Source organism: Zootoca vivipara, unplaced genomic scaffold, assembly GCF_965207765.1.
Source record: "Zootoca vivipara unplaced genomic scaffold, rZooViv2.hap1.1 HAP1_SCAFFOLD_36, whole genome shotgun sequence".
Lineage (NCBI taxonomy): Eukaryota > Metazoa > Chordata > Lepidosauria > Squamata > Lacertidae > Zootoca > Zootoca vivipara.
Window position 1 is genome coordinate 1 of NW_028291082.1, and position 119,017 is coordinate 119,017.

Here is a 119,017-nt window from a genome sequence, read left to right on the forward strand (position 1 = left end):
ACACCCCCGGTGGTCAGTGCTTGCACCCTGGGCGGTGTGCAGTCGCACAGGCGGCGGGCACTCCCATAGAATCATAGAGTTGGAAGAGACCACAAGGGCCATCCAGTCCAACCCCCTGCCAAGCAGGAAACACCATCAAAGCATTCTTGACATATGCCTGTCAAGCCTCTGCTTAAATACCTCCAAAGAAGGAGACTCCACCACACTCCTTGGTAGCAAATTCCACTGCCGAACAGCTCTTACTGTCAGGAAGTTCTTGCTAATGTTTAGGTGGAATCTTCTTTCTTGTAGTTTGAATCCATTGCTCCGTGTCCGCTTCTCTAGAGCAGCAGAAAACAACCTTTCACCCTCCTCTGGCGCTGTGCGAGGATTGCTGTGGTGGCAGCCCTGTGGGTGGGTCACTCCGTCCCCGCCGCACCGGGTACTGGGGGAGCTAGCTACGCCCCTGCCTCCCGCCCCTTATAACACTAGATTCAAGAAAGATAGAAGATAGTACTTTTTCCATGGAGCACATAGTTAAACTATGGAACTTGTTCCCAAAACTTGGATGGCTTTAAAAGAGCATTAGACACATCCTTGGAGGAGAGGGCTACAGTATTAGCACTGATGGCCAGGGCCGGCTCTAAGGCAAGGCTGGGGTGGCGCAATGCGCCAGGGCACCGGGCCGCCAGGGGGGACGCTGTGCTGCTGCGCCCATGGCAGCCGCACTGCGTGCTGCGCCCGCCAGACAGCCGTGCTGCGAAACGGGGTGGGGGTGGGCGCCGGAGGGATCTTCGCACCACGGCGCCAGGGCGCCAGATACGCTTAAGAAGGCCCTGTTGATGGCTATGCTCTGCCTCCACAGCTGGAGGCCAAAATGCTTCTGAAGAATACCAGTTTCTGGGAAGCACAGGAGAGGAAAGGAAATGAGCAATGGGGACACCTTCTGGATCTGCGCTTCCCCACACAGGGAACTTTGACACACTCCAGCGCTGGTTTGCTAAAACATGTTATGGTTTCCCCTTTGTTTTGACTTCATGGATGCTCTTCCTGCTATTCTTATCCTAACGCCAAGGTCTCCAAGCAAGCGTTTGATAAACCCAGATCAAGCCATACCCCTCCACTTGGGCATTTCATTCCTGGCTTGAAGCACTTAGCTGTTCATCCAAGGAGCACCTCGAGAGAAATAGTCTCTACGGCAGCAGAACTTTTTCTCCAAAGCAGGAAAAAAGTAATCTCCTGGACGTCTCCGCTGAGCATCTGCGCCCCCCCCCCCAAGGTAACCAAAGCATCTTAATTTGCTTGCATTTCTTAGAAAGAGGGTTGAAACAACCGACTGGGTATAGGAACTTGTCTAATTAGTAACTGGTTAAGTTTTGCAGGCTGGAATTCTAGGAGAGTTTTCAGGCAAGATCTCATTCCATGAACTTTGCAGGTCAGAGGAACAATTTAGCACACCCCTCCGTTTCATGAGGTCAGTGTGAGCAAGTGTAAATGTTGTGGGCTAGTAACTTGCGGGCTCATTTGATAAGTTACAGTAGGCACCAGGCAGTGGCTTTAAACACAATATGCAAGAATTCTCCCGGTTGCGCAACTGAGCTGCGAGGTCCTTTTGTATTCCAAAAGAAAAGATGTGTGTGATTGCATTGCTCTTTTATAAGAAAAAGAAACAAAATTATTATTATTCTTTAAGAAAAGAAACAATCTTTTGTTGATTATTGTCCCAAGTATGATGTGGGAATTTTGCTCTGGGGGTCTCCTTGTGGTCTCCTTGCTCCTTGCACTGGCCAAGCACAAAGGAGCTTTTCCATTACTGTATGTCCATTTTGGACTTCCCAAGGATTGAAAAACCTGGTATTTAAAAGGGGGGGGGCGCCCAGGACAACACTGGAATAGGGAGGATCTTGTGTGGATGCCACTTTAGGCTGCAATCAGGGAAAGCAGATAAAGCTACTTTAGGCTGCAAGACTAACCCCACTTGCCTGGGAGCAAGCCAAACCGAATTCAATGGGACTTATTTCTAAATAAAATAAAAAAATTCCTTCAGTAGCACCTTAAAGACCAACTAAGTTTTTATTTTGGTATGAGCTTTCATGTGCATGCACACTTCTTCAGATATTTCTAAATAGACATGGTTAGGATTGCATCTTTAGAAGGCAGTCTCAACCTACATAGGGGGTACTGGTCTCCATAGTAAAACTGTTGGGATTCCATCCAGCGGAGTCGGATTTAGGGTGGTGCAAGTTAGTTCCCCTTCATATATATATATTATGCTGATGCTGATGTGTTCAAAAGGAAACACTTAGTAATTCTTTGAAGGCGGCAAGATGCCAAACTACAATTCCCACAATGCATTAAGAAAGGATGGGGAGCCTGAGGCCCTCCAGGAGTTGCTAGCCTGCATCTCCCATCATCCGCCACCTTTGGTTGAATGGCGGTGGGGAATCCAGCAGCCTCTGAGAAGCCACAGGTTCTGTTGTTGCATTAAGGGCAGTTATGAAAGTCAGACTGGCATAAGGGCAACAGATTGGGGATGGGTTATCTGGGGCTGTGCAGAGCTGCTTCCCACCAGTCCCAGCCAGCATGGCCGATGATCAGGGACGATGGGAGTTGCAATATATGAAGAAGAGTTTGAAGAGAAGAGTTTGGATTTGATATCCCGCTTTATCACTACCCTAAGGAGTCTCAAAGCGGCTCACAATCTCCTTTCCCTTCCTCCCCAACAACAAACACTCTGTGAGGTGAGTGAGGCTGAGAGACTTCAGAGAAGTGTGACTAGCCCAAGGCCACCCAGCAGCTGCATGTGGAGGAGTGGAGGCGCGAACCCGGTTCCCCAGATTACGAGTCCACTGCTCTTAATCACCACACCACACTGGCTCTCAATATGCTTTAATGCACATCTCGTCTCATCCTAACACAAACATTTTGTAGGCTTTCAAGATGGGAGGAGTACAAGCATCTATGCTGCCTCAGGAAGAAGATCTGTATGGTAAATAGAAGTCCTTTCTTATGCTTATATATGGCTATTGATCTGGACCCTCATCTATATCAGCTGCCGGCAACCTTTGGCCCTCCAGATGTTGTTGGATGACAACACCTGTTAGTCCCAGCAAGCATGGCCAGGGATGATGGGAGTTGTCATTCCCCAGCATCTGGAGGGCCAAAGATCCCCTGCTGTATTACAGTATATTAATAGTACTTCACTTAGTAGTGTTGCGTATCTTAGGAAATCATTTTATGAGCCCGTCACTCAACCACCCAGTGGCGTAGCTAGCCATTCGGGGGCCCAAGCCACCACATCACTCCCAGGAGAGATGTGTGGCTTGGGCACGCTGCAGGCCCCGCGGGGAGTGTCGCCCCCTGCGGTGTGGTGCCCATTGCCCCCTCCCCCCTAGCTACACCTCTGCACCCACCTCTTGAGATACCCTGGGAACAGGGCTTGAATGGTAAAAATTAACTGCACTCAGTGTTTTTTCCCCTAGAAAAAGGGGTTCCAGAACTCACCCCGAACGCTTCCCTTGTTCTTGAATCATTGCTTCAACACTGGTGATCTTTGCTTCTTCCAGTACACTGATATTAGTTCGCCTGTCTTAATCTAAGGAGGTACCAGCTGTTCCAATGGGAAGTGCAAACCATGCCATATACCAGGCATCCCCAAACTTCGGCCCTCCAGATGTTTTGGACTACAACACCCATCATCCCTGACCACTGATCCTGTTAGCTAGGGATCATGGGAGTTGTAGGCCAAAACATCTGGAGGGCCGCAGTTTGGGGATGCCTGCCATATACCTTGTGTACTGTACTCAAAAACAGTCTTGCAAGATCAGATCAAAACCCTGCCTGGTTCAGCATTCTCCCTCTCCTTCCTTCTCTCTGCGTCCTTTTAAGCAGAGCAATGTTGGTCACAGCTGAAGCGCCTCTACTCCCTGCTGCTGTATTTCACTTGGGGAGAAGCAGAAAAGACTCCCTATCTCTATTCCCTATTAGTTCCCTGTATTCCCACCCTTTAAATCACATTATAGGTCATCCTTTCCTCCCCCTGCCTTTCCCCACTGTTTCTAGAATGACTTTTCCATGTTTGTTCCTAGATTATCCATGGGATAAATCCAATAAGAAATCAATACAAATAGACTTGGCAAAGTTTAAGGAATTGGATGCCTATGCACAGAAGGTATGCTGTCTCTTATTGCAATATATTCAGCAAAGAATTTGCTAGGATGCTGAAGTTTTTATGTGCATTTGGAATTTGAGAGTACTTTCTTTCTTTCTTTCTTTCTTTCTTTCTTTCTTTCTTTCTTTCTTTCTTTCTTTCTTTCTTTCTAATTTTTTAATCAATTTTAACAGAAAATCCTCGGTGCCCTTGCCAAACCACAACTCCCAGGAATTTCTGGGGGGCCTCGCAACAATTAAACTTGCATAAAATTAATATACTGGTGCAGTAATCAGCCCTGGATCCCCCCCCTCCCAGTGCTATCAAGGGACAACAGTAGGGCTGGCTCAGGATCCAGGGTTGCCTTAGTCCAGGCATCCCCAAAGTGCGGCCCTCCAGATGTTTTGGCCTACAACTCCCATGATCCCTAGCTAACAGGACCAGTGGTCAGGGATGATGGGAATTGTAGTCCAAAACATCTGGAGGGCTGAGGTTTGGGGATGCCTGCCTTAGTCCCTCCCTGCCCCCAGAATGGCCCTCCAGCTGTACTTCCACCCATCCAAAGGAGCAATGGGGGAGCTCTGCACTTGTGGGGGGTACAGTGGCAAAGAGGATTTGGGTTTCAGCGGAAGATTGTGGAAATAACCTACCTGTGAACCCTGGAAAAAGGAACGGTTAATCATGCTTCTCCCTTCAGAACAACTGCCCCCCCCTCCAGGGTACATTTTTGGCAAGTATAATAAATTGATCGATCAATCAATCAATCAAGTAAAACTCATACACTTAATTGACTAACTGTGCAACCCTGAGTGGTTTTACAAAGCCCCAGTGAATTCAGCAAGAGACATGTAGGATTGCACCCTAAAATTTCTTTAAACAAGTAGACTTAGGTAGAAGAAAGGAGCTGGTGCCCCCCCTCCTCCATATTAACTGCTTCCAAATCTATTTACCTTCTGTGAAACAGGTGGATATCAGGAATAGCGTGAAAAACCTGGTGAGTGTCTTGCTCAAAAAAGCACACGGGGACCTGGAGAAGGTCCGAGCCATTTGGATGTGGATTTGCCATCATATAGGTAGGTCGGGGTGCCACCTTTTTGCATACTTGAGTTCCCTTTGCCTCTGACAACTTCCGGTATTAAAAGATCAGCCTTTGTCACTGCCCTGCACCCATGAATCCAGCCCCGTAGCAGAGTTCTTTAGCAGACATCCAGTCCAGTGATTGCCAGCCGAGGAAGATGGATACCTAAGGTCCTATCAAACTAATTCAGATTAGACCGGCTGAAATCAATGGATACAAGTAACGAATGGCCCTTAAATTCAGTGGGCCTACTCTGAGCACGGCATACTTGCAGCTGACTTGGACATTTTCACCATTTCATAGCCGGTCATGTCAGTTCCATTTGCACAAAGGATTCTGGATTGTAACCCGTGTCGATCAGTGATTTGGTGTTTGGCTCTCACAGAGATTGATTGGGTTCTCTGTTCAGCCATGAAACTCAGAAGGGATCAGGAGGTGCTAATTGGTAACAGAAATCACTGGGTTAAAGTCCAGAGGTGTAGCATTATTACCAATTTACGATGGGGTGGAAGGTTCGCAGGCTATGAAGGACTCGCTCACAAATTTACTGACAGCTGCACGAATTATTACAGCTAGGAAGTGGAAGGGGCAAGCAGAATATAAAATGGAAGAATGGTATGAAGAGGTGTGGGGGTATAGCTATTAATGATAAATTAACACGTGCCATTAAGGTAAGATGGGGAATATGCAGGAGAAATTATTTTGAGGAGATATGGAAGCTGTTTGTAGAATTTGTACTGTTAAAACGGAAAGGGGTCAAACCATTGCTAGAAGTGTTGAAATTTTGGTCTTGGTGGTGGGGTGGACATTTTTATTCTCATTTATTTATTCTTATTAGTTTGTCAAAATAAAATAAAGGTCACAGCACGGGGGGTGGGGGAGGAGGTGCTCATTCAGGCCCCTGCCTCCAGACTCCTAACCCTTGCACCAGTGTGTATTTTTATTTTGCAACAAGACCCTGGATATACACAAAGCACCTCTCTGGCAGATTTACGAGTGCTTCTAGACTTTCTCTTTTGAGGTGGGATTGAATCACATACGGGCAAGTTCATGTTGTACAATTAAAAGTTCATTTGGAGCTCTTGCAAGACAAGCCACCCCACCCCCAATCAGATTTTTGCAACAAGGAAAGAAATTGAGAAACACGCTGGAAAGTGTGGGAAAGTGTTGCCACTCCACAAGCAAATCAGAATGGGTGCTCATTGTCTTTATTTCTACAGAATATGATGTGGAAGGCTGCTATAACCTGGACAAGGTATCTTTTAAGCCAGCTGATATCCTTCAGTCAGGAAAGGCTATTTGTGGTGGATATGCTCGACTCTTTCAAGAAATGTGCAGGTAACTTCTGTTGGCTCCAGCCATCATGGCAAGTGGTTGTTACTTGGCAGTAGCGATAGGAGATCTGCAGAGCCACAGGTTCCCCACCCCTTGCCCTAGGCAGCTATCTCCACACATAGGTGTGATCAACTCGCACATGACGGTGCTCGGAAATCACGAAATCAATAGATTCTAAGCAGGAAATGGCGGGAGAGAGCTGGAGAGTCCTCATGGCTCACGAGGAGTCCCTCCCCAGAACCCAAAGAGGACTTTAGTGGGGGCGGAGGAAGCCCCAAAGAGAACGGAAGCACAATAGGGCTTTGTTTAGGCTGCTCAGCCTCCCCACCTAGCAGCTGACGCATGTCACAGCGTGGCAGCAGCTGCTGCTGCTGCTGCTCCACAGGTCCTCCAGCCAACTCCAGGGCTTCAACTCTAGTTGAAAAGAGAGTTGTGTGGAGAGAGAGAAGGAGAGAGAGCTGGAGAGCAGGAAAAAAAACAGCGTTTTTTTATTGTGTGCTCCCTACTTACACAGGGATGCGGGTGGCGCTGTGGTCAAAACCACTGAGCCTCTTGGGCTTGCCAATCAGAAGGTCGGCAGTTTGAATCCTCGCGACCGGGTGAGCACCCGTTGCTTGGTCCCTGCTCCTGCCAACCAAGCAGTTAGAAAGCACGCCAAAAAGTGCAAGTAGACAAATAGGTACCGCTCTGGCGGGAAGGTAAACGGCGTTTCCGTGCGCTGCTCTGGTGTCGGTGTTCCATTGTGCCAGAAGCGGATTAGTCATGCTGGCCACATGACCCGGAAAAACTGTCTGCGGACAAACGCCGGCTCCCTCGGCCTATAAAGCAAGATGAGCGCCATAGCTGCCAAGTACCCCGTTTTCTCCGGGAAAACACCGATTTTACTTACCTTTTCCCGGTGGTCCCCCGTATCACTTCGTCTCCCGTTTTTCTCCGTTATTTTCTCCTGCCGGCGGCCATTTTTTTCTTTACGATTTGTCCTTCTATGGGCACCAAAATGGCTGCCGCCGGCTTCAAAATTTGCATCTACGCATGTCCGGAAGTGCATAGACTCGACTTCCGGTGTCGGCGGTGGCCATTTTGGGTGCCCATAGATGGGCGGAGCGACACCGGAAGTTGCGTCGATGCACTTCCTGACATGCGTACAAGCGACTTTCGAAGCCGCCGGCGGCCATTTTTGGTGCCCATAGAAGGGCAAAGCGACACCGGAAGTTATGTCGATGCAACTTCCGGTGTCACACGGCTGCCGGTCCCGGATTCTGCAGTCCAGGACTTGGAAGGTAAGATGAGCGCTGCAACCCCAGAGTCGTCTGCGACTGGACTTAACTGTCAGGGGTCCTTTACCTTTACCTTTACCCTACTTACACGATTTTTGCTTATGCGCATGAGGTTCTGGAATGTAAACCACCACATAAGTGGGGGAATGCTCACACTGTGAATGCTCCTGAAGCAAACTTGCATATATAGGGTTGCAATGAATCGAGTAGATCCATTGGAATCAATTGACTTAAAAATTATTTGAATTTAATGGGTCTCTTCCCTGATGTGACTTAGTTCCTCATCCACACTTACCTTTGCTCTGTGCTTTATAGGCACAGGTCCTGGCTTTCCAGGTCTGTGTCCAAACGTCGTTGTTGTTTCATCCCTGGAAAACTTGTGTTTTCCTGCCAAATTGGAGCAAATGACAATCTGTGGAGAACCTGATTGCCATTTTCTCTGACCCAGCAAAATGAAGGACGGCCACTCCAGCCTATCAAAGCAGTGAAAGCAACCACTTGTGCTCTTGGTAGCAACGGTGTTCCTGAATACCTTCCTTCCCCTCTCAGTATTGCAGGGATACAGTGCGAGTATTTGAGAGGCAGCTCCAACGTAAAGGGGAAGAGCAACCATGCCTGGAATGCTGTTCGCGTTGATGGAAGGTGGCACCTCTTAGACTGCACCTGGGGAAGTGGCACTGTGGATACTGCTTTTAGCAAGTTCACTTTCAGGTACGTTGTTAGGCAGTAGAAAGACCAGGCAGAGCGTGGTACACACTGAGGGTATAGTAGAAGAAGAGTTTGGATTTGCTATCCCGCTTTATCACTACCCTAAGGAGTCTCAAAGTGGCTAACATTCTCCTTTCCTGTCCTCCCCCACAACAAACACTCTGTGAGGTGAGTGGGGCTGAGAGACTTCAGGGAAGTGTGACTAGCCCAAGGTCACCCAGCAGCTGCAGGTGGAGGAGCGGGGAAGCGAACCCGGTTCACCAGAATACGAGTCTACCACTCTTAACCACTACACCACATTGGCTCTCACAGTTTTCTTTTGCTTGGACCACTTGTCAGAGTTTGCGATTTGATGGCCGCGGGGCTGATTAATGTAAGCAAGTGCAATAAGAATGTGGCCGCTAGACAGGTGAAAGGGAGCGGCTGCCAAGGCCATATAACACCGGTCCTGAAAGACCTATATGGGCCCCAGTACATTTCCAAACACAATTCAAAGTGTTGGTGCTGACCTCTAAAGCCCTAAACAGCCTCAGCCCAGTATACCTGAAGGAGCATCTCCACAACCACCCTTCAGCCTGGACACTGAGGTCCAGCTCTGAGGGCCTTCTGGCGGTTCCCTCACTGCGAGAAGTGAGGTTACAGGGAACCAGGCAGAGGGCCTTCTCGGTAGTGGCGCCTGCCCTGTGGAACACACTCCCATCAGATGGCAAAGAAATACAATAACTATCTGACTTTTAGAAGACATCTGAAGGCAGCCCTGTTTAGGGAAGCTTTTAATCTTTAAGAAATTAGTGTATTTTAATATTTCTGTTGGAAGCCGCCCAGAGTGGCCGGGGAGGCCTGGTCAATTTATAAGTAATAAATTGTTGTTGTTGTTGTTGTTAAGCCATGGGCATGGAATGTCGTGATGGCAGGAAAATTAAGTAATGTCCGTGAAATATACTCGGAGTCGAGAGTGAATTTCATGCTCTTTATTCAGCTCATATTCATCAAGGAGAAGAAGAGAAGACGAATGGCTCTTTTCCCAAAACCATCTGCTTATATACATTATTTACACAATGGGCCTTGCGTGATTGGCTACTTCAGGGCTACACCTGTGGGCCAATTATATTGTGGATTGACTTCTGCCTGCAGCCTGATTGGCTGCTCCTACAGGCCAATCAGGTAGCAGATTCACTTCTGCCAGCCGCCTGATTGGCTGCTCCAGCAGGCCAATCAGGTTGCGGATTCACTTCCACCTGGAGTTGGATTGGGTAGCTCCCGCTGATTCTGAATCCTATTGTTCTAGGATTCAGCTCAGTACATAACACCCCTCCCCTCTAAGTTCCAGTCCTGCCCGGGAAGTTGCATTCGTAGTCCCCAAGGTCTGCTGGCCGCCTCCGTGTGCGTTGTGGCCTGGGGTGTTCCTTGGTCAGGGGTTCTGGTTCTGGCTCGTGTTCCGAGGCTGCTGGCTGTGCCGGGGCTGTCTGGTCTGGCGCCACTGAACCACTAGGTTGTGACTCTGGTTCCGGTGTCCTTCCAGCCTCGGGGCGCCCCTCTGTGCCTACTGCTTCTGCTTCCCCTGCCCACCCCTCTCGCTCTACAGGCCTCACTGCCCTGCTGTCCCCTTGGGACCCCTCTGTCCCGCTCTCCTCCCGGGTTCCTCCTGGGAATCGTCGCCGTAGCTGGTCGCAGTGGCGGCGCCAACATTGCCCCCCTTCCGTTAGTACCTCGTACGACACGGGACCGGTCACCTTGGTGACTGTGGCGGGTACCCATGCTGGGCCTGCCCCAAAATTCTTTGCATACACTGGGTCCTGGGCCACAAATGTCCGGGGGTTCCTGCCTTTCCCCACCACTACCTCATCCTGAGCTCTGTCGGGGTGAAGTCGGTCCAGTCTAGTTGCAAGGCGCCGGCCCATGAGTAGTTCAGCTGGGCTCCGGCCCGTCGTTGTGCTTGGGGTGCTGTGCTGTGCTAGAAGAAATGCGGCAAGGCGGTATTCCCAGTCCCCTTGTGTTATGCGGCGGAGGCTGTCCTTGGTGGTCCGCACCATGCGCTCCGCTTGGCCATTGGTGGCAGGGTGGAATGGTGCTGAGCGGATGTGGCGGATGGCGTTCTGCGCTGTGAAGGTCTGGAACTCCTCTGACGTGAATGCGGTTCCATTGTCCGAGACGAGGGTGTCAGGGAGCCCGTGGGTTGCAAACAGCTTACGTAGTACCCGGATGGCTGCCGCCGTAGAAGTGGACGGTACCAGTGCGACCTCCAGCCATTTGGTGTAGGAATCCACCACTATGAAGAATGTTTTTCCCTGGAAGGGGCCAGCGAAGTCCACGTGCAAGCGTGACCATGGATGTCGGGCGGACTCCCAGGGCTGGACTGGGGCCCTTGGGGGGTCCGGGCGGGATTCTTGGCAGGTCTGGCAGTGTTGAACCCAGGCCTCTATCTCTCTGTCAATCCCCGGCCACCACACATAACTCCTGGCAAGGGCCTTCATCCTCACTACCCCTGGGTGTGTCTCGTGTAGGGCTGTGAGGACCCTTTTGCGGAGGGGCTGGGGAACAACGACCCTGCTTCCCCATAACAGGCACCCCTTGTGGGCCGACAGTTCATGTTTGCGGTTTGTGTAGCCAGCGAATTCTGGCCCGGGGCTGCTGCTGGGCCATCCTCGCCACACCCAGTCCAGGACCCGGGAGATGACCCTATCTTTTGTGGAATGGTGCGCAACTTCTTGTGCCTGAATGGGTCGGTCGGGAAGCAGCTCCAGGGTCATAACCTCTTGCGCAGGCGCTGGGTCGGGGCCTGTTTCTGGTAGTGGTAGCCTGCTGAGTGCGTCTGCGTGGCCCATCGCCTTCCCAGGGCGGTGGATTAGTGCATACTGGTAGCCGGCAAGGAAAATTGACCACCTGAGGACACGTGGAGACAACACTTGGGGGGTCTGCTTCTCGGGGGCAAACAGGCCAAGCAACGGCTTGTGGTCAGTCACTATGGTAAAGGGCCGCCCGTACAAGAAATCATGGAATTTTTTTACGCCCTTCACGATTGCCAGACCCTCCTTGTCAATCTGTGAGTAGTTTCGTTCGGCTGCAGCAAGCGTCTGGGAGAAGTATGCCACCGGCACCTCTCTTCCATCCGGGAGTTGGTGTCCCAGGACAGCGCCGATGCCATAGGGAGAGGCGTCGCATGCCAGCACCACTGGCAGCCTCTCGTCGAAGTGTGCCAAGACCGAGTTCGAGACGAGCAAGTCCTTGACTGCCTGGAATGCGGCCCTTTGTCGCTGGCCCCACACCCAAGGGGCCCTTTTATCTAGGAGTCTGTGTAGGGGCTCCGCTACCGCTGCCTTATGGGGAAGGAAGGCATGGTAAAAGTTCAATAGTCCCAAGAATGACTGAAGTTCGGGCTTGCTCTTGGGCGCTGGGGCCTCACAAATGGCCCGTACCTTGTCACCGGTTGGATGGACCCCTTCTGCGTCCACCTTAAATCCCAGAAAGTCCACCTGCGGCACTCCCAGTAAACACTTTTCCCGCTTCACCTTGAGGCCCGCCGTCTGGAAACGGTGCAGGACGGAGCGGAGGCGGTCCTCAAATTCCTCTGGTGTGGGCCCAGCGATCAGTACATCATCGAAGAAGGGGGTGACGCCAGGAATCCCTTTAAGGAGAGAGTCCATTAGATTCTGGAATATGCCTGGTGCCACGCTAACGCCAAATTGCAGCCGCTTTACTCTGAATGCCCCTCTGTGCGTCACAATCGTCTGAGCCTCTGCTGTGGCTTCGTCCACAGGCAACTGTTGATACGCTTGGGCCAAGTCCAGTTTGCCAAAGATTTTTTGACCCAGCCAGGGTGGCGAGGACATGGCTGACCACTGGCACTGGGTATGCATGGGCCGTGAGAGCCTTGTTTATGGTGCATTTGTAGTCTGCACAGATACGGACCGAACCGTTAGGCTTGACGGGTGTGACAATTGGAGTTTCCCAGGGGGCGTTGGGCACCGGCTCCAGCACTCCTTGCTCCACGAGCCGGTCCAATTCCTCGTCTATGCGGGGTTTCAGGGCGAACGGGACCCGGCGGGCCTTGTGCCTGATGGGTCGTACAGCGGGGTCTAGCTGTAGGGCAATGGGGGGTCCTGTATATCGTCCCAATGCCCCATCGAAAACCCCTGGAAACTCTTTGCATATGGCGTCCACGTCCACTTGTAAGCTAGTGCGGTTCACCCCGGTAACGGCTAGCCCCAGAGGTCCAAACCATGCCAGTCCCAGTAAGCTAACGTAGGGGCCCTTAACTACCAGCAAGTCCAATTGTTGCTTTCGCCCTCGATATTGCACCCTGAAGGTCCCCACCCCCATTGTAGGGACCTTACGTTTCTGGAAGTCCCGGAGGGTGAATGGGGCCGGCCTTAGTTTGGGACCCCCATTAGGGCACAGTTCCCTTAATGTTCGGGCCGAGATTATGGATAGAGTTGAACCCGTGTCCAGCTCCATGCGGCATGGGGCTCCCTCTATCTGTACCTCTATATAAATTTTCTCTGTGCTGGGATGGGGCAACTGGAATACCTGGTAGTCCGTGATCTCCGTCGAGTTGCCTTGGTGCATGGTGCCGTGTGACCTGGGGCTCCTGGGTCGGTCATCTGATGCTTGTTGACGGGTGAGTCGAGCCCGACACACCCGGGCGATGTGTCCCAATTTTCTGCACTGCCTGCACTCTGCGTTGCGGAAACGACAGGTCCTCCTCTCGTGGTTCTCCCCGCAGCTTGCACAGTTCCCTCCTTCTCGTCGAGGCTGCTGTGGTGTGTGTGCTGCTTGAGTGCGCCGCTGTACTCGGTGTACTTCCTCCCTGTCAGATTCGGATTCGTCGGTGAGGTCTTCGTGGTAGACCCTCGGTTGGGATGGCGGGGCCGGTCGTGCCTCTTGCGTTGACCTCTCGGCGGCTTCGGTTGCCAGGGCTTCCTCCAGAGCAATCTGGAACGTGAGGTCTTTTTTGGCGTAGAGGCGTCGTTGCAACATCTCGTCCCTCAGGCCACCGACGAGGCGGTCACGAAGCATGTTCTCCAACTCTGAGAAGTTGCATAACCGGGCGGCTTGGCGGAGGGAGGTCACAAACCCAGTTATGGTTTCCCCTGGGGCTTGCCGCTTTGCGTAGAAGGCATTTCGGCAAGCTACCACCGAGGGCTGTGGTGAAAAGTGCTCCTTCAGCCGTTCCATTATTGTTTTGTAAGAGACGGTAGCGACATCTCTAGGTGCAAGGAGAGCCCGGGCGATTTCAAACGTCTCCTCTCCACAGACGCTGAAGAATGTCGCCCTCTTCATGGCATCGTTGGTGACTTCTTTCGCTTGCAGGAGGAAGTTGAAACGGGCGGCGTACCCTTCCCAGTCTCCTGACGCTGGTTTGAATGGCAAGAAGCTGCTGTCGGTTGCCATTCTGGGTTCCTTGGGTCCTGGAGCTGAAGCCTGGATGCACGGTGCGATGCAGCGGTGCAGCAGGTGGCGGTGCTGCGGTGCAGTGCGTGGTGGCGGTCAGCTCAGCAGGATCCCACCTTCGTCGCCAGTGAAATATACTCGGAGTCGAGAGTGAATTTCATGCTCTTTATTCAGCTCATATTCATCAAGGAGAAGAAGAGAAGACGAATGGCTCTTTTCCCAAAACCATCTGCTTATATACATTATTTACACAATGGGCCTTGCGTGATTGGCTACTTCAGGGCTACACCTGTGGGCCAATTATATTGTGGATTGACTTCTGCCTGCAGCCTGATTGGCTGCTCCTACAGGCCAATCAGGTAGCAGATTCACTTCTGCCAGCCGCCTGATTGGCTGCTCCAGCAGGCCAATCAGGTTGCGGATTCACTTCCACCTGGAGTTGGATTGGGTAGCTCCCGCTGATTCTGAATCCTATTGTTCTAGGATTCAGCTCAGTACATAACAGTCCGCCTACCATCTATTTATCCTCTTTGAACAGTTCTGGAGTGCTATGCTTATTCTGGGCTACATGTGTAAAACCTGGGGATTCTGGAGGCTGGATTTTTGCAACACAGCAGCTTCCTCAACCATGTGCCCTCCAGCCCTGGATCACCACTCTGCTTGCCTGTCTGGCCCTGGTGCTGATTTAGGCATTATTATGAAATACTGCACTCTTGCACCTTCTCCTTTTACAGGTACGATGAGTTTTACTTCCTTACCCACCCTGCTCTGTTTATTAAGAAGCACTTCCCTGAGGACCCCAAGTGGCAGCTTCTGAAACAGATGGTGACACTGGAGGAGTTTGAGCATCAGTACGATCCTGACTTACATACAGCAGGACTGACCGGCGCAGTCATAAGAATATCAACCACTGAAAATGGGTAAAGTCAGTTAGAAGCATCTGTCTTGTTCCCTGTCACAGTTACATGCACAATCACCCTCATGTATTTCAAAGGGGAAATGCTGCCTAGCACACGCTGTTACTGCAGTGTATATAAGAGGGGTGGAGAACTGGAGGCCCTTTCAGAGGTCCTGGACTACAACTTATCCAGAATGCGGCAGCTAGACTGGTGACTGGGAGCCGCCGCCGAGACCACATAACACCGGTCTTAAAAGACCTACATTGGCTCCCAGTACGTTTCCGAGCACAATTCAAAGTGCTGGTGCTGACCTTTAAAGTACTAAACAGCCTCGGTCCAGTATACCTGAAGGAGCGTCTCCACCCCCATTCTTCAGCCCGGATACTGAGTTCCAGCTCCAGGGCCTTCTGGTAGTTCCCTCACTGCGAGAAGTGAGTTTACAGGGCCTTCTCGGTAGTGGCACCCACCCTGTGGAACGCCCTCCCATCAGATGTCAAGGAAATAAACAACTATCTGATGTTTGGAAGACATCTGAAGGCAGCCCTGTTTAGGGAAGTTTTTTAATGACTGATGTTTTAATGTATTTTTAATCTCCTGTTGGAAGCACCCAGAGTGGCTGGGGAGACCTGGCTGGATGGGCAGGGTATAAGTAAGAAATCATCATCATCATCATCATCATCTCCCATTATCCCTGACTATCATGTGGTTGATGGGACATAAGAATTCAGCAACATCTGGAGCAAATCAGATTGGCAAAGGCTGGTTTAGCACACCACCCCAGACTCTCAACCGTGGTTAATGTTATAAAGTTATAGAGTTCTTCTAGAGTTGGAAGGGACTGCAAGTGTCATTTATCCTAACCCAGGATTATTATTTTTTGCCCCGTGTGAGGCTCAAACCCACGACCCTGAGATTAAGAGTTTGAACAAGCTAGCTGGGTAAGCTATGGTTTAAAGATGGCTTATCAAGCCAATTAACCATGGTTAGCAGTAAGCACAGTTCATCAGATTTGGGTGAGGCAACAAGCTGTGGTTAAGCCTAACTAGGATGTAGTTTCCAAATTCTTCACCGCTTAAGTAGAAACCATGGTTTCACTTGACCTCTGAACTGGGTCTGTAAGTATGCCATGCTCAACCTCAGATACCTTTGTTTGTTTGCCCCTATTGCTTTTGTAGGGATGCAGGTAGCACTGTGGTCTAAAACACGGAGCCTCTTGGGCTTGCCGATCAGAAGGTCGGCGGTTCGAATCCCCGTGACGGGGTGAGCTCCCATTGCTCTGTCCCAGCTTCTGCCAACCTAGCAGTTCAAATGCACACCAGTGCAAGTAGATAAATAGGTACCACTGTAGCGGGAAGGTAAACGACATTTATGTGCGCTCTGGTTTCCGTCACGGTGTTCCGTTGCACCAGATGCGGTTCAGTAATGCTGAACACATGACCCAGAAAGCTGTCTGCAAACAAACGCCAGCTCCCTCGGCCTGAAAGCGAGATGAGCTCCACAACTCCATAGTCGCCTTTGACTGGACTTAACCATCCCGGGGTCCTTTAGGTAAAGGGTAAAGGGATCCCTGACCATTAGGTCCGGTCGTGATCGACTCTGGGGTTGTGGTGCTCATCTCGCGTTATTGGCTGAGGGAGCTGGCGTACAGCTTCCAGGTCATGACAAAGCCGCTTCTGGCAAACCAGAGCAGCACACGGAAACACCGTTTACCTTCCCGCTGTAGCGGTACCTATTTATCTACTTGCACTTTGAGGTGCTTTCGAACTGCTAGGTTGGCAGGAGCAGGGACCAAACAATGGGAGCTCACCCCATCGCGGGGATTCGAACCGCTGACCTTCTGATCGGCAAGCCCTAGGCTCTGTGGTTTAACCCACAGCGCCACCCACATCACCTTTACCTTTATTGCTGATTTAGAAAGTGTTGCTAAATACTGCACTGTTGACCTTTCTTTTTCAGGTACCTTGTGGTTTACTTCCTTACCCATCCTGTTCTGATTATTAGCACTTCCCAGATGATCCCAAACGGCAGCTTCTGAAGCAGACATCTGCACCTGCAGCAGCTTGAATGTAATCCGCCTACCGTGTATTTTGATATCCTTCAAGGACAGTCACTTGTCTCTGGCATCACTGCTAAACTGACCATGGTTTTGATGCATTGATTCATATACACAAACAAAAGTTTTTTTAAAAAATGGAAAAATATATGTAACATGATACTTGTTTCAATGACCTCTGAAGTATATGCTAAAAATCGATTGCAGTAGCTATTTACAAATTTACAGTATAACAAAGAAATCGTGGAGATGTTCCAGGATTTCTTTTTAAAGGCCATATAAAAAAATGAGTAAAGTGAGAAACCCTAGATTGATTTTGAAAAGCAGATAATGAAAGGGTCCAATTAATGTTTAGGCATAAACTTGTGTTGAACCCCCCCCCCCAAAAAAAACCTCATTCAGTTTTCAGACTTTCAGAACTTTTATCCTTCACAGTACAGCAACACAAATCATTAGGATTTTATCCACCATATTCTTGAGGCACTCTAATGTGGTCTTATCCATTCACTTAAAGTAGTAGGAGATTTTTTTATATAGCAAACAGTAAATAAAAAGAGTAAAATCCATAAATTGGTGCAAACATTTGGGGCTAGCCTTTGATTTCCCAGTGTGTTTGTAAATGCAATAAAGTTTCACTGTTCTCCGGCAAATGTGTCCTTGTGTTTTGTTCCTCTTGCTTGATTCAGTTGTTTAATATGTGGCAATCTAACAAAATTACAGTCATGCCTTGGATCCCGAACGCCTTGCAAGTTGAACGTTTTTGCTCCCAAATGCCGCAAACCCGGAAGTGAGTGTTCTGGTTTGCCGCCGCTTGCGAACATTCTTTGGAACCCGAACGTCCAACATGGATTCCGATTGGCTGCAGGAGCTTCCTACAGCCAATCGGAAGCTGTGCCTTGGTTTTTGAATGTTTTGGAATAATAATAATAATAATTTATTATTTATACCCTACCCATCCGGCTGGGTTTCCCCAGCCACTCTGGGCGGCTTCCAACAGAAGTATTAAAATACAATAATTTATTAAACATTAAAAGCTTCCCTAAACAGGGCTGCCTTCAGATGTCCTCTGACATCTGGTGGGAAGGTGTTCCACAGGGCTGGTGCCACTACCGAGAAGGCCCTCTGCCTGGTTCCCTGTAACTTGGCTCCTCGGATCACATCTTACGCGCAGAGGCATATCTAGGGGTTATCTATGTAGAGGTGAAGGGAGTAGATCAAGGGAAGTAAGAGTACTACTGTATTCTGCTCTGGTCAGACCTCACCTGGAATACTGTGTCCAGTTCTGGGCACCTCAGTTCAAGAAGGATACTGACAAGCTGGAACGTGTCCAGAAGAGGGCAACCAAAATGGTCAAAGGCGTGGAAACGATGCCTTATGAGGAACGGCTTAGGGAGCTGGGTATGTTTAGCCTGGAGAAGAGAAGGTTAAGGGGTGATATGATAGCCATGTTCAAATATATTAAAGGATGCCATATAGAGGAGGGTGAAAGGTTGTTTTCTGCTGCTCCAGAGAAGCGGACACGGAGCAATGGATTCAAACTACAAGAAAGAAGATTCCACCTAAACATTAGGAAGAACTTCCTGACAGTAAGAGCTGTTCGAAAGTGGAATTTGCTGCCAAGAAGTGTGGTGGAGTCTCCTTTGGAGGTCTTTAAGCAGAGGATTGACAGGCATATGTCAAGAATGCTTTGATGGTGTTTCCTGCTTGGCAGGGGGTTGGACTGGATGGCCCTTGTGGTCTCTTCCAACTCTACGATTCTATGATTCTATGAGTACAGTACTGTAACGTCCTGGAAACTGCTGCTACTTAGGGGTCTAAAACCGATACATACATTTTTACTTAGCTTTAACACATTGTTACAACTGTTATTTTATAGTGCAGAGCACGGTTTTTTACACAGCACCCGCATACATTGTGATGTATCGCCATGAATAATATTTTGAAACTGTTACCACAATGTGGACTTCAAACTGATCCCCCCCCACATTGCCCAGCCTTAAAGTATGTGTGTGTGCTCTATGCAAAAATCACCATGTGGGAAACACCACGAAGCCAGCTAGTGCCTCTACATTGCTCCATCCTGATTTCGGACGTCATGATATATTGATACTTTGCAAAATTTAGCTGGTAAAGGTAAAGGTAAAGGGACCCCTGACCATTAGGTCCAGTCGTGACCGACTCTGGGGTTGCGCGCTCATCTTGCATTATTGGCCAAGGGAGCCGGCGTATAGCTTCCAGGTCATGTGGCCAGCATGACAAAACCATTTCTGGCAAACCAGAGCAGCACATGGAAACGTCGTTTACCTTCCCGCTATAGCGGTTCCTATTTATCTACTCGCATTTGGATGTGCTTTCAAACTGCTAGGTTGGCAGGAGCTGGGACCAAGCAACGGGAGCTCACCCCGTCACAGGGATTCGAACCGCCAACCTTCTGATCAGCAAGCCCTAGGCTCAGTGGTTTAGCCCACAGCGCCACCTGGGTCCCTTAATTTACCTGGTGATCAATCACTATTTTGAATACCAGTAACACCCAGCCCTCCTCTCAACCCTTGTTATTCTTCGAAAAGAATTTAAGTTTTCTTAAGTCAGTGGCTTAAAAGTGTGAGTGTGGATGAAGAAAAGAGGAGGAATGTTTCCCTACACCAGGTAACTTATCAGTTTTGGTGAAAGGTGTCAACTTTGAGAGAAAGCAGTATTATTTGTGATGGTTAAGAAATGTTTTAATCCAATCCGATTAATTTTCATAAGCGCATTTCAGAAGTATTGTGGGCTGTTACCTTCAGTAAGGCAAAATACCCATGTCATGATAGCGGAGTCCCCAGGTCCCATATTCCATTGAAATGTAGACTGCTATCACCTGCTGATTTATGGAACAACAGGAATGTAGCTTCCAGGGTCTCTCCGTAATCAAGACATATCTCAGCACTCTGTTTCCCACCCCGAACATTCCCCACCTCGGTATAAAAGGGAGGGGGAGAACTATCTGGTAACCGCAGTAGCCCAAGTAGTTTATACGGTAGCACTGGATTTAGAATAAGAATCATACAACTCTCTCTCTCTCTCTATTTTTTAAATTGAATTTTCTGTTTTACAATTTGGAATGTTCATTTAAACAACCTTAAAATATCAAAAACTTCCCTTCTTCTCTTTCCATGGTTCATTTTGCATAACATAAATCCCTGCATATTTTATATAAACCAAACCCAGGGCCGGCTCTAAGGCTAGGCTGGGTGGCGCAGGGGCGCCAGGGGGGCGCTGCGTGCGGTGCCCGCCTGCCCGCCGCGCCAGGAAACAGGGTGGGTGGGTGTGTGCCAGAGGGATCTTTGAACCATGGCACCAGGGCACCAGGTACGCTTAAGATGGCCCTGACCAAACCATTCAGTATTCCATTATTACATCCATCAAAACTACAGAATTTATCCCAATGTTTTCAAATGTATGCAATCCCCCCCATATATTCCATAAACATTTTCCAATCTTCTTTAAACATATGTTCTTCTTGTTCTCTTATTTTCTGTGTTAGGTCCTCAAGCTGTGCATTTTCCATCAGTTTAAGTTGCCATTCTTCTTTAGTTGGGACCTTGCTCGTTTTCCATTTTGGGGCTAACAAAACACGGGCCACAGTACTGGCATACATAAAGAACCTTTTTTGACACCTGGGAATTTCCATCTGAATTACCCCCAACAAAAAGGACTCTGGTTTTTGTTTTTTTTGAAAAGTACTTTTAAACATTTTTTTTCAATTCATTATAAAGCATCTCCCAATACTCTTTTACCCTTTTACAGGTCCACCACATATGAAAAAAAGGTTTTTTCCAAGAATAATACAACTCTAGAGTTGGAAGGGACCACAAGGATAATTTAGTCCAACCCCCCTGCAATGCAGGAATCTTTTGCCCAACGTGGGGCTCGAACCCGCAACCCTCATGTTAAGAGTCTCATGCTCTACTGACTGAACTATCATACCATTGTTTATGGTAGCACATTTTGTTTAAGATGGTTAAAGTGCAGCACTAAAGCTCCTGGAACTCCAATGCAAAGGTGTATTTTTAAAAGATAAGTCAAATCAGTATTTCAGGAACGTTTGACTCACAGCACAAATACACACAGAAAATAATAAAGTTTCAAAAACTAGCTGAGGTCAGTACACTATTTCTCGCAAGCCCCAAGTGTTTGGTTTAACAATTCAGTTCTGAAAAGCAGGAAACTCCAGAAGCAGGAGAGAAGGGGGTAAAACAATCTATACTAGATAAAACTTGTGATATACACCCTTCGGCACAAGGATAGCCCAAGTCCATTCTCTCACCATTTTGAAGGCAAGAAAACTGAGATCTTCCAAAATTAATCAGCAGACAGGAAACCATGACAGGCCCAGCTGCAAGATGTTCCTAGTTCACAACGGGCAGGTGTCCTTGAGTCTCTGGTACCAGCCTCAAGATAAGGAGCTGTAAATCCCCAGACAGCTGGCAGTTAATATATGAGACACTAGATTCCCAGAAGCTCTGATGCATCCCAAAAGCCTCATCTGCCTACGAACCTAAGTTGGACTCCACCCCCCACCCCACCACCAAAGAGCCCACAAGGAAACGGTCCAAATGCAAACAGAACTATTCAAATGGATAAGTAACATATCACAGGATTTTACAAAAATCCTGGCAACCTTGGTATCTCTAGAATCTAGATCAAGGACCCACCAGTGTTTCCCATTCAGCCTATGAGGCTGTTTTGGACAAGCCATAGTCATCCACCCTACATTTGGGTGTAGGTAAGGGTGGGGCTGGGACGCGGATGGTGCTGTGGTCTAAACCACAGAGCCTAGGGCTTGCTGTTCAGAAGGTCGGCGGTTCGAATCCCCGCGACGGGGTGAGCTCCAGTTGCTCGGTCCCTGCTCCTGCCAACCTAACAGTTCGGAAGCATGTCAAAGTGCAGGTAGATAAATAGGTACTGCTCCAAGCGGGGAGGTAAACAACATTTCCATGTGCTGCTCTGGTTTGCCAGCAGCAGCTTAGTCATGCTGGCCACATGACCTGGAAACTGTCTGCGGACAAACGCCAGCTCCCTCAGCCAGTAAAGCGAGATGAGCACCGCAATCCCATAGTCATCCGCAACTGGACTTAACGGTCAGGGGTCCCTTTACCTTTAGCTAAGGGTAGGGCTTGACTGAGGTCTCACCCAGCCTTCTTTTATCCCACCACTTTCCTGCGGGGAAACCCGATCTCGACCACTGAATCAGAGCAAACGTCAATCAGTTTTTCTGTGGACTGACATTTGCTCCAGTTCAGTGCTAAAGAGCGGGTTTTCTCAGGAAAGTGAATTTTGCATCCCGCATCAGGAGAGGGGGTGATTTTCCTAGCACTGGGCTCCAGGAGAGCGATTGGGAATGCCAACAGGCTCCCTGCAGAGAACTCGCAGGCACACCTGAGCTGAGAACTGAAAAAGAAGGAGGGAGACTTCCATTGCCTTTGAAGACCTATGTTTCCTGTGATCTTAAATAGGAGGGGGAGACTGTCACAAGCTTCTCCCCATCCTTGTATGGTTTAATCCTGCTGCGATCCTAAAGCATGTGGGTGGGGAGAGAGATTATCGAATGCCTTGTCAGTAGTGGCGCCCAGTGTGTGGAATGCCCTCCCATCAGATGTCAAGGAAATAAACAACTACAGTATCTGACTTTTCAGAAGACATCTGAAGGCAGCCATGTTTAGGGAAGCTTTTAATGTTGGATGTTTTATTGTGGTTTTATAATTTGCTGGAAGCTGCCAAGAGTGGCTGGGGCAACCCAGACAGATGGGCGGCATATAAGAAATAATTAAATTATGATGATGATGATGATGATGATGATGATGATGATGATTGTTCTTATTATTATTAGTAGTAGTTGTCTCCCCCACCCTCTTAAGGACTGCAGTGAGATCAGGCATAAAAGGTATTGGGGGGGAGGTTTCTCCTCCGCAGTCCCTTTTAAGCCCAATCTCTCTCTGATGGGAGCGGATGGGATTTTGACAGGTGAACAGCTCTGCCCACCTGTCAAATTTGGCCCGCCAGTCTGATAGTGATAAAAGGTTCCCCGTGCCTGCCCTGCAAAAATCCACCTGTTTCAGCCTAGATCGGAAGTCAGCAAACTTTTTCAGCCATGGGCCCACTGTCCCTCAGACCATGTGGTGGGCCGGACTTTTTTTTGGGGGGGGAATGAACGAATTCCTATGCCCCACAAATAACCCAGAGGTGCATTTTAAATAAAAGGACACATTCTACTCATGTAAAAACACCAGGCAGGCCCCACAAATAACCCAGAGATGCATTTTAAATAAAAGCACACATTCTGCTCATGTAAAAAAACTCTGATTCCCGGACCGTCTGCGGGCCGGATTAAGAAGGTGATTGGGCCCCCAGCCTTAGGTTGCCTACCCTGGCCTAGATCGAGAGAACCCATCTGAGGAAGCTGGTGGAAGCTTCTATAATTTACATGCTTCAAGAAAGACGGTGGAGGCCCAGTAGAGAAATATAAATTCTGCATACCAAGGATGAGTAATCTAAAAAAAAGTATAAAAATTCCTTCCTGTAGCACCTCAGAGACCAACTAAGTTTGTCATTGGTATGAGCTTTCGTGTGTATGCACACTTCTTCTGTTTCAGTGTAGCTGAAGAAGTGTGCATGCACACGAAAGCTCATACCAATGACACACTTAGTTGGTCTCTAAGGTGCTACTGGAAGGAATTTTTTTATTTTGTTTCGACGACAGCAGACCAACATGGATACCTACCTGTAACTAAAAAAAGTACTGTATATTCCCGCATATGACTACTTCTTAACCCAGGAAAATGTTCTCAAAAGTTGGGGGTCATCTTATTAATAAGGCGAGTATATCCCAAACTCTATATTTTAACTGGAAAAGTTGGGGGTCGTCTTATACGCCCAGTCATCTTATACGCCTGAATATACGGTATGTAACTACTAATAAATTACACATAGTTAACATAAGTTTTATTCTTCTAAGCTCATCTGATTTTGCTCCCAACAGAATATTTCATTTGCCAGCTCACCAAATGAGAAAGCTGAACTATGAATACAGTTAAAGGTCATTAAACTATTCTCTGTTTGCTTGGGGGGGGGGCTTTAGCTGAATTTTAGGGGGTGGGCTGGGGAAGGATAGAGCTATTCCAAGTCATTTCACACATCACAGTTCTGATTGTTTTACTCGATTTGTAAAATGCCATTTTGGAAAAACTGCAGCCAGATAATGAAACTTGGGGATATTAGATTTAAAAAATATATAGAACATGTTAACTATGTATGGAAAATGAGTCTGTCGGTTGACTTTTTCATGCAATTGCCCTAAAATCTATCTGGGAAAGGGGGGGGGGGAGAAGGAGAACAACTGGGACATATGCCGTGACTGTGGTTCCCCGAGAACTTCTGCACATTCCGGCGCTGTTTTGCCAAAACATGTTATGCTTTCATTTTTCTTTTGGCCTCCTGGGTGCTTTTCCCATCACTCTTATCATAATGCCAAAGTCTCCCTTATCTAAATCTGTACACGAAGGGCAAAGCAGCTTCTGCGAAAGAAGTGCAGATGTCGCTTTGCGTCATCTGTCTGGATCCATCAAGGCTGTTCTACTGTGATTATGATACATACTGTGTCTGCTTGGACAGGATAGCTATGTGGACCTCGCAGGGCCCAGATTAAAGGTTTTATATATATTTCACTGCTGAGGGAGGGTGGTACTCTGCACATGCTCAGGCACTCGCCTGTTTACTATGAATCAAGGCCGGCCCTAAGGCAAGGCTGGGTGGCGCAATGCACCAGGGCGCCGTCAGGGGGCACCACGCTGCGCCCGCGGCAGCCGCACTGTGCCTGCCAGACAGCCCGGCCACCTTCCCGCTCGCCCTCCTCCTTGCCTCCCTCCCTCCCTCCCGCCGCGGGTTCGAGTCCCGGCCTCAGTCTGGCGGGTCAGGTCAGGGGCATGAGGAAGACAAGAGGCCTCCGCGCAGGGGGAGGCAGCGGCGGCACCCCAGAGGACAACAAGGCAGCCCGGCCCACCCGCTGCGGCGCCCCTGAGCCCGGCCCACCCTCAGCGGCCAGCCCGCCCATGCCATGTCCCTCCTCTGCGTCCGCGGTGAGTTGGGGGGCGGCGGCAGAGGGACCTTTGCGCCACGGCGCTCGATGTGGTTAAGACGGGCCTGCTATGAATTGAGCATGAGAGCTAAGTGGAAGCTCCATGCATGGTACCTCTAAACACCAGGCACAAAAGGCAAAGTGTGGGATAGATGCCAGACCTCTGAGCCCTCGCTCACAAAAGCTGAGAGGCAGACCACTAGGGACCGTTGGATAGAAAATGCTGAGCTAGTCTGACGCAGCAAGGCAGTTCCTATGCTTACACATTCCAGGGCTGAAGCTTGCAGTCAAAACAGTTTGGAAATAAACCCCAAGGAGGACGATGTATGCAAACCCGCCATTTTTGGTGCACATAACGAAAAGTGTAAGGGAGACGTGTTCACCAATTACAGTTACAATTTTCTCCTTTCCGGTCTTCCATTGCCCCACATCTGTCTCTTCGCCTCCATCCAGAATCGGACTGGATCAGAGAGCAAAAAGCTATCATTGTGTTTTCTGTGGTGGCCCAAACAGATGCCTCTGGGAAATCAAAAAGCACAGACATGAAGGCACTATTCTCTCTGTCCTTGTAACTCAGGGCAGTCCTAGCTTGTGTACAGGGCTGGATTTAGCTTTGATGAGGCCCTAAGCTATTGAAGGTAATGGGGCCCTTTATATGTCCAGCTGTCCTTTGTCAACAACAAATTGTCGCTTTTTTGTGTTGAATATATGCTTGCTATATGGTAATTTATGGACCTAATAGGTCCATACACAACACAAAACACTGTCACTGTATGTAGGTTTTATTTTGTTTGTTTTTTATCTTATATTTTGGAAATGTACATCCAGTTCCCCCCCTTTAAATTTTGTTGGGGCCCCCAAGAGAGTGGGCCCCTAAGCTACAGCTTGTTTAGCTTATATGTAAATATGGCACTGCTTGTATACTAGGGGTTGCCTGCCCTGCTCACTCTGCTAAGCCTAGACTAGCTGATCCAATAGCAATCCAACCCCTCCGCCAATCCAATATTGTGTCCTATATTTCTAAGCAGTGAAAAATTCTGGAGCACCAATACAGGGAGAAAGGGCACCAGGGGTAGGGGGGGCTTGTAAACTGGCCACATATGGTTGATCTGTCTGGACTGAGATCAAGTCATATTCAACTCAACCCGCATACCTCTGTTTTGACGCTTAGTTCTTGGCTTGAATTCCCAGAAACCTGGAATTCCCCCTCACTCTCTAAACTGAAAGTACAAGCGTTTCCTCCACCCCCTAGAAATAATGTACCATAATAACTGTTATGTTGTGGGTAAGCATAGCAGACGACACAGCAATCTCTCCAAAGCAGCTCTTTATTTGGAAGCTGGAACAGAACTGAACTGCATTGCCGAGCTGGCCTGCTTTTATAGAGGCTGGCTCAAACAATGTATCAAACACAATTCAAAGTTCCCTCCTAAAGTTCCCTCCTAAAACAACTGTTAAGGACCTGAGGGAAAACTATATACTGTACACTAATACATAACACCCCTCCCCATCGAGAAAAGGCATTAGTTACATTCGTAATGGTTTCAATTAGGTACAAGAGCATAACAGTTTCAAGGTACATAGCTTCTATTTACAATGCAACGTTTCAAATGCAGCTACTGACATAGTCCCATAAGTAGGATGGCCGCTTGGTGACCCTGGTGGAACACCGAGGGCCAGTACCAGTGTCCAGGGGGTTGGCCAATTCCTGCTGAGACTGTGGCACCACCGATGTTGGTGGTGAGTCCAAGTTTCCTGTCTACGTGACTCCCGAAGGAACCGCCATATGCGGACTCGGCGGATGGTCAGGCACAGCAGTAGCTCTAGACTCTGGGGGGGGGGCTGCTGAACCTCTGACGTGGCTTGGTTAGGATCCACGTCCGCCGCTTGTGAGGGAGGTGTAGATTGAGCCTCGCCTTCTGTTAGAGCTGGCTTCTTAGTGGAGTGTGGGCTGCTGGGCTTGCGGATCTCCTGGGTGGAAAGTTCAGCAGCTTCTGCGGCTGCGGCCTCCTCCATGGTCTTCTGTAGCGTGAGGTCTGGCTTGGCGAGGAGGCGCTGCTGCAGACGGATGTTCCGGATTCCGCAGACAACTCGATCCATCAGGGCGTCGTCAAGGTCCCGGAACGCACAATGTAGGGCGGCCTTCCTGAGAGCAGCGATGTACTTGCTGATGGACTCCCTCTCAGCCTGGTTCCTGTGGTAGAAGGTGTGGCGGGCAGCAATTTTAGACGGCTTGGGTGCGTAGTGGGTACGGAGCTTCTCTTGGAGCGTGTCCCATGATTCAGAGGCTGGTGCGAACGGCGGTAGAGGCACGAATGAAGCCATGATTCTGATGCCGACGTGGAGGGCGATGGATGGAACACAGTGCTCTAGCCGGAACGGTCAGCTCTGAATTGGTTCTGCTCAGTGATCAGCTCATTGCATATCCGATTCTGGCTGTGCTCTGCTGTCCTTCAATCCCACCTTCGTCGCCAGAAATGTACATCCAGTTTTTTCCCCTTTAAATTTTGTTGGGGCCCCCAAGAGAGTGGGCCCCTAAGCTACAGCTTGTTTAGCTTATATGTAAATACGGCACTGCTTGTATACTAGGGGTTGCCTGCCCTGCTCGCTCTGCTACGCCTAGACTAGCCGATCCAATAGCAATCCAACCCCTCCGCCAATCCAATATTGTGTCCTATATTTCTAAGCAGTGAAAAATTCTGGAGCACCAATACAGGGAGAAAGGGCACCAGGGGTAGGGGGGCTTGTAAACTGGCCACATATGGTTGATCTGTCTGGACTGAGATCAAGTCATATTCAACTCAACCCGCATACCTCTGTTTTGACGCTTAGTTCTTGGCGTGAATTCCCAGAAACCTGGAATTCCCCCTCACTCTCTAAACTGAAAGTGCAAGCGTTTCCTGCACCCTCTAGAAATAATGTAATAACTTAAAAAATCATTTACTTCGAGAGAGACAGAGACTCCTGCAACAATACCCAATCTTCAAAGTTGAACTATCATCACCTAGACATCCTCACTGAGCATCTACGCCAAAAGGTAAGCAGAGCAGCATCCTGATTTGTTTGGGTCTCTTACAAAAAACAGCATTTGTGAGATGAAACAACGGACTTTGCGAATGAGACACCTACTTAATGGTACCTGGAAAATTTTGCAGACTGGCATTCTAGGACAGTTCCCTTGGAGGAAGCTTCTCAGTGTACTTCTCTACTTGATGAGGTCAAGGCGAACAAGTGAAATGTTGAGGGCTAGCAACCTGAGGGCTTATTTGCAAAGCTACAGTATTTTCAGGATGGTGGCTACATTTCAATTTGTAGCCAGAAATTCCTAGAGGTCTTTCCTAAAGCAAAGACACATAGAATTGTGCTGTCCCTTTGCAAGAAAAATAAAAAAAAATTTTTTTGTTATGGTTTTGTCTGTCTCCCAAATAGGATGGGGGGGATTTATTCTGGGGCTCAGCCCTAATACATATTTCTTGTACTATGTGCAAAGGGGTTTCTCGATCATGCCCATTTAGGACTTTTTGAGGACTGAAAAACCCTGAATTTAAAGGGCAAAAGGTCAAGGAGAACAGTGGGGTGGGAAGTATCTCATGTGAAGGCCCATATTTTCATGGGGAGGCAGGGTGATGCAAATCTACTATAGACTGCAAATTCTGCTCTGGAGTAGGGAAGTCCTGAGTTCATAGCGTGGACACATCCTGCCTCCAAAGCTACTTTAGGCTGCAATTCTAAACCCACTTTCCTGAGCCCCACCAAATTCAATCAGACTTACAGTGGTACCTTGGTAGTCAAACGGCTTGGCTCCTGAACACCGCAAGCCCGGAAGTGAGTGTTCCAGTTTGCGAACGTTTTTTGGGAGGCGAACGTCTGACACAGCTTCCACTTGAGTGCAGTAAGCTCCTGCAGCCAATCGGAAGCCACGCCTTGGTTTTAGAACAGTTTTGTGAGTCGAAAGGACTCCCAGAACGGATTAACTTCAAGAACCAAGGTACCACTGTATTGAAAACATAATAGGACTATTAAATTACTGTATATGAAAATGATATGAAGTGGAATTATGAATGATCTATAACTTATACTTTTAGAAGACATCTGAAGGCAGCCCTCTTTAGGGAAGTTTTTAATGTTTGGTGTTTTATTGTATTTTTAATATTTTGTTGGAAGCCTCCCAGAGTGGCTGGGGAAACCCAGCCAGATGGGTGGGGTATAAATAAATACCAGTAAATAAAAATAATTATTATTATTAAGAAGCTATATAGAAAATAGTATAGGAATTAATACCAAAAAAATACAACACCCATTCCCTGCAAAAAGAAGCATTCCCTAAAAAACACCTGAGTACACCTCTTATATCAATAGGCAATGGGAACAGGAGATGGACCTTTTCATTAATTATACTGTTCATGTGGGCAGATCCACATAAAACATAGACCATGAATTGCCGAAATCTACCTGGCAAGGGAGAAAACGTGCAAGTGGGACACCAGGGAACTTTGACACACTGCCGTTGTTATATAGCGAGTCCAGCCAGTGGTAGTATAGTAACATCTTTATTCATGGCGGCAAGCAAGTAAAAAGGCACACAAAACCCCCAGCCCTGCTGCTATATATAGGCACTTGGGCTAGCCTACCCAACCCAGGTGAAGCAGTCACTATCTGCTTTAACTGGGACGCTGGTAGCACTGTGGGTTAAACCACAGAGCCTAGGGCTTGCCGATCAGAAGGTCGGCGGTTCGAATCCCCGCGATGGGGTGAGCTCCCGTTGCTCAGTCCCTGCTCCTGCCAACCTAGGAGTTCAAAAGCACGTCAAAGTGCAAGTAGTAGATAAATAGGTACCACTACAGCGGGAAGGTAAACGGCGTTTCCGTGTGCTGCTCTGGTTCGCCAGAAAGCAGCTTAGTCATGCTGGCCACATGACCTGGAAGCTGTACACCGGCTCCCTCGGCCAATAACGCGAGATGAATGCCGTAACTCCAGAGTCGGTCAAGACTGGACCTAATGGTCAGGGGTCCCTTTACCTTTACCTCCCATAACTAGTTCCTGGCTGCTCTGCTACGGTGCTGTGCCTGCAAATTCAATACACAACAGCCGTGCTGTTTTGCCCAAACTTGTTCTGCTTTCACTTTTGTTTTGGCGCTGTAAGTGCTGTTCCTGTTACTCTTATCATAATGCCAAGGTCTCCATCAAAAGCAGGAAATGCATGTACGAAAATGTTCTACAGAAGAGAAACACGACGTGGCAGTGCGTCATCTGTCTTGATCCATCAAGGGTGCTCTATTGTGTGGAGGAAACACACCAGAACTGCTGGGTGCAATGGCTATCAGGGCTCCAAGTAAAAGTAGTGATTATTTATTTCACCACTGAGGGAGGTTGGCACTCTGCACATGCTCAGGCACCCACTCGTTTATTATGGCTTGAACATGAGAGCTAAGTGGAACAGCCATGCACAAAGGCAGCATACCTCTAACAGAAGATCATAAGAAGAGCCGGCTGGATCAGGCCAATGGCCCATCTATTCAAGCGTCCTGTTCTCACAGTAGCTGAGCGGAAAACCAGTAAGCAGGATCTGAGCCCAAGGGCCCAACCAGGAACCAAATGCAAAAGGTTGGATAGATGTCAGTATAGAACTGGATATGAACTGGATATGAACTGGATATGAACAGTTAGAACTGGATATGGAACAACTGAGTGGTTCAAAATTGGGAAAGGAGTACGACAAGGTTGTATATTGTCTCCCTGCTTATTTAACTTATATGCAGAATTCATCATGCGAAAGGCTGGACTAGATGAATCCCAAGCCGGAATTAAGATTGCTGGAAGAAATATCAACAACCTCAGATATGCAGATGACACAACCTTGATGGCAGAAAGCGAGGAGGAATTAAAGAACCTTTTAATGAGGGTGAAAGAGGAGAGTGCAAAATATGGTCTGAAGCTCAACATCAAAAAAACCAAGATCATGGCCACTGGTCCCATCACCTCCTGGCAAATAGAAGGGGAAGAAATGGAGGCAGTGAGAGATTTCACCTTCTTGGGCTCCTTGATCACTGTAGATGGTGACAGCAGTCACGAAATTAAAAGACACCTGCTTCTTGGGAGAAAAGCAATGACAAACCTAGACAGCATCTTAAAAAGCAGAGACATCACCTTGCCGACAAAGGTCCGTATAGTTAAAGCTATGGTTTTCCCAGTAGTGATGTATGGAAGTGAGAGCTGGACCATAAAGAAGGCTGATCGCCGAAGAATTGATGCTTTTGAATTGTGGTGCTGGAGGAGACTCTTGAGAGTCCCATGGACTGCAAGAAGATCAAACCTTTCCATTCTTAAGGAAATCAGCCCTGAGTGCTCCCTGGAAGGACAGATCGTGAAGCTGAGGCTCCAATACTTTGGCCACCTCATGAGAAGAGAAGAATCCTTGGAAAAGACCCTGATGTTGGGAAAGATTGAGGGCACTAGGAGAAGGGGACGTCAGAGGACAAGATGGTTGGACAGTGTTCTCGAAGCTACGAACATGAGTTTGACCAAACTGCGGGAGGCAGTGCAAGACAGGAGTGCCTGGCGTGCTCTGGTCCATGGGGTCACGAAGAGTCGGACACGACTAAACGACTAAACAACAACAAAGATGTCAGTATCTACGTCCAACTCTCTCACCACTCCGATCATGTGAAACTCCTCCTTAAATCCCTACCATTGGAAAGAAATCCCCAAGGGGGTGGGGAAGCTCTAACATTTGCTGATAGCTTTAAAATCAAAGCCAGAGTTGGCATCCGATTGATGCATGTTAAGATCACTCTTTTAAAACAGAAAATAAGTGCTAAATCGGGTTCTCTATTCATTGAGAGCACGTGTTGCGGAAGGGTTAACAGGACATCCCCTGGGGTTTCTGGGCAGATTAGTCTAAATGGCCACCGGGCGATTGGACAGTTTGTTGCTGGGGGAAAAGTCATGTTGTAAGTTATAATGATTGATAGTGATAGTGGGTATAAATTCCTTGTGGGCAGATTTTTGTTTTCACTTTTGCCAGTGCAACGGATCTCCCGCCTGCCCACCCTCTTTAAGGGCCTTTTGCTTTGACATTGCTATGCCTGTCATGGCGTCGCCTGCTTTGGAAACACTTAGTAATTTTTTGACGGAGGCAAGATGCCAAACTACAATTCCCACAATGCACTAAGAAAGGATGGGGAAACTGAGGCCCTCCAGGAGTTGCTAGCCTGCATCTCCCATCATCCAACACCATTGGCTGAATGGCGGTGGGGAATCCAGCAGCCTCTGCGAAGCCACAGGTTCTGTTGTTGCATTAAGGGCAGTTATGAAAGTCAGACTGGCATAAGGGCAACAGATTGGGGATGGGTTATCTGGGGCTGTGCAGAGCTGTTTCCCACCAGTCCCAGCCAGCATGGCCGATGACCAGGGACGGTGGGAGTTGCAATGTATGCTTTAATGCACATCTCGTCTCATCCCAACACAAACATTTTGTAGGCTTTCAAGATGGGAGGAGTACAAGCATCTATGCCGCCTCCGGAAGAAGATCTGTATGGTAAATAGAAGTTCTTTCTTATGCTTATATATGGCTATTGATCTGGATCCTCTATATCAGCTGTTGGGAATCTTTGGCCCTCCAGATGTTGTTGGATGACAACACCTGTTAGTCCCAGCAAGCATGGCCAGGGATGATGGGAGTTGTCCTTCCCCAGCATCTGGACGGCCAAAGATCTCCTACACCTGCTGTATACAGTATATTAATAGTACTTCACTTAGTAGTGCTGCGTATCTTAGGAAATCATTTTATGAGCCCGTCACTCAACCACCCAGTGGCGTAGCTAGCCGTTCGGGGGCCCAAGCCACCACACCACTCCCAGGAGAGATGCATGGCTCGGGTGCGCTGCAGGCCCCATGGGAAGTGCCACCCCCTGCTGTGTGGTGCCCAGTGGCCCGCCTCCCCCCTCCCAGCTACACCTCTCCACCCACCTCTTGAGATATCCTGGGAACAAGGCTTGAATGGTAAAAAATTAACTGCGCTCAGTGTTATTTTTCTAGAAAAAGGGGTGCCAGAACTCACGCCGAACGCTTCCCTTGTTCTTTTACAATGGCAATGGCACCTACCTGAGAGGTGGCAGAACTCAGTTCCAGTGAGTTCTGGCTGGAAAAATAAAAGCCCAGGCTGCACTATATTTTTTTCCTCCAATGCTGGAGCTAGTGTTAGGCCAAGTGAGGTGGCTCAGATGCTCCAGGGGGGCAGGGAGCAGGGAGGTGTCAGAGAACAGGTCGCTGCATGCTACGCAGTCTGCCCTTCACCCTCAAAGTAAGCCTGTTCTACTCAGATGTGCTGGAGAAATCTGTCCCATCACCTGTGTTTAGTGGAACGGGGCTGTAAGTGGAACGGGGCTTCAATATGTGGCATGTGGGTGGGAGGGTACATTTTCTCCCTCACCTCAAGCAGCCTTGTTTGTGTTGCAAACTCTAATTGTTATGCTACCATTATAGTTCCTGAAATGAGCTTGCAGTTGACGTTCTGTTGAATGCATATTGCAGATGCATGTAGGGAAATTTGCAGCTGGGGTAAGGGATGCCAGGCATTCCTATCAAAGCCAGATGTTGGGTGCGAAGAGGTCTTCTCTAAGAAGGTCTTCTTCTTCTTCTTCTTCTTCTTCTTCTTCGATCATTCGTATCCGAGTAAGATTGTCGTCCATAAACACAGTTTTAACAATGGGTCCGTAAGTGACTGTGGAGGCCAATTCTGGATCCACACATCCTTCCACAGTGGGGACATTGGTTTCCAGGCAGGAGTTGATCACGGATTTGCCAAGCTCACCTTCCTCTTAGCACGTTTCTCCCTTGCGTCCTGAGATTGAGTTTCTTCAAAGCCCATGACACCTTTGGTAAAGGCTGTTCTCCACTTGAAGCGCTCGCAGGCCAGTGTTTCCCAGTTGTCAGTGTTTATATTACATTTTTTAAGATTTGCCTTGAGACAGTCTTTAAACCTCTTTTCTTGACCACCAGCATTACACTTTCCATTTTTAAGTAGGGAATAGAGTAGTTGCTTTGGAAGACGATCATCAGGCATCCGCACAACATGACCAGTCCAACAAAGTTGATGTTGAAGAATCATTGCTTCAACACTGGTGATCTTTATTCTTCCAGTACACTGGTATTAGTTCGCCTGTCTTAATCTAAGGAGGTACCAGCTGTTCCACTGGGAAGTGCAAACCATGCCATATACCTTGTTTACTGTACTCAAAAACGGTCTTGCAAGATCAGATCAAAACCCTACCTGGTTCAGCATTCTCCCTCTCCTTCCTTCCTTCTCTCTGTGTCCTTTTAAGCAGAGCAATTGTTACAGCTGAAGCGCCTGCACCTCTCCTGCCTGATGCTACAAATAGAGTTGGCAAAATTGAAATTGGATGCCTATGAACAGAAGGTATGCTGTCTCTTATTGCAATATATTCAGCAAAGAATTTGCTAGGATGCTGAAGTTTTTATGTGTATTTGGAATTTGAGAGTACTTTCTTTTAATTTATTTAATCAATTTTTCGATACAAACATCAAGCACAAAAGACACATGCAACGAAAACCATAATGACAGTAATAACACAGAATTTGGAAGGCAGCTATGCTAACCACTATACCACCAACGCAATAACACAGAATTTGAGAGTACTTTCAAGTGTCCTCTCCTGATAGGAGGCAATGACTTCTGTTCAGATGGGAGGTCCATACTGGGAACATAATGAGTCAGAAGATCCTGCTCCTGTTTTTCAGAAAACTAACATAGTAGAGCACTTATTCACATAGGCTGCACACACCATGCATTTAAAGAACACCAACTCCTCAAAAGAACTATGGGAGCTGTAGCTTTCCCCTCACAGAGCTACAAATCGGGTTCTCTATTCATTGAGAACGCGGTAGGGTTAACAGGACATCCCCTGGGGTTGCTGGGCAGATTAGTCTAAATGGCCACAGGGCGATTGGACAGTTTGTTGCTGGGGAAAATGTCATGTTGCAGGTTAATGATTGATAGCGATAGCGGGTATAAATTCCTCATGCACAGCTTTTGGTTTCACTTTTGCCAGTGCAATGGCTCTTCCACCCACCCGCCCTCTTTAAGGGCCTTTTGCTTTGACATTCCTATGCCTGTCATGGGGTCGCCTGCTTTGGGGCAGGGGCCCGATAGGAATTTTGTCCATTTGGCTGATTGGCTGTTGCCATTTGGTTTTTGCCTACTGCGTAGCAAATCGTCACAACTTGTAAGGTTGGCGGTTAGGCATTGGTTAAAAAATTGGTTGGTGGAGGGGTATGAAAAGGCTGGGCCTACCCCTCAAAATTGCTGCTGCTTATAGGAGTATTCCGTTAAAGGAATCCTGGGGCTCAACGGGCTCTCGTCTGTACCCCCGCAAGGGCTAGGGCCATGCAAGTGTAAGAGCCTCGGGGAACATTCGGGGAGAGGGGAAGGGCCTGACACACAGCTCCATCCTCTCTCAGGGGGTGTTTACCTACTGACTTCCCTAGATGGCTAGGGGTGTCAGATCTGTCCCAGGGCGGGGGACAGATGGATGAACCAATGCCTAAGCAACCACTCACATTTGGTTGGATTTTAAATAAAGTTGTGGCCAAAATAATGCCAAAAACCTTAAACTTAAATTGCTGTGTGATGTGTGAATTATTGGGGGGATGTCCTGTGACCTCGACACGCAACTAGGAGGACAATCTCTTAGCCCCCTGCTTGAATATTCCAACCTGGCAGTCCTTCTCTCCTGCCTCGTTTACATACTCAAGTGGTTAGTCATTTGTGTCAGAAAGGAATTGCTTAGTACAGTCGTACCTTGGAATCCATTCCATAAGTCCGTTCGACTTCCAAAATGCTCGGAAACCAAGGTGTGGCTTCCGATTGGCTGCAGGAAGCTCCGGCAGCCAATAGGAAGCTGAGCCGGATGTTCGGCTTCTGAACAATGTTCGCAAGCCGGAACACTCACTTCTACGTTTGCGGCATTCGGAACCGAAATGTACGAGTGCCAAGGCGTTCGGCTTCCAAGGTACGACTGTAGGCTAGTTCTTTGAAGGTGGCGCGGAATCTCCAACAGAGGCATCTGAGCACCCCTGACAAATTACAATTCCCACCATCCACTAAGATGAGGATGGGGAACCTGTCACCCTCCAGAGGTTATTGGACTGCATCCCTGACCATTGCCTTTGCCACGTTTTCTGGGTCTAGCAACCTCTGGAGGGCCACAGGTTTAAGGGCACCCATGGCAGTAAAACCGGCATAAAAATAAAATATCAGGGACGGGCAATCTGTGGCCATACAGATGGTGTTGTCCTCCCATCAGTCTCAGCCAGCATGACTAATGGTCAGGGATGGTGGGCGTTGGAATACAGTATATGTTTCAATGTAAGTATTGTCTCATCCCCACAACAACACTTTTGTAGGATTTCAAGATGAAAGAGGAACAAGGATCAACGCTGTCCCAGAAACAATCTGATGGGAAATCGGTACTGATGGACTTGATGCAGTTTAAGGAACTGGATGCCCATGCATTGAAGGTATGCTGTCTCTTATTGTGATATATACAGTGTGGAGTTATAGTCGCTGTGGGTTAAACCACAGAGCCTAAGGCTTGCCGAGCAGAAGGTCGGCGGTTCGAATCCCCGCGATGGGGCGAGCTCCCGTTGCTCGGTCCCAGCTCCTGCCAACCTAGCAGTTCGAAAGCACGAAGTGCAAGTAGATAAATAGGTACCGCTCCGGCACGAAGGTAAACGCCGTTCCGTGCACTGGCACATGACTTGGAAGCTATACGCCGGCTCCCTCGGCCAGTAAAGCGAGATGAACGTTGCTACCCCAGAGTCATCCGCGACGTCTGGACCTAATGGTCAGGGCTCCCTTTACCTTTAAGGAATCTGCTATAATGCTGAGGGTTTTTTTCCATGTGGATTTGGAATTTGATAGTACAGTGGTACGTTGGCTCTGGAACATAATCCATTCCGGAAGTCCATTTGACTTCCGAAACGTTCGAAAACCAAGGCGCAGCTTCCAATCAGTGCAGGTGCCCCGGAAACAATAGCTGACAGCCGCATTGGACATTTGGCTTCTGGAAAAAGTTTGCAAACCAAAGCATTTACTTCTGGGTTTCTGGCGTTCGGGTTCCAATTTGTTCGTCAACTAAGCCATTCGAGAACCAAGGTTCCATGGTACCTTCAAGTGTCCTCTCCTGATAGGTGGCAACTTCTCCTGTACAATGTGAACAGGAGGTTCACACTGTTCGCAGTGGGGAACATTGTGAGTCACACAAGGCCATGCTCCTGTTTAACACAATAGGGCGCCTGTTTACCCAAGAAAAAGGAAAACTTAAGCATCTTTCAGAATACTTTTTACCCAGGGGCAACTTTTTGTCCAATTTACGAAATTAATTGATCAATCGGCTAAAACACATACATTTATTTGGACCAACATTGTGCAACCTTGAGCAGTTTTACTGAGAAGCCCCACTGAGTTCAGCAATTGCTTGTAAGTGCCTGTAAAAATGCACCCCACATTTTCTTTAAACAAGTGTCAGGCTTAGATAGAAAAAAAGGAACTCAATACTCCTTATTCATGTTAACTGTTCCTGAATCTATTTCCCTTTTGTGAAACAGGTGAATGTCAAGGATAGCGTGGAAAACCTCGTGAGTGCCTTGCTTCAAAAAGCCCACAGTGACCTGGAGAAAGTGCGAGCCATTTGGATGTGGATTTGCCACCATATTGGTAGGTGGGGGTGCCTTGTATCTAAACAGCTCCCAGAATTTAAAGATCAGCCTGTATCACAGTCAGGGCCGGATTTAGGTTTGATGAGGCCCTAAGCTACTGAAGGTAATGGGGCCCTTTATATGCCCTGCCATCCTTTGTCAACAATAACTTGTCGCTGTTTTTTTGTGTTGAATATATGCTATATGGTAATTTATGGACCTACTACCGGTAGGTATCTAAAGCCAATTGCACATATGTATTTTATCAAAGCAATTGTTGAACTGAAATACAATTAAGAAGAAGTATATTAATAGTGAAATACAATTAAGAAGTATATTAAGAGTGAAATAATTATTCAGCTCTAACTTAAAATGATTTTTATTCTTAACAAACTTAATAATACAAACACATTGGTATTTGGCAATTACAAAGGTTCATGTAGGAACACAATTTACAAAGACTCATAATCTAGTCTCTAGAAACTTGCTATATAACAGGAAATAATAATAGGTGTGAATATATGATGCCAAGTACTAATAATTATAAATAGCAGAATGTAGGCATCCTATATATAGAAATGAACAAACCGGTGATATTTTAGGGAGCAGGCTAGCAGGCAGGGCCCATTATTTACTTCATAGAAGCCTCCGCAACACAAAACACTGTGGCTGTATGTAGGTTTTATTTGTATGTAGGTTTTATTTTATTTGTTTTTTACCTTATATTTTGGAAATATACATCCAATTGTGTTTTTCCTTTATTTCCCCCCACCCCCAAGAGAGTGGAGTGCTAAGCTATATAGTGGTACCCCGGGTTACAGACGCTTCAGGTTACAGATTCCGCTATCCCAGAAATAGTACCTCGGGTTAAGAACTTTGCTTCAGGATGAGAACAGAAATCGTGCGGCGGCAGCGGGAGGCCCCATTAGCTAAAATGGTACCTCAGGTTAAGAACAGACCTCCAGAAGGAATTAAGTTCTTATCCTGAGGTACCACTGTAGCTTGTTTAGCTTATACGTAAATCCGGCACTGATCACAGTCCTGCCCCCATGAATCCAGAACTCTAACAGAGTTCTCTAGCAGATACCCAGTAGCACATTGGGCTTTGATGGAAGACCAAGGAAGATGCATCCAGACTTTCACTTGTCCTGCCGCTTTCCCCCAGGAAAACCCAATTTTTACTGCTGAGCCAGAGCAAACGCCCACCAGGTTTTCTGCAGGTTGATGTTTGCTCTGGTTCAGTGTTAAAGAGTGGGCTTTCCCAGGGAAAGTGGCGGGGGAAACAGAAAACCATTCGGATTCATGCTTCCTAGGTATGGGATAGGACAAGCAGAAGTGTGGAATGGAATAGGCTTTTGTGTGAGGCTGTTGCAGCCTCTCATTCACTGTGCATTGCAGACTTGGGGGCAACATTTCACAAGTATCTTTCATTTCACAAGTGTCTTTATTTCTCCAGAATATGATGTGGAAGGCTACCGAAACAGAGATAAGGCATTTTATAAGCCAGCCGATGTCCTTCGGTCAGGAAAGGCTATTTGTAGTGGATATGCTCGACTCTTTGAAGAAATGTGCAGGTAAATCCTATTGCCCCCAGCCATATATGGGAAGCAGTTGTCACTTGGCAGGGATGATGGGAGATCTAGAGCAGGCTTCCTCAAACCCGGCCCTCCAGATGTTCTGGGACTACAATTCCCATCATCCCTGGCCACTGGTCCTGCTAGCTAAGGATCATGGGAGTTGTAGGCCAAAAACATCTGGAGGGTTGAGATTGAGGAAGCCTGATCTAGAGAACCACAGGTCCCCACCCCTGCTATTTTATACTGTGAATGCTGTTGAAGTAAAAATGCATATGTACAGTTGTATTAAGTTGGAGTAGATTCATTGAATTCAATGGAGAATGACAAACTTGATTATAATGGGTCTCTTCCATACATGACTTAGTGGGATAATAATACTAATACTAGTTATACTAATGATACTAATAAATACTAATACTAATAATCCCAGTCAAAAAAGGAAGTGAAAGCAACCACAATCCCTTGACAACTTCTTCTGTGATCACTCGTAGCCAAGTATGATTGTCTTCCATAAACATAGTTTTAACAATGAGTCCATAATTCTAGTTACAGGTAGGTAGCCGTGTTGGTCTGAGTCGAAGCAAAATAAAAAAATTCCTTCAGTAGCACCTTAAAGACCAACTAAGTTTTTATTTTGGTATGAGCTTTCGTGTGCATGCATGCACACGAAAGCTCATACCAAAATAAAAACTTAGTTGGTCTTTAAGGTGCTACTGAAGGAATTTTTTTAATGAGTCCATAAGTGACTGTAGAGGCCAATTCTGGATCTACACATCCTTCCACAGTGGGGACATTGGTTTCCAGGTGGGAGTTGATCACAGTGTGGATTTGCCAAGCATGCCTTCCTCCTAGCACGTTTCTCCAACTGGAAAGGCTTTTTTCCAACTGGAGCGCTCGCAGGCCAATGTTTCCCAGTTGCTGGTGTTTATACTACATTTTTAAAGATTTGCCTTGAGACAGTCTTTAAACCTCTTTTGTTGACCACCAGCATTACGCTTTCAAACTATGACAATTGTGGGGTTCCTGAATGTGTTTCTTTATCCCTCAGAGTTGCAGGGATACAATGCAAATATTTGGCAGGAGGCTGCAAAAGTGACGACTTTAAAGGGAAGAGCCGCCATGCCTGGAATGCTGTTTATCTTGATGGAAAGTGGCATCTTTTGGACTGCACATGGGCAAGCGGCTATGTGGATGACTCTTGTAGCAAGTTCACTTTCAGGTATGTTATTAGACAACAGAAGGCCCAGTTACAAGTGGGACACAAGTTTAGAATCATAGAATCATAGAGTTGGATGAGACCACAAGGGCCATCCAGTCCAACCCCCTGCCAAGCAGGAAACACCATCAAAGCATTCTTGACAGATGGCTGTCAAGCCTCTGCTTAAAGAACTCCAAAGAAGGAGACTCCACCACACCCCTTGGCAGCAAATTCCACTGCTGAACAGCTCTTACTGTCAGGAAGTTCTTCCTAATGTTGAGGTGGAATCTTCTTTCTTGTAGTTTGAATCCATTGCTCCGTGTCCGCTTCTCTGGAGCAGCAGAAAACAACCTTTCACCCTCCTCTATATGACATCCTTTTATATATTTGAACATGGCTATCATATCACCCCTTAACCTTCTCTTCTCCAGGCTAAACATACCCAGCTTCCTAAGTTTCCAAGCCTTTGACCATTTTGGTTGCCCTCTTCTGGACACGTTTAGTTTAGTTTGCTTCCTTTGCTTTCAGAGGTTGGTTTTTTCATCAATCATGTTTTAGAATGTTTTATTCGATGGCCAGGGGGCTGATGATAATAAGAATTAAGCCATTGGCATTGGAGTGTCTTGGGGGCAGCAAAATTATGTAAACACCAATAATCTATTTATCTTTTTGAATGGTTCTGGAGTGTAATGCTTATCCTGAGCTACATATGTGTAAAAAAAAAGAAAAAAGAAGGTAAAGGACCCTTGGACGGTTAAGTCCAGTCAAAGGCGACTATGGGGTTGCGGGGCTCATCTCGCTTTCAGGCCGAGGGAGCTGGCGTTTGTCCACAGACAGCTTTCCAGGTCATGTGGCCAGCAGGACTAAACCACTTCTGGCACAACAGGACACCGTGATGGAAACCAGAGCGCATGGAAACACCGTTTACCTTCCCACCACAGCAGTTCCTATTTATCTACTTGCACTGGTGTGCTTTTTGAACTGCTAGGTTGGCAGGAGCTGGGACAGAGCAACGGGAGCTCACCCCGTCGCAGGGATTCGAACTGCCGACCTTCTGATCGGCAAGCCCAAGAGGCTCAGTGGTTTAGACCACAGTGCCACGCGTGTAGGACTAGGAAATCCTGTAGGCTGGGTCACTGCAACGCAGCAGCCCTCCTTAACCCAGTGCCCTCCAGCTCTTTTGGACTACGTGCTAGATGGGATTTTCCCCACATGGATTTGGAATTGGTGGAATGGGTGGGGAATTGATAAGCCATGGTTTGAAGATGGCTTGTCAAACAAACCATAGTTAACATTAAAACACCGTTTGTCAGATTTAGATGAGACAAGAAGCTGTGGTTAGAATCTAGCTTCCAAGTTTTTACAGCTCTTGGTGGGGGGTTATAAATACATTATTCTTATTCTTATTCTTATAAACACAATAAATGATTGATTGATGAACAAGGGTAAGGCGTGTGTGAAGCTCATGCTCAACAAGCTAAACTATGATTTCGCTTGACTTCTGAACTGGCCCTAGAATTATTCCACCTTCATCCTTAGATAGCTTTGCCTTTTTGACCCTGATGCTGATTTAGGAAATGTTTTGAAATACGGCACTATTCCACCTTCTCCTTTTGCAGATATAACGAGTTTTACTTCCTCACCAGTCCTGCTCTGTTTGGGAAGAATCACGTCCCTGATGAGGATGAGTGGCAGCTGTTGAAGCAGAAATTGACACCTGAAGCAGCTTAAATATAATATACAGTGGTACCTTGCCTTACGAAGGACTCGACAACTGAATTTTTCGACTTACGAATGGGGCAAATGGCCACACGCTTACGAATGTCTCGACATCTGGAAAAAACCCACGGCGGTTTTAGATAGGGATTTTTCGACTTGCAAATTTTTCCGTTTTCAATGCATTCCTATGGGAAATCGCGTTTCCAATGGCGTTTTTCGACTTATGAATTTTTCGACCTACGAAGGTGCCTTCGGAATGGATTAAATTCGTAAGTTGAGGCACCACTGTATAGTAATTTTTTTACTCCCATGACGCCTTGGGGTGCGTGGTGTTGTCCTTCCAGCGTGAGCGCGCAAAGGGTACTGGGAGCGGGTGGCCAGCAGGTCCTTCTGGGAGACTGTGGTCTGGATCCTGTCCCTTCGCCGCCGACACCTCACCTCCCCCCCCCGCCCTTGGCATGTCCGCCTTCAATAAGGAACTGCAGGTGGGCCACCTGCCCCCTCGCCCGCTGGGATCTGCCGGGGGAAGCGGCCAGACCCTCCCCAAAATGTACATATGGTATGCGAGGGGGAGAGAGAGAGGGGTCGGCGTGGAGGGTGATGTCACGTGGGGGGGAATATGACATCACGCGCCTGGGGCAACAGAGAGAGGGGTGTTGTTATGTCATGCGCCTGTCCTGGGAAACGGGGACCCTGACTGAGCCATAGCAATGCGTGGCCGGGTACAACTAGTAGTATATATACATGCAGAATACAATCAACAATGTAACAAATCAGAAGGGAAAGATGAGGGAAGTCCGGGGGGGGGGGGGATTGTAAATGTAATGGTAAGGTAGGATTGGATAATGGTATATGATATTTGATATTTGCAATTACAAAATCTCAATAAAAATATTATTAAAATAATAATAATAATAATAATTGTAATCGTGAGTGATGGCCTTTCAAATAAAGTTTCTCAAGCCAAAAGTGAAAATGTCACATTTAAATGTATATTGTATTTTTAAACATAGTTTTAGTAAGTTGGCAACCCTAATAAAGCAGAAGCAAAGCTTGTGTTTTTGGCAATCTAGTAAGGTAAAGTCAGGGAAGTAATTATGGCAGTCCTAAAAATAGGTATAAATGACACACACGACAACACATTTATGCTAGGTAAGTTGCACATTGCAGTGTTACATTGATCAAAAGAAATACTGCATACAAAACACATTTCAAGTAGCATCTCATCACATTTCTTAACGCTAAGAACCTCAAAGAAAGGAATAAAGTTAAAACATATAGCTTTTTCTTTTCATTTTGTGTGTGTGTGTGTGTGTGTTTGTGACAAGCATAATATGCTAAACTCTCATAAGTTTTATTGTCGTAAGCTCATCTGATTTTGTTCCTCACATTACTCACATGCAGGGCATCAAACCCAGAAAATAACCCTAAATCGTCATTAAAAACGTCACAAAAAGGAGTGAAAAAGGCTTACATGTGGTCCGCCGACCTGCACAGAGGTCCGGAACTAAACCCTTACGCCAAACGAGGATTGCCTGTACCATACTCTGGACTTCGAAGGCAGTGGTTCCCAAACTTCCTGGTGCTGCTGCCCGCTTGGTTCCATAGACTTACCCCCAGGGCCTCCTATAGTCCTGCTCTATAAAAAGCATTACAGAGGAACCTCGGTTGTTAAATACTTTGGAAGCCGAACACTTCAGAACCCAAACACCGACAACCTGGAAGAGAATGCTTCTGTTTTTGAACGCGCCTCAGAAGTCAAACGGAGGTCCATTTTTAAAAAAGAATTTGCCAACCAGCAATTGATCCCTGGTTATCAAACGTTTTGGAAGTCGAACGGTCTTCCAGAACAGATTCTGTTCGAGAACCGAGGTTCCACTGTACAGTCGTACAGTCGTACAGCCGAATAGAATCTGTTGTGGGAGTCCATTCTACTTCCAAAACGTTTGGAAACCAAGGCGCGGCTTCCGATTGGCCTCAGGAAGCTCCTGCAGCCAATCGGAAGCCGTGGAAGCACCGCTGGACGTTCGGCTTCCAAAAGAATGTTCGACTCCCCAGGCGTTTGGGAACCGAGGTATGACGGTATTCAGAATAGTGGTTTGCACAACTGACTAAGAAAGATAATGACACAATAAAATTTAAAACAGCAACAATCAATTGGACATTTATTCCAAATCCAGTTAAAACTATTTAGTTCAATTAATTCAGTAAAATCGATGAGCTTGATCGAGTGATACCAGTTTTTCAAATTCTGATAGGTATGCCCCCCAGTGCCCCCTGCTGTTCTCTTGCCTCATAGCACCCTCTGGTTAATCCCACAGCCTGTGCTCACTCTGGGAACCACTGTTCTAAGCCAGGGGTGGGCAACCTAAGGCCTGGGGGCTGGATGCGGCCTAATCACCTTCTCAATCTGGTCCGCGGACGGTCCAGGAATCAGCATGTTTTTACATGAGTAGAATATGTCCTTTTATTTAAAATGCATCTCTGGGTTATTTGTGGGGCCTGCCTGGTGTTTTTACATGAGTAGAATGTGTGCTTTTATTTAAAATGTTGTTGTTGTTTAGTCGTTTAGTCGTGTCCAACTCTTCGTGACCCCATGGACCATAGCACGCCAGGCACTCCTGTCTTCCACTGCCTCCCGCAGTTTGGTCAAACTCATGTTCGTAGCTTCGAGAACACTGTCCAACCATCTCGTCCTCTGTTCTCCCCTTCTCCTAGTGCCCTCAATCTTTCCCAACATCAGGGTCTTTTCCAAGGATTCTTCTCTTCTCATGAGGTGGCCAAAGTATTGGAGCCTCAGCTTCACGACCTGTCCTTCCAGTAAGCACTCAGGGCTGATTTCCTTAAGAATGGGTAGTGTGAGGGACAGGGGATATCGCGAAGTCCCTCCCCTCCTGAGTTCAAGCCCATCCCCGAGCACAGGGGAAAGCAGAGAGAGTTCCGATTCCAGTGGGGGAAGCAGGAAGTCGTGTCCGAGGCTCAGGCAAGGTAGAGGAGCCAGGGTACCAGGTGGGACAGGAAGGGGCAAATAAGGGGGGGAGACCCATCCCCCCAACTCCGGAATTACGCAGAAAGAGGAGGGGAAAGAGGATGGGTCTGCCAAAGCTTTTGTGTTGGAGAAAGACACGCCAAAAGCCATTCGGAGGTTCTGAACCCGACTGAACACCTAGCTCCGTGTATATAGCAATGACTTCAGCGCTGTAAATACGCAGCACCAATAAAAGAATAAAATGCAGAGCTGTGTAGAGTCGTTACTCTGAAGTAGCCCGCTCCGGCCACTGTGACAGCAACCTCCGAATCTTTTTTTGGGCTACTTTGGAGTTGCCGGGATGAGTGCGTCAGAGGCGGAGAAATGGCGGCAGATCGCGGAGAAAGCCCAACAGGACCTGCAGCAACTGGCGCTGCAGGCACAGGGGGAATTAAAGGCAGCTAAAGAAGAAACCAAGAAGGTCCAGGAGGACCGGCTACAACTTGCGGAACAGGTGAGAGCGCTTCAGGAGAAAGAGCAGCAATTAAGGGCGGTGGCGGTAGAGCTCCAAAACAAGCTGGATGCCGAGAAAAACAAGGCGGGAGGGCCCCCCCAACTCCAAGTGCTGCCAGGAAGGAGAGCGGGGACCCTAGTAAGCAAGTTCAATGGAGACCCGAGGGAATATCATGGCTTTGAGACTGAGATCGTGTATGCTCTTGAGCTGCACCATGATGAGTTCCCTGATGATGAGCACAGGGTAGCGTTTATTGTGGAACACCTTACAGGGGCAGCCAGGGAGTGGCTAAGACCGTTAATAGCGACAAAAAATCCTTGCATGAAGAATGTCAAACTATTTCTAGAGGCTTTAAAAACTATGTATGCGTCCGATAGCCATATGGACCAGACCAAGGAGGAACGGCATAATTTAAGGCAAAGAACAATGACAGTTCGCGAATATTGGGCGAGATTCACCATGCTAGTGCACAGACTGGGGTGGGAACTGCACTCGCCTCCGATGGAAGCGGCGTTCTACCTGGGATTGAATGAGGATGTGAAAGATGAGCTCTCGAGAGGTCCAAAGCCCAGTAATATGGATCAGCTGAGCAAAGCGGCTCTGGCGGTGGGGGTGAGACAGGAATCCCGGTGGAACGACAAGCAAGCAACGCGCGCAAAGCGGGCTTGGTTCCCACGGTCGCAGGAGAAGCCACTCCCCCAACAACCCTTCCAAGCCACGCCTGGGACCAGCCAGGACCAGGAACCCATGCAAATTGATAGCGCGCGCGCGCGCGGGCTTTTCAAACCCCAGCGGCGACAAGACGCAAGGAGGGAAGGGGCGGGAATTGCTTTCTCTGCAACTCCCCCCAGCATCTCATCAGAGACTGCCCTCATCGCAGAGAGTGGCAAGGAAAGGCGGGAACGGCTGTGCCCTCCCCCACTGACGCAGCACCACAGCAGGGAAACGGGAAAGCCTGGTTGCAGGAGACAAGGGGCAGCAGCCAGGCGCAGTCAGCAGACAACAGCCCCAGCCCGCCCACCCGCACAGCACGGAGCAGAGCCAGCCCACCCCTCCCAGAGCAGGAGTGGTTCTAGAAGTGACGTTAACGCTCCCAAATGGCTATCCCCTGACAGTCCTCGCCTTAATTGACAGTGGTGCATCTGCCAACTTCTTCTCGAGAAACTTTGCAGAAGAGCACCAAATACAGCTTCTGCAGCTGGACTTTCCCTTGCACGTAGCCACCATTGACGGCAGGGAGCTGCTGGGAGGGGCCATCACTCATCAAACCCCCCCCCCATGAGAATGACGGTGGGAAGGCACTCTGAGACACTGGCATTCAACGTCACCACCATCTCAGACCCCCCCATCGTCTTGGGGATGAGCTGGCTGGCGCGCCACGACCCCTCCATCAGTTGGCACCAGAGATGCATCACGTTTGGGTCGGACTTTTGTCTGGAACATTGCATGCAGCACCAACCAGGGGAGGGGCCTCCAATAGCCACGGTGGCCACCATGCACGTCAAAGGGGGTGAGGCGATACCCAAACCATACTGGGACCTGCAGGAGGTCTTCAGCGAAGCGGAGTCCGACCACCTGCCCCCACACAGGTCTTTTGACTGCCAGATCAACCTGGTGCCAGGGGCAACGATACCCCCAGCCAAGCTGTACGCCATGTCAGATCAGGAGCTGGAGGATCTGCGTGCGTTTATAGACAAGAACCTCAAACGGGGGTTCATCAGAGAAAGCAAGGCAGCAGGGGGCAGCCCGGTCTTCTGGGTGGACAAGAAAGACACGCAACAGCGCCGTCTTGTGGTGGATTTTAGACGACTGAATTCAGTGACAGAGCCAGTGGCTTTCCCCATGCCCAGAGTGGACGATCTCCTGACAGCGGCACGCAGGGGCAAGATTTTCACCAAGCTAGACCTAAGGGGGGCGTACAACTTGATCAGGATCCGGGAAGGCGATGAATGGAAAACCACGATGTTCACGCCTCTGGGCTCTTTTGAATATCTGGTGATGCCCTTCGGGCTGCAAGGGGGCTCAGCATGCTTCCAGGCCTTCATGCACCACGTCCTGGGGTCCCTCCTCTTCAAGAACTGCTTGGTCTTCCTAGATGACATCCTTATCTATTCCATTGACCCAGTGCAGCATGTGAAGGATGTCAGGGAGGTGTTGCAGCGCCTGAAGGAGAACGACCTGTATGTGAAGCTGGAGAAGTGCAAGTTTCACACCAAAGAGGTGGACTTCCTAGGCTACAGGCTGTCAGACAAGGGGCTGGCGATGGACAAGGACAAGGTGCAGGCCATCCTGGACTGGCACAGCCCCAGGACGCGCAAAGATGCCCAACGCCTACTAGGCTTCGCTAACTTCTACAGGAAGTTCATCAAGAACTTCTCTCGTGTCACGGCTCCCATCACCGACTGCCTGAGAGGCAAGCAGAAGTTCCGGTGGACACCGGAGGCGCAAGCAGCGTTCGAAAGCCTCAAAAGGGTGTTCGCTTCAGACCAGCACCTGTTCCACGTGGTGCAGGATGCGCCCCTACGCCTGGAGACAGATGCTTCAGACAAGGCTTTGGGAGCGATTCTGTTGCAACTGGACGCCAACAGAGAGTGGAGACCCTGTGCCTTCTTCTCCAGGAAGCTGACCCAGCCAGAACGCAACTACACAGTTTTTGATAGGGAACTTCTCGCGATCCACGCTGCGTTCCAGCACTGGCGACACTTCCTGGTGGGCGCCAAGCACCCCATCCAGGTGTGCACAGACCACAAGAACCTGGAGTTCTGGAGAACTGCCAGGGTGCTCAACCAGCGGCAGATACGGTGGGCAGAGTTCTTCTCGAACTTCAACTTCTCCATCCACTACATCCCGGGGGAGCAGAATGTCAGGGCGGATGCCCTATCCCGCAAGCCAGAGTACATGGAGGAGGAGTTGCCACCAGCACCCAGGCACATTTTCCCCCCATCAGCATGGTCCTGCGGAGCAGCAGTGGTGAGCGAGGCAGAACTCACAGCACTGACAGCAGCTGATGAATTTGCCACCCGCATCTTCAGAGAACTGAGAGGGGGGAGGGAGCAGGCAAAAGACTTCACAGACCGCAGGGGGCTGCTTTTCTACAAGGGGGCACTGTACCTGCCCACCACCCAGCTTAGACGTAAGGTCCTCAAGCAGATGCACGACAACCCAACGGCGGGTCATTTTGGAAGGGACAAAACCGCTCACCTAGTCATGAGACACTTCTGGTGGCCAGGGGTGCGGGAAGATGTCAGAGACTATGTACGGGGCTGTGACACCTGCCAACGAGCAAAGGTGGTCAGAGCAGCACCAGCAGGGTTGCTGGAGCCATTAGCCACCCCGCACAGGCCGTGGGAAGTAGTGTCAATGGACTTCATCACAGACCTGCCGTCGTCCAGGGGCAAGACCGCAGTGTTGGTGGTGGTGGACCTTATGTCCAAAATGTGCCATTTTATACCGTGTGCCAGGGCGGTCTCTGCAGAAGAGACAGCCAAACTGTTTGTTGACCACGTCTTCAGATTGCATGGATTACCTTTAAGGGTTATTTCGGATAGAGGCCGCCAATTTGTTTCCAGGTTCTGGAGGCGGCTCATGAACCTCCTGCAGGTGGAGGTCAGCTTGTCGACGGCTCGGCACCCGCAGACCAATGGACAGGCAGAGAGGGTCAACGCCATTCTGCAGCAGTACCTGAGATGCTACGTCAGCCAGAGGCAAACGGACTGGGTGGATCGCCTGCCACTGGCAGAATTTGCCTACAACAATGCGGTGCACGTCTCCACAGGGGTGTCGCCCTTTAAGGCCAACTACGGGCGCGACCTCAGATCTTTCCCGGAGAGGGAGGGGGAGGAGGAGGAGGAGGGCCCGCAGGCAGAGGATTGGGCAGAAGAGCTGGAGACGGTGCACCAGCAGCTCAGAGAACACTTGGAGAGGGCCAAGGAAGCGTACAAAAAGGGGGCAGATCGCCACAGGCGACCGGGGGAGGTCATCAGGGTGGGGGACAAGGTTTGGTTGTCCTCGGAGGGCCTTCCCACCAGAGGGCGGTGCAAGAAGCTGGCACCCAGAAGGTTGGGCCCTTTCACGGTCACGCAGCAGGTAAACCCGGTGGCATACAGGCTGGCACTGCCAGAGGACATGAGGGTGCATCCAGTGTTTCATAGATCGCTGCTGTCACCGTACTGGGAAAGCAGCAGGCTCCGAGGCAGCGAACAAACCCCCGAGGGAGGAGGGGAGAGGGAAGGCAGGGAGCAACTCAATGAGGCCACGGCCATCCTTGATTCACGGAGAGGGGTGGGGGGCCTGGAGTACCTCATGGCATGGGAGGATGCTCCACCGTCACAGAATGAATGGGTCCCAGCCACTCAGATACAGGAGGAATTCCTGGTAGAAGAATTTCACGCCCTCTTTCCCCACAGACCGAAGCCCTGGCACATGGAAAGGGAGGGGGAGGGGGAGGAAGCACGGGAGAGCAGTTCACCATGGCGCTGGGAAGCGGAGTTTGAGGAACCAGAGGACGAGGTATGGGCGTCACCGAGATCCACCCAGTCAGAGGAAGAAGCAGATTGGCAGAACATTTTTACCCCCACCAGCTCTGACGCCACGGACTTTTTAGGATTCCCGTCCTCCCAGGCGGAAGGGGGGGGCTCGCAGGACTGGGGGGAGGTGTTCACACCAACGGGCTCGGAAAGTACTGAGTTCTTAGGCTTCCAGTCGTCACCGACACCTGGGGGGAACCTGGGGAGGGGAGAAGGAGAGCTTGGGAGGGGGGTGGATGTGAGGGACAGGGGATATCGCGAAGTCCCTCCCCTCCTGAGTTCAAGCCCATCCCCGAGCACAGGGGAAAGCAGAGAGAGTTCCGATTCCAGTGGGGAAGCAGGAAGTCGTGTCCGAGGCTCAGGCAAGGTAGAGGAGCCAGGGTACCAGGTGGGACAGGAAGGGGCAAATAAGGGGGGGAGACCCATCCCCCCAACTCCGGAATTACGCAGAAAGAGGAGGGGAAAGAGGATGGGTCTGCCAAAGCTTTTGTGTTGGAGAAAGACGCGCCAAAAGCCATTCGGAGGTTCTGAACCCGACTGAACACCTAGCTCCGTGTATATAGCAATGACTTCAGCACTGTAAATACGCAGCACCAATAAAAGAATAAAATGCAGAGCTGTGTAGAGTCGTTACTCTGAAGTAGCCCGCTCCGGCCACTGTGACAGGTAGGTTTGATCTTCTTGCAGTCCATGGGACTCTCAAGAGTCTCCTCCAGCACCATAATTCAAAAGCATCAATTCTTCGGCGATCAGCCTTCTTTATGGTCCAGCTCTCACTTCCATACATCACTACTGGGAAAACCATAGCTTTAACTATACAGACCTTTGTCGGCAAGGTGATGTCTCTGCTTTTTAAGATGTTGTCTAGGTTTGTCATCGCTTTTCTCCCAAGAAGCAGGCGTCTTTTAATTTCGTGACTGCTGTCACCATCTGCAGTGATCAAGGAGCCCAAGAAAGTAAAATCTCTCACTGCCTCCATTTCTTCCCCTTCTATTTGCCAGGAGGTGATGGGACCAGTGGCCATGATCTTAGTTTTTTTTGATGTTGAGCTTCAGACCATATTTTGTGCTCTCCTCTTTCACCCTCATTAAAAGGTTCTTTAATTCCTCCTCACTTTCTGCCATCAAGGTTGTGTCATCTGCATATCTGAGGTTGCTGATATTTCTTAATTTCTTCCGGCAATCTTAATTTAAAATGTATCTCTGGGTTATTTGTGGGGCCTAGGAATTCGTTCATTTCCCCCCCCAAAGTCCGGCCCCCCACATGCTCTGAGGGACGGAGGAAAGGCCCACGGCTGAAAAAAGGTTGCTGACCCCTGTTCTAAGCCGTGAAAAATTATGGGGCGACAATACAGAAAGAAAGCTCATGGGTAGAGCCAGTGCTTTTTTCCCCTAAAAAATGTTTAGGAGTAATCTCATTTTCCTACTCATATTGAAGTACTGCCCCTCAATGAGGCCAAACTTAGTTTCACAAAATGTTTAGGGCATAGCTGCCAAGTTCTCCCTTTTTTAAAGGGAAATTCCCTTATGCTGAATAGGCTTCCTCGTGAGAAAAGAGAAAACTTGACAGCTATGGTTTAGCGGTATGCATACCCCTGCATCCCCCCAGAAAAAAATGCGCTGGGTAGGGCAATACAACGGCTACATCTGAGTGATCTGTCCTCCTGACTGAGTTCAAGCCATGTTCCTCCCTCGCTCCTCCCCTTTGGGACTTTATTACACAAATACAGAGTTTCCCGTTACTCTCCAAATTCACACTACTATGCCATCGTGATGGTGACACACCTTGGCTGTATAAATATCTTTTCCCTAAGCAACCTCTATAAATAATATGATTGCTTGCATTTGCGTTGTTAGAGAGAGAGACAAAGTTCAGCCTTTCTCCAACAAGGAAATGAAACAACTTAACCTGTTTCTCCAAGGTGCACCGAGAAACAAACAGTCTTTCCTGCATGAATACTTCTTCTCCAAGGGAAAAGAATCATTCTCTGGACGTCCCTGCTGAGCATCTATGCCGAAAAGGTAACCAAGAGCATCTTGAATTGTTTGGGCCTCTTACAAAAGCAGGGTTTGTGAAATGAAGCAACTGACTGGTCCATGGAGTCTCTATTTACCAGGAACTGGTAAGCTTGGCAGACCGGAATCCTAGGAGAGTTAGCAAGCAGAAGCTCATTCCAGGCACAGCCCCTGGAGGGAACTTTTCAGGTCACAGAATAACAGTTCAGTGAATTCTCCAGAGTGGTTCTCTCCAGTTTTATACAAATGAACGGTGAGGGATGGATGGGAATGGCAAGAAAAGCAGGTAAGGTAAGAGTTTATGCTCTCGGGCCCTTTTGGCAGGCCCTATTCATTCACCTTAATAAACCTGACTATGTCTGAAAAATACAAAGGATTTAAAAGCTGAATATATCACATAGGTTATCTTTTATCCTATTACAGTACTTTCTGCTTCTACTGAAAGAAATACAGATGATAGATAGATAGATATAGATAGATAGATAGATATAGATTGATTAGATAGATAGATAGATAGATAGATAGATATAGATGATAGATAGATATAAATAGATAGATAAGAGAGAGAGAGAGAGCACACGCTTTTTTTCTGGGGGGATGCGAGGGGATGCATACCCCTAAACATTTTGTGAATCTAAGTTTGGCCTCTTTGTGGGGCAAAAAAAAGAGCACTGAATAGATAGATAGATGGATAGATAGATGGATGGATGATCTAAAACAAGGATGGATGATCTAAAACAAGGATGGATGATATAAAACAAGGACATGGGTCAGTGTGAACAAGTGAAATGTTGAGGACTACTAACTTGTGGCAGAGGCAGATTTAGGGCAGCACAGCCAGTTCTGCCGCACAGGGCATCAAGCCAAGGGGGGGGGCACTGCAGGGTGTTGCAACTATGATGTAGTGAATTGAGCAGAGCAGAAGGTGAGGCAGGGAGCTGCTGGATTTTGACCTTGCACAGAGCGCCACTGAAATTCAAAAGATCAAAGTTCCCCCCACCTCACTTGTGGGCCGACAAAAGGCCCCACTGGATTTTCAGGACAGTGGCTAATTCTTTTTTTACCTATAACCACAATGCTCAAGTATTATTGTTCCAGTTGCTAGAAGTGAGCTGAGGGGGTCTCCTTATACCGGTACCTCTTTCCTACAGCAGAGACGTGAAGGATCTCTCTCCATATGGACCTACCCAGACCCTGAAATAAACATTGGAGGCCCTTCTTTGTGTGCCTCCCCCACGAGAGGGCCAAAAGGTGGCAACACGAGAACAGGCCTTTTCTGCAGTGGCTCCCTGTTTGTGGAATGCTTGGCTGGCACCTTCATCATGCACTTTTAGGCACCAGGCAAAAACATTCCTCTTCTACCAGGCCTTTGGCTGATCTGTGGGTTAAACCACAGAGCCTAGGGCTTGCCGATCAGAAGGTCGGCGGTTCGAATCCCGCGACGGCGTGAGCTCCCGTTGCTCGGTCCCAGCTCCTGTCAACGTAGCAGTTCGAAAGCACGTCAAAGTGCAAGTAGATAAATAGGTACCGCTCCGGCGGGAAGGTAAACGGCGTTTCAGTGCGCTGCTCTGGTTCGCCAAAAGCGGCTTAGTCATGCTGGCCATATGACCTGGAAGTTGTACGCCGGCTCCCTCGGCCAATAATGCGAGATGAGCGCTGCAACCCCAGAGTCGGTCATGACTGGACCTAATGCTCAGGGGTCCCTTTACCTTTACCCTTTACCCCTTTTAAATGTGTTTGTGCGAGGGAGTGGGGGTGTTATTGGTTTGTGTGGTTTTTTGTTCCTGTTTTTATCGTGTATTTTGTGTTTCTTTGTACTGTATTTTTATATTGTGTACTGCCCTGAGATCTATGGATGAAGGGCAGTACACAAATTTAATCATAATCATAATCATGCAGTACCTTTATAAGAAAAAGAAACAATAAGTTTTGGTTCTGGTTCTGTGTGTCTCCTGATATGATGGGGAAACTCTGTTATCAGGCTCATCCCCCCATGTTCTGGGTGCCAATCTTGCTGCCTGACAGGGCTCACTCAGTGCAGTCCTATAGCTGCCCAGATCTGCCTTTCCTAGGAAGCGCAGCAGAATCAGGGGAGTGAGAGCCAGTGTGGTGTAGTGGTTAAGAGCGGTAGCCTCGTATTCAGGTGAACTGGGTTCGCGTCCCCGCTCCTCCACATGCAGCTGCTAGTCACACTTCTCTGAAGTCTCTCAGCCTCACTTACCGCACAGAGTGTTTGTTGTGGGGGAGGAAGGAAAAGGAGAATGTTAGCCGCTTTGACACTCCTTAGGGTAGTCCTTTGGACAGTGTCCTCGAAGCCACCAACATGAGTCTGACCAAACTGCGGGAGGCAGTGGAAGACAGGAGTGCCTGGCGTGCTCTGGTCCATGGGGTCATGAAGAGTCAGTCGGACACGACTAAACGACTAAACAACAACAACAAGGGTAGTGATAAAGCGGGATATCAAATCCAAACTCTTCTTCTTCTTCTTCTTTCTGGCTTGAGGCTGGCCAGCTGCAGACCAGACAGGGTGGGAATTGCAAGTCATATCTGCTTTGCATAGGGAGGTGATTACCAAAGTGACCCAGTCTCCCTGCAGGAAGACAACTTGCACGCACTAGGAAAAAGGTTTTATGCTATCTGTTGTGGTAATGATCAGCCTGCAGGGCATTGTGTTTGCATGTGAGCCCTGGCTCATAGCTGCCAAGTTGCGAGGAAGCCTATTCAGCATAAGGGAAAATCCCTTTAAAAAAGGGATAACTTGGCAGCTATGCCCTGGCTAGCAGTGAAGTGTAGGTGGGTTCCCACGAGGCAAGACACAGTGATAACAGCAAGAACGTTTCTTGAACTACATAACTGGGAAACAGAGGCAAAGCAACTACTTATATACATTTCTGAAGGCTTGTGCCATGTCCCATTCCCAACGTGATTGGTTGTCTACATTTCCAAACTGCGAATCATGACTCTAGAGCAGGCATCCCCAAACTGCGGCCCTCCAGATGTTTTGGCCTACAACTCCCATGATCCCTAGCTAATAGGACCAGTGGTTGGTGAAGATGGGAAATGTAGTCCAAAACATCTGGAGGGTCGAAGTTTGGGGATGCCTGCTCCATACCTGCCAAGTTGCTGTCAGAGAAATAAGGGACCGGGCCGGAAATAGCAGACCGGAAGTAGTGCTGCCGCCATTTTGGAACTGGGCAGAGCATGCTCAGAAGTGACTTTTGATTCTGCTTTGCCCAGTTCCAAAATGGCCGCCACGCCAGAAGTCGCACTGCAGCCATTTTGGAACTGGGCAGAGCAGCATCAAAAGTCGCTTCTGAGCATGCTCCGCCCAGTTCCAAAATGGCCACCGGGCCAGAATAAACCAGGGGGAAACAAAAAAATCTGTTTTTTCAGCTAGGAACAGCTGGAAAAATAGGGATTTCCCAAGAAAAACGGGAGACTTGGCAGCTATGGCCTGCTCTAGAGTTCAAGGGCCAATGGCAGAGGCCCAAATCCTGAAATGTTCTGTGATTGGACAACATGTATTGAATCAGAACACAGGAGCTCAGAATCCTTAGTCCAGACTCAAGCTCAGGCAAGCACATGATACTGAATACATCACAAGCAGGCTGAAACGAAATGGGGGAAACCAGGCATAGGGCCCCCTAAGCTGCATGGGGCAAGACCTCTGTGAGTACCAGGCATACCTACCTATAAACCAGCTCAATGCAAGATCTGGAAGGCAAGATGCAACTACAGCATCCCTGGCAAATTGTGGTCCAGTTTCTGCTTAGATGCCTCCAGCGAAGGAGGGCTCGGCGCTTCCCAAGTCCATCTGTTCCACTATAAAACAGCTGTTACCATTAGGACTCTTCTCCTGATGCTTAGCCGAAATCTGTTTCCCGGCCATTTCCACTCATTACATAATTTGGGCATGAAATCTGCATGGCAGCCCTTCAGATGTCATTCGAAGAGAACAACCATGTTTATCTTACCTGTCTAATATCTGTATTCCGCCAGTCTAATATGAGGTATGCAGTGCCAGGGTGTCAAACTGTCAACTTGTAAATATTTTGATAAAGAAATAGATTTCACTGCTGTTTCTTTCAGCTGAACATCCAAGGAAAGGATGGCCTTTCATGATGGTTTATCTCACACTCAGCAGATACTCCTGGCAATCTTCTGCTTCCCACTGCTGCCCTTCTATCTCTGCTACTTGTGTAAGTAGGAAGTGTAACTTGAACGTTAATAGCCCGCATACATGGGAGTAAGTCTTACACATCTTATTCCATACCCCAGTGAACTCAGCGAGAATTGCTTCTGAACGTGTAGAGTTGCACAACAAAACAGGTCTGAGGAAGTTGCCGTCTAAAGGGCAGCCTTTAGATGAAGGAGATTTAATTCAAGAATTCCGCCTTTAGTTCTATGAGCCCACTCACCTGTGAGTAAAATGCAAAATAGCTGGCGACTGGTTTTAACATTTCATACACTTTGTTGTATGGTTTTATGTGTAACTGTTGTAAACCACTCTGATAATTTTTATGAATAGTGTGGTGTGTGTGGTGTGGTGTGTGTGTGTGTGGTGTGTGTGTGTATTCTATAAATAAAATTCCCTCCAAATGCCCCCTTTATTCCCAGCCTGCTCCACCTGCCTTTCCCCAATTCCTTTTCCTTCCCTTCTGCCCATCAGCAGAGAACTAAAATTCCCACATTGTTTTCTCAGAGCAACCTCACCCTGTCTCTGCCTTGGAAAACAGCCAATGAAAACAGAGTGATGATGTTCTTACAACCTTATCATTTAGCAAGATAATATATATTCATTATAGGTTTTAATGTCTATCTGTATCTATCTATCTATCTATCTATCTATCTATCCATCCAGGGCCGTCTTAAGTATATTTGGCGTCCTGGCACGATGGATCCTCCGGCGCCCCCACCCCGCCCCCGTTTCCCAGGCGGAGCTGCGAGGGGGTGCCGCTCTGCGGCGGGTTGGCGGGCGCCGCTCCACAGCGGGTGGGTGGGCGCAGCTGTGCAGCACCCCCCTGGCGGGCAGGCGCCCTGGCGCCCTGCGCCACCCAGCCTGGCCGTAGGGCCGGCCCTCTATCTATCTATCTATCTATCTATCTATCTATCTATCTATCTATCTAATCTACAGTGGTGCCTTGCAAGCCGAATTTAATTCGTTCCACGAGTCAATTCGTTTTGTGAAAAATTCGTCTTGCGAATCGCGGTTTCTCATAGGAATGCATTGAAATTTCTTTTTCTTTGCCCATAGGAACGCATTAATTAAATTTCAATGCATCCCTATGGGAAACCGCGATTCGCAAGACGAATTTTTCGCAAAATGAATTCGTCTCGCGAGTCACCATCAGATCACCATCAGATCGCAAAAAGCATTTGTCTTGCGAAAAATTCGTCTTGCAGGGCATTTGTATCTCTAATTTGTGCTTAGGTTGTGTGCTGGTTTCCAGACTTGTCACACACCTTTTGCATCAGAATCACTCCTGTGAGGGACAGGGAATATCGCGAAGTCCCTCCCCTCCTGAGCTCCAGCCCATCCCCGAGAGCAGGGGAAAGCAGGGAGAGTTCCGTCTCAAGTGGGGAAGCAGGAAGTGGGGTCCGAGGCTCAGACAGGGTAGCGGAGCCAGCGCCCCAGGTGAGACAGGAAGGGGGAAGCAAGGGGGGCAGACCTGTCCCCCCAACTCCGGAATTGCGCAGAAAACATAGGGGGAAGAGGATGGGTCTCCCCAAGTTGTTATGTTGGAGGAAAACGCGCCAAGCGCCATTCGGAAGTTCTGATTCAAGCGGATAAGATGTGTCTCTGTAAATAGCACTGCCTTCGGCACTGTAAATACGCAGCACCAATAAAAAGATAAAATGCAGAGCTGTGTAGAGTCGTTACTCTGAAGTAGCCCACTCTGGCCACTGTGACAACTCCTCATAAAACTGCTGCTAAATTATGCACGAATACCCAAGATCCAAAGCAAGGGACTTGTGCTGCTTCTGTGCCAGTCCTTTGTTCTGGAATTGCTGCCCTTCTTTCACTCCATCATTGCCAACCCTCGGCTGGGAAGAAATTAGGACAGAAGGAGAAGGTAGACCTGAAGAAGAGAGCTATTGACCATCAGGCATGTTCCCTATGTTTCGTTTTGTAATAATGATGTCTCTGTAGGCTTTGCAACGAGTGAAGAGGATAAAGGGCAGCCTGGCTCCCTTGGTGAGTGGATATCCAAATCCTATTCCATTTATTTCTTTTTATACTTTGGATTGCATCCTTAGGCCTTCATTTCTCTTCACTGATTTTTAACCAGATTGGATGTAAGATGTTCGTAGACTCTAGGAGTTAACATTTTAATGTATTTTTGTAGGAGGGGACCCAGGTGGCGCTGTGGTTAAACCACTGAGCCTAGGGCTTGCTGACCAGAAGGTTGGCGGTTCGAATCCCTGTGACGGGGTGAGCTCCTGTTGCTCGGTCCCAGCTCCTGCCAACCTAGCAGTTCGAAAACACGTCAAAATGCAAGTAGATAAATAGGAACCGCTACAGCGGGAAGGTAAACGGCGTTTCCAAGTGCTGCTCTGGTTCGCCAGAAGCTGCTTTGTCATGCTGGCCACATGACCTGGAAGCTATACGCCGGCTCCCTCGGCCAATAATGCGAGATGAGCGCGCAACCCCAGAGTCGGTCACGACTGGGCCTAATGGTCAGGGGTCCCTTTACCTTTACCTAATTTTTGTAGGAAGCCGCCCAGAGTGGCTGAGGAAACCCAGCCAAATGGGCGGGGTACAAATAATAAATTATTATTATTATTATTATTATTATTATTATTATTATTATTATTTAGGAGTTAACACTTGGCGTAACAGCCTGCAGTCTAACTTGTACAGTGGTACCTTGGTTTTCGAACGTAATCCGTTCCGGAAGACCGTTTGAGTTCTGAAACGTTCGAAAACTGAAAACTCAGCAGTCGACAGCTAGACCTCAGGATCTTGCACCCAGCATCTTCGACTTCCGAGGCATGTTTGAAAACTGAAGCATTTACCTCTGGGTTTACGGCATTTGTAAACCGAAATGTTTGTCAACGGAGACGTTCGGAAACTGAGGTACCACTGTACAATCCAACATACCTGCCAATTTCCTCTCTGAAAAATAAGGGACCGGACCGAAAGTAGCATACCGGAAGTAGTGCGGCGGCCATTTTGGAACTGGGCGGAGCATGCTCAGAAGTGACTTTTGATGCTGCTGTGCCCAGTTCCAAAATGGCTGCCACACCAGAAGTCGCGCTGCAGCCATTTTGGAACTGGGCAGAGCAGCATCAAAAGTCGCTTCTGAGCATGCTCCGCCCAGTTCCAAAATGGCCGCCGCGCCAGAATAAACCAGGGAAAAACAAAAAAATCCATTTTTCCGGCTGGGAACAGCTGGAAAAACAGGGGTTTCCCGGGGAAAACGGGAGACTTGGCAGCTATGCAATCCAATGGTTGGAGCTGAGAGGGTGGAATATTGTAGCTGGAGGTAAAAGTTGAACAAACACCTCTGAGGTCTCAGACTCTGTGTGAGCCAGTTTTCACTCAATTATCTCTGAAGAGTGAGGGAGTGATCTCAGCCTATCTGGTCGCAGCTGAAGATCCCCACCCAAACCTCCCTTATGTGGGTTGTATGGCAGCAGCTGCAAAGCACCAGCAGGTTCCAGCGAGATCTCACTAGATCTCGCCGGAAGCTGCTGCCGCTGCAGCTTCTCCACCAATGGTGGAGGTGGCAGGGAGGGTGGGCCCCTAGGGGCATGCCACCTTTTGCGGTTCAGCCCTGAGTTATTCCCAAATTCAGGTGTCATTTCCCCAATCAAAGCTTCCCTTTTCCCAAAGCCCCCCCCCCCGCCCCCCCTGCACACATGTGAGAAAGACCGGCACAATACAAGCCAGAGCAGTGATGGTGAATTGTATTTTTCCAACAGATCAAGTAGAAGAAGGGACGGTGCAGCAATCAAATAGACAGCGCAGATTAGCCGGTGAGAGAAATGTGTTCTCAGGATGGTAAAGCTTTCCACAGGGGCACTGCTGTCAATTTATTTGGCCAGTTTTGCTCCGTGGTGCCACAGTTAGTTCCTTGTTATGTCTGTGCATGTCTAATGGCCTGGATCTTGTTGGAGAGTTTTCCTCCTCGTGCTCTGCGTCAGGAAGATTTTGGGCATCACATGGCAGGACAGAGTCTCCAAGAAAGATGTGCTCTCCCAAACCCACATTCCCAGCATGCTCGCACTCCTGTCTCAGCAACGTCTACACTGCCTTGGTCATGTCCACAACCAGGGACGTGGGTGGCGCTGTGGTCTAAACCACCGAGCCTCTTGGGCTTGCCAATTGGAAGGTCGGCAGTTCGAATCCCCGTGGCGGGGTGAGCTCCTGTTGCTCTGTCCCAGCTCCTGCCAACCTAGCAGTTTGAAAGCATGCCAGTGCAAGTAGATAAATAGGTACCATTGCAGCGGGAAGGTAAACGGCATTTCCATGCGCTCTGGTTTCCGTCACAGTGTTCCGTTGCGCCAGAAGCTGTTTAGTCATGCTGGCCACATGACCCGGAAAACTGTCTGCGGGCAAACGCTGGCTTCCTTGGTCTGAAAGCCAGATGAGCACCACAACCCCATAGGTGCCTTTGACTGGACTTAACTGTCCAGGGGTCCTTTACCATGTCCACACAATGGAAGATGGCAGGATCCCCAGGAATATACTGTATGGGAAGCTGGTTTAAGGCTCCAGGCAGACCATCTATGCCTTACAAAGATGTCTGCAAACCTGACATAAAGGCTGGCAACATCAACCCTGCTATGTGGGAAGACCTTGCATGCAAACACATGCAAACACGGTAGTTTAATTAACCAACTAAACTATAAGAAGAAGAAGAGTTTGGAGTTGATATCCCGCTTCATCACTACCCTAAGGAATCTCAAAGCGGCTAACATTCTCCTTTCCCGTCCTCCCCCGTCCTCCCCCACAAACACTCTATGAGGTGAGTGAGGCTGAGAGACTTCAGAGAAGTGTGACTAGCCCAAGGTCACCCAGCAGCTGCATGTGGAGGAACGGAGACGCGAACCCGGTTCCCGCTTTATCACTACCCTAAGAAATCTCAAAGCGGCTAACATTCTCCTTTCCCGTCCTCCTCCACAACAAACACTCTATGAGGTGAGTGAGGCTGAGAGACTTCAGAGAAGTGTGACTAGCCCAAGGTCACCCAGCAGCTGCATGTGGAGGAGCGGAGACGCGAACCCGGTTCCCGCTTTATCACTACCCTAAGGAATCTCAAAGCGGCTAACATTCTCCTTTCCCGTCCTCCTCCACAACAAACACTCTATGAGGTGAGTGAGGCTGAAAGATTTCAGAGAAGTGTGACTAGCCCAAGGTCACCCAGCAGCTGCAGGTGGAGGAGCGGAGACGAGAACCCGGTTCCCCAGATTACGAGTCTACTGCTCTTAACCACTACACCACACTGGCTCTGTGAGCCAGTGAGCAGTGAGCAGGCTGACTTGCATGTTGTTTTCTCAGTTTCCCTCGGAGGAAATGGGAAGTGGTGAAAGAAGTATATGGACTATGATTGGGCTCGCACCCTTATCAGGAAGGGTCCAGTATGCACTGTTGGGAGTTAAGGATAATAGAAGGTCGTGCAGCCTCCCTATGCCACTCCCAGAGCCAGTGTGGTGTAGTGTAAGAGCGGTAGACTGGTGAACTGGGTTCACGTCTCCGCTCCTCCACATGCAGCTGCTGAGTGACCTAGGGCTAGTCACACTTCTCTGAAGTCTCTCAGCCTCACTCACCTCATAGAGGGTTTGTTGTGGGGGAGGAAGGGAAAGGAGAAAACAACATGCAAGTCAGCCTGCTTACTGCTCACTGGCTCACAGAGTCTCTCAGCCTCACTCACCTCACAGAGTGTTTGTTGTGGGGGAGGAAGGGAAAGGAGAATGTTAGCCGCTTTGAGACTCCTTAGGGTAGTGATAAAGCGGGATATCAAATCCAAACTCTTCTTCCTCTTCTTCTCCTTCCATGTCCAGTGGGAGTGTTTGCAGACAATTTTCGGTAAGCAAAGAGCAGGGGTGGAGAACCTGTGACCCTCCAGGTGTTGTTGGGTGTCCAATACTCATCAGTTCTGGCTAGCATGGCCAATGGTCAGAGATTATGGGAGTTGCAGTAAAACATCCGGAGGGCTGCAAGTTCCCCGTCCTGGACTTAGTGGGACAAACATATGAAATAATCTCCCCCCAAAATAACCTCTGTAGACTTTAGTGCTGCGGCTTGTGAGGTACTCTCAGCTAACATGGACATGGGCTTAGTTGCATGCTTCAGGTATGGTATTGTTGATCATGGCGGATCATATTTCCAACAGCTCGAGCCGAAGAAGGAACATGTCAAGAAATAAACGAGAATCCCAGAATCACAGGTGAGAGTGGTTTTCTGTTTAACAATCAACTGTAAGGCCTTCTTTTTGGGGCAAGTTGTCTAGTGTGCCTCCATGTTGTAGCTGTGCATGTCTGTCTGATGATCTGGGTGTCTCTACAGAGAACCTTTCCCTCAGATGCCAGGGCAGGGTGGGAGGACCAATGATGCAGCCACCATTGCTGAAGCCAAGGAAGTTTGGGTACAGTCGGGCCTGGACGGGAGGCTTCCTGGGAACATAGCTGCCAAGTTATCCCCTTTTTTAAGGGATTTTCCATTATGCTGAATAGGCTTCCTCGCGAGAAAAGGGAAAACTTGGCAGCTATGCCTGGGAATTCCCTATGTACACTGCCTCGGGTTCCGGGAGGAATGAAAGATGTACATTTGGCACATGCATGGACTAAATAAATAAATAACAGGCCCCCTCTCGCTTGTTGAGATCTTATCGGGAGGCCTCGCTTGGAGCACCTTTAAGGATTCAAGTAGAAGCAACTCTGCGTGTGTTCAGTAAACCTGAAGGAGCATCTCCACTCCCATCGTTCTGCCCGGACACTGAGGTCCAGCTCTAAGGGCCTTCTGCCGGTTCCCTCCCTGAGAGAAGTGAGGTTACAGGGAACCAGGCAGAGGGCCTTCTCAGTAGTGGCGCCCGCCCTGTGGAATGCCCTCCCATCAGATGTCAAGGAAATAAACAACTGTCTGGCTTTTAGAAGACATCTAAAGGCAGCCCTGTTTAGGGAACTTTTTAATCTTTGATGTTTTGTCGTGTTTTTAATATTCTGTTGGGAACCACCCAGAGTGGCTGGGGAAACCGAGCCAGATGGGCGGGGTATAAATAATAAATTATTATTATTATTATTATTACAGTGGTACCTCGGTTTATGAACACAATTGGTTCCGGAAGTCTGTTCATAAACTGAAGCGTTCATAAACTGAAGCGAACTTTCCCATTGAAAGTAATAGAAAGTGGATTAATCTGTTCCAGACGGTCCGTGGAGTACTTAAACTGAAGCGTTCATAAACTGAAGTGAACTTTCCCATTGAAAGTAATGGAAAGTGGATTAATCCGTTCCAGACGGGTCCGCGGAGTACTCAACCTGAAGTGTACTTAACCCGAAGCATGGGTGTAATTGGTTCCGGAAGTCTGTTCATAAACTGAAGCGTTCATAAACTGAAGCGAACTTTCCCATTGAAAGTAATGGAAAGTGAATTAATCCGTTCCATAAAGGTTTGTGGCGTTCATAAACTGAAAATTCATAAACCGAGGTGTTCATAAACCGAGGTTCCACTGTATTATTATTATTATTATTATTATTATTATTATTATTATTATTATTATTAAAATATAGTCGGAGTCGAGAGTGAATTTCATGCTCTTTATTCAGCTTGTAGTAGCAAAGGAGAAGAGAAGAAGGATGGCTCTTTCCCCAAAACGTCTGCTTATATACAGTGGTATCTCTACTTACGAATTTAATGCGTGCCGAACGCACATTCGTAAATCGAAAAAAATTGTAAGTCAAATCCCATAGGAATGCATTGGGAGAAAAAATTCGTAAGTTGAAGCAACCCTATCTAAAAATTCGTAAGTAGAAAAAATCCTATCTAAACAGCATCCAAGATGGCGGACGGAGCTCCGTTCGTAAGTAGAAACATTCGTAAGTAGAGTTATTCGTAAGTCGAGGTACCACTGTACATTATTTACACAATGGGCCTTGCGTGATTGGCTACTTCAGGGCTGCACCTGTGGGCCAATCAGGTTGCGGATTGACTTCTGTCAGCAGCCTGATTGGCTGCTCCTGCAGGCCAATCAGGTTGCGGATTGACTTCTGCCAGCAGCCTGATTGGCTGCTCCTGCAGGCCAATAAAGTTGCTGATTCACTTCCACCTGGAGCTCGATTGGGTGGCTTCTGCGGACCAATCAGCAGTACATAACAATTATTATTATTACTTGCCCTGAGTGGAGACCTTCAGAGAACAACACAAAACTTAATGTTCTTTGCTTGCCACCATCGAAGTACTCCTCTCACTGTGTCCCTCTCACAACAGCCCTGTGAAGTAGGTTCCTATGGTTCTCATTGTACAAAAGGGGTTGGAAGGCCACCAGCATTCACCCAGCCAGGCCAGTCATAAGGGCCTTGGTGGAGGTAAGATTTCAGTCTGCAAATCCAGCCCTATTAACCCCCGGGGCTGCACTTAACATTCAGATTTCCTGGATATTTGGATCTGCTTTAGGCTCAGAACAGGGACACAGGTGGTGCTGTGGTCTAAACCACAGAGCCTAGGGCTTGCTGATCAGAAGGTCGGTGGTTTGAATCCCCACAACGGGTGAGCTCCCGTTGCTCGGTCCCAGATCCTGCCAACCTAGGAGTTTGAAAGCACGTCAAAGTGCAAGTAGATAAATAGATACCGCTCCGTCGGGAAGGTAAACGGCGTTTCCGTGTGCTGCTCTGGTTCGCCAGAAGCGGCTTAGTCGTGCTGGCCACATGACTCGGAAACTGTACGCCGGCTCCCTTGGCCAACAAAGTGAGATGAGCGCTGCAACCCCAGAGTCGTCCACGATTGGACCTAACGGTCAGGGGTCCCTTTACTTTTACCTTTACCGTAGGCTCAGAACATTTGATGAGATCCCTTGTGGGTTCCTTTTCAGGTATACGACACTTTGAATGGTTTTGTTTGTTTATTTATACTGTATTTACTTGAATGTAATGCGCACCTTTTTTTGGCCAAACTACGTTGCAAAAAATTAGGGTGCCCATTAGATTTGATGGTGCATTTACATGTGCCAGCAAATTCTTTTTTTTTGGTTTCAAGGTTTTGAAAACTGAGGTGCGCATTAGATTCGACGGCTCATTAGATTCGTGTAAATGCGGCAGTGAAGCAGTGTGTAAAGTTTACGAAATAAGTTATGCAACAACATATGCTTTTTAAAAAATCACTTTTTTCGGTCTCTGAAATGCTCTCTGTTCTTTAAACAGAGGCAGCTGAAACGCACAATGAGGATCGTCTGCCGGTGCTTACCTATGAGCCTAAAGAAAGTATGTGAGCCGATGAATGTTGATAACATTAACTACAATTGCTGTAAGAATGATCTTGCTAAGGAAATCTCGATAAGGAGCTTGGTTTGAAAGAAAAGCCCATTTGTAGTAACAACAGCAACAAAACTTTTTTAAAGGGTGTGCATTGAATATTTTCAGCTTCTGGTTTTTCAGTATTCTCTGGCACCGTCATTTCCTGATACAGTAGTTGCTTCTTCAGGGCTACTTTTCTGCAATCTGGATTTATTTTGCTTATGTTACCTTTTATATGTGATATGGAGCCTGCGCAAGGGCTTAGAATCATAGAATCATAGAGTTGGAAGAGACCACAAGGGCCATCCAGCCCAACCCCCTGCCAAGCAGGAAACACCATCAAAGCATTTCTGACAGATGGCTGTCAAGCCTCCGCTGAAAGACCTCCAAAGAAGGAGAATCCACCACACTCCTTGGCAGCAAATTCCACTGTCGAACAGCTCTTACTGTCAGGAAGTTCTTCCTAATGTTTAGGTGGAATCTTCTTTCTTGTAGCTTGAATCCATTGCTCCGTGTCCACTCCTCTGGAGTAGCAGAAATCAATCTTTCTCCCTCCTCTATATGACATCCTTTGATATATTTGAACATGGCTATCATATCACCCCTTAACCTTCTCTTCTCCAGGCTAAACATACCCAGCTCCCTAAGCCGTTCCTCATAAGGCATCATTTCCAGGCCTTTGACCATTTTGGTTGCCCTCCTCTGGACACGTTCCAGCTTGTCAGTATCCTTCTTGAACTGAGGTGCCCAGAACTGGACACAATATTCCAGGTGAGGTCTGACAAGAGCGGAATACAGTGGTACTATTACTTCCACTACTGTATATTCCTCATTCCAAACCCAGAGGGTTAACATGCTACCTCTTAAAAATGAATATTCGATTATTTCAAAACCCATAAGAAAGAGCAAGCCATTTCATCCCGTACAAAGCAGGTTTCCCACCCACCTGCCTTAAAATAATAAAATAATAAAATAAAATAATAAAAATAATAAAAATAAAAATAAAAAGATAATAAAAAACAAAAAAATAAAAAACAATAAATTACTATTACTATTATTATTATTAAAAGCAGCAAGAGGGACATTTCATTTTTCCTGCCACTTTTGTATTCATTTATTTTTACTGTGTGGTCGACTTGATATCTCTGTTTGCAAGTTCTCGTTGTTTGGTTTTTCGCCAGATCAAATCACTGTAGAAATACACCCTAGACACAGCACATCGCGGAGCAAAAAGAAGTTCCCCTTCAGAAAAGGTAGGTCCGTTTCTATGTTACAATGATGCATAAGAAAACAGAATATTATTTTTTTTATGGGAAATATTTTAGCTTCCTCCTGCCTGCGCTGCTTTAATGTGAATTAAAGGATGCTGTAGTGAATGTGGCAGATGGATGACATATTCGTAAGTTACAGGTAGGTAGGCGTGTTGGTCTGGCGTAGTCGAAACAAAATTTTTAAAAATTCCTTCCACTAGCACCTTAGAGACCAACTAAGTTTGTCATTGGTATGAGCTTTCGTGTGCATGCACGAAATCTGAAGAAGAAGGTATCTGAAGAAGTGTGCATGCATACGAAAGCTCATACCAATGACAAACTTAGTTGATCTCTAAGGTACTACTGGAAGGAATTTTTAAAATTTTGTTTCGATATTCGTAAGTGTTGCATATTCTGTAACCTTCTGGAAGCAAGAAGTGACCTGTACTTTTTAGTCATGCAGAGGAATGCTAAACAGTTTTGGCTAGAGTTATGAGCTTAACTTGTTCGCAGCCTCCCTGCCCTTAGAAACTCATTTTAAAGATATAAAACCACAGGCAGGCAGAGGACCCAAAGATGGACATCCAAAATAAACCACCCCCCCCATATTCTGAAAGAGCTGAGAAACGTATTCATGTATGCAACCGTCACCGCAAGAATCTTAATACCCTGTTTCTCATATTTTAAGACATACCCATAAAATAAGCCATAGCAGGATTTTTAAGCATTCAAGGAATATGAGCCATACCCCGAAAATAAGACATAGTGATAGGCGCAGCATCCATGCCGGCCGTGGCAGGAGGAGGAGGAAAATAAGCCATAGTGTGTTTTTTTGAGGAAAAATAAATATAAGACGTGTCTTATAATATGAGAAACACGGTAGCTAAATGGTGGAAGGGAGATAAAACACCAACTAAAATGGAGCGGCAGGTGAAAGTACTTGAATATGTAGAATTGGCGAAGATGAGAGGAAAAATTAGGAACCAGACAAACCAACAGTTTAACAAAGAATGGGATTTATTCAGATTATATTTAAAAGAACATTGTTCTCATATGAAGTCTTCGACGTGCTTTGATTAACTTCTGCAATGTAATATGCTACAAAGATCATGGATAATTTATGTTAAGTGAAAGAGTATAGAAATATGCAGTCAACAAGGAAACGACGGACCCATACCGAGGACGAGGGAAGTCTCAACATATGGAAAAAATATTTTATATGTAACATTTTCTTTGTATTTGATGGGATCTGTTTTTGTTGTTCTTTATGTGGTGAAGGGACTTAATAATAATAATAATAATAAATAAATCAAGATTAAATTGCAAAATAACCCCCAGTCCTTAACGTATTATTCCACCTTGTGTTCCTATGGATTTATTTATTATTTTTTGTCACTCATTCTTTGTGTGCATGTGTGCTCCTGGTGTTGCAGGAATCCAGGTGTTTCCTGAGTGGACAGGGAAGGACAATGAAGGTAAGGGCTCCAAATGGGACTTAGGTTCACATGTGGTGGGGATGTAAATATGGACAATGTTTCTGGCAAAGAGTGTTTAAGGCAGGCACCCCAAACTTTGGCCCTCCAGATGTTTTGGACTACAATTCCCATCATCCCTGACCACTGGTCCTCTTAGCCAGGGATCATGGGAGTTGTAGGCCAAAACATCTGGAGGGCCACAGTTTGGGGGTGCCTGGTTTAAGGAGATAATAGAAATCACTGGGTTAAAGCTGACCGAAAGTCCAGTGTTAGCATTATTATCAATTTACGATAGAAGGTTTGCAGGCTATGAAGGTCTTGCTCACATATTTATTGACAGCTGCACGTATTATGGTAGCTAGGAGATGGAAGGGACAAGCAGAATATAAAATTGGAAGAATGGTATAAAGAGGTGTGGGATGAAGCTATTAATGATAAATTAACATGTGCCATTAAGGTAAGACGGGGAATATGCAGGAAAAATGATTTCGAGGAGATATGGAGGGTGTTTGTAGAATTTGTACTGTTAAAACAGAAAGGGGTCAAACCATTTCAAGAGGGGTTGAAATTTTGGGAAGTTCGGTTAGTTGCAATGGAATGGTCTTGGGGGTGGGGTGCACATTTTAATTTTTATTTGCTTATGATTATTACTTTGCCAAAACAACAACAACAACAACAACAACGCTTTCTTTATATTGAGGATTTGTTCACACTTCTGTTTGCCCCCCTGCCACTCTCCCTGGGAACCCCATTTTTTACCGTTGAATTGGAGCAAACATCAACAGGCTTTTCTGCAGATTGATGTTTGCTCTGATTCAGCAGTAAAGAGCAGGTTTTCCTGGGGAAAGTGGTGGGGCAAAAGGAAAAGTGCTCGGAGCTGTGCTTAGAAAGCAATGGAACAGTGGGGAACCACTCAGACCCATTTTTTAATAACCATGGGACAAGTGGAAATGTGAATGAGTCCTGAGTCAGATCATTGGTTCATCTAGACCAGTATTGTTGATACTGACCAGCTAACTGCCTCCCGGCATTTCAGGTGGAAGACATTCATAGCACTTCCAGGAGATGTTTGAGTTTGAACCAGGGACTTTCTGCTTGCAAAGTAGATGCTCCAGCAGTGAGCTATGGCCCACTCCCTAAAGGCAGAATTCAGAGCAGTGATTGTACTGAATCAATGGGGTGGAGCAACTCCCCTTTGAAGAAAGGGTGCAGTGTTTTCCCTCCATCCCCTTTTAACACTAGAACTCATGAGCATCCAAACTGGATGCTGGAAGATTGCCTTCCCCCATGTAGCCTAGCAGCCTCTGGGTGGCAGCAGCTTTTGCATCATTGCTTTAAGGGCAGCTATGAAAATTACACTGACATAAGAGCAATATAGGGATGCAGGTGGCGCTGTGGGTTAAACCACAGAGCCTAGGGCTTGCCGATTAGAAGGTCGGCAGTTCGAATCCCCGTGACCTCCCGTTGCTCGGTCCCAGCTCCTGCCAACCTAGCAGTTCGAAAGCACGTCAAAGTGCAAGTAGATAAATAGGTACTGCTCTGGCGGGAAGGTAAACGGCGTTTCCGTGTGCTACTCTGGTTCACCAGAAACGGCTTTGTGATGCTGGCCACATGACCTGGAAGCTGTATGCCGGCTCCCTCGGCCAATAATGCGAGATGAGCGCTGCAACCCCAGAGTTGGTCACGACTGGACCTAATAGTCAGGGGTCCCTTTACCTTTACCTTTAAGAGCAATATATCAAGGTCTCTGTGGCTGTATGCCTGTTGTTGGGCTCCCATTGTTCCCCACCCAGCATGGCTAAGGGCCAGGAATGATGAGTGTTGCAAAATATGTTTTAATGTAGATATTGTCTCATCCCAGCAATAACCGTTTTGCAGGGTTTCAGGATGGTGGAGAACAGGGATCAAGGCTGTCTAAGGGACAAGATCTGTACGGTAAATATAAGTTGTTGTTTTTATTTATATATATAAATTTTATTTTTGCATTTTACATTTTACATAAACAAATGAATTAAATACATACACATATAATCCATTTTGACTTCCTCCCCCTCCCTTGTGGCTCTTATTGCAATAATTCCCCCCTCTGTATCTCCATAATAACTCTAGTTTTATAAATCCTTTCTCAATCCATAGTTCAAATTTTTACACAAGTTTTCTGTCAATCCTACCAATACATGGAATTGTTTACAATAGCTTTTCGTATAAATTATAAACTTCCCCCATTCTTTATTAAAGACCTCCTCTTCCTGGTTTCTAATTCTTCTGGTAAGAATTTTCTCTTCCTGTACAACTGGTTTCTCTTCAGGTCGCAAAAATCTTTTCCCTTTTATAAGTTGTTTCTTATATTTGCCTGCTGGCCTGGATCCTGTATACAGTGGTACCTCAGGTTACAAACTTAATTCGTTCCAGAAGTCTGTTCTTAACCCGAAGCGTTCTTAACCCAAGGCATGCATATAGGCCTCCCGCGGCCCCAGAAGCAGATTGTGTTCATATCCCGGGGCAAAGTTCGCAACACTTACTCCCGGGTTTGTGGAGTTCATAACCCAAAGCGTTTGTAAGTAGGACTGTTCGTACCCCCACCCCAAGGTACCACTGTATTTGGTGTGGGGAGTCTTTAGCTCGGCAGGTGTTGTTAGACCACAATTTCCATCAGCCCCAACAAGCGAGGCCAGTGGCCAAGGGATGATGGTAGTTGTAGTTCAGCAGCTTCTGGAGGGCCAAAGACCCCCCACACTTCTTGTATATCTTAGCTGAGCCCATGCACAACCACTTGAGGTCTTCGGGGAACAAGGCTTGGATGGGAAATATTAACCACACTGTACCTTGGCGGGATGCGGGTGGCGCTGTGGGTTAAACCACAGAGCCTAGGGCTTGCCGATCAGAAGGTCAGCGGTTCAAATCCCCGCGACAGGGTGAGCTCCCGTTGCTCGGTCCCAGCTCCTGCCAACCTAGCAGTTTGAAAGCACGTCAAAGTGCAAGTAGATAAATACAGCGGGAAGAGGTAAACGGCGTTTCCATGTGCTGCTCTGGTTCGCCAGAAGCGGCTTCGTCATGCTGGCCACATGCTGTATGCCGGCTTCCTTGGCCAATAACGCGAGATGAGCACCGCAATCCCAGAGTCGGTCACGACTGGACCTAATGGTCAGGGGTCCCTTTACCTTTACCTTGGCCGCCAAAGCCCACCCTACCATTAGACAGAGCAAGGTGCCGCCTCAGGCATCAGACGCTTGGGAACAGGAAGAATGAGTGAGGTGTCGTTGAGCAGCTCTGTACATGCTAATGCAGCCTGCCCTGCGTCCTCTAAGTTAGCCTGCTCTCCTCTGGTACGGCGGAGCATTCTGTCTCATCTCTAGTGTTTGGTTCCTACAAGCGGAATGGGGTTTCTATTATATGTGGCATGTGGGTGGGTGGGTACATTTTGTCCCTCCCTTCATGCAGTCCTGTCTGTGTCCCTGTTATTGCTACCTGCTAGGGTTAAAAGACAGATGTTTTGGTTTGAAGGGAGATTCTTTGAGGAGGTAACAACTGTTCCAATGGGAGGTGCGCACCCATAGCTGCCAAGTCTCCCGTATTCCCCGGGAAACCCCCATTTTTCCAGCTGTTACCAGCCGAAAAAATGGATTTTTTTGTTTTTCCCCGGTTTATTCTGGCACGGCGGCCATTTTGGAACAGGGCGGAGCATGCTCAGAAGCGACTTTTGATGCTGCTTTGCCCAGTTCCAAAATGGCTGCAGCGCGACTTCTGGTGCGGCAGCCATTTTGGAACAGGGTAGAGCAGCATCAAAAGTAGCTTCTGAGCATGCTCCACCCAGTTCCAAAATGGCGACAGTGCTACTTCCGGTCTGCTACTTCCGGTCCAGTCCCTTATTTCTCAGGCCGGAACTTGGCAGCTATGTGCGCACCATGCCACTCCCACCACAAGATTTGTCTGCTTTGGCCCATGAAAAGTCATGCTCTTAAAATGTATCGCAAGAACTGATCAACATCCTATCTGGTCCAGCACAATTGGCTCCCTGTTTATTTGCCCTTTCCGGTTCATTGTAGTCCAACCCTATGAATCACATTTTAGGTCCTTCTCCTTTTCGCCCTCTTCTGTTTTTCCACTAGACTTCATCTGTTTATAGAATCACTTTTCCATGTTTGTTCCTAGATTACCCATGGGATAAATCCAGTCTGAAAACAATACCAGTCAACTTGACGCAGTTTAAGGAACTGGATGCCTATGCATCAAAGGTATGCAATCTCTTTTCCAGGGTGGAATAATAGTCCTGTGTGGAATCTGCTGGGATGCAGAGATCCTTCTCCATGTGGATTTGGAATTTGAGAGTGCCTTCAAGTGTGCTCTCCCGATAGGAGGAAACCCTCCGTTCCCAATGGGAAACACCATGAGTCGCAAGACCCTGCTCCTGTTTTCCACATGATGGACAGACACAACAGAGCACCTATTTATGTAGGCTGCAAACGCACCATAGGTAAAGGACCCCGGGCGGTTCAATCTAGTCAAAGGTGGCTATGGGGATGTGGGTGGCACTCTGGTCTAAACCACTGAGCCCCTTAGGCTTGCCAATCAGAAGGTCGGTGGTTTGAATCCCTGTGACTGGGTGAGCTCCCATTGCTCTGTCCCAGCCCCTGCCAGCCTAGCAGTTCAAAAGCATACCAGTGCAAGTAGATAAACAGGTACCGCTGCGGCGGGAAGGTAAACGGCATTTCCGTGTGCTCTGGCACTTGTCACGGTGTCCCGTTGCGCCAGAAGTGGTTTAATCATGCTGGCCACATGACCCAGAAAGCTGTCTGTGGACAAACACCGACTCCCTCGGCCTGAAAGTGAGATGAGTCTTGCAAACCCATAGTTGCCTTTGACTGGACATAACCATCCAGGGGTCCTTTACCTTTTACCTTTACCTTTTATACGCACTATAGAAATACACCAAAGTATCCTGGAAACTATCCTAACCCCACAGAGCTGCAATTCCCAGAACCCATAACACAAACCACTGTTTCTGGAATTCGTTTTCGGGTGGAGAGATGTGCTTTAAATGTTTCATGCTTAGTTATTTTGGGATGGCATTACCTTGGCTGCTCCTCTGCTTTTAAAATTCAAGAAATCAAAAGCCAAATAAGATTAGAGTCAACAACCACAGTTAAGCAGCCATTCCCTCTCCTCAGAGAACTCTGGCTAGCAATCATTAACAAGCAGTGCCGACGTCAGGAATCTCTGAAGGAGCTCATAGCAATTAAACTGGTGTACAATCAATATGTATTGTTGGTGGCACATCAATCCGCCCCAGATTTCACACTTCTGCTGGGTGACAACAGTAGGGTCGGCTCTGGATCCTGGGCTGCCTCAGCCCCTTGCCTTCCCTGCTCTCAGCATGGCTGTCTTAAGCATATGCGGTGCCGGGGTGCAAAGATCTGCTCAGTGCCCCCCCCCAGGCTGCCCATTCCCAGGAGCGCAGGAGGGTGGAGCATCTCACCTCAGCATCTCACTGGCTCGGTTGCCTCCAAACTCGCGGTGCAGAGCCCCCTGCAGTAGAAGAGCCCACCGTGGTGCTCCAACCAATGGGCAGGCTCTTCCCCAGACTCAACTCTTGGGCCCCGGACTCTCAGCCTGGTGCCCCTGAGAGCCCGGCGCCTGGGTGCCCCACACCCCTAGCGCCTATGGTTAAGACGGCACTGGCTCTCAGAATGCCCCGCTGGCTGTGGTTTCGCCCACCCACAGGTGGAACAGGTTGCTCTGTACTGGTGGACGGAGGCTGGTATCTCTCTCCACCAGTAGAAGTCAGCACTTCTGCCAAATCCAAGACCACCACCCACTGCCTGGCACAAAGGGGATTTGGATTTCAGCCAGAGATTGTGGGAATGGCATGCCCGTGTGCCCTGGAAAAGATTGTGCATGCTTCTCCCTTCAGAACAAATTTTAATGTGCAGTTCTGTGCAGTTTTACCCTGAAGTCAGCCTCAGTGAGTTCAAAAAGACTGATACCCGCTCTGAAAATTCATCAGCATTCTAATGCAAATTTTACAGATTTTTGCAAAGCATTTCCCCTAATACAATGTGTTCTTATGCACATACTATCTGAGTGCATGCAAATTTATTACATGTACATATGTTTTTGCAGACATTCTTATCTGGAGAGCTGTACTGCAACATCCGGAGCAGTGCAGATTTTGAATGATTGCTATGTTTCAGTTTGTGTGTCTCATTTTGGAAAGCTCAAATTAAATAGGATGACCTTGAAATGTAAAAAATAAATAAAAGAAAAAAGGCTGACACCCTTGTAAGTGCGTGTAGGATTGCACCCTAGGCTTTATTTAAACAGGTGGTTGCCTTAGATAGAAAAAATAGAACTGGGTACCCCTTTTCCATATTAAAAGCTACTGAATCTATTCCCATTTGTGAAACAGGTAAATGTCAGGAATAGCGTGGCAAACCTGGTGAGTGCCTTGCTCCAAAAAGCCCACAGTGACCTGGAGAAAGTCCGAGCCATTTGGACGTGGATTTGCCACCACATAGGTAGGTGGCGGGGACAACTTTTTGTATGCTTGTGCCCCTTTGCTTCTGACAACATCACAACGGACAGGCATTCCACAGGTAAAGCTCTCCCCTAGCCCTGCATCTCCATCCATACTGGGGGAGATTTTCCTTTCGAAGTGCTGCCTGCCATGCAGCTGATAGATGCATGGATGCCCCACAGGAGGGCGAAAACTCTGAAACAGGGTGGGGAACCTGTGGCCATATTGTTGGGCTACAACTCCCATCATTCCTGAGCACTGGTCATGCCGGCATGCTGTGAGAGGAGCAGGAAGTATTTGTGTTGCTGGTTGTTAGGGTTGCCAGACTCAATAGAGGACAGGACTTCTGTGCCTTTAATTGTGCTGCTCTCTTTTGAGTCTGGAAACCTTAAAGAGAAACCAGCAGACCCTTTGCTCGGAAATTAAACTTGGACTTCTTTCCCTGCACAGACAGCTTTCTAGGTCATGTGGCCAGCAGGACTAAACCACTTCTGGTGCAATGGGACACTATGACGGAAACCAGAGCACACAGAAATGCCGTTTTCCTTCCCGCCGCAGCAGTACCTAGAGGTGAAACTTGGAAAATTAGAATATCGTCGAAAAGTGCATTTACAGTACAGTGGTACCTCGGTTTATGAACCCAATTGGTTCCGGAAGTCTGTTCATAAACTGAAGCGTTCATAAACTGAAGTGAACTTTCCCATTGAAAGTAATGGAAAGTGGATTAATCTGTTCCAGACGGTCCGCGGAGTACTTAAACTGAAGCGTACTTTATCTGAAGCGAACTTTCCCATTGAAAGTAATGGAAAGTGGATTAATCCGTTCCAGACGGGTCCGCGGAGTACTCAACCTGAAGCGTAATTAACCCGAAGTATGGGTGTAATTGGTTCCGGAAGTCTGTTCATAAACTGAAGCGAACTTTCCCATTGAAAGTAATGGAAAGTGAATTAATCCGTTCCAGATGGGTCCGCGGCGTTTGTAAACCGAAAATTCATAAACCGAGGTGTTCATAAACCAAGGTTCCACTGTATTTCAGTAATGGAACTTAAAAGGTGAAACCAATATATGAGATAATGCATGACATGCAAAGCAAGATATGACAAGCCTTTATTTGTCGTAATTGTAATTATTTGTCGTTAGGCGGGTCAATTATAAATGGAATGTAATCAATGAAATGTAATAGCGATGTTTATTTTTGTTTATTTTTGTATTATTGTAACTATTTGTTTTATTACTGTGGAATTTCCAAAAGAAAGCATTTGTAAAAAGTAAAATAAAATAATAATAATAATAAGTTGCTTTACTGAAATAAATGCACTTTTCGATGATATTCTAATTTTCCGAGTTTCACCTGTATCTACTTGCACTGGTGTGCTTTCGAACTGCTAGTTTGGCAAGAGCTGGGACAGATTCGAACCGCCAACCTTCCGATCGGCAAACCCAAGAGGCTCAGTGACTTAGACCACAGCGCCACCCATGTCCCTTGTAACAATATTTTCATTTAATTGATCAATCACTCTGATCTTCTGCTCAAAGTTTGCAATCCAAGTGAAACTGCTGCAGTCCCTTATTCACTGTGCATTTCATGCTTTGGAGTGGTATTTCACAAATGTCTTTTTTCCTGCAGAATATGATGTGGAAGGCTACCATAACCTTGACAAGGTGTCTTGTGCAGCAGCTGATGTCCTTCAATCAGGAAAGGGCATTTGCGCTGGATATGCCTCACTCTTTGAAGAAATGTGCAGGTAATTCCTATTCGCCCCAGCCTCCATGACAAACGGTTGTTACTTGGCAAGGATGATGGGAGATATGGTGAGCCAGGGGTTCCCTACCCCAGCACCAAACTATGAATGCTCCTGAAGCAAATTTTGATATACAGTGGAACCTTGGTTTATGAACACCTCGGTTTACGATTTTTTGGTTTACGAACGCCGCAGACCCATCTGGAACGGATTAATTCACTTTCCATTACTTTCAATGGGAAAGTTCGCTTCAGTTTATGAATGCTTCAGTTTATGAACAGACTTCTGGAACCAATTACACCCATGCTTCGGGTTAAGTACACTTCAGGTTGAGTACTCCGCGGACCCGTCTGGAACGGATTAATCCACTTTCCATTACTTTCAATGGGAAAGTTCGCGTCAGTTTATGAACGCCTTCATAAATGTACATAAGGAAAATAAAAAAATTCCTTCAGTAGCACCTTAAAGACCAACTAAGTTTTTATTTTGGTATGAGCTTTCTTGTGCATGCACACTTCTTCAGAAACCTGAAGAAGTGTGCATGCACACGAAAGCTCATACCAAAATAAAAACTTAGTTGGTCTTTAAGTTGCAACTGAAGGAATTTTTTTATTTTACTTCGACCCAGACCAACACGGCTACCTACCTGTAACCAGTACATAAGCAGTTGCTTTGCCCCTGTTGTCTAGTTCTGTTAATTCAATAAAGGTTCTTGCAGTTATTGCTGTGTCTTGCCTTGTGGGAACCCACCTACACTTCACACTCTCCCTAACAAGCATCCTTCACCAAGAACTGCCTGCATGTTTTAAAGCTCCTCTGTGCTACCTTAAAAGCTTAAGCTAAATTTCTCTGTCTGCCTGCCTGTCGCCTGCCTGTCTTCAAAATCTAAGCTGAGATTCTCAGGGTGCCAGATTTTTCTTCTAACCACAGCTTCTATGTCAATGCACGAAACACAGTCCGAAATGCAATGGGCTCAAAATAATGTTCTTTGGCATAACAATTCCAGCCGAAAAGAGCAGTGAAATGACATTCCTGAATACCTTTCTTCTCTCCTCCCCCCCCCCCAGTATTGCAGGGATACAGTGCAAGACGTTGTCAGGGTACGCCAAAGGGGCTACGTAGAAACTAGGAAAAGTCTTTAAGGGAGCGAGTACTCATGCTTGGAATGCTGTCCATCTTGATGGAAGGTGGCACCTTTTGGACAGTACGTGGGGAAGTGGCTACGTGGATGACAACAACAAAAACTTCGCTTTCAGGTATGCTGTTAGGCAAAAGAAAGCCTGGAGATAGTGTGGGACTCAGTGAAGGTATAGTTTACTTCTGCTGCTTTTAGAAGCCTTTTTGTGTGTGTGTCTGTTTGCGATTTGATGGCCACAAGGCTGGCCGTTGTAAGCATTTGCAACGAGAACCAAGCCATAGTGATGGGGGAAATTATGGAAACTCCACCAACCATTCATTTATCCCCTTGAGTGGTTCTAGAGTATTATGCTTATCCTGGGGAAGCTGGAAGCTAGGTTGTTGCAACACAACAGCCTTCGTCAACCCAGTGCCCTCCAGCTGTTTTGGACTACAATTCCCATTGTCCTTCATCAGTGGCCATGCTAGCTGGGGTTGATGGGACATAGAGTTCAGCAACATCTGGAGGGAATAAGATTGGGGAAGGCTGGTTTAGCACAGCGTGGCCAACGTTAACTAAAGTTGGTTTAAACAAGCTAGCTGGATAAGCCATGGCTTGTCAAACAAACCGCTGTTGACATTAAGCACAGATTTGGGTGAGATAAACTGTGATTAATCTGAACCAGGATCTAGTTTCTTCACAGCAGTGTGAAAGAGAGAGTGAATGTGAGGCTGGATGTGGCTCATTTTCAGCTGCCCCCCCCCAATCAAGTAAATACTGTAAATCAAAATACTTAACTAGCTGACCAGTTGCATCAAAGATAGCTCAGTTCTGCCCCCCTAACCTAAATCCTGGCTATACACATGAACTGGGCCAATATAATTCCACACTAAGTTTTAGGTAACTTTCCCAGTTTGTCCTTGGTGATGATTGAAGCAATTTTATGAAATGCTGCACAATTCCGCCTTCTCCTTTTGCAGATACGAGGAGTTTTACTTCCTTACCCACCCTGCTCTGTTTATTAATGATCACTTCCCAGAAGACCACAGCTGGCAGCTTCTGAAACGGACATTATCACTGCGGCAGTTTGAACGCAATGTGTGGTATTGGCCTGCCTTTTATTCGTTAGGACTGACTGGCACATCCACGGCAACGTCAGTCATCGAAACAGGTAAAGTCAATCAGAAGCTTTTGGCTGTTTTGTTGCTTTTGGCTGTCACACTGCCAATCCGTCTCATGTTTTTTCAAAGGCAAACTGCCCCATAACATGAGTCGCTACTGCATTATTATGAAACAGGGATGAGGGAACCTGTGGCTCGGGGAACCTCCAGAGGTTGCTGGACTGCAACTCCCATCATCCCTGGCGATTGGTCATGCTAACAGGGGCTAATGGGAGCTAGAGTCCCACAACAGCTGGAGGGGCCACGCAGGTTCCTCACACAACAATTGAGAGGCAGCTGGATTGCGCCTGGTCTACCTGGACAATCCCTGTGCATTACATATTGATATATATTTCAGCAGAGCACATAACATAGCTGCTAAGTCTCCCGTATTCCCCGGGAAACCCCGTTTTTCCAGCTGTTCCCAGCCGAAAAAACAGATTTTTTTTGTTTTCCCCGGTTTATTCTGGCGCGGTGGCCATTTTGGAACTGGGCGGAGCATGCTCAGAAGTGACTTTTGAAGCTGCTTTGCCCAGTTCCAAAATGGCTGCAGCGCAACTTCTGGTGCGACGGCCATTTTGGAACAGGGCAGAGCAGCATCAAAAGTCACTTCTGAGCATGCTCCGCCCAGTTCCAAAATGGCGGCAGCGCTACTTCTGGTCTGCTACTTCCGGTCCAGTCCCTTATTTCTCAGGCCGGAACTTGGCAGGTATGGCACATAAATGAATACACTGGTAAAACCTACTGAATGACGAACTAAATAAACATAAAGCAGCACAGCAAACTCTCACGTGCGCAACAGAACTTTCCCCTCCTCTCCCCTGCAGCCCTCCTCACACCCTCCAGGTCTGCTTTAGAGGGTTGGATGACCTTCCAGATCAGATTTGGAGGGCATGTGCCAAGAGGAAAGGGTGGGCAGAACTCTGCACGAAGAGCTCTTAGTGACATCTATCAGTTTCAATGGGTCTACTCTTGGGTATAAACAATAACAGTGCAAGGTGGAGGGAAAACCTCCAAAAAAAAGTCTGCTGATGAGCATTTCTCTATAATAGAAGTATTAACAATTGGAAACTCTTCACTTTTCTTTCACAGAAAACGGCAAGGCAACTGTTTTCATTGAGAGTCGTTCTCCGACCCTCTTCCTTTGCAACCTCAACGGGGCAATCGAACACTGCTTCATGAACCTGCAGAGGAATGGGATGACCCTGGAAGTGTATCCTCAAGAGGTGGGGACTCATAGCTTGAACATCTCTGCCAAACCTTCCAAGAGCAAGGAGAACTACAGCCATGTGGTAAAATACTCCCTGGTGTGCCGATCTGTGGATAAGAGCTTCCGCTTGCCCAAACCGCTCTTCTACCCCATGGGGCCCAGCTGGTCATCGGAGGAGAAGGGGATCCTGGAGGCTTCGCCCGATAGCCCCATCATACACACTGATGACGGCCGCTGTGTTGTCACTTTCACTCGGTGGAGTGACCTGGACTTCTTTGCCACCCTGGACTCGGATACCAGCCGCACGCCAGAGAACGTGCGGAGGCGCCACATCTGGGTAACTCGCTGGGGTACTAAGGCTGAGTTGAAGGTACAGCTCCCTCATGCAGGGACCTTTGCTCTTCACATCTGGGCAAAGAAAGCATCTGATCCGGGCAAAAGTCATTGCGCCCTCAGCTACCTCATCTCCTGCCCAAATAAGGAGGTGACGTGGCCGGTTTTCCCACAAAGCTATACGAACTGGGAGGATGGCTTTGAGCTGGTGGCACCTCTCGCCGGGGTCCTGCCGGCCAACCGCGATGTCACGTTCAAGCTCAAGCTGCCTGGTGCAGATGAAGTGTCTGTCGAATGCAGAAAGTCTCGCCCACTGAGGCTGAGTGAAGGCGGTTTCTGGGAGGGAACCTGCAGCACCTCAGGTGGCTCCACAGTGACAGTGAGAATGTCAAAAAATGGCAGTAATACCTTCTGGTCCTTGTTGGAGTACAAAGTGGAAAGTCACTAGCTAGTAGGAGACAGACTCAGTGGGAGAGTTGTGAGCCACAGATTGCTCCATCGACTCTGATGTGGCAGAGCAGCTCCACAAGGCCACCTCCTCCCTCAACTGTCATTTTGGGGCTGCCTCAGTGGGGGAGTTAGGAAGCAGGGCTCATTTCATCAGCTTTGCTGGAAGCCCAGTTCTTTCAGGGAACCTCTTGCCCCTGAACTGTGGCAGATGGTTGTAATGTATTTAGTGGTCTATGTTTGCCTGAGCTTGAGTCTGGACTAAGGATTCTGAGCTCCTGTGTTATGATTTGATACATGGTGTCCAATCACAGAACATTTCAGGATTTGGGCCTCTGCCATTGGCTCTTGAACTTTGAGTTGTTATTCACAGCTTGGAAGTTTAGACAGCCAATCATGTGGGGAGTGGGAGCGGCCCAGGCTTTCAGGAATGTATATAAGCAATTGCTTTGCCCCTGTTTCCCAGTTATGTAGTTCAATAAAGGTTCTTGCTGTTATCACTGTGTCTTGTCCCGTGGGAACCCACAGGGGCATACCCAGGATCAAAACTAGGGGGGGACAAGGGGCGGGGCCAAGGCACGGGAGGGGAGGGGCCACAAAGTGGGAACGTGGGCAGGGCTACGAAGCCCAGGTGAACACTAATAATAGTACATAAACCCAAAGGAAGAGAAAAAAAAATCTTTCTGACTCTCGGAGTCAGGTCATTGTTCCATTTTTCTTCTCCTCTTTATGCATTCCATATATTGGGGGCATCGTTAGGAGTCTTTACACGTTTCTGATGACCCCGGCGCCCGATGGCTAAGGCCATTTCCCAACAGGGACTAGGCTTGGACAAGCACGGCATGGCCAAAGGCTCTTTTGCCTCTGTGCGCCACGTGCCGAGCGGTGCATTTTATTTGCAGAAAACACACACAGAGAGAGGGGGAGGGAGAGAGGTTGAAAAGCTCATTCCTTCTTTCTTTTGCCAAGGACATGAGAGCGTGGCGTTGCAGATCGATTTCAGACCTCGCACGCAAAAGCTACGGATTAAGGGAAAGTGGCCGCATTTGCCGCCGCCGCCACCTAGGTATGGTGACTCAGGCTCCGCTGCCTGCTGCCGCTCCTTGAGACCAGTTCGGAGCCTGGCGGCGTTGGTGCTTAAAGCCATTTCTATCCGCTTTCGCTCTCACAGAAATAATGGGGTGCTCATTCCACCAGAGTAAAACAGCCGGAAACACGAGAGTTTTTGGAGAAACGCCGCTGTAGTGGAGAAGGGTTGCCTGGCTCGAGAGTAGACCTTCTGTTTCCCCCCAACTTTCCCATTGCGCCAAAAAAATATGTTTAAATTTCCCCGCTCAAATATTTCCAGTTCCTTGCTTTTAAGCTTACATTAGAGGGCGTAGGAGGCACAAGAAGCACTTGCAGCTCTTTGTGTGCGGCGCACTATAAATATAAGGCTCAAGGAAGGAGAGAACAGCTTGGGAAGATCAGAGGAGGAAGCTGACTTTAATAAGAAATACAAATGCTCTAAATAAATAATAAATAAGTTTGGCCACATTAACAAGATCTAGCCTTACTTGAAGAGACGGAAATAGCAACACATCTATTAACAGCAGCTTGTATTGAGGGGGTGCTTATCAAATTTGCAGATGACACCAAACTGGGATGGGTATTCAATGCCACAGAAGACAGAATGAGGATTCAAGATTAACTGAACAGATTGGAGACATGGGCCCAAAGTAACAAGGTGAATTTTAGTAGGGACAAACATAAGGGTCTACACTTAGGCAGATAGAGCCAGATGCACAAATATAAGATGGGGAAAACTTGGATTGCCATGTGAAAAGGATCTAGGAGTCTTAACATGAGTCAACGGTGGGATGCTTACCTTCCAAGTCCCGGACTGCAGAATCCGGGACCGGCAGCCGTGTGACACCGGAAGTTGCGTCAATGTAAAAAAACCCCCACAAAAACCCTAATGCTATTGCACATGCGCAGACCGCGCACACCACTTCTGCGCATGCGCATGCCACACGTGCGGTTAAAATACTTCTGGGTTTGCGGACTTCGTAAGTCGAAACCTTCAGAAGTCGAGGCATTCGTAAGTCGAGGTACCACTGTATAGTGTCTAGATCTATGGAAGTCATAGTCCCACGTGGAGTTCTCAGTCCAGTTCTGGGTGCCACAATTTAAGAAGGATATTGACACGCTGGAACGTGTGCAGAGAAGGGTGACCAAGGTGATCGAGGGTCTGGGGAACCAAGCCTTATGAGGAATAGTTGAGGGAGCTGGGTATGTTTAGCCTGGAAAAGAAGAGACTGACAAAAATCTAAAGGGATGTCACATGGAGGATGAAGCAAACATTCTCTCCTGCTCTGGAGGGTAGGACACAAACCAATGGCTTCAAGTGACAATAAAGGAGATTTCAACCAAACATCAGGAAGAACTCCTGTCAGTAAGCGCTGTTCAACAGTGGAACAGACTCAGAAGGTGGTGGACTCAGGGGCGGAGCAAGCGGGGGTGGGGGGCGGCCCGCCCCAGGCGGCGCCCTGGAGGGGGCGCCACTCACCCTGGAGAGGGTGTCACTCGGGACTGCCATCAGAGGCCCCAAGGCCAGGTGGCAGCACCACGATGTTCCGCAAGCGCTCGGTGGTCCTTACGGGGTGCCACTCTCGCACGGCACCCTTTAACGAGCCGCTCTTGCACATGCGGAACACCGTGGAGCCACTGCACGCCAGCGGCACGCCCAACGGAATGCGCATGTGCTAGATCCGGCACGTGCGCACTCCGGGATGCCGCTGGCGCTCGGCGGCCCTTACGGGATGCGTGCTACGTAGAGGGGGATTGCCCCCCTGCGACTTCTAAACGGAGCCTAAACGCCCCGTTTAGAAGTAGCGGCTGTGGCGAATTTGAAACGGTTATGTTATGTTTTTGTTTCGCAACCGACCTATCAAAGGGTTAACCCAGACTCCTGGTTTACTGACAGCAACATTCCATGGAAGGCGTGGCCTGCATGGGGTTTAAATGGAAAGGGGAACTGTTATTATCAGTTGGCGGTTGAGGGTTTTGTGTGGGAGCTTGGGTGGTTGTGGAGAAGGTAGATTTGGAGTAGATGAAGTAGTTGATAGGTATTCTGTTATTTGATTACCAAGAACGTTACCTTTGAAATTAAGTTTGTACCAATGTTACCAGAAAGCAACCATTAAGATTCAAGCCAATAAATATCCATCTTTAAAGTGTCATACCAGTAATCATCTATTTCATTTTCCAGCTAAGGTATCCAGGAACCCAGTTGGTGGGGAACTCTTTTAAACTGTCAAAACTGCCTTTTAGAGGAGAAAGGTTAGTTTGTGGCTGAGAGTGCACCAAGAAAAGGAGGGGGGCTAAAGGAGGAGACAGGTTCTGAGCGATAATAAAGTTACCTCAGGAAGGAGGCTAGCTTTACAGTGAGGGTGTTTCTAGTGAAGTGAAACCCTTATCCGAGTACACATAGGAACAGTCTTACTTATAGCCCGGAGTCTATATAGGTACCTGGCCACGTTTAGGCTGAAAGAGGACTCTCTTTTATTTTTGAAAACCCACGAGCGCTAGAGGGTTTAAAGAAAGGCTAGAGGGATAAGTGGGAGGTTTGAGTTACCTCAGAAATCCCTGTTAGTGCTTTTAATAATTGAGAGGTCAAAGCTATAAGACTGAAAGTGAGAGGACTTTCGTCGCAGCGGCCCATGCATCACTACATAGCGACCCATGCGTAGCGATGCCACGCCCCTCGGGTACATGGCAATTTGCCACCCCGGGTGTCGCGGCGGCTCCCTACGCCGATGGGTGGACTCTCCTTCCTTGAAGCTTTTTAAGCAGATGTAGGGGGCCACAGGTGAGAGAGCTGAGTGCAGGGTGGGGACCAAAGGTGGACGGACTATCCCAGAAGGAACATGACCTGTCCCCCACCAGAGATACTGCCCTTCCCCATACACCCCATGGCTTTCGTTACATATATGCAGATTGAGTATAAGATGGAAGAGCTCACCTCATTAACACTCTGACATGCCTTGTTCTCATAGCTGCCAAGTTATCCCCTTTTTTAAGGGATTTTCCCTTATGCTGAATAGGCTTCCTCGCGAGAAAAGGGAAAACTTGGCAGCTATGCTTGTTCTCCCATTGGGTTTCTAGGGGGGGGGGGTCCCTGTGTTTTGCCTGCTCCAGGTGAGACTGGCCCAAGTCTATTGTTCTCTTACACTCACTGATGACATCACCTCCGGCCAGGGGAGGGGGGAGGGAAGGCTGGTCCCCTGAGCATCTGCAGCCCGTACTTTCTGTAGCAAGTAGTCACCTGTACTTTTTGGTCATGCTCAGAAATGCTTCACAGCCATGAGCTTGACCAAGAGACTTGCTAGCCGCCTCCCTTTCTTTAGAATGTCACCTTAAAGGTATAAAGCCAAGGGCATGGCGAGGACCCGAATATGACATCCAGACTACTCCCACCCCCTAGTCCTATGACGTTGTGTCCCTATGGATCCTTCAGTAACTCGTTCTCTGTGTGTATATGTTCCTGGCGCTGCAGGACTCCAGATATTTCCCCACCGGACGAGGCAGGACAATGAAGGTAAGGCCTCCTCTGTACGGCCATACATTCGGGGTAGGCACGGCGGTTGTAGATCAGCCCAAGGCACAATTTTGGACTACAGCGTTGTGGGCAAACGAGAACAGCATAGGAGGCTGCCTTATACTGGATCAGGCCATCAATTTATAGAATCATAGAGTTGGAAGAGACCACAAGGGCCATCCAGTCCAACCCCCTGCCAAGCAGGAAACACCATCAAAGCATTCCTGACAGATGACTGTCAAGCCTCCGCTTAAAGACCTCCAAAGAAGGAGACTCCAAAGAAGGAGACTCCTTGGCAGCAAATTCCACTGTCGAGCAGCTCTTATTGTCAGGAAGTTCTTCCTAATGTTTAGGTGGAATCTTCTTTCTTGTAGCTTGAATCCATTGCTCCGTGTCCACTTCTCTGGAGCAGCAGAAAATAACCTTTCACCCTCCTCTATATGACATCCTTTGATATATTTGAACATGGCTATCATATCACCCCTTAACCTTCTCTTCTCCAGGCTAAACATACCCAGCTCCCTAAGCCGTTCCTCATAAGGCATTGTTTCCAGGCCTTTGACCATTTTGGTTGCCCTCCTCTGGACACGTTCCAGCTTGTCAGTATCCTTCTTGAACTGAGGTGCCCAGAACTGGACACAGTACTCCAGGTGAGGTCTGACCATTCATCTAGCTCCATGCTGTTGGCACTGTCAGGCAACAGATGTCTGTTGGTGGGAGGCATTCCCAGTCCTACCCAGAGATGTCAGGAATTGAACAAGGGACCTTCCGCTTTCAAAACAGATGCTCTGCCACTGAGCTACAGCCCTAAAGACAGAATTCAGTACAGGGATGGAGGCTCAGTCTGCGACATGCTAATGCTCGGTCAGTTGCTTCCCCCCAACTGCCCCAATTTCTCTTTTTATATCTAAAGTTTAGGGAAGTTTTTAATGTTTGATGTTTTACCGAGTTTTAATATTCTGTTGGGAGCCCCCCAGAGTGGATGGGCGGGGTATAAATAATAAATTATATTATTATTATTATTATTATTATTATATTATTATTATTATTATTATTATTATTATTATTACCGACAGTCTTCACCACACACACCCTCCTCTGCCCCCTTCTTCTTCTTCTTCTTTGACGATCACTCGTAGCCGAGTAAGATTGTCTTCCATAAACACGATTTTAACAATGGGTCCGTAAGTGACTGTGAAGGCCAATTCTGGATCCACACGTCCTTCCACAGTGGGGACACTAGTTTCCAGGTGGGAGTTGATCATGGTGTGGATTTGCCAAGCGTGCCTTCCTCTTAGCACGTTTCTCCCTTGCATCCTGAGATTGAGTTTCTTCAAAGCCCACGACACCTTTGGTAAAGGCATAACACATTTAGAGGAATCTAGCTTCCCCCCCGCCAACTCATAATGATATTGTCTCACCCCAACAATACCAATTTCATAGGTTATCAGGATGACGGAGAACAAGGATCAACGCTGTCTCAGAGACAAGATCTGTATGGTAAATGCAAATTATTTGTTATATATGACTACAGACCTGTATATCAACCATAGGGAACCTTTGGCCCTCCAGATGTTGTTGGATGACAACTCCCATCCAGCCCTACAAGCATGGCCGGTGGCAAAGGATGATGGGAGTTGTAGTTCAGCAGCACCTGGAGGGCCAAACATCCCCACACCTCCTGTGTATCATAGTAGAGAAAGCACGTGCCCATGTGTACACCCACCATATACATGCCATGAGATGTTCTGGGAACAAGGCTTGCATGGTAAATATTAGCTGCACTGCACCCTTGCGTCCAGGACTGGCCCCATATTTAGGCAGAGTGGGTGCGGGGCATGTCTGGCACCAGATGTTCATCAGGAGAAGGGGGGCAGGCAGTGACGGATCAGAGGGCCGATCTCTGCATGCTACGCAGCCTGCCTTGCACCTTCTGCATTGGCCTGTTGTCGATAGTAGAAGAGGATATATTGATTACCGTACTTTTCCGTCTATAAGAAGCCCCCACGTATTAGATGCCCCCTATTTTCGGGGACTCAAATTTAAGAAAATGGGGGGAGATGGCACAGAGTTGCTGAGCTTTTTTGGGGGGGAATTACCCAAGGGTTGTTGAGCTTTTTTTAGGGGGGATTGCCGAAAATCGCTCACCCGCACGCATCGCAAAAGCCGCCTCCCATCTGTCCCATTGCTGGCAGAAGCTGCCAATCACCCGCCCAACTGCCAGAGTGTCAGCCAATCAACACCACCCATTGAAGCAGCACCCAATAACACGCGCAATAGCAGCGGCAGCAGCAACCAATCAAATGTCCACACTATGCACTACCCATGTATAAGACGACTCCCACTTTTTAGCATGATTCTTAAAGAAAAAAACCAAAGTCTTATACAAGGAAAAGTACGGTAAATATTATCCTACCTCACGCTAGTGAGCTGGTCGCAGAGTACATTCCCCTGTATATTTCAGGAAGCTAGTTGGTAGATTTGTTTGAATCTCTTGAGTTAAGCAATCCTGTCTGGCTTGTCCAGATTGGATTGTTCCTGGTGAATTCCCCTTTATTCCCTCTTAAAACACAACAGTGTTCTTTAAAAGTAATGATAAGAAGTTTACTTACATTCAGTTCACAGTATGATCCTGAAGGCAGGCTTTAGCTTGTGGTTACAGAAGAGAGTGTGAGTTCATCCCATATATGGGGACTGAGCCCATGTGCTGCTGGCTGAGAGCCAGCAGACAGCAAAAGCAGAATGGCTAAAAGAGAGCAACAAGAGAGTCACGAGAAGATGGCTGCATGACTAGCCCCTTTAAAGGGTCTGCCAGGGTCAAGCCCATCTACCTGGTCACATACAGGGGGAGGATGCTCCAGACAAGTGTGACAGGAAGTCCTCCTGGCTGGAGTAACATCCCCCTGTGTGTCCACTCTGGGCAAACAGGAAATGTTGTACTTGACTGCTACAGTGATGCAACTCATCCCACAGCCTGCTCTCCTCAGGTGTGGTGGAGGACTCTGTCCCATCACCTGTGCTTAGTTTCTGTAAATGGAATGAGATGGGTGGGTATGAATAATAAATAGTGATGATGATGATGATGATGATGATGATGATATATGTGGCATGTGGGTGGGTCGGCCAGTACACTTTATCCATCATCTGAACCAGCCCGTGTACAAAACCAGAGGCTTCAGTGTAAAGAGGACTTCCCTAAGGACTTCACAATATTTGTCAACTATGGTCCAAGAAATAAAGGTAAAGGGACCCCTGACCATTAGGTCCAGTCATGACCAACTCTGGGGTTGCGTGCTCATCTCGCTTTATTGGCCAAGGGAGCAGGTGTACAGCTTCCGGGTCATGTGGCCAGCATGACAAAGCCGCTTCTGGCAAACCAGAGCAGCACATGGAAACGCCGTTTACCTTCCCGCTGCAGCGGTTCCTATTTATCTACTTGCACTTTGACGTGCTTTCGAACTGCTAGGTTGGCAGGAGCTGGGACCAAGCAACGGGAGCTCACCCTGTCACAGGGATTCGAACCGCCAACCTTCTGATCAGCAAGCCCTAGGCTCAGTGGTTTAACCACAGTGCCACCTGGGTCCCTGGTCCAAGAAATAGAACCATCTAAAATTGTCTTGTGTGACGGCAGATCAAAATCTGCTCCAGCACTGTCTCGCTGGTTCTCTTTCTCCATGGTCATGTAAGCAGAGGAACATTGGTAAATGTGTAGCTGCAGTACCTCCACTCTGGGTTTTTACTTGGGGAGTAGAAAATGCCCGATATCTGTGGCCTTTTTCATTTGCTGCAGTTCGGCCATTTCAATCCCATGGTAGGTCCTCCTCCATTTCTCCTCTTGCCTTTTTCTGCTGGATTTGCACTGGTTCTAGAATGACTTTTCCATGTTTGTTCCTAGATTACCCGTGGGATAAATCCAGCCTGAAGTCAATACCAATGGACTTGACGCAGTTTAAGGAACTGGATGACCATGCATCAAAGGTATACTGTCTCTTACGGTGATATAGTCCACACGGAATAATAGTGCTGTAAAGAACCTTCTAGGATGCTGAGAGTTTTTTTAAAACAATAAATGTGGATTTGGAATTGGACCCTAAGGATCCATTCCAACTCTGCAATTCTATGATTCTATGATAGTACCTTCAAGTGTCCTCTTCTTACAGGAGGCAACTTCTTCTGTGCACATGGAAGTTCACAGTCGGAAACATTATGATTCAAAATCCACCCCAAGCCTGACACAAAGGGGATTTGGATTACAGTTGAATATTGTGGAAATAGCATGCCTGTGTACCCTGGAAAAAAGAAAGGTTAAACATGCTTCATCCTTCAGAATGGGACGCGGCTAGCGCTGTGGTCTAAACCACAGAGCCTTGGGCTTGCTGATCAGAAGGTTGGCGGTTCGATTCCCAGCGATGGGTGAGCTCCCGTTGCTCGGTCCCAGCTCCTGCCAACCTAGCAGTTCAAAAGCACGTCAAAGTGCAAGTAGATAAATAGGTACCACTCCGGCGGGAAGGTAAACGGTGTTTCTGTGCGCTGCTCTGGTTCACCGGAAGTGGCATAGTCATGCTGGCCACATGACCCGGAAGCTGTCTGCAGACAAATGCCGGCTCCCTCAGCCTATAGAGCGAGATAATAATAATAATAATAATAATAATAATAATAATAATAATAATATTTATACCCCACCCATCTGGCTGGGTTTCCCCAGGCACTCTGGGCAGCTTCCAACAGAAAATTAAAATACAGTAATCTATTAAACATTAAAAGCCTCCCTAAACAGGGCTGCCTTCAGATGAGCGCCGCAACCCCAGAGTCGTCTGTGACTGGACCTAATGGTCAGGGGTACCTTTACCTTTACCTTTATCCTTAAGAACAATTTTACCCAGGGATAAAATTTAACAGATCGATAGACTGATCAAGTAGAATGCATACACTTACGCAGCTAACTGTGTATTCCTGAGCAGTTTTACACAGAAGTAAGCTCCATTGAGTTCAGTAAGGCTGACTCTCTTTTTAGTGCATGTAGGATAGCAGGCACCCTAATTTTTCTTTAGACAGCAGAAATGAACTGGGTACTGCTCCTCCATGTTAACTTCTACCGATCTACAGTATTTACCTTTTGTGAAACAGGTGGATATCAGGAACAACGTGAAAAAACTGGTGAATGTCTTGCTCCAAAAAGCTCACAGTGATCTGGAGAAAGTCCGAGCCATTTGGGTGTGGACGTGCCATCATATAGGTAGGTGGGGGTGTGACCTTTCTGCCTGCGAAGCAGGAAGCGATCCCTCCAGACAATGGAACAACTCTTCTAGTGGTGTTATAGGAAAGCTCCTTTATATTGTTGTTGTTTAGTCGTTTAGTCGTGTCCGACTCTTCGTGACCCCGTGGACCATAGCACACCAGGTGCTCCTGTTTTCCACTGCCTCCTGCAGTTTGGTCAAACTCATGTTCGTAGCTTCGAGAACACTGTCCAACCATCTTTTCTTCTGTCGTCCCCTTCTCCTTGTGCCCTCCATCTTTCCCAACATCAGGGTCTTTTCCAATGATTCTTCTCTTCTCATGAGGTGGCCAAAGTATTGGAGCCTCAGCTTCACGGTCTGTCCTTCCAGTGAGCACCCAGGGCTGATTTCCTTAAGAATGGATAGGTTTGATCTTCTTGCAGTCCATGGGACTCTCAAGAGCCTCCTCCAGCACCATAATTCAAAAACATCATATATATAGCATTGGATTAAAGCAGAGCCTTTGAAGGTGATTAACTGTTGATTTGTGAATGAAATGGATACCCCTAATTGAATTGATTAGCTACTTGGCTCTTCTGCTAAAAGTTTCTGATGTAAGTGAGGTTGCTGCAGTCCATTATTCATTGTGCATTGCAGACTTTGAGGTGACTGTCCATAAATGTCTTTATTCCTCCAGAATACGATGTGGAAGGATACCATAACAAGGTGCCTTCTGAGGCAACTGATGCCCTTCAGTCGGGAAAAAGCGCTTGTGGGGGATATGCTGGCCTCTTTGAAGAAATGTGCAGGTAATTCCTATTGGGCCCGAGAGAGCTGGAGAGCCACAGGTCCCCCACCCCTGCTCTATACAGGCGACTTTCAACACATCATTATGGAGGCAAACTTGCCCCCCCCCCCACAGCCACTGGAAATCCTGTTTGGCCCTCCCCACCATGCTTCTTTCACCAAACACTTCTTGTACCTTTTAAAACCCTTCTGTGCTGCCTTGAAAGCTTGTACAGTACTAGATTCCAGTCTCTCTCTCTCTCTTTCCAACATGCAAACCGAGATTCTCAGGCTGCCCGATTCGGCTTCTAACGACAATTTTTGTACCAGTGCAACATACAAAACTATCATGCAGGACTGGGGGATCTTGGGCCTTCCAGATGTTGTTCAGCTACAATTCCCACCAGCCTTAGCAAGCTTGGCCAACCGCCAGGAATGATGGGAGTTGTAGTTCAGCAACATCTGGAGGACCAAAGATTCCCCAAACCTGTAATATGCAGTTAAATGAGGCAGCCTGGCATTTCATAGAATCATAGAATCATAGAGTTGGAAGAGACCACAAGGGCCATCCAGTCCAACCCCCTGCCAAGCAGGAAACACCATCAAAGCATTCTTGACATATGCCTGTCAAGCCTCTGCTTAAAGACCTCCAAAGAAGGAGACTCCACCACACTCCTTGGTAGCAAATTCCACTGCCGAACAGCTCTTACTGTCAGGAAGTTCTTCCTAATGTTTAGGTGGAATCTTCTTTCTTGTAGTTTGAATCCATTGCTCCGTGTCCGCTTCTCTGGAGCAGCAGAAAACAACCTTTCTCCCTCCTCTATATGACATCCTTTTATATATTTGAACATGGCTATCATATATTTCTTCAGAGTAGTCCACAGGTGCCATTTAGCATAACTTCTCTTTCCTCCATCAAAATCCCAAATTGCACATCCTTACGGGGCAAGGTTGGGCAATATAGGAAAAAGCCTGACACGCAGGGTGATGTTTGGCTTCTCCCTGAAAAGAGAGCAAAATGAAGGATGCCCATTCTAATCCAAAAAAAGCAGCAATTGCAACCACGGTGCCTTGTTCACAATTGCGTTCCTGAATCCCTTTCTTTCCCCCTCAGTCTTGCAGGGATACAATGCAAGCGGTTGTCCGGCTTCGCCAAAGGGTTCCAATACAAACCAGGAAAAGTATTTGAGGGGAAGACTAATCATGTCTGGAATGCGGTTTATCTTGATGGAAGGTGGCATCTTTTAGACAACACCTGGGGCAGCGGCTGCGTGGATGACTCTTGTAGTAAGTTCACTTTCAGGTATGTTGTTAGGCAACAGAAAGCCCAGTCAGAGTCTGGGATACAGCAAGGGTATAGTGAACTTCCTTTGCTTTCAGATTTTTGTTTGGTTTGCTTGGACCACAGTCAGAATTGGTGATCTGATAGCCACAGGGCATCAGCATGGAGTGTTGAGGTAGTGGTAGGACAATTAATAGGTTCCAGAGCAGGGAACCCCAAACTAAGGCCCGGGGGCCAGATGCGGCCCAATCGCCTTCTAAATCCGGCCCGCGGACAGTCTGGAAATCAGCATGGTTTTACATGAGTAGAATGTGTCCTTTTATTTAAAATGCATCTCTGGGTTATTTGTGGGGCATAGGAATTGGTTCATATTTTTTTTCAAAATATAGTCTGGCCCCCCACAAGGTCTGAGGGACAGTGGACCAGCCCCCTGCTGAAAAAGTTTGCTGACCCCCGTTCTAGAGTATTACACTTATACTACATTATGGTTACCAGACGTCCCCGGATTTCATTTAATGTCCCCAGATTTATATTTTTAAGTGTTGTAGATTTATTATTAGGGAATGAATGTTGCAGGATTGGTTCAACGGCACAAGACACATCATATGGGGACTTCCGGCGAGTCAAAATGCCGGGCGCCACGGCAGCGAGCAGCTCCTGAAGCCAGCCAGAGCCAACTGCGCTACCAGGGTGGCTCCGGGCTGCTGAGACTACCGCTGCTGCCGCGAGAACCAGAGACACCCGGCGTGTCAACCCTGGAATACCCCGGAGCCGACTCAGGGAGAAGGAGGAGAGGAGAAGGAAAAGGAAAAGAGAGAAAGAGGAAGGAAAAAAAAAGAGGGGAGCCCCGACCTTGCCGCGCTGCTGCCATAGCTGCCACTTAGGAGGAGAGGTAGGAGAGCACTGGGAGGGCAAGGACACGTGGCTGAGCCCAGGCCCGACCTGAGCCTACTCCACGGCGGCTAGCGCTCCAGAGGAAGGCCACGCAACAGAGTGCCACGGTCCGGTCGGCGGGCGTCAGGACCAGAGGCAAGATGGTGGTGAAGAAGCAGGGTTGAGGAGCAAGGCAGAGGCGAAGGTCCACGGGGCATGAAGCAAGGCGAAGGCGAAGCAAGGGTCCAAGGAGCAAGGAGCAAGGCGAAGGGTCCAGGAACAAGAAGCAAGGCGAAGGTCCATGGGGCAAGAGCAAGGCGAAGGCGAAGCAAGGGTCCAGGAACAAGAAGCAAGGCGAAGGTCCACGGGGCAAGAGTAAGGCGAAGGCGAAGCAAGGTCCAAGGAGCAGGAGGCCAGATGCAACCAGGCAGGGATAGCGTTGCTGTGGCAAAGAGCTGAAGGGAAAATGCTGAGCTTTTATCCCTCCCAGCTCCTGCCACCAGGTGCAGTGAGATCTCAAGTGGCCTCACCTGGGTGACTACTCCTTGCCTCTCCAGCACAAGCTGAGGACTTCACCTGTGTGGCCACGCCTTGCTTCTCCAGCACAAGCTGAGGCATGCCCCAGTCCTGCAAAGCACTACAGGCCCCAGAGCCTGACTCCTGCCCATACTCCTGACACAGAGGAGACCACAGAAGAGAAGATATTACTTCTTCTTTTTTTAAAAAAATACCTGTTTTAATAACTTTTTTTCTCTCTTTTTTAAAAAAGTGTCCCCGGATTCTTTGAAAAAAAAAATCTGGTAACCTTATACTACATGTGTAGGATTTGGGGATCCTGTGGCAATGCCCCTCCCTCCACATGAAATAAGACACGAGACACAATGAATAAGTTTAAGTGGGCGAAAAGGCCACAACTTTATTGGTTACTAATGATGAGCGGTATTGGCTTAGGCATTGGAACCTAACCAGCTATATCCGACTGTAACCCGTGTGTTACAGTCTGGGAGAAATTAACCACCAGAAAGGAGCCCAGTGATGTACATCTACTGGGACACCTCCTGTGGCCACCGTTGGGGGGTGCCATAAGGCCCTGTCCTCTGCAGGCCCAGGACAAATCTACCGCCCCCGGAACACCTTTAACGGAGTTGCTTCTCCAATTTCTGGGCAGAGGATGACGCAATCTGCCCCCTTCTTCTTTTATGCAAATTTCCAATGCCTAACCGCAAAACCAAGTTGTGACGAATTGCTATGAGGTAGGCGAAAAAACCAGCTTGGCTAGCCCAAGTGGAAAAGGTCCTACCAGGCCCCTGGCCAACCAAGGCGACCAACCGAAGTCCATAGCAGCGTCGGCTTACCTGCCTAGCCTACAGGGTGGGTGGGCGGGTGATCCGTTCGGGTTGGGAGCCGGGGCAGGAAAGGCTGAGTTCCCGCCTCCGGCCGGTTTAAAGTTTGCAAAACCCCGCCTCCCGGCTGACCCTATTGGCCGGCCCAGGTATGACGGAGGCGGGAACTCCCACCTTGTGAGGGGTTTTGCAACACAGCAGCCTTTCTCTACCAGGTGCCCTCCAGTCATCACTAACTACCAGGTGCCCTCCAGTCATCACTAACTACCAGGTGCCCTCCCATCATCACTAACTATTGGGTGTAAGGCTTCAGGGACTCGGCTCCCCCCCCCCCGCCCTTTGGCAGTAGATAAGCAAAACAAAGCGAAAGGAGTCTCTTACCAGTTACGAGATTTTAAATGGTCGCAGCGAGAGAACAAAGAATCCATTTCTAGGAATGAAGGTGCTCCCAATTAAGGATTCCACCCACTTCCTCCCTGGTCACCCACTTCACTTCTGCATCTTACAACCTGATCTCGCAACCACTGTGCTTTCTGTGCCGCCACCTTATCCACTCTCCTTGACCTTGGGCTGAGTGGATGGGCGCTTTCCAGCGAAATGGAGTCTGTTAACTCTCCCCCCCCCCAGGTCCTTTCCTCCTAGCTGTTCACCACCTTGCCTTGCCTTGTCAAATGAAGCATTATTGTCATTAAGCACACTTTAGTCAGATTTGGGTGAGAAAACAGGCTGTGGTTAATCTAAACAAGGACCTGGTTTCCAAACTGTTCACATGTGTGGCTGTGGGGGAGGGAGTTGGAACGAGGCTTGCTATGTTTCATTCCCAACATGCTAAGCTATGGTTTCTCTTGACCTCTGAACACGGCCTAGAAGTATTCCACGCTCATCTTTAGATAACTTTCTCCGTTTGACCCTGGTGCTGAGATTTCACGAAAGGCTGCACAATTGTGTTTCTTCCTTCTGCAGGTACAATGAGTTTTACTTCCTTACCCACCCTGCTCTGTTTATTAATGATCACTTCCCAGAAGACCACAGCTGGCAGCTTCTGAAACGGACATTATCACTGCAGCAATTTGAACGTAATGTGTGGTATAAGTCTGCCTTTTATTCAGTAGGGCTGACAGGGACATCCACGGCAACATCAGTCATCGAAACAGGTAAAGTCGTAGAATCAAAGAATCATAGAATCATAGAGCTGGAAGAGACCACAAGGGCCATCCAGTCCAACCCCCTGCCAAGCAGGAAACACCATCAAAGCATTTCTGACAGATGGCTGTCAAGCCTCCATTTAAGGACCTCCAAAGAAGGAGACTCCACCACACTCCTTGGCAGCAAATTCCACTGCCGAACAGCTCTTACTGTCAGGAAGTTTGTCCTAATGTTTAGGTGGAATCTTCTTGTAGCTTGAATCCATTGCTCCGTGTCCGCTTCTCTGGAGCAGCAGAAAACAACCTTTCACCCTCCTCTATATGACATCCTTTTATATATTTGAACATGGCTATCATATCACCCCTTAACCTTCTCTTCTCCAGGCTAAACATGCCCAGCTCCCTAAGCCGTTCCTCATAAGGCATCGTTTCCAGGCCTTTGACCATTTTGGTTGCCCTCCTCTGGACACGTTCCAGCTTGTCAGTATCCTTCTTGAACTGAGGTGCCCAGAACTGGACACAGTATTCCAGGTGAGGTCTGACCAGAGTGGAATACAGTGGTCAATAAGTCGATCAGAAGCACCTGTCTTGTTGCTTTTAACTGTCACAGTTACACTGACAATGAGTCTCGTGTCTTTTTCATAACACAAGACGCTACTGTGCTGTAAAACAGGGATGGGGAACCTGAGGTTGCTAGACTACAACCCCCATCATCCCTTACAATTGGTTGTGCTAGTTGGAGTCCCACAACAGCAAGAGGGCCACACAGGTTCCTCGCCCCTAATCGAGCAGAACCAGAACTCACTGGGTCTTCCAATATGTGAAGGATGCTCGAGAAATCTGTTATCATTCTCGGAATTATTAGGTACAAACGATTGTGAGGCAGCTGGATTGTCCTTGGTCTATTTTGATTATCCTTGTGCATTATATTACTCCTGGCAAACAAAGCCATTCTGTGGCCTTCGTGGAGTCGTGAGGCGAATCAAAACTAACCATCAAGATGAAACAGGAAGTAAAGCCTGAGGGGAGAAAACCTACAGGTAGTTAGTTGCTCAAGGAGGAGTCAGTGAGGAAAGAACAGATTGCCTGTTTCCCATCTACCAATCTATGAACCATCATTATTTTCAATGGGTCTACTCCATAGCTGCCAAGTCTCCCGTATTCCCCGGGAAACCCCCGTTTTTCCAGCTGTCCCCAGCCGAAAAAACGGATTTTTTTGTTTTTCCCAAGTTTATTCTGGCGCGGCGGCCATTTTGGAACTGGGCGGAGCATGCTCAGAAGCGACTTTTGACGCTGCTTTGCCCAGTTCCAAAATGGCTGCAGCGCAACTTCCGGTCCAGTCCCTTATTTCTCAGGCCGGAACTTGGCAGGTATGGTCTACTCTTATATATGGGTGTAACCCTATTTCTCACGGCAAGGTGGCAGAAAATCCATAGGGGGAAATCCATTCATGGGGTTTTAAAATAAAGATATTAACAAGTACAGAAAAACCATTACTTTTTGCCCCTTCCAACTTTTTTACTGGATTCCTGTTGCATACGAAAACATGTCGACATCAAAAACCTTTGCTTTTCTTTCACAGAAAACGGCAAGGCAACTGTTTTTATTGAGAGTCGTTCTCCGACCCTCTTCCTTTGCAAGCTCAACGGGGCAAACGAACACTGCTTCATGAACCTGCAGAGGAACGGGATGACCCTGGATGTGTATCCCCAAGAGGTGGGGACTCATAGCTTGGACATCTTCGCCAAACCTTCCAGGAGCAAGGAGGAGAACTACAGCCACGTGGTAGAATACTCCCTGGTGTGCCGATCTGTGGACAAGAGCTTCTGCTTGCCCAAAACGATCATCCAGCCTGTGGGGCCCAGCTGGCAATCGGAGGAGAAGGGGATCCTGGGAGCCTCGCCTGCCAGTCCGATCGTCCACACGGATGACGGACGCTGCGTTGTCACCTTCACTCGAAGTAGGGACCTGGATCTCTTTGCCACCCTGGACTGTGATGCCGGCAGCATGTCGGAGGACCTGCGGAGGCGTCACATCTGGACAACATGCCAAGATGCCCATGTTGAGTTGAAGATACAGCTCCCTCACGCAGGGGCCTTTGCTCTTCACATCTGGGCAAAGAAAGCATCCGACCCGGGCAACAGTCGCTGCGCCCTCAGCTACCTCCTCTCCTGCCCAAACAAGAGTGTGTTGTGGCCAGTTTTCCCACAGAGTTATACGAACTGGGAGGATGCTTTTGAGCTGGTGGCACCTGTCGCCGGGGTCCTGCCGGCCAACCGCGATGTGACATTTAAGCTCAAGCTGCCTGGAGTAGATGAGGTGTCTGTCGAATGCGGAAATTCTCGCCAATTGACTCTTAGTGAAGACGGTTTCTGGGAGGGAACATGCAGCACCTCGGATGGTCCCAGGGTGACAGTGATGATATCCAAAAATGGCAGTCACTCCTTCTGGGCCCTGCTGGAGTACAAAGTGGAAAGTCACTAGCTAGGAGAGGAGCAAATTCAACTATGTAAAAAGATCTACGCTTACCGGAAGAGAGGGAAACGGTAATCCATCGTTAACCGCAGCTTGTATGTTAACCAGGTATAACTGGGAGCAATATTAGCAGTCGGATACTGGAGTATCTGATATTAAAAGACTAAGGGCTTGGGGAAGTGGTCCAAACAATAACCCTGACTAATTATAATTAAAGTAAGGGAAGGCAGACCTCTTAATAGTTGTTTTCTTTGAAGATGGAGTTTATGGTGTAACCAAAGGCAAGAAAATGCAGAACCACATACATTTTGAGAACGCTGTAAAATGGATTCATCTATATACACATACTTGATGGGCAAGCTTGTAACTTTGGCTGGTTGCTACCCCTAACAAAAAAAAAGTTCAACAGCACCTCTTTTTCTAACAAAAAAAAGAGGCCTGGTTCCATCACAATTTAAGCATAAAATATAGAGGAGGAAATGAGCAAGTAAATGGACCACATTCTGAACCAGGACTTCCTGCTCATGTTGAATGGACCACTGCAAAGTGTAATCTAAGGTGGTTATATGATGTGTGCCTATATTAATAGGGGGCCTTCACCATTAAAATAAAAACATGCTTCTTGTAACATAAGGTTTCCCATGGTTACAGGTAAGTAGCCGTGTTGGTCTGAGTCGAAGCAAAATAAAAAAATTCCTTCAGTAGCACCTTAAAGACCAACTAAGTTTTTATTTTGGTATGAGCTTTCGTGTATGCACACTTCTTCAGATACACTGGAAACGGAAGTGTCAGGCCCTTATATATATATACAGAGGGTGGTGGGGGTGGGTGGGGATGGGTGATGGGCTGATGGGAGTGGTAAACCTGTGGATGGCTGTTAACCCATGGTGTTGGTGTTGGACTTACACATATTTAACATTACAGTGGACAGCATGACAAGTCCGCTCTCTCACGAGGCCTTATTGGAGCAGAAACACTCCTCTCAAACCAGCAGCATCGCTAGCCTTCTGGCTGCCCAGGGCGGCAAACCAGAAGGCACCCCGCGCGGGATCCGGGTGCTGGAGCACCGCCGCTGGCAACCTGCTCCGTAGCGCGACGTGTGCTTCTTCCTACTCGGGCGGAGCGGCGAGGGGCGTCAGCGGCCGCCACTGATGCTGCTCTCTGGCCCACCCCTTGCCTCCGCCCCACCAGGAAGAAGCGAGGGGCGAGGACAGAAACATCGGGGCCTCCACAATGGCGGTTGCGCCGCCGCCACAGTATTGAGGGGGTGCCATGCTGACCCCCGCAGCCGTGCTGCCCCCCACAGAGCAGAGCCCAGGGCGCCCTGCCCCCCTATTGCGACGCCCCTGCCTCAAACTCAGTCATCTTACATGTGGACTCGGATGTTGCACTTCCACAAATAAATGCAACAGCAGCTACTTTGGAGCATTAGCCACACAGGTCCATTTATCTGTGCTTTATTTGAAACTGTAAAACCTGATCTCAAAGAAAGAGGGTGGGTGGACCTGCTAGTTCATAGAATCATTTGTAACCAGGGACCTCTGGTGGCAAAAGGAAGTGAAACAGCCACTCAACTCAGTTCACTTGCCTTCAGTTCCAACGTTGTAAACCACATAGAACCACATAGAATCATAGAATTGCAGAGTTGGCACAGCCCAACAAGACAATGACAAAAATCTACTGACAGCATACAAATCAGTAAGGCTCACCTGATCCAAAATACCCACCCACCCCACTCACACAGGAAAACAAAGACCACCGCAGCCAACCACAAATTAACAATCCACCAATCCCAATCTCTCTCACCCCTAAAAGAACACAAGCGAATAAAGGAGAAGCTGCACAAGCAACGCTGACATCAAACCCTACATATAAGTAAAATAGAAACATCACCACCCGACCCCCCCTTTCCACCCCCCTATCCACCTCAGTCCCCCTCTTTCTTCCCAGTGTCTCAACAAACGTAACTGATTTGCAAAAATGATACATGTAAAAATAAGAGAGACACACTGCACACACCCTTGTAAATCAAGAAATCTTTAATAAAAATACTTTAAAAAACAAGAATTGCAGAGTTGGAAGGGACCCTGAGGAATCTCAACTAAAGTTCGGGTCCTAGTCTCCAGAGCAGCAGAAAACAAGCTTGCTCCATCGTCCATGTGACAGCCCTTTAGAGCTCTGAAGATGGCTATTGTATCTCCTCTCAGTCTCCTCTTTCCCAAGCTAAACATACGCAGCTCCTTCAACTGTCCGTCACAAGGCTTGGTTTCCAGACCCTTGATGTTATTTCTTGCCCTCCTCTGGGCACACTCCAGCTTGTCGACATCCTTCTTAAATCATGGAGCGGAGCCCAGAATTGGAGGGCTCAGTATTCCAGGGCTGCTCTGACCAAGGCAGAATAGAGAGGTACTATCACTTTCCTCCATCTGGACACTAGGCTTCTGTTGATGCAGCCTAGACTAGCGATAGCTTTTTGTGGTTGGTGGTGGGTGGGTGAACAGGGCCGGATTTAAGTTTGATGAGGCCCTCAGCTACTGAAGGTAATGGGGTCCTTTATATGGCCAGCTGTCCTTTGTCAACAACAAATGGTCACTGTTTTTTTTTTTGTTGAACATATGCTATATGATAACTTATGGACCGAATAGGTATCTAAAGCCATTTGCACATAACAAAATAACCAGTCCATGCAGAATGTAGGCACCCTATACAGTATAGCCTATAGAAATGAGCAAACCAGTGATATTTTAGGGAGCAGGCTAGCAGGTGGGGCCGATTACTTACATCATAGGAGCCTACACAACACAAAACACTGTTGCTGTATGTAGGTTTTATTTTATTTGTTTTTCATCTTATATTCTGGAAATGTACATCCAGTTTTTTATCCTAACATTTTTTTGGGGGGACCCTCCCTAAGCTATAGCTTGTTTAGCTAATACAGGTGAAACTCAGAAAATTACCTAGAGTATCGTCGAAAGGTGCCTTTCTTTCAGTAACACAACTTAAAAGGTGAAACTAATATATGAGAGATAGATGCATGACATGCAAAGCAAGATATGTCAAGCCTTTATTTGTTGTAATTGTAATTATTTGTCATTAGGCGGGTCAATTATAGATGGAATGTAATTAACAAGATGTAATAGTGATGTTTATTTTTGCATTATTGTAACTAATTGTAATTACTGTGGAATTTCCAAAAGAAAGCATTTGTAAAAAAAAAAAAAATAATAATAAGTTGCATTACCGAAATGAATGCACTTTTCGACGATATTCTAATTTTCCGAGTTCCACCTGTACATATGAATATGCCCGTCCGAGGAAAACCTCGTACAGCGCGGCTGCAGCGATGGCGCCTTCGCCCTCCAGGCAGGATGCTACCCATCCCTGACTGCGGTGCTTGCTTGCTTTTTTTAACAGTCCGCCCCTCGCTTCCCTCTCCCTCCGCCATCCCGGGTGCCTCCTGCCGGTGGCAGCCCCACCTTTCCCAGCTTCGGCTCCGGCCAGCCTCTTCCTGTTTCCCTCGCCAAAGGATGGGACGTCGGCGCCGCGACCCGGGAGGCGAGGGGGACCCGGGCATCGTGGTGGCTCTGCTCGCTGCCTTCCTCCTAACCCGCTCCTCGTTGGTCTGCTTCCCTCCTTCTCTGCTTTTCCTCGACGTGGAGCGCCGCGGAAGCAGCTGGCAGGCGGAGCCCAGTCGCTCTTTTGCCCGGAGCGCTTTCGTGTGCCGTCCGAGCAGCAGCCATGGCCGCCGCAGCCGGGATCCTGGCCGGGACCGTCAGAGTGGGTTGATCTCCCGGGGGAGTTTGGAGGAAAGACAGCGATGGGGAGCAAGAGATTTATGGGCATGCAGCCAGGACTGAAGGGAGGGCCGGGAGGAGCCAGGAAAGAACCCAAAAGAACGCCACCCCAAGTTTTGGAGCAGGGTTTCCCAAACCTATGTTTCCAGCTGGTTTTGGACTACATTTCCCATCATCCCTGGACCAGAGGTCCTGCTAGCTAGGGGTGATGGGAGTTGTTGTGGTCCAAAAACAGCTGGAGAGCCCAGTTTGGGAAACCCTGTTCTAGAGGCAGGGGGTCCCTTCTGATGTTGCTGAACTGCAACTCCCATCATCCCTTGCCATTGGCTGTGCTGGCTGGGGCTGATGGGAACTGGGGTCCAACAACGTCTGGAGTGCCAGTGGTTCCCCATTCTCCTTGTGTAAGCTGGGCAAGGTGCTATCAAACTGAGCTGACGGTTTCACTCTGGGTGCAGCAGCTCTTCCCTGTAATCCAGGGTTTCTCAAACTTTTTGAACTTCTTCCCAGCTTTTAACCTCGGTCTGTTATGTTATTGCTTATTTGTACGTAGCAGCCTTGCCAAATGGCCTCCAAGCAGGGCTGCAAAAATATCAGAATGAGAAAGAGACACAATAATAAAACGAAGCCACACAAGAATACAATTGGATGGAAATATATGGCAAGAACATCCTCCCCCCCCCAAAAAAATTGCAGCCTTCTCTGTGTTGCTCTACTGACTGGGAAGGAAGCTGCGATGTTCACCAGCCAGATGGGCGGGGTATAAATAATAAATTATTATTATTATTATTATTATTCACCCGGCTCCCTTTTCACTGAGCGTGGGTGGAACCATTAGCTCAGGCATCCCCAAACTTTGGCCCTCCAGATGTTTTGGACTACAATTCCCATCTTCCCCGGCCACTGGTCCTGTTAGCTAGGGATCATGGGAATTGTAGGCCAAATCATCTGGAGGGCCGCAGTTTGGGGGTGCCTGCATTAGCTAAATCCCACTGGGACGTGTGAGTGTGGCCTCAGTGGATGTGAATGAGTTGCATGTGGGAGCCGGTGTGAGAGTGGAGCCAGAAGCTGCAGCGAGAAAATGCGCCAGTAACAGTAATGCTTCTGATCTCTCCTTCAGGTGGAACTGCAAGAGCGCCTGGCTTCTCTAATGCAGCAGAGGGAAGTGGCGAAAGCAGATGAGAAGAAAATCAAGGAGCTGCTGGCAAGTCTCCAGAGCCACCTGCCTCCCCTCCCCCCCCAGCCTCCTCTTCTTAGAATATTTATTTATATTTATTTTATTTGTCCAATTTGTATACCACCCTTCTTTTTTGGGGGGGAAATTATTTTTATTTGATTTTACAAATTCATTCACATTCAAAATCACAAATAATAAAAATTACACAAGATTATTCCGAATCTCATGACTTGCCCCCCTTCCCTCCATGGGTTCTTTAGTTAACTTTTTCAACTGCGTACTATGAATCCCCATAGTTTTCAGTCCTCCGTTGTATCCAAAGTCTATGCAACATTACAAGAGTTATTTAAGTGTTTACAGTAGTCTGTCAAATACAGGTGAAGCTCGGAAAATTAGAATATCGTCGAAAAGTGCACTTATTTTAGTAATGCAACTTATTCTTTTTTATTTTTCTTTTAATTTTTACAAATGCTTTCTTTTGGAAATTCCACAGCAATAAAACAAATAGTTACAATAATACAAAAATAAACATCGCTATTACATTTCATTAATTACATTCCATTTATAATTGACCCGCCTAACGACAAATAATTACAATTACAACAAATAAAGGCTCAGCATATCTTGCTTTGCATGTCATGCATCTATCTCATATATTGGTTTCATCTTTTAAATTGTGTTACTGAAATAAATGCACTTTTCCACGATATTCTAATTTTCCGAGTTTCACCTGTATAGTATAAATTTCTCCAATTCTTTGTTGAAGTTTTGATCCTCCTGGTTTCTGATTTTCCCAGTCATTTTTGCCATCTCTGCATAATCCAATAGTTTAGTCTGACAGATCTCTCTGTTCGTCTTTCCAACTTGTCAAGCAGCATTCTTGCAGCTCAATTTGTATACCGCCCTTCATCCAAAGTTCTTAGGGTGGTTCATGTCGTCGTCATCATCATCTCATCATCAATATATAAAATAAAAGGTGCCTTTTCTCCCCATTTTTAAACTTCCAATTGTAAGCTTCTTGTGGCAGAGACTTCTTTCATTCCCTTCAGGGCACTATACCCTTGAGAGCCCCCCCTGCCAACTCCAGAAGTGGTTGCACTATGACCCTCCCCCAGCAGCCCCCCCCCCCGACCACCACAGCTCTCCTTTGCTGCCCCCCCAAGCTGGTTTTCACTAGAGAGGGTGGGGCTTGTGGAGTTTCCTTGTGGGTTGGGCCTGGGTTGGTTGGCCAATCCAAACATTACCTGGGAGGAGCCTGGGCAAAGCTTGCAGATTCCATTCATCCTAGGCATGGGAAGAGCCTGCTGCATAAGACCTAAGGCCCATCTAGTCCAGCATTGTGTTTTCACAGTGGCCTGAAGCAGGACCCAATTGCAGCAGCCCTCTCCCTAGTTGTGATTCCAGCTCCTGGTTCTCAGGGACATGCTACTTCCAGTGCTGAAGATCATTTGTAGCTACGGTATCATGGCCACTGGTAGGTTCATCCTCCAGGAATTTGCCTATCCCCCCTAAAACTCATTTAAGTTGATGGCCGTCACAACACCTGGTTGCAAATCCCGTCGTTTAATTGATGTGCTGTGTGGCAAAGTCCTTTTCTTTGCCCTGAATCTTCCAACATTCAGCTTCGTTGGCTTTCCCAGAGTTCTAGTAGGAGAGGAAGAGAGACACAAACACGTCTTCCTATCCAAATTCTCTGCACTGTGCATAATTTTCTGCCCCCACTGATTGACCTTTTCTCTCTTCGAGTTCTAGCATTAGGAGAGAAGAGGGGAAACCTTTTCTCAATCCCTTTTCTCTATGCCATCCATAACTTTATGAGCTTCCATCACGCCTTGCTTTTTCTCCAAATTTAAAAAGTCCCAAACTTTGATAGCCATTCTGCATAGGAGAGTCACTCTATCCCCCTTGATCATTTGGGTGGCTCTTTTCTGAACCTCTTCCACCTCTACAATATCCTTTGTGAGGTGAGGCAACCAGAACTGGATGCAGTATTCCAACTGAGGGGGCAAAATAGATCTGCATCATGATACGGAGAAGCTTTAGTTTCAGTTCTTTTCCTAATGACCCCTACTGTGGAATTCACCTTTTTTCCACAGCTGCTGGATGCTGAGTTGTCCTCAAAGTGATGGGTTTCTCCCCCCCCTTCCTCGGTGTCCCGGCTTTGTTCCTTTCTTTGGATTGTAGAAACGGATCGAAGCAGAGAAGCAGAAAATCATCCAGGAATGGAAACAGCTCTGTAAGTTTCTGAAGGAGCAAGAGCAGCTTCTGCTGAGTTGGCTGGAGATGCTGGGCTGGAAGATTGCACAGAAAAGGGAGGAGAGCCTCTCCAAGCTCTGCCTGGAGATTACCCTGCTTGAGGATTTGCTCGGCAGAAAGGGAGCGGAGAAAGAGGAGCCAAATTGTCTCTGGCAGGTGAGGCTGGGCTGTTGAACCTTGGCAAGAGTCTCTCTTGATTCTGCTCTGCCTGGGAAGGCCCGTTTTGAAAGTGTGAGTGGGGGGTTCTCCCAAATTTGAGTGTTTAAGGCAGGCACCCCCAAACTTTGGCCCTCCAGATGTTTTGGACTACAATTCCCATCACCCCTGACCACTGGTCCTGTTAGCTAGGGATCATGGGAGTTGTAGGCCAAAACATCTGGAGGGCCGCAGTTTGGGGATACCTGGTTTAAGGCCATGACAGCTTAGGCCTGAAATATCTGAAAGGCCTTTCCTACCTGCCCTCTTGGATGCTAAGATCAACAGAATACTCTTAGAGCTTCCACCATACCTGCAAGAGTACCAGAATAAAACAGAGCATCCCGTTTTCTCACCGAGAACATGGTGGCCATTTTGGGTTCCGTGATCTTGTGTGGTTTCATGCCGAGATCTTGCCCAGAAAAAAAACACTCCCCCCAAAAAAAACGTGTTGTGGGGTGCTGTGCTAGCATGGCCCCGAAAACACACATACGGTATTTCGAGTCCTGCAAGAGCATAGGCGGGAAGACATTTTTTCCCTGGTTTTGGGACTCAAAATGTCAGAGGGTATACTTCCACCACCCTTTGAGGTTCAGGTGGATGGTGGCTCAGGAGAGGGTCTTTTTAGTGGTGGCCCCTAAACTGTGAAACTCCATCCACACAGAGTTGTGTCTAGCACCTTCGTTATATAGCTTTCATCATACACTGAAGATACACCTCTTTACCCTGGCCTCCAATGCCTGGGATGAGGCATTTTAGGAGCCATCCTATTCTGTCTGTACATTTTAACTTTAACTGCATTTAATACTGCGTTTTTATGTATATGATCTGTCCTGGGACCGTATGGTAAGAAATCTGATGATGTTGATTCTCAATAATGATGAGAATGAGAGCTTAAAGGCCAAAAGAAGGGTGATCGTGGGCTGAGGGAAGAGGGAAGGGGTGGAGGTCCCATTCGGGCATGACCCTCGGATGCTAGGATCACACAGCCCCCCCATCTGCACCATACATTTATAGCAGCATAATACTACTTTTAACACTTATTGCTTCCCTCAAAGAATCTTGGGAACTGTGTTTTCTTAAGGGTGCCGAGAGTTGTCAGGCGACCCCTATTCCCCTCCCGGCGCTACAGTTCCCAGAGCTTCCTTGGAAGAGTGATGGATCGAGAACTGTAGTTCTGTGAGGGGACCGACAACTCTATTAACAAAACGGGATTCTTTGTGGGAATCCAGGACTGCTTAAAGTGATGTGTTCCTGCTTTAAATTGATAATGTGGATGGATGCAGGGGGGTCACAAGGCCATAAGAGCCCCACAGCCTGCCACTGACACCCCACTTTTTTTGTCTTCCCCACTAGGGCTTCAGAAGCACAGGGAACAGGTGAGTCTCTTTCTCTTTGTGGCTGGGCCGAGATAGATCCTGCGACGAAAACTACGGCTGCAGGGTAGTCTGGGGAGCGGGATTGTGCCTCGCCTTCTCTTCCTCTTCTTCCTTCCCCCAGTAATATGGAAGATGGCGCATCACCAAAAGCGGAACTCGACTTGGAGGAGCTCGGACAGAGAGTCAACTGTTTCTCTGAGAAAAAGGACACCCTGCAGGAAGTGATGCTGCGGCTCAAAGGTGGTCCAAGGTCCCTTCCCTGCCCTGCTTCCCTCAGTTTTCTGGCGTTGAAGAGGTTATGTAACAAAATTCTTTTAGGTTCGGGTCGATTTCATTATTAGATATATGGGGGAATAGATCCATCAAAGGACGTGGAAAGTAAGTAACAAGCAGTGCCATAGAAACCAATTTTGTCATGTTCTAGTTTGATGCTGGAACCTTCTGGCCCAAGATGGGTACTTCTCTTTTTTAAAAAAAATAATTATTTTTATTGGTTTTATATATACATCAACATCACACGAACAACAGATATTAAAAGAAAATAACAATAAAAAAGAGAAAGACAAAAAACAAAAAATAGAAAATACAAAAAAACATGAAGATAAAAATACATTAAAACAAATATCCAAATACTCCTTTTAACTTTCTTCTACCTTTCCAACCATTGTTTCTTGAACTTCCCCAGATCCCTCCTAACTGATTTCCTTTTCAAATCCTCTTTAGCAGTTTCTTACTCATTACTTCAAATATTAATCACAACTATAACTATTACTTCACCTTTACCTCAATCCATTAAATTTAGTTCATTTATCTATTTTCCTCGCATCTTCTTTCCTCCCTAATGCCTTAACAGCGAAATATTCCCATAGATATTCAGTCTTTTATATTCCAAAATATTTCCCTAAATATACTTTAAACTTCTTCCAATCTTCCTCCACCGTCTCCTATGCTTGGTCCCGGAGTCTTCCTGTCAGTTCCGCGAGTTCCATAAAGTCCATCATCTTCATTTGCCATTCTTCTATAGTAGGCAGTTCATTTTTCTTCCAATATTTCACAATTAGAATCCTTGCTACCGTAGTAGCATACATAAAAAAATTAACATCATTTCTTGGGATTTCATCCCCAATTATACCAAGTAAAAAGGCTTCTGGTTTTTTCAAAAATGTATTTTTCAATACTTTCTTCAGTTCATTATAAATCATTTCCCAGAAGCCTTTTACCTTAGGGCATGTCCACCACATGTGATAGAAGGATGGGTACTTCTCTATGGTTCTGTAGCCTCCCTCCCAGTGCTGCCCGACTGGCAATGTGCTGTGGGAGGTGTCTGGCTTTTCAGGCTCAGGGGAAGGTGTCCATGAGGTCCAGGCTCTGGCCCTGGTGGTCTGGGTCAACTTCGACAGGTGCATAGGACCTCCCACCTATTGGTCACCCGGTGGCAAAAGTTGGCTCACAGCAGTGCAGGGAGATAAAGGTCTGACTCGCTGGGCCAAAAACGTTCCTAACCCCTGCTGTAGTTGCCCCCTGCACCAAGCAAGGGGTTGGGCTAGATGAGCTCCAGATTACGAGCTCCAGATGCTACTACGAGGAAATTTTGCGTTGTCTCCATAACCCAGAAGGAGGCTGGTGAGCTGCCGCTGAGTGATAGCGGCTTCCTAAAGCTACCCAGTCAGTTCACTGGCGAGCTGCACCCGTTCTCTGCACTCTCGCAGCCTCAGTTTTCCCACCTGTAAATTGGGAATAAGGTGGCCTATTTCACAAGAGGCTTTTGTGAGAGGTCAGGCAGTTACATACCCAAATATTTTGGGCCGGGTGGACTGCTGATACATCCCTGCGAATTCTTGGGAGTATAAAATATTCTCTTCCTTGTTTTGTTTCTCCCTACCCAGAGACTTTACGGATGGAGCTGGAGGGTGACACAGGTACGTCTCGGAGTGCGTGCTGGAGAGAGACACTAAAACAAGACTGGTCAAAAGGAGGAGCAATAGACACACCTGGGCCTCCAAGACAAGTCCATCAGCCACATATTGTGGCTGCCCCAGAGCCTGACCATCACTGCCACCTGGTTTTTGCAGCACAGGGCAGGTAGCAGGAAATGATGGTTTATTGAGCACATGATGCAGCCACTTTGCCGAAGCCACATAGTTCAGTGCCTGGGATGGGAGATCGCTAAGGAGTCCCATGTACACTGCCTTAAGTCGCATGATTAAAGTGGAGGGGAAAGCCATTGTGTTGATGTACCAAACTAACTAAAGATGGAATTTTCCTGATGTCCCCCATGTTGTGCTTTCCATCTTGACAGGCTTCAGAATAATATCCACCTTTCAGTCCAGAGCAACGCCTCCTCGCGGCAATCAGCCAGTGGAGATTCTCAGAGGAGGTTTACGTGCAGCCGAAGGAACTCAGGTATGTAGGTGCGGAGATCTCCAGGACACAAAATGGCCATGTTTCTGGAAGGAAGCCAAAGAACCGATCCTGCTTCTCAGCTGTCACCGTATAGCCACATTCTCCCTTTAGTGTAAAGAGGGGCTAGAACCTTAGAATCATAGAATTCCACTGCCGAACAACTCTTAGTGTCAGGAAGTTCTTCCTAATGTTTAGGTGGAATCTTCTTTCTTGTAGTTTGAATCCATTGCTCCGTGTCCGCTTCTCTGGAGCAGCAGAAAACAATCTTTCTCCCTCCTCCATATGACATCCTTTCATATATTTGAACATGGCTATCATATCACCCCTTAACCTTCTCTTCTCCAGGCTAAACATACCCAGCTCCCTAAGCCGTTCCTCATAAGGCATCGTTTCCAGGCCTTTGACCATTTTGGTTGCCCTCCTCTGGACACGTTCCAGCTTGTCAGTATATTTCTTGAACTATGGTGCCGAGAACTGGACACAGTACTCCAGGTGAGGTCTGACCAGAGCAGAATACAGTGGTACTATTACCTCCCTTGATCTAGATGCTATACTCCTATTGATGCAGCCCAGAATTGCATTGGCTTTTTTAGCTGCTGCATCACACTGCTGACTCATGTCAAGTTTGTGGTCTACCAAGACTCCTAGATCCTTTCCACATGTACTGCTCTCAAGCCAGGTGTCACCCATCCTGTATTTGTGCCTTTCATTTTTTTGCCCAAGTGTAGCACCTTACATTTCTCCTTGTTAAAATTCATCTTGTTTGCTTTGGCCCAGTTGTCTAATCTGTTAAGGTCATTTTGAAGTGTGATCCTGTCCTCTGGGGAATTAGCCACCCCTCCCAATTTGGTGTCGTCTGCAAACTTGCTCAGGATGCCCTCAAGCCCATCATCCAAGTCATTGAAATCAAGTCTTACCTTGATTGTAAGAACGTTAAGAAGAGCCTGATGGATCTGGCCAATGGCCCATCAAGCCCAGTATCCACTAGCTCTCCTGGTGGTGAACCAGAAGCCTCAAAGACGGTCCTAAGTTCAGCTGCCCCTGCCCCACTGGTAATTCTTGGCAAGATGATTTTTTTTTCAATTAGGCAATAAAACACAAGCTGCTAGATTATCCATGTGCACAAACATGGCTCATTTGGCACGGGTTCGAATTTAAGACTGCTAGCGCATGCTCGACATCTAGAGCGGGGAAGCTGCTGAACTACAACTCCCGCTGTCCTTGACCATTGGCCAGGCTAGCTGAGGCTGATGGGAACTGGAGTTCGTCAACATCCGAAGGGCCACGGGTTCCCCATCCTTGGCCAATGAGCTCTGCATCTGATAGTAGATTTGAATCTGGGTCTCTTCCGTCTTCGTTCCAAAACTCCAGCTGCAGCACCACGTTGAAGCCCGCATAGTGCCCTGATGTATGTAGGAAAGGAAATAAAAAACGTAGGAACTCCAAGATATCCATTTGTGTACCAGTTACTAGATTCCAAATTGCACATCTGATGGATAAGAAAATGCCGGGTGCACAGCCCACGAAGCTCCTGCTTTTACTGACAGTAAGAGCTGTTCGGCAGTGGAATTTGCTACCAAGGAGTGTGGTGGAGTCTCCTTCTTTGGAGGTCTTTAAGCAGAGGCTTTACAGGCATATGTCAAGAGTGCTTTGATGGTGTTTCCTGCTTGGCAGGGGGTTGGACTGGATGGCCCTTGTGGTCTCTTCCAACTCTATGATTCTCTGACTTCTATGACTGTATCTTTCAGAAAGCATGAAACCCTTTATTTCCAGGGTCTTCTGGTCTTGGATCAGGTACCTGACCACCATAGCATCGAACGGTGGACTTCCAAGGAACCCAGGAAGGGACCGTTGATCAGAGGCCTAGAGGAACACAAGGAAGGTGAACTGGACTTAGTTATATATTTTGTTCCGCTCCGGAAATTACCTTTTGCTTCTGTCCAGCAGCTGCAGTAGCTCAGTCTGCTCCTGGCCCCGCAGTCTCTCCAAAAAAAAGGGCATTTGGATAGGTTCAAAATTGCTCAGTACCTTGCCTTTCTGAATTAAGTTGTTTTAATCTGTTGTCAACACTGATTTTTGATCGTTGGAACCTGCCGAAACTGTTGCTCTTCCTATGCTGCGAGCTGCAAAATCAGATCCAGCCATATCCGTCTTCAACAATGTGCTGCCCTCTAGAAGTTCTGGACTACGAGTCCATGGGCGAAGACTCCATGTTAGGGGGGCAGAACCTCAGTTAGTTAAGTATTTTTATTTATTTACTAGGTTGGGGGGGGGTAGCTGCCCCCTTCCCGCACCCCTTTGACTACGCACATCAGTATTGGCTGGGACTGGTGGGAGTTGTAGTTCAAAACCCTCAGAGCACCGGGTTGGGGAGCTTTACCACAGGCATCCCCAAACTTTGGCCCTCTAGGTGTTTTGGACTACAATTCCCATCTTCCTCAACCACTGGTCCTGTTAGCTAGGGATCATGGGAGTTGTAGGCCAAAGCATCTGGAGGGCCGCAGTTTGGGGATGCCTGCTTTTACCATGTTTCCTACAGCTAGGAGACTGCTGGTCCCTCCCCCCCCAATCCAAGAAGCTTACTCCCTCAATTCCTGGTGGAACGCTCTGTCCCAGGAGACTAGGGCCCTGCGGGATTTGTCATCTTTCCGTGGGGCCTGCAAGACAGAGCTGTTCCGTTTGGCCTTCGGACTGACGCAGTCTGACCCCACGGTTACCCTCCCCATAGGTTTTATTTCATAATGGTTTTTTATCTTATTTGTAGATTTTTAATTTTTCAAATTGAATTTTAACATTGTATTAATCTGCGTTTTAACTGAATTGTTTCTTTTATACTTGTGTTGATATTATTTGTTGTTAGCCACCCTGAGCCCGGTCTTGACTGGGAAGGGTATAAATAAAAAACATTATTATTATTATTATTATTATTATTATTATTATTATTATTATTATATTTCCATGCCACTTTTCATACAAATGAACACCAAAACGTCTTACAAACAATAAATAACACGATATAGCACAATGAAACATCACAATGAAATATCATCAAGATGACCCTTGGGGTCCCTTCCAACTACGATTCTACGATCATAAATACAGCATAAATCATATAGAATAATTAACATATAGAATAATTAACATATAGAATAATTAACAAACCATCACAGCCTATAAAACGCTGTTAACAAACCAACAACTGAAAGATAAGCTAAACATCACAACTAAAGCAAAAGTCATATTACAGTGATACCTTGGTTCTCGAACTTAATCCTTTCTGGTAGTTTTTCAACTCCCCAAACCATTTGAAAACCAAGGCGCAGCTTCCGATTGGCTGCAGGAGCTTCCTGCACTCGGATCGGAAGCCATGGCAGCTGTGTCGGATGTTCGGCTTCCAAAAAACGTTTGCAAACCGGAACACTTACTTCCGGGTTTGCAGCGTTCGGGAGCCAATTTGTTCGACAACTAAGCCGTTTGGGAACCAAGGTACAGTACCACTGTATATGGTTAACGCAGTGGTTCCCAACAGGTGGTCCGCGGACCCCCAGGGGTCTGCGAGCTATGCGAGAGGGGTCCGCAAGATGCTATTAGAATAAAAAATATATTAAATATATTTCGTATGTTAACAGATTTTTTGTTTTGGCCGCTTCCTGCATGAGCAGAGTCTAGTGCAAAACTAGAATTAGATGAGGCAGTAGTTCTGCTGTATGCCGTTAGGTGGCGCTTTACAAACACTACTGTTTTGCAAAGAGGCAGCGCGCGCATTCTACTAACACTCACCTCCCCAAGATGCTTTGCGCGCGTCGTCTTCATTTGTGCGCTACTGCGCAGGTACCCTGTCTTCTCCATTCCCCTCCCTCCTCCCTGGATTCTTATAAAAAGACTCTTAATTTGGCTCTCACTTTTTAATTTTAGGATTAGGAATTAATGGGGGTCCTTGTCACAATAGCTGCTCGATGAGGGGTCCTCGAGAAAATTTTGTTGGGAACCCCTGGGTTAACGAATCATTACAGCATTTATAACCTATAAAACACCATTAACAAAATAGCAGCCCCAAAATAAACTAGGCACTGTTTAGGTCATACATGGGTGTCTCTACACCAGTCAACCCCAAACTGCGGCCCTCCAGATGTTTTGGCCTACAACTCCCATGATCCCTAGCTAACAGGACCAGTGGTCGGGGAAGATGGGAATTGTAGTCCAAAACATCTGGACGGCCAAAGTTCTGGGGATGCCTGCTCTACACTCACAATCTTTCACTCTGTTCAGTTTGAGGACCTACCCAAGAAATCGAAAGTGAAACCTAGAAACTTTTGTAACGTTTGCTTTTTGTCCCAGTAGGGAACGGAATGCAAAGCGAGGACGAGATCAAGGTCTTTCAGCAGGAGGAGCAGACACAAAGGGAGCAGAATGTGACTGCTCCAGGCGAATGCCACAGGGTCGTTCTGAAGAATGTCAAAAGCGAAGAGCCAATCGGAACTGAGTGCAGGTTTGGGAATAACCTGCCGGGATTCCAAGGCCATCCAAGCCACCAGGAAACCGGAGGACTCCAAGCCCTGCTCGAGAAGAAGCCCCACGAGTGCCCGGCCTGCGAGAAAAGCTTTCGCCGCTTTTCCACTCTTGTTACCCACCAGCGCATCCACACCGGGGAGAGGCCTTATGAGTGCCGCCAGTGCGGGAAGAGCTTCAGACAGAGCTCCAACCTTTTCCGGCACCAGAAAATCCACACGGGCGAGAGGCTGCACAGCTGCCCCGAGTGCGGGAAGCGCTTCTGCTTCGCCTCGGACGTTGCCAAACACCAGAAAGTCCACCGGGCGGGGAGATCCCTGACGTGCCCCGTGTGCGGGAAAGGTTTCAGAGGCTGCACGGCCCTCGCCCGTCACCAGCGTACTCACTCGAGCGCCAGGCCCTATGAGTGCCCCGACTGCGGCAAAGGGTTCCGGTTTAATTGCTTCCTCCTGGCTCACCGGAGGACGCACACCGGGGAGAAGCCGCACAGGTGTGCCTCGTGCGGGAAAAGCTTCAGCTCGCACTCGGCCCTCTTTGCTCACCGCCGAGTCCATACGGATGAGAAGCCCTTTAAGTGTCCGGATTGTGGGAAGGGCTTTGGCCAGAATTCAACCCTCAAGACGCACCGGAGAGTTCATACAAACGAGAAGCCCTACCGGTGCTCAGACTGTGGGAAAGGCTTCAGCCAGCACGCCACTCTTCTGAAACACCGGATAATCCACACTGGGCATAAGCCTTACCCGTGTGCCGAATGTGGCAAGAGCTTCAATCGCAGCTCCGCCCTTTTGGCCCACAAAAGGATCCACACAGGGGAGAAGCCGTTCGAATGCCCTGACTGTGGGAAAAGCTTCACTCAAAACGGCCATCTGATTCGACACCGGACGGTCCACACCAAAGATGCAGGAGCCCACTAAACTAAGGCTGTGCAGAGACCAGAAATGAACCCAGTTCAATAATAATAATAATAATAATAATAATAATACTTGTATTATTTGTACCCCAGCCATCTGATTGTGTTGCCCCAGCCGCTCTGGGCGGCTTCCAACATGTATAAAAGCATAATAAAACATCAAACATTGAAAACTTCCCTTCACAGGGCTGCCTTCAGAGGGTTCCACAGGGTGGGTGCCACCACCGAGAAGGCCCTCTGCCTGTACATGCACTTATATGGTAGCCTGAATGGTTAGAGTGTGGCACTGATAACACCAAGGTTGGAGGTTTGATCCCCGTATGGGACAGCTGCATATTTCTGCATTGCAGAGGGTTGGAATAGAGGGCCCCTTCCAGCTCTATGATTCTATGACTCCTGTTCTTGGACACAGGTGGAGCTGTGGGTTAAACCACAGAGCCTAGGGCTTGCTGATCAGAGGGTCAGCGGTTCGAATCCCTGCGACGGGGTGAGCTCCCGTTGCTCGGTCCCAGCTCCTGCCAACCTAGCAGTTCGAAAGCATGTCAAAGTGCAAGTAGATAAATAGGGACCACTCTGGCGGGAAGGTAAACAGCGTTTCTGTGTGCTGCTCTGGTTCACCAGAAGCGGCTTAATGGTCAGGGGTCCCTTTACCCCTTTCCAGCTCTATGATTCTATGACTCGTGTTCTTGGAGGTACATGGGGACAGCTTAAGCAGAAAAACTATTTTCATTTGGACTGTGTGGTGGCATTTAAAAAATAATAATTGGGAGGAGTGGCTTGGTAGGTTTGCAAGCTGCTGGGAACTGGTGCCTCTGCAGAGTGGGTGATAGGCGGAGGGACACCCCCCCCATAGCTGCCAAGTTCTCCCTTTTTTAAAGGGATTTTCCCTTATGCTGAATAGGCTTCCTCACGAGAAAAGGGAAAACTTGGCAGCTATGCCCCCCCCCCCATATACCAGCCTGTGAGGGCCGGTAAGGCAGAAGGCTGGAGCTGAACAGTAGGTGGCGCCAGAGCCAGTGTCCAGCAGAGCCAATGACTTGTATCCCCATCCTCCTCCCTACTGAGTTCTTCAAGGGGGAAACAGACTCAGGAGGAGGGAGCTGACAGGCAGTTCCACCTCCTGGTCTGGCTATCAGGAAGGCAAGCAGGGCTGGAGAAATCAAGACTGATGTTGGCAGAGCAGTGCTGCATTTGCCCTGTGCTTGCCTTGCTGTCTGCATAAGACTATTGCCTGCTTCTCCAATAACATTTTTAAAAATATTAATGGTTAGTCCATATTTGGATTTGTGTTTCTTTTGCCCCAGGCCTTTTGCAGCAACGTCAAGGTGTTTCTGCGCATGCATGCGTGGGCTTCTTCCCTCCCTCTGTCTGTGATGGTCCCCAGAGAGAGGATGCACAGAGAGAGACAGGTGCACAAAGAATCTCAGCACCTGCAAAAACATTCTGCCGGAAAGGTGGTATATATACCATAAATCACTTAATAGAACACATTTCAAAAGCCACCTCCTGGCTGCTTTCTGCTCACACTGAAATCTGGAGGCGCATTTACCTCTTGTGTGTATATTGGTCACTAGAGCATGAGACTCTTAATCTCAAGGTTGTGGGTTCAAACCCCACGTAAGGCAAAAATGTTCCTGCATTTCAGGGGGTTGGACTAGATGACCCCAGGGGTCCCTTCCAAGTCTAGAATCCTACGATTCTAACACTCATTTCATGTCTGGAGCATGATGCATTGCTGATTCGGCTTGCAGAGCTACAATTCTCCAGACTGGGAATACAAGAAAGAATGATCTTGTAATTTCTGGATTTTAAGATTGAAAAAAATACTGGTTTATAGAAGATGATTTGATGATGATGATGATGATGATATGGTTGGACCTTAAGGGACGACTATCATATGTAGCTGCAGGACAGAGAGTCTGAATTGCTTTTATTTTTCCTTCTTTATCTCTTTTTCTTTCTTTTCCTTTTCTCTCATTTTTCCTTTCATTTCCTTCCTTCTGACTTTCTTCTCCTTTAGGCTAAGTAGCTGTTTTATCTCAGTATAAAACAGTGCCACCTGTGTCCCAGTGAAAGTGGACAAATAGGTTCTGCTCCAGCAGGAAGGTAAACGGCATTTCCGTGCGCTGCTTTTGCCAGAAGCGGCTTAGTCATGCCAGCCACATGACCAGGAAAAACTGTCCGCGGAGCGGACAAACGCCGGCTCCCTCGGCCTTTAAGGTGAGATGAGCGCCGCAACCTCAGAGTCATTCGCGACTGGATTTAATTGTCAGAGGTCCCTTTACCTTTAGCTGTTTTATCTCAGTATAAATAAAAATAAAAAAATCCTCCCAGTAGCACCTTAGAGACCAACTAAGTTTGTCATAGGTATGAGCTTTCGTGTGCATGCACACTTCTTCAGATACCTCATACCTATGACAAACTTAGTTGGTCTCTAAGGTGCTACTGGAAGGATTTTTTTATTTTTATTTTGACTGCGTCAGACCAACACGGCTACCTACCTGGAACTAGTATTATCTGAGTATATTATAAAAAAGATACTTTGTAATGGGTATGTATTTTTTGTATATCTTTGAATAAGTATCAGTTTATTTATTTCTAAAGCAAGCTTGCATGCTTGGGGAAGGGATGTAGCTCAGAGAGGGAGCATTTGCTCCGCACACAGAAGCTCCCACATTCCATTTTGGACTCAACAATATTGAAGTTAGAAGGCAGCTTCTCATGTTCCTATTCTGTTCCATCAACCCAAGTTAATCCAAATAGTGGAAGCATCACAGCTTATTGTCTTTGCCAAGAGATTCCTGCATTGTTGGTGAATGCTGGGCATTTCTCCTTTGTTATGCACCGTTTGGGGTTATGGTGCTCATTTCCATTTTGAGCCTGTTTTTTTTAGGCAAGCAGGAAGGATCCTCAGCAGACAAATCAATAGGGCAAAAGGTTCCTGGAGGGCAGGAAGTTTGAAACCCCAGAGAAACAATTGCTGTTCTGGGTCAATTCTGTTTCAGCCAGATTATGCTGACTAGATTATTTAAATTTAAATAATAATAATAATAATAATAATAATAATAATAATAATATCCTGGAAGGGGTGTAATTGGATGCAAAGGAAAGCAGAGCTCCTGTACCTTTAAACAATTGTGGAGCAAACAATTGACCTCTGCAGCTTTTCTCTGCTCTCCATGACAAGCTACAAGTGGCTGCTATATCTACATGGAAGCCTTTGCATCTGGCCACTTGCAGGATCAGGGTTTCAAATCCCCCACTCAGCCATGATACTCTCTAGTTCAGGCATCCCCAAACTGCGGCCCTCCAGATGTTTTGGCCTACAACTCCCATGATCCCTAGCTAACAGGACCAGTGGTTGAGGAAGATGGGAATTGTAGTCCAAAATATCTGGAGGGCCGAAGTTTGGGGGTGCCTGCTCTAGTTGCACCCTGGGCCAGTCACTCACTCTCAGCCTAACTCACCTCACAGGGTTGTTGTGAGGATAGAACGAAGTAGGGGGAGAAGAATGGACACTGGCTTGGAGGGAAAAGCTAGGATATGAATGCAAACGATCAGAGTTCAGGGCCGGCTCTTCATAGACCCCTGGTGGCACAGTGCACCATGGCGCGGGGCTGGTAAGCTGGGCACCGGCCTGGCAAGGTGGGTGCCACGCGGCGAAGCCGTGCGGAAACCAATTGCGCTCTGCGAGGGCGGGGCGGGCGGCGGAGCGATCTCCGCCCCTCAGCACCAGGGCGCGTAATCTGCTCAAGACGGCCATGTCAGAGTTGCCATC

General features: G+C 47.8%; 5 protein-coding genes and 1 pseudogene across 9 annotated transcripts; all 6 read left to right on the forward strand.

Moving 5' to 3' along the window:
- Positions 1-4,039: 4,039 nt before the first annotated feature.
- Positions 4,040-17,199, forward strand: LOC118080077 (kyphoscoliosis peptidase-like). Its single transcript, XM_060271018.2, has 6 exons — positions 4,040-4,150; positions 5,094-5,202; positions 6,428-6,545; positions 8,369-8,530; positions 14,653-14,838; positions 16,774-17,199. The coding sequence occupies exons 1-6, from the start codon at positions 4,043-4,045 to the stop codon at positions 16,850-16,852; spliced, it is 762 nt and encodes a 253-aa protein (XP_060127001.2). The 5' UTR covers positions 4,040-4,042; the 3' UTR covers positions 16,853-17,199.
- Positions 17,200-27,894: 10,695 nt separating this feature from the next.
- Positions 27,895-43,029, forward strand: LOC118080906 (kyphoscoliosis peptidase-like). Of its 3 annotated transcripts, none has more exons than XM_035106925.3 (8): positions 27,895-28,020; positions 32,463-32,520; positions 34,307-34,401; positions 36,408-36,521; positions 37,611-37,719; positions 39,157-39,274; positions 40,326-40,496; positions 42,095-42,785. In XM_035106925.3, the coding sequence occupies exons 2-8, from the start codon at positions 32,472-32,474 to the stop codon at positions 42,204-42,206; spliced, it is 768 nt and encodes a 255-aa protein (XP_034962816.2). In that variant the 5' UTR covers positions 27,895-28,020; positions 32,463-32,471; the 3' UTR covers positions 42,207-42,785. The 3 variants fall into 3 exon arrangements, with proteins under 3 accessions (XP_034962816.2, XP_088516337.1, XP_088516338.1); XM_088660211.1 differs by having other exon boundaries at positions 34,310-34,401; XM_088660212.1 differs by lacking the exon at positions 39,157-39,274 and having other exon boundaries at positions 42,095-43,029.
- An 8,926-nt stretch (positions 43,030-51,955) lies between these two features.
- Positions 51,956-81,461, forward strand: LOC118080903 (kyphoscoliosis peptidase-like). The gene is made up of 15 exons (XM_088660213.1): positions 51,956-52,223; positions 56,307-56,416; positions 58,369-58,413; positions 60,144-60,197; positions 62,558-62,611; positions 65,580-65,639; positions 66,854-66,925; positions 68,356-68,397; positions 70,276-70,332; positions 72,550-72,632; positions 74,804-74,912; positions 76,539-76,656; positions 77,721-77,909; positions 78,751-78,941; positions 80,023-81,461. The coding sequence occupies exons 2-13, from the start codon at positions 56,326-56,328 to the stop codon at positions 77,773-77,775; spliced, it is 840 nt and encodes a 279-aa protein (XP_088516339.1). The 5' UTR covers positions 51,956-52,223; positions 56,307-56,325; the 3' UTR covers positions 77,776-77,909; positions 78,751-78,941; positions 80,023-81,461.
- LOC148683054 (kyphoscoliosis peptidase pseudogene) lies at positions 78,867-80,921 on the forward strand (annotated as a pseudogene).
- A 3,944-nt stretch (positions 81,462-85,405) lies between the features above and the next one.
- LOC148683055 (kyphoscoliosis peptidase-like) lies at positions 85,406-99,357 on the forward strand. Its single transcript, XM_088660208.1, has 8 exons — positions 85,406-85,499; positions 86,943-86,999; positions 89,395-89,477; positions 90,627-90,735; positions 91,413-91,524; positions 92,616-92,804; positions 95,963-96,153; positions 97,727-99,357. The coding sequence occupies exons 1-8, from the start codon at positions 85,406-85,408 to the stop codon at positions 98,626-98,628; spliced, it is 1,737 nt and encodes a 578-aa protein (XP_088516334.1). The 3' UTR covers positions 98,629-99,357.
- Positions 99,358-102,122: 2,765 nt separating this feature from the next.
- LOC118080904 (uncharacterized) lies at positions 102,123-115,412 on the forward strand. Of its 3 annotated transcripts, none has more exons than XM_088660209.1 (9): positions 102,123-102,396; positions 103,531-103,614; positions 105,772-105,999; positions 107,395-107,417; positions 107,539-107,657; positions 109,304-109,336; positions 109,717-109,820; positions 111,594-111,702; positions 114,159-115,412. In XM_088660209.1, the coding sequence occupies exons 1-9, from the start codon at positions 102,358-102,360 to the stop codon at positions 115,241-115,243; spliced, it is 1,824 nt and encodes a 607-aa protein (XP_088516335.1). In that variant the 5' UTR covers positions 102,123-102,357; the 3' UTR covers positions 115,244-115,412. The 3 variants fall into 3 exon arrangements, with proteins under 3 accessions (XP_088516335.1, XP_088516336.1, XP_060127219.2); XM_088660210.1 differs by having other exon boundaries at positions 114,162-115,412; XM_060271236.2 differs by having other exon boundaries at positions 107,542-107,657.
- Positions 115,413-119,017: the final 3,605 nt, after the last annotated feature.

What these genes read in the sequence shown, in the direction of transcription:
- LOC118080077 (XM_060271018.2), top strand. Translation starts at nt 4,043, where the DNA reads ATGACTTTTCCATGTTTGTTCCTAGATTATCCATGGGATAAATCCAAT. An exon ending in TGGATGCCTATGCACAGAAG is followed by an intron (nt 4,151 to 5,093) that starts GTATGCTGTCTC and finishes TCTGTGAAACAG; the next exon opens with GTGGATATCAGGAATAGCGT. An exon ending in GTGGATTTGCCATCATATAG is followed by an intron (nt 5,203 to 6,427) that starts GTAGGTCGGGGT and finishes TTATTTCTACAG; the next exon opens with AATATGATGTGGAAGGCTGC.
- LOC118080906 (XM_035106925.3), top strand. Translation starts at nt 32,472, where the DNA reads ATGGGAGGAGTACAAGCATCTATGCCGCCTCCGGAAGAAGATCTGTAT. An exon ending in TCCGGAAGAAGATCTGTATG is followed by an intron (nt 32,521 to 34,306) that starts GTAAATAGAAGT and finishes TGTCCTTTTAAG; the next exon opens with CAGAGCAATTGTTACAGCTG. An exon ending in TGGATGCCTATGAACAGAAG is followed by an intron (nt 34,402 to 36,407) that starts GTATGCTGTCTC and finishes ACACTTTTGTAG; the next exon opens with GATTTCAAGATGAAAGAGGA.
- LOC118080903 (XM_088660213.1), top strand. Translation starts at nt 56,326, where the DNA reads ATGGCCTTTCATGATGGTTTATCTCACACTCAGCAGATACTCCTGGCA. An exon ending in TACCTATGAGCCTAAAGAAA is followed by an intron (nt 65,640 to 66,853) that starts GTATGTGAGCCG and finishes GTTTTTCGCCAG; the next exon opens with ATCAAATCACTGTAGAAATA. An exon ending in TGGATGCCTATGCATCAAAG is followed by an intron (nt 72,633 to 74,803) that starts GTATGCAATCTC and finishes TTTGTGAAACAG; the next exon opens with GTAAATGTCAGGAATAGCGT.
- LOC148683055 (XM_088660208.1), top strand. Translation starts at nt 85,406, where the DNA reads ATGGATCCTTCAGTAACTCGTTCTCTGTGTGTATATGTTCCTGGCGCT. An exon ending in GACGAGGCAGGACAATGAAG is followed by an intron (nt 85,500 to 86,942) that starts GTAAGGCCTCCT and finishes CCAATTTCATAG; the next exon opens with GTTATCAGGATGACGGAGAA. An exon ending in GTGGACGTGCCATCATATAG is followed by an intron (nt 90,736 to 91,412) that starts GTAGGTGGGGGT and finishes TTATTCCTCCAG; the next exon opens with AATACGATGTGGAAGGATAC.
- LOC118080904 (XM_088660209.1), top strand. Translation starts at nt 102,358, where the DNA reads ATGGCCGCCGCAGCCGGGATCCTGGCCGGGACCGTCAGA. An exon ending in TTCAGAAGCACAGGGAACAG is followed by an intron (nt 107,418 to 107,538) that starts GTGAGTCTCTTT and finishes TCCTTCCCCCAG; the next exon opens with TAATATGGAAGATGGCGCAT. An exon ending in CCTAGAGGAACACAAGGAAG is followed by an intron (nt 111,703 to 114,158) that starts GTGAACTGGACT and finishes TTTTTGTCCCAG; the next exon opens with TAGGGAACGGAATGCAAAGC.